This window comes from Leucoraja erinacea, chromosome 3 (genome assembly GCF_028641065.1).
Source record: "Leucoraja erinacea ecotype New England chromosome 3, Leri_hhj_1, whole genome shotgun sequence".
Classification (NCBI taxonomy): Eukaryota; Metazoa; Chordata; class Chondrichthyes; order Rajiformes; family Rajidae; genus Leucoraja; species Leucoraja erinaceus.
Genome location: NC_073379.1, coordinates 65,810,726 through 65,951,867, shown reverse-complemented (window position 1 = coordinate 65,951,867; position 141,142 = coordinate 65,810,726). Strand labels below are relative to the sequence as shown.

Genomic DNA, 141,142 nt, shown 5'->3' with positions numbered 1-141,142 from the left:
CAGGCCCCGCCCCAATACACTGGACCAGTCTGAAGCAAAGATACTAGAGGAGCCTTGGTCTGAAGAAGGGTGTCTACCAGAAACGTCACCCACTCCTCTCCAGAGATGCTGCCTGTCTCACTGAGTTACTCCAGCATTTTGTGTCAATCTCCAATACATAGGTCACTGAGTCCGCCCTGATGCATTATGTCCCCAAACAGGCCGTCTTCACCAAGCCCCACCTTCTGCTAGCCGTCAGCAAAGATTATAGAGGAGCTAATCTTTGGTCGTCAGCCCCCTCCCCTGACCACAGGCCCTGCACAGCTCCTCGGCAACTCGGGGGTGCTGGCCCCGCCCTCCTCTGGCTCATAGTCACCAGCAAAGATTATAGAGGAGAAATCTTTGGTCACCAGCTTCTTCATAAGTTTATGTGAAAGGAGCAGAATTAAGCCATTTGGCCCATCAAGTCCACTCCCCATTGATCAATCTTTCCCCCTCAACCCCATGCTCCTGCCTTCTCCCCTTAACCCCTGACACCTGTACTAATCAAGAATCTATCTATCTCTGCCGTAAAAATATCCATTGACTTGGCTTTCACAGCCTTCTGTAGCAATAATTTCCACAGACCCATCACCATCTGACTAAAGAAATTCCTCCTCATCTCCTTCACAAAGGAACATCCTTTTATTCTGAGGCAATTAACTTGGAGGCAATGCGGCAAAGCATCATGTTTGATACTGGACATTAAGGACCAATGCAAGTACGGACAATGTACAGTGCACAACAAAAGATAGATCAGCCATGATTAAATGGTAGAGTAGACTTGATGGGCCGAATGGCCTAATTTTGCTCCTAGCACTTGTGAACTGTATTCTGAGAAAAATGCCCAAGTGGAATATGAGGTGCTGCTCCTACAGTTTGTGTGTGACTTATTCTGGCAATGGAAAGGGGCCAGAATGGAAAGGTCAGGAATGAGAGGAGGTGTTAAAATGGTTGGCAACTAGGAGATCCACCAGGCCTTGGCAGACTTAGTACAAGTCTTCGGTGAAACAGTCGCCTAGTCTATGCTTGGTGTCGCCTACATAAAGGAGGCCACATTGGGAATGCCGGATATAGTAAATAGAGGATAAAGAATATGGCCATCACGGACAATTGGGATTGGTGTAGATAGTCAATTTAATCAGCATGGACAAGCTAGGTCAAAGAGTATGTTTTGATACTCTACAACTCCATAGATCTAAGATCTACAATAGGCAGGATAAGATGGAATGTCTCACCTGGAAGCACTGCTAGCGTCCCTGGATGGATATGAGGGAAGAGGTATAGGAACAAGTTAGAGGACATGGATAATACATTTCTGATCAGGACCCTTCTTTACACTGATAATAGTAGGTTATGTTGAGAGGTTTTTGTCATGCATAACGAAGTACAGTCAAAAGTGGTTGGACAATTTGTCCCCATTTGCCACACGTTATCAGAGATATTTCTTTGATCTATCAAGTATTGCAGAGAACTCTTGTTTTCTCTCCTTCCTATGAAGGATGCCAAATCCAAATTATTAACTACTTGGTGATCTGGTGAGCATTTCCTACCTTTTCTATGTTTATTCCACATATCCAATCTGTTTCAATGACCACTACCAAAGAAACTGCCTGCAAAACATAAAGTGCTGGAAGAACTCAACAGGTCAAGCACTGGAATTTGTTCATAATATCCCATTGCTTGTTGATCTTTTTCTTACCCTACCTAATGTACATCTTACATCCATGATGTGGTGCAGCACCAAAACATACCCGTTGGCTTAGTTTGTGCACATTGACCAAAGTGGCAATCTACACTAATCCCAATTGTTTATGTTTGGCTCTCAACCTTTCCTAACCCTGTACATGACCAAATATATTGCATAAAATCAAATAAATCATGAGATATCTTATGCCCATAAAGAGCAAAATGATAACCATGGACTTAACGGCATATGTAGGGACCAAACGGGAATCCATCCATATATGTCTATAGTCCATATATTTCATAATATTTCATATTACATGTGAACATGAAATTCATATCCCTATTGCTGATATGTATTAAATAATTGAGAAAAAAAAACAGAATCCCAGAAATCTGCTATAAAAACACAGTATGGTGTAAATTCACACAAGTCAAACAACATCTGTGGAAAGGCAAACAGTTAACATTTCAGATCCAAGACCCATTGCCAGATCTGGGAATCACACTGTTCCCTACTGCAATCTTGTTACTCCTCACAGCTTCCTGTACCAGGGTGCCATGGTTGGTTGCACTTCCTCCAACAGATCCTGCACTTGTCCCCGTGGGTTGTAAAAATCTCAAATCTATTGGATATTTGAGGGACTGACATATCTGAAATAGCAGTCCCAGACCCCATACGTGCCTCACTATCAGTCACACCCATCTGTCCCTTCTGTCCCACATGCAAATGTTAAAGTATTTAATCCAAAGGGTGTGGTGCGTTCTGGAACAAAATGCCCAGCTGCTTTCTCCCTCCCTGATGTTTCACATGGTTTGCAGCTGCGATTCCAGCTAGGAGCCAATGTCTTTCAAGCTGCAAACATGTACATCTTGGACAAAAATAACTGCAAACTGCCTCATATTGCAGCAGCAACATATCTCCTGTCCTATCACTTTATTTATTTCAATAACCAGTTGTGTGATAATAACCTATTCCACATTATTTTTAAATTAGTTAAATTCAATTGTTAAAAATTATTTACATGGTATAGAAAATGTACCTGCCTTACCTGTAACAACACACTGCAATTATCAACACACTGCAATTATCTGAAGAAGGGTCTCGACCTGAAACGTCACCTATTCCTTTGCTCTATAGATGCTGCCTCACCCGCTGAGTTTCTCCAGCATTTCTGTCTACCTGCAATTATCATTATGCAGCTTTCAAATTGCTCTGGTGCATTCTCATTTTCTTTATTTTGATGCTCTCCAGAACCGCAGGCACAGGCAGCAGGCACATCTGGAGTGCCACTGATGGTAGCATGTTTAATTCACTAATAATAAGTGGAAGATACATGAGAAAGATTACTGTGCAAATGCCTAACAAGATCTGACATGTTTACAGTGAAGTTTAAAAAAAAATTAGTTTTAAACTCGGAAATGAAATAAAATATCTTAATATTACATTCGAATCATTTTATTTCATGATCAATTCTCCATAACATGGATAAAGGTGCATGTATCATTGTCATTAAGAAATTGTTGACAAAGAATATTAATTAATTATATATTAATAATTAATGTTTCAATGTTGCAGATTTGATGACTAATGAACATTATATCTTTTGTTTGAATAATTCAAGGTGTAAATCACAACAGTCTCAGCAGCTGAGGGGCGGCCCAGTGGCGCAGTTGCATCAGAGACCCGGATTCAATCCTGACTCGTGTGTTGACGGGACATCGAAGGACGAGAAGCCGAAGCCAAGAAGTGGAAGCCAGGATACCGTAAGGACACAACGCCGAAGGATACGAAGCCAAAAGGACACAACTCCAAAACGGATATGAAGTCGAATTGTCACGACGCCAAAAGGATACAAAGCCAAACGGACATGATGTCTCCGGGGACGGGATTGGTCCTAGACCTTGTCAGCGATTGGTAAAGACCCCCGCATCCATCATATCACTGGCTGGGGGGAAACAGGAGGGTGGGGGCAGCTTGAGGTTGCGTTTGTACAATGGTGGCAGTGACTCCAAGCTGCTGGAATTGCCACAGACGCAGTGATGTGATGGATGCCGCGGAGGTCTGGATCAATTGCTGACCATTGTCGATAACTGACAAGGTGTTGGACCAATCCCGTCCCACTTTTCATTGCCACTTTTCATTTCACTGCACATCTCGTATGTGTATGTGACGAATAAACTTGACTTGACTTGACTGAAGACGTACAAGGTACAATTCAAAATGTAACAAGGTACAACAATTCTTGCAGCAAATATAGATTTTTTAAAGTGTTTTAGTGCTTCATGCCTATTTATCATTTTGGCTTCATGTGCGTTCGGCGTCAGATTGTTTTTCGGCTTAAAATCTGATGGGGAACGAACATGACGTCAAAAAGCCTCTGTGGCAATCGCAGCAGCTTGGAATCATTGCCCCAATTTTACAAACGCAAGCTCAAGCTTCCCCCCTATCCTCCCGTTGCCCCCTGGCCAGTGATGTGATGGACGCGGGGGGATCTGGACCAATCGTTGACTGAAGTGGGCACGTGTGCGTGACTTTTCCAGAGTGTGCGCATGTGTGGGGGTTCCGGGCGGGAAAGGCCTGCGGAATCAGCCATGTTTTTCCAGATGTTTTGAAGTTATGTATTACAGAAATGAGTTGCTTAAAGCTTAAATAAAGTTTAAGTAAATTACGAGTAATGTAAAAGTTTAATTTGCCTCACAACAATTTAAACAACTCAATCTCAGAAGTTGAGCAGTGCGACATTGGGATGGAGAAACTGTTGAAACCACAACGCTTGGATCTGGATCCCAACTCACCTACTGCTGCAAAGGAATGGAAGCATTGGCTTTGTACACTAAATAATTTATTTGATGAGTGTGGCAATGATGCACCAGCCAAATTCAGGACATTAATAAGCTCTGTCTCTTATGATGTATATGATTAAATAGAGGAATGTACAACTTATGATTCTGCTATTGATGTACTAAGTAGACTCTTCTTTAAGACACCCAATGTAATATTTACTCGACACTTCCTTGCTACTCGGAAACAAAAACCTGGTGAGTCACGATGAATTTTTACAAGAACTTCAAAGACTTAGGAAAGACTGTGCCTTCAATGCAGTTATGGCTGATCAATATCGACAGGAACGTTTTCGAGACTCTCTTATCAATGATTTGCCTTTAATACGACAGAGACTATTAGAAAACAAAACCTTGGACCTAGTCAGCTTACAATCAAGCTTACTCATTAGACTTGGCTCAGAAAATAACAGATGCTTATGGCTGATCTAATGTGTATTCTGCTGCAACTACTACAAAATAATATCACCCAAGTACTAATATGGAGCAAGCTGAAACAATTTCTACTGCTAAATGTGCCCTTGCTGCAGCATATACTTATTCAAAAAGGAAGTGTTACTTTTGCGGGGGTAATATTCATAATAGAGAGATATGCCCTGCTCGATAGGCAACTTGTAATAGTTGTGGCAAGAAAGGACATTATTCTCGAGTATGTAAGTCCAAAGCAACTACTAAAAGTGTGACTGCTGCCATGTATATGCCTTCTTTATGTGCAATTACAGCTGCATTTCTTCAGAGCTTGTAGCTACAACAATATCCATCAATGGCCATAAACTTAATGTACTACTTGATGCTGGCAGTTCAGAAAGTTATATGTGAACAAGTTGTGTCTCGACTAAATCTAACTATAATTCCTTCAAATAGAGAAATCTCAATGACTCTGACAACTCTCAATACTCAAATTATTGGATATTGTATTGTAGACTTTATTCTGAACAAAACTAGCTATAAATCTGTATGTCTTGGTATTTTGTAAAATTTGTATAGCGATCTAATTCTAGGTCAGGATTTTCAGAAACTACACAGATCACTCCAAATAATGTATGAAGGAACTATGCCTGATCTTGATTTGTCAAAGCCACCAGTATTGTGTGTTTTTTCTGCTGCATCTTTTGAATGTCCTTCATTATTCACTAATTTATCCTCTGTGCATGCCAATTGCTACAAAATCAAGACATTTTAGAAAGGATAGGAAATTTATCAACACAGAAGTAACTAATCTTTTACGAGAAGGTATCATAGAACCCAGCTCTTCCCCTTGGCGGGCACAAGTTGTCGTGGTTAAGGACCCCTTGGAGAGACATAGAAAGAGACTCTGCATTGATTACTCCCAAACTATAAACCAGTTCACGGAGCTTGATGCATATCCATTACCTCGTATAGAAGAGATGATCAATACATTAGCTAAGTATAAGATATTCTCTACTTTTGACCTAAAAAGTGCTTACTACCAAATTCCTTTGAAAGAATCAGAGAAGAAATATACAGGTGCACAACCTTTTATCCGAAAGCCTTGGGACCAGACACTTTTCGTAATTCGGAATTTGTCGGCCTTCAGAATGGAAATTTTTTAGCGTAGATTTTAATGGCTGGCTCAGTGGTAGAGTGCTCGGCTCATATCCGCAAGGTCGCGAGTTTGTGCCTTGATCCCGGCAGTTCCTCGGTCGCGAGTTTGAGTCTTCAATGTATTTTTTCTTGCAGAATAAATGTCTGTATGAAATGCAGTGTGTTGAATGAATTCCTGAATTTGTAAATGTGACCGCAGCATTGAATCACCTCCCGCACTCATGTCACCCTAGCGGGGCTACATGCTCTTAGGCAGCCTAAGGCGACATTTTCACACTCTTATATCCGTGTGCAGCAGAGGCGACGTGTGTTTGGCGCCAAACGTGAGCTTTGGTGTGCAGACGACATCCTGGAAAAAATGTCCGGTTTCTTCCAGGTAGTCGATAAACCCTCCCGGGCAATATACCCTCCACTTCTCTTTTATGAAGGGGATTTAGTTCCCCTTTCTTCCAGGACCGACCGGAGGTTCCGCTGTCATCTCTGCGGGCCACCCTCGGTGAACACTCACTCAACTTTGTCTTGGGATTCCTACTCTCCCGCGCAATGTACCCTCACCTTCTCTTTTATGAATGGGGATTTAGTTCCCCTTTCGTCGAGGACCGACCGGAGGTTCCGCTGTCACCTCTGCGGGCCGCCCTCGGTGAACCTCCTGTCTCCCTGTCCCTGGGATAGTAGGGGGTGATCAAACAGCACAATACCCCCCTCCCCCTCCAACTCCAGAGGAATCCGCTCCCCGATGGGCCGCTACGGCGACAAGTGGCAGTTCGCCCACAGCCTGAGCTGCGCGACCCCAAGAACAAGACTTCCTTGCACACCATCAGCTTCTGCCCCTATGTGGAGCGTGTTCCTCTGGAGTTGGAGCGGGGCTGGGCTGGAGTTGCTGAACTGGGATCTCCGTGCTTGCAGTGGGCCTGGGGGTCGGTGTCCCGATGAGGGGGCGCAGCTCGGGCTGTGGGCGAACAGCCACTTGTCACCGTAGCGGCCCATCGGGGAGCGGCTTCTGGTGGTCCTGATGTCTCCGGCCAGTTTGCAGTTTTCCTCTGAAGTTGGAACGGGGCTGGGCTGCTGCTGGCTGTGGGTCTCTGGGATCTCCGTGCTTGCAGTGGGCCTGGGGGTCGGTGTCCCGTTGGTCCTGACGTCTCCGGTGACTAGCATTGTATGCTAGCATAGCCGACGTGAAGACAGTGCAAAGCCCCCGCGCCGGTACAATGGGCGGGGAGCTGGAGAGGGGAGGGAAGGGGTCACACACATGGCCGGGAAGCAGGGGGGTGTAGGTGGGGTGAAACTGAAGGGAGCGACAATCTGCTGCTCCCTGCCCGCTGAGTTAAAAAGTTCCCACGCAAGACTCACGATACCCTGTGTATCGTGAGTCTACCGTGGGAACTTTTTAACACAGCGGGCAGACAGCAGCAGATTGTCAATTATTAACCCTCCCGCGCAATATACCCTCACCTTCTCTTTTATGAATGGGGATTTAGTTCCCCTTTCTTCGAGGACCGACCGGAGGTTCTGCTGTCACCTCTGCGGGCCGCCCTCGGTGAACGTTTTCAAGGACCTTTCTTCAAGGACTGAAAAAATGTCCGCTATTCGGAGGTTTTCGTTATTTGGATCTTCGGATAAAAGGTTGTCCACCTGTACTGCATTTGAAGCAAATGGGAAATTATACCACTACTGCAGAGTTCCTTTTGGTGTATCGAATAGTGTGTCTGTTCTTCAGAGAGAGGTGGACAAACTTGTTGAACAGGAAAACCTTAAAGATACTTTCCCTTTTCTTGATAATATCATTATTGCAGGAAAAGACCAAGCTGAACATGATGAAAATGTACAACGTTTTTTAGAAGTTGTACATTCTAAAAACCTACATTAAATGAGGCAGTCAATAACATCAGTGTCATCAATTAATATTCTTGGTTATTGGGTTGGAAATGATATAATTAAGCCTGATCCAGAGAGACTCCTGCCACTCCAAGAGTTACCTGTTCAGGCTACATTAAACTCTCTACGAAGGGTTCTTGGTCTGTTTGCATATTATGCTAAATGGATACCAAATTTTCTGACAAAATATTCAACCTTTGATTAGAACAAAATCTTTCCCCCTTGACTCTACAGCAATTGGTGCCTTTACTTTTTTAAAAAAACAATTAGAATCCGCGACATAACACGCCATCGATGATGATCTCCCCTTTGTTGTTGAATGTGATGCCTCTGATTTAGCAGTATCAGCAACATTAAATCAAGCAGGACGACCAGTGGCTTTCATGTCTCGCACTACCCACCCGTCGAAATGGAAGCTACATCAATTATTGAAAGTGAGAAAATAGTCATTTCCTTGCTCGCCAGCACTTCACTTTGATAACTGATCAGCTTTCAGTAGCTTTTATGCTGGATAATCGGAAACAAACGAAGATTAAAAACAGTAAAATTCATGAATGGAGGATTGAATTATCTGCATATAGTACCGCCCTAGTAAGGGTAATGTTGCTCCGGATACATTAACTCGAGCATTTTGTGCCTCTGTTCATTCTTCTGCACTCACTGATCTTCACAACGGGCTTATCATCCTGGAGTCACCGGTTTGTTCCAAAAACTTACCTTTCTCTGCGGAAGATGTGAAGATGACGTGTGCTTCATGTAGAATCTGTGCTGAATTAAAACCAAGGTTCTTCCATCCTGAAGAAGGAAGATTGATCAAAGCTACTCAACCTATGGAACGTTTGAGTATTGACTTCAAAGGGCCTTTACCATCTTCCTCTTGAAATGTTTATATACTTACCATAGATGATGAATATTCGAGGTTTCCATTTGCTTTTCCTTGTCCAAATATGTCAGCTGCTATGGTTACCAAATGTTTAGATCAACTGTTTTCATTCTGTGGATTTCCAAGTTACATACATTCTGATAGGGGCACCTCATTCATGTCAAAAGATTTAAAATACTACTTTTCTAATAGAGGAATTGCAACAAGTAAAACAACACCATATCACCCTATAGGAAATGGTCAGGTTGAGGGGTATAACAGAATCATTTGGAAAGCAGTGAAACTGGCTTTAAAGTCAAATGACATACCAGATCAGCCGTGGGAGTGTGTTTCACCAGATGCATTACACTCCATCAGATCTCTACTGTCAACTGCTACCAATACTACTCCACACTAACAGTTCTTTAACTTCAAACGGCGTTCTTCTAGTGGTACTTCTCTGCCATCATGGTTGATGAGCCCTGGGCCTGTGTTGCTTCGTCGGTATGTCCGATCAAATAAGAATGAGCCCTTTGTTGAACTGACTGATGTTAACCCTTCTTAAGCAACCATCAAGTATCAGGATGGACGTCAGTCAACTGTCTCACTTCGTGACCTTGCACCATGTCCGTCTTCTCCATCAGCTCTGTCACTCCTTGATAATATTAGAAACATAGAAACATAGAAAATAGGTGCAGGAATAGGCCATTCGGCCCTACGAGCCTGCTCTGCCATTCATTATGATCATGGCTGATCATCCAACTCAGTATCTTGTATATGCCTTCTCTCCATACCCCCTGATCTCTTTAGCCACAAGGGCCACATCTAACTCCCTCTTAAATATAGACAATCAACTGGCCTCAACTACCTTCTGTGACAGAGAATTCCAGAGATTCACCACTCTCTGTGTGAAAAATGTTTTCCTCATCTCAGTCCTAAAAGATTTCCCCCTTATCCTTAAACTGTGGCCCCTTGTTCCGGACTTCCCCAACATCGGAAACAATCTTCCTGCATCTAGCCTGTCCAAACCCTTAAGAATTTTCTAAGTTTCTATAAGATCCCCCCTCAATCATCTAAACTCTAGCGAGTATAAATCAAGTCTATCCAGTCTTTCTTCATATGAAAGTCCTGACATCCCAGGAATCAGTCTGGTGAACCTTCTCTGTACGTCCTCTATGGCAAGAATGTCCTTTCTCAGATTAGGAGACCAAAACTGTACGCAATACTCCAGGTGTGGTCTCACCAAGACCCTGTACAACTGCAGTAGAACCTCCCTGCTCCTACACTCAAATCCTTTTGCTATGAATGCTAACATACCATTCGCCTTCTTCACTGCCTGCTGCACCTGCATGCCTACTTTTAATGACTGATGTACCATGACACCCAGGTCTCGTTGCATCTCCCCCTTTCCTAATCGGCCACCTTTCAGATAATAGTCTGCTTTCCTGTTTTTACCACCAAAGTGGATAACCTCACATTTATCCACATTATACTGCGTCTGCCATGCATTTGCCCACTCACCCAGCCTATCCAAGTCATCTTGCAGCCTCCTAGCATCTCCTAGCTAACACTAGCTAACATGGCTAACACTGCCCCCCAGCTTCGTGTGATCCGCAAATTTGGAGATGTTGCATTCAATTCCCTCGTCCAAATCATTAATATATATCGTAAATAGCTGGGGTCCCAGCACTGAGCCTTGCGGTATCCCACTAGTCACTGCCTGCCAGTTCAGCCTTCAACACGATAGTCCCCACCATACTGGCCGGGAAGCTACTGGAATTGGGGCTCAACACCTCCCTGTGTGCCTGGGTCCTGGACTTTCTCACCGCCAGGCCCCAAGTAGTCAAGATGGGAGGGAATACATCGAAGTCCCTCACCCTGAGCACAGGATCGCCCCAGGCATTGCGTCCTCAGCCCCCTATTGTACTCCCTGTACACTCCACATGACTGTGTTCTAGGTTCAAAGCTCCAATTCAATAATTAAGTCTGCTGATGACACTGTGGTGGTGGGCTTGATCTCAGACAATGATGAGACTGGGCCTACCGGGAGGAGGTGGCTGATCTAGCACTCTGGTGCCAGGAGAACAGCCTCCTCTTGAACATCAAAAAAACGAAGGAGCTGATCATGGACTTTAGGTGGGCACATCATCCGAGGACGTACACTGCATTGCGTATAAATGGGGATCCTGTGGATCGGGTGAACTGTTTTAAATATCTGGGAGTCCACATCTCTGACCCCCTGACATGGTAGCCACACGCACTCAGCTCCTGGTGAGTAAGGCAAGGCAGCGCTTTTACCACCTCAGATTCACCAACTGTGGAAAATGTTTTTCAGAGTGTCTCCTAAAGGATTTCCTCCACTGTGCTTCCGGACTTCCCCGCAGCGGCGGTGGAAAGCATCTTGTCCGGGAACATTACCATCTGGTTCGGGAATTGCTCTGCCAAGGACAAGAAGGCTCTGCAGAGAGTAGTGCGTTCGGCCGAACGCACTATGGGAACTTCACTCACCCCCCTGCAGGAACTATACAACAGGAGGTGCAACTCCAGAGCAAACAAAATCATGAGAGACCTCTTCCACCCCTGCAACAGACTGTTCCAGCCGCTACGGTCAGGCAAACGCCTCCGTTGCCATGCAGTGAGAACGGAGAGGTTGAGAAGGAGTTTCTTCCCAGAGGCAATTCGAACTGTAAACGCCTTTCTCACCAGGGACTAACTGTACAGAACGTTTTTCCTTCTATTATTTATTATGTAAATTATATGTGTGTTATGCAAATTGATGTTGCATTAATTCCCTTGTTTGGTTAATATTTGTTGTTCCGCGAGCTGGGGTTTCATTTCACTGCACATCTCGTATGTGTATGTGACAAATAAACTTGACTGACTTGACTTGACTTGAAAAGAACCTGTTTACTCCTACTCTTTGCTTCCTGTCTGCCAGCCAGTTCTCTATCCACATAGCTCAGCCCGCCATTGTTCACATTGCTCACACATGACTGTGCTGCCAGATTCAGGGACAATAAGATCATAAAATTCGCGGATGACACAACAGTGGTGGGACTCATCAGCGGAGATGACGAATCAATGTACAGGGAGGAAGTAAAACAACTAGTGGACTAGTGCGGCAGAAATAATCTAGAATTAAATGTCTACAAAATGAAGGAGAGGGTTGTCGACTTCAGGAGGGCGCAGCCAAAGCATACACCTCGCAACATCAGTGGCACTGCAGTGGAGAGAGTGGAGAGCACAAAGTTCCTCGGTGTGCAAATTACAGACAGCCTCACCTGGTCCAGGAATACCACTGGGAGCGTCAAACGGGCCCATCAGTGACTGCACTTCCTGAGGAAACTAAAACAGGCCTCACTCCCCACCAACATCCTCAGGACTTTCTACAGGGGTACGGTGGAGTCTGTACTCACGTACTGCATAAATACGTGGTACTCCACCTGCAACTGCTCGGACAGGAAGGCTCTGCAGAGGGTAGTGAGGGGAGCAGCAGAGAGGATCATTGGCGTCACCCTACCCTCGGTACAAGAACTGTTCCAGAGTCGCTGTCTGAAAAAAAGCTCAGAGAATTGCTAAGGACAAACTGCACCCCCTCCACATACACCTGGATCTCCTGCCATCAGGCAAGAGATATCGAAGCATCAAAGCCCGGACTACAAGACTGCTAAACAGCTTCCTACCACAGGCTGTGAGGCTGCTAAACAGTCACTCTGCACTCACAGTCACTTGATTCTGTGGCTGGCACGGACACTTTAATAACTGGCACTGGCCACATTAATAACTGGCACTGGCCACTCAAATCAGCTGCCCCGGACATTTTTATGATTGGTTTATTGTATTTTAACGTTGTGTTTTACCTGCTTTTAACTATTTATTTATACTGTTCCATCAGGGACTGGATTGTTTTTAGTGTTATTATGTGTGAAACGTTTTAAATTTCATGTGCGATGCTCCTCTATTCCCTGGGAAACGTCTTTTCATTTTGCACTGTACAACTGTTGCTTGCAAGATGACAATAAAGGTTGATTGATTGATTGATTGATTGATTGATTGATTGATTGATTGATTGATTGATTGATTGATTGACATCAATACTGAACCCCAATACCGTGTGCTTTAAGTTTGTATACTAATCTCTTATCTGGGATCTTGTCGAAAGCCTTCTGAAAGCCCAGATATAACACATCCACTGGTTCTCCCTTATCCACTCTACTAGTTACATCCTCGAAAAATTCTATAAGATTCGTCAGACATGATTTACCTTTCATAAATCCATGCTGACTTTGTCCAATGATTTCATCACTTTCCAAATGTGCTGCTATCCCATCTTTAATAAATGATTCTAGCAGTTTCCCCACTACCGACGTTAGACTAACTGGCCTGTAATTCTCCGTTTTCTCTCTCCCTCCCTTTTTAAAAAGTGGGGTTACATTAGCTACCCTCCAATCCTCGGGAACTACTCCAGAATCTAAAGAATTTTGAAAAATTATCACCAATGCATCCACTATTTCTGGGGTGACTTCCTTAAGTACTCTGGGATGCAGCCTATCTGGCCCTGGGGATTTATCAGCCTTTAATCCATTCAATGTACCTAACACCACTGCCCGGCTAACCTGGATTTCACTCAGTTCCTCCATCTCATTTGACCCCCAGTCCCCTGCTATTTCCGGCAGATTATTTATGTCTTCCTTAGTGAAGACAGAACCAAAGTAGTTATCCAATTGGTCTGCCATGTCCTTGTTCCCCATGATCAATTCACCTGTTTCTGACTGCAAGGGACCTACATTTGTTTAACTAATCTTTTTTTCTTCACATATCTATAAAAGCTTTTGCAGTCAGTTCCCTGCCAGTTTTCTTTCATAATCCAATTCCCCTTTCATAATTAAGCCCTTTGTCCTCCTCTGCTGGACTCTGAATTTCTCCCAGTCCTCTGGTAGGCTGCTTTTTCTGGCTAATTTGTACGCTTCATCTTTTGTTTTGATACTATCCCTGATTTCCCTTGTTATCCATGGATGCACTACCTTCCCTGATTTATTCTTTTGCCAAACTGGGATGAACAATTGTTGTAGTTCATCCATGCAGTCTTTAAATGCCTTCCATTGCATATCCACCGTCAACCCATTAAGAATCAATTGCCAGTCTATCTTGGCCAATTCACGTCTCATACCATGAAAAGTTACCTTTCTTTAAGTTCAGGACCCTTGTTTCTGAATTGACAATGTCACTCTCCATCCTAATGAAGAACTCAACCATATTAGGGTCACTCTTGCCCAAGGGGCCACACACAACAAGACTGCTAACTAACCCTTCCTCATTACTCAATACCCAATCTAGAATAGCCTGCTCTCTCGTTGGTTCCTCTACATGTTGGTTTAGAAAACTATCCCGCATACATTCCAAGAAATCCTCTTCCTCTGCACCCTTGCCAATTTGATTCACCCAAACTATATGTAGATTGCAGTCACCCATTATAACTGTTTTACTTTTGTTGCATGCATTTCTAATTTCCTGTTTGATGCCATCCCCAACTCCACTACTACTGTTAGGTGGCCTGTACACAACTCCCACTAGCGTTTTCTGCCCCTTAGTGTTTTGCAGCTCTACCCATATCGATTCCACATCCTCCAAGCTAATGTCCTTCCTTTCTATTGCGTTAATCTGCTCTCTAACCAGCAACGCTACCCCACCTCCTTTTCCTTTCTCTCTATCCCTCCTGAATATTGAATATCCCTGGATGTTCAGCTCCCAGCCTTGGTCACCCTGGAGCCATGTCTCCGTGATCCCAACTATATCATAGTCATTAATACCTATCTGCACATTCAACTCATCCACCTTATTACGAATGCTCCTTGCATTGAGACACAAAGCCTTCAGGATTGTTTTTACAACACTCTTACCCCTTTTATGTTGAAAAGTGGCCCTTTTTGATTTTTGCCCAGGATTTGTCTGCCTGCCACTTTTACTTTTCACCTTGCTACCTATTGCTTCTACCCTCATTTTACACCCCTCTGTCTCTCTGCTCACACATTTAAGAAACCTTTTCCCTTTAACTCCATCCTCAACTATCCCATTTGACACCCCACCCCCCTTATTCAGTTTAAAACCACCCGTGTAGCAGTGGCAAACCTGCCTGCCAGAATGCTGGTCCCACACCTGTTAAGATGCAATCCGTCCCTTTTGCACAGTTCCCCCTTATTCCAAAACAGATCCCAGTGATCTAAGAATCTAAATCCCTGACCCGTGCACCAGTTCCTCAGCCACACATTCAGGTCCCGTATCTCCCTGTTCCTGCTCTCGCCAGCACAAGGAACTGGAAGCAAACCGGAGATAACAACCCTGGAGGTCCTGCTTTTCAGCATTTTTCCGATGTGCGCATGTGCAGGGTTTTCGGGCGGGAAAGACCTGCAGAATCAATCATGTTTTTCCAGACGTTTTGAAGTTATATATTTCAGAAATATGTTGCTTAAAGCTTAAATAAAGTTTAAGTAAATTACGAGTAGTGTGAAAGTTTCATTTGTCTCACAACACTATCCTTTGTCGATGACAGACAAGGTGTTGGACCAATCCCGTCCCCAGAGACGTCATGTCTGTTTGGCGGCTTTTCGACATCATGTTCATTCTGCGTCTTGTCTTTGTGTCGTGGTGTCCATTTGGGGTCGTATCCTTTCGGCGTGATGCACTTTCTGCTTCGTGTCCTTTCGGTGTGATGTACTTTCGGTATCTTGGCTTTTCAGCGTGATGTACTTTCGGTATCTTGGCTTCCACGTCTTGGCTTCGGCTTCTCGTCCTTCGACATCCCATCCGGGTACCTCCTGACTATGGGTGTTGTCTGTATGAAGTTTGTACGCTCTTGCTGTAACTGCATGTGGTTTCCGCGTGTGCTCTTGTTTCCTCACACATTCCAAAGAGTTACAGGTTTGTAGGTTAATCGGCTTCCATAAATTGTAAATTGTCCCTATAGACCGGTGGGCCAAAGGGCATGTTTCCATGCTATATCACTAAAGTCTAAAGTCCCATGACTTTAACTGAAACCATTTTTATACCATCAAATAAAAAGCTTGGGTTTATAACAATCAATCATTATGCAACATCGACATTGCATAGTAAAGGAAACTAGACGTCGTCCATAGTCCTTTAACTAAGTCTTTATTCAAGCACTAATAACACACGTTCCAGTACTAACCACAACTGGTCTACACACGTACTGGAACCTAACAGGGAGGGAACATGCAGACACTACAGTTATACTATAGAATGTGGGAGGGACGATATGCTAATGAGGTAGTTACATATATGGTTGCATGCATAACCATCTACATCCCTTCCCGTAAGATAAACAGCAGCAGCAGGCAATTATACAGACCTGCACAAAATAACAATAATAGTAAGTGAACACCCTAAACTTAAGCATAATCACCATACCGATCAGGGGCCCGCACAACTCTGCCAGAGCGGGTCCGTACAGCACCCTCACTCCCCTCTCCCAAAGGCAAAGGCAGAGAAGATCGGGGGGATGGAACAGGCAGTAAAGCAGGTCGGGGACTAGAAACCGGCGAGGCGAGAGACGAACTAGAAGGGGAGGACAAAAAAGGAGAACTGACAGGAGAAGACCGTGGGGAAACAGCAGGAGAACCGAAATCAGGTGGCACAGGAGTAGGTTGTGCAGGCGCATGAACGACAGCAGGGGCACATGGGATAGTCCGAGGGGGAGAGACAGGTGAAGGAGTGGACGTGTACGGGAATTGGATCGGGGGAGGTGGCTCACGGACAGCACGCAAATGCTGGCGACTGCGACGATATACAGTACCCTCGTAATCCACCAAATAGGAGCGAGGGGAGTCAGCCAGCCCTACAACAGTTGCAAGCTTGGAAAAACCGGTAGGAGTCTGCATGCGAACGACCTGGCCCGCGGAAAGGGAAGGCAGAGGACGACAAGACTTGTCATGAGACCGGCGCTGGATCTCATGGCGATGAGAGATGCGGCGGTGGACCGCCTCAGGGGAACGAACCACAGGAGTCAGCGATTGTTGAGAGATAGGCATAGGAGGACGGAGGACGCGAGACATGAGCCGTTGAGCAGGGGAACCCAAAACCCCATCGCGAGAAACATTACGCAAATTCAAAAGTCCTTGGTAAAAATCACAATTTGATAAACGAGACTGCTCCAACAAAGTCTTAGCACTGCGCACAGCACGTTCTGCCAGCCCGTTGCTCTGAGGGAACTCCGGACTGCTAGTGTAGTGGGCAAAGTTCCACTTAGTCGCAAAGGCAGCAAATTCAGCACTAGTAAACTGCCGGCCGTTGTCAGTTTGAAGCTTGACCGGAGAGCCAAAAGTGGCAAAGTGACGTCGCAGCTTACTGATGACCATCTCCGAGGTGATGGTGGGAAGAAGGTCCACATCAAACCAAGATGAATATGAGTCAACAAGTACCAGATAATTCTTCCCACGCCATTCAAAAATATCGGCGCGCAGTGAAGACCAGGGCATTTCAGGTGCCGGCTGTTGTAGCAGGGGCTGTCGTTGATGGTGAGGGGCCGTGGAGTTGCATGCAGCACACGCAGCAACCCGAGCCTTGATGTACTTGGCCATAGCAGGCCAATAGTATTGCCCTTGAGCATGGGCAACGGTGGCGTCTGCGCCCGGGTGCCCGGAGTGGGCAGCAGTATAGTAGGCGTCATATAACGATGCAGGAATAACCACTTTGTGACCCTTAATGACAATACCATCCCGAAGCACGAGTTCGTCCCGAACCAGGAAGAACGGCCTCACGGCAGCAGGCAGGGAGTGTGGCTTGCAGGGCCAACCACGCAGAATAACAGCAGACAGCTGCTGCAAGTCAGAGTCCGCAGCGGTGTGCTCAATCAGTGTCTGCAACTGCTTCGAGGGGACGAAATTCACGTTGAGGACATGCAGATCAGATTGTTCATATGGATGCTGGGCACAGGAGGACAAAGGCGCCCGCGACAGGGCATCGGCAACATGCATTTCCGTGCCCTTCCTGTACACTATGTCAAATTCAAAACGCTGCAGCTGTAACATCATCCGCTGCAAACGGGCCGGGGCAGCATGAATGGGCTTATTCAGTATAGTCACCAGTGGCTGGTGGTCCGTTTCGACCGTGAACCGCACACCGTAGAGAAAATCCCGAAACTTCGAACACGCAAACACCACAGCCAGGAGCTCCTTCTCGATTTGAGCATACCTCTGCTCCGTGTCAGTCATGGTGCGAGAGGCAAACGAGACAGGCAGCAGAGAATCACCTTCACAGAGCTGCATGCAGGCAGCACCGAGGCCAAAACGGGAAGCATCACAGGTCACAACAATCGGGAGCTTGAGGTCGAAAAATCGCAGTACTGGAGTGTCAATCAGCATCTTTTTTAAAGTGTCAAAAGACAGTTGGTGCTGTGTGCTCCATGACCAGGCAACGTCCTTCTTGGTCAGGAGGCGCAGCGGCGCACTGAGCTCGCTGAGGCGCGGGACAAACTTGCCCAAATAGTTCACCATCCCGAGAAATCTTTGCAGACCAGCAACATCAACAGGGGCAGGAAAATCTGAGATAGCCGTAGTCTTAGCAGGGTCGGGCTTCAGACCCTGAGAGGTGAAAATGTGTCCGACGTAGGAAACCTCAGACAGCCGGAATCTGCACTTGGAGGGATTCAGCTTGAGGTTTATCTGACGAGCGCGGTCGAGAACCCGGCGGAGATTCCGGTCATGTTCCTCGACATCCCGGCCGTACACAAGGATGTCATCTACAATGATGGCACATGGGAGCCCGGCAAACAATTGCTCCATAGAGCGCTGGAAAACCTCACTGGCGGAGCTAATCCCGAAAGGCATTCTGAGGAACTTGTACCTCCCAAAAGGCGTAGCGAAAGTTGTCAGGTCGGACGACTTGCTGTGCAGAGGAATCTGCCAGAAGGAGCTTCTGGCATCAAGAACAGAAAACACGGTGGCTTGGCCCACCTGGGCAGCTACATCCTCGACAGTCCGCATAGGGTAGTGTGGTCTCTTTATGGCAGTATTCAAGTCCTTCGGGTTGATGCAGACCCGGATTTCGTTCTTGCCCTTCTTCAGGGTTGCGACCATGGTGGACACCCAGCTTGTGGGCTCGCTGACAGCTTCCAGGACCCCCAGGTTCACCATTTTGTCCAGCATAGCTTTGACCTTGTCCTTCATCGCAAACGAAACCCTATGAGACGGACGGCACACTGGGGTGACAGATGAGTCAATGGCAATCTTGTACACGAGGGGTAGCTTCCCCAACTTGTCATCAAAAAGATCGGGGTATTCGGACACGGGGTCTAACTTTACCCGCACCTCATGGACAGTACTGTCAAATGCAACCAGGCCCAGATCCTGGCAAGCCTGATTACTCAGCAGAGGCACACAATCACAGTCCAAAACAAAAAACGATAAATCACGAGATGTCTTCTGTAGCTTGCAGTGGAAAGTTACCCTCCCCACAGGAGTCAGCTCCTCCCCACCGTAGGCTCTCAGCACTGAGCGATCCGCAGACAGTTGCTCATTAGTCCTTATCTTGTTGAAGAGCCTTGTTGAAATTACACTGACCTTCGCACCAGTGTCCAACTTAGCTGTGAAGGTCTTGTTATTGACAGTGACTAGCACCGATGGATCGGGGAGTCGAGTCTGGTTGTGCAGCAGAGCGTAAACACTAGCATCCCCCATCGAAATGCTGGAGTCGGACTCGAGGGCGGAATCCTCGTCGAGCTGAGAATCAAGGACATTGTCGATCCTTTGGAGATTGTTGAGCACCTGGCGAGGTGGCTGAGCCACGTTCCCACGGGAACGGCAGACCGACGCGAAATGGTTTTGCTTCCTGCAGTAGTTACAGGCTTTTCCGATAGCAGGACAAGCAGCCTGTGGCAAGTGACCATATCCACAATTAGGACACTTTCTGGCACCCTGGGGGCGGGGGGCAAAAGGGAGGCGAGACTGTGGCCTGGAATTGCTAGGTGCCCTTCGTGGCACGGACAGAGTAGCCACAGCGATGGTGCGGTTCCCAGAACCTCTCTCCCCACTGACCGGAGTAACGACCTCAGCCAACCGGCAGGCATGCATAGCTTCATTTAACGTGAGGTCAGGTTTCTGCATTAAATCAGTCCGCAGCTTTTGATCAAGCATTCCATTAACCAGTATGTCCCGCGTGAGCTCGTCACGCAACTCACCAAAACGACAGCGCTGCGACAGGTGGCGGAGGTCAGCAATGAAACATTCCACCGGCTCCCCAGGCTGCTGCTTGCGGGAGAACAAACGTGTTCGCTCCAAAATTCGATTTGAAGGAAGGTCACAGATCTCCGTAAACTTCCTCAGTAGACAGGCTGGGTCGTTAGGAGATTCAGCAGGCTCAACAACCTGGTCAGCCGCGTCCATGACTGCTGGACGGTATTCAAACGAGTTAGCCCTCCTCATGGCATCAGGTCCAGCGAGATTCAGCAGCAAAGATGCTCTGAGAGCAGGAGGATCATTGTGGTGTGCGATGTTCACATAATGATTGTAGTCCATTACAAACGTCTCCCATCGCTCCGCGATGTCGGCATCAAAAACTAACGGGGAAGGCTTGCGACACGATGAAGCCATCCTTGCACACACTACACAATAAACTAAATAAAAACCGATAAACAGAGGCGCAGATTTACAGGGTCTGACACCATGTAAAGGAAACTAGACGTCGTCCATAGTCCTTTAACTAAGTCTTTATTCAAGCACTAATCTACACACACCTAACGTTCCAGTACTACAGGAAGAGACCGGGGACTCAGGTGTCGACTCACCTCACCGTCGCGGAGCTGGCCGGGTCCGGAGCGGTGGAGGAGCGCTGCTGCTGCTGCTGTCGTTGCTGCTGCTGCTGCTGCTGCTGCTGCTGCCGGAGAGTCGGAGGCTCTCTACAGGTCTGTGGACGACGGCGCCGAGCCCACGGCTCCCTGGGGGGAGACCGCTTTTCGGGGCTTCTGCGGCGGCGACTTCTCCCGCCTGAGTTGCGGGGGTCGAAGAGCTCCTGGAGTGACTGGTCTACACACGTACTGGAACCTAACAGGGAGGGAACATGCAGACACTACAGTTATACTATAGAATGTGGGAGGGACAATATGCTAATGAGATAGTTACATATATGGTTGCATGCATAACCAGCTACATTTACATTAATATTTCCAGCACAATAGCTCAGTGAATAATTGCACCACCCAGATACTCAAACTGAGGAGAAAAAATATATTCCAGATGTTTTTTATTATGTCTGGGGTCTATTTGTGGTGTTTGGCTGCACGGCATTTCGTTTGGACCTCCAGGGGTCAATCTAAAGATTCAGTAATGGTTGCACATAACCAATTTCCATTAATATTTCCAGCACAATAGCTCAGTGAATAATTGCACCACCCAGATACTCAAACTGAGGAGGAAAAAAATATTTCCAGTTTTAATTCCAAGGTGTTTCTCAGTTCATTGGTCTCAATCTAGCAGTAATTACATAAATCCTTCTGGATTAGAAGATTGGGTGGGCATTCATTCTTAAATTCGGTGACAGGATTCTTGCTGGAAAATGTATATTAGGTTCAGTTGTGATGTTTCCTCCACAGACCGTGCAGAAAATAAACCAAGGTGTGGTGAAAGAGCTTTGTTATTCCTTGGAACTGTTATCAAATAAGAGTTAGCAATCCTCAAATGTACACAGTGTTTGCTTGGCTTTAACACTGAAGCTGAGCAAACAATGTCAAAATACATTGTTTGGTCATCATTACTCAAAATTGTAGTTTGTAGTACCGAGTTATATATTGCATACTGAAGCAGGGTTTAATCAGATGATTAAGGTCTGTTTTGGAGGTAGACAAAAATGCTGGAGAAACTCAGCAGATGAGGCAGCATCTATGGAGCACTACAGTATCTGCAGTGGTCTGTTTTGGAATTACTTAAGGAGGGATGAATTTTGCCTGAGCTGCTGGCAGGGAGTGCATGCCTCCATCTTCTTCAAGGTAGATTCTTACCTGTAATTACTTTTACTCTTTTCCCATGTTGCCAATGTCCTCAGGCACTGCATCCTCTCAGTGACAACCTCAGTTTCCTTAAATTATCTTTTGCCACCCCCTCCTCCAAGAAAGTGGTAGCACTTCATGTAGATAATATTCCATCAAATAAATGCTTCAGAGATTTAACAGTTTATGATTTTGATTTTTTAAATCAAATTGTTATTTTCTATTGAATGGAACACGTCCCTGTACATCAACTTCATCGATTTTGAGAAAGCGTTTGACAGCTTAGAGGCCAACACTATGGTGCCTAATGAACCACTATGGAATTCCCACCATCATAAACTTAATCAAGAACTCGTATGATGGAACCTCGTGCAAAGTTAAGCATGCAGGCCAGCTCTCTCAGAGCTTTAGTGTCAGGACGGGCATCAAGCAGGGATGTCTATTGTCACCATTCTTGTTTCCCCTGGCAATTGACTGGATCATGATGGAAACAACTGAAGGGAAAATAAATGGAATTCAGTGGACAATGTGGGAGCAGTTAGATGATCTTGACTTTGCAGACGACATAGCTCCTTTCACACACACAGGTTCAAATGCAGGAGAAGACGGACAGACTCTCACAAGCTGCAACAAAACTTGGTCTTACACCCAACACAGCAAAGACACAGGTGATGAGGATCCACTCCAAAACCAGCAACCCTATCCTTATGCACAGCACTGCTCTAGAGGAGGTAGAAACATTCACATACCTTGGCAGTGTTGTGGACATCACCGGAGGGGCGGAGGCAGACATAAAAAGTAGAATCAATAAGGCTAGGGTGGTGTTTAACATGCTCAGGAAGATCTGGAGCTCAAAACACATCTAATCAACACCAAAATACGCATCTTTAACTCAAAGGTGAAACTGGTGATGCTGTATGGATCAGAGACATGGAAAACAACAAAATACACTACATACAGGCTGCAAACATTCATTAACACCTGCCATAGGAGAATACTTAACATCTGGTGGAGAGACAAAGTAAGCAATGTAGACCTGTGGAAAAGAATAAGCTAGGAGCCCATTCCAAGGAGAAAATTGAGTTGGATTGGACACACCCTCAGGAAACCTGCCACAAACATCACCCGGCAAGCCCTGAAATGGAACGCCTAAAGAAAAAGGAAAAGAGGTCGCCCCAGGAACAGCTGGAGAAGAGGTGTCCAGACAGAAATGTCAGAGAGTGGGCCCAAATGGAGAGATCGCGAAAGAACTGCCAACAACCAAGTGAGGTGGAGGACATTTGTCAATGGCCTATGCTCCCTAGGGGTGCAAAGGGCTTAAGAAGAAGATTGTTATTTTCAATTGTTTTCTATACCGCCATTTTGACCAGGGATTTAGGATAGTGTGAAAAGGAGAGAACTTTAGAGTGCATTCTCCAGAAGGCACAATTTACATTCCTCCTGAGTTGTTCTTCAGCATGAATAGAGGGAAAGCACATTGGAAGAAGCATAGGGGGCAAAGAGTTGATGCATTATCAAGAACTGGTCATTTAAACCAAATTCCTTTGTGATTCTGAGTCTTATCCACACAACTGTGGTTGTATAGGTTTGAGGTAATATAGGTTTGTGGTAATGTCGTGATGGAATTTAACTCCAGGATTTCTTCCCCACTGGCATCTTAATTAACAGACCCTGTCCTTTGAGAGCATATTAATGTACTGAGGGGTGAGCAGATTTGTGCGCAAATTAATTATAGTGGGTTCCTGGTTGTGGAATAATTCAGATCACAGGCAGCTGGAACTGGGTTATGGGGAATCCAAGTGTCCAAATTGCACATTGTGATAATGATAGTGGAAATGATGTGAGGTTTATGGAGCAGCTGCATGAGCTCAGATGAAGAACTCCGCAACCTCCTTCTAGTAATCCATTTCCTCCAGTATGATTGTTACACCTAAGGTACTGGAAGAGAGAAGGTGGGAGACAGTGAGAAAGGGAGGGAAGCATGGAATGCCAACGTCCCCGGGCGTTGTACCTCTTGTGAACAGGTTCACCCACTTAGAAGCTGTCGGGACAGAAGACGTGTTTATACTGAGCGGCGGACTGGCTTGCGATGCGAATAGGGCTGTTGAGCCAAAACCAAAAAGGCCTAAGGCCTAAGGCCATTGTAGTGGGAGACCCCATTGTGAGAGGTACGGACAGGGGTTTCTGCGGCAACAGACGGGGTGTGAGGAGGGTGTGCTGCCTTCCCGGTGCCAGGATCCAGGATGTCACGGACAGAGTGCAGAAAATCCTCAAGGGCGAAGGTGAACATCCGGTAGTGGTAGTGCATGTCGGCACAAACGATGTTGGAAAGAAGGGGATGAATATTCTGCAGCGTGACTTTAGAGAGCTTGGAAAAATGCTGAAAAGCAGGACCTCCAGGGTTGGTGTCTCCGGATTGCTTCCAGTTCCTCGTGCTGGCGAGAGCAGGAACAGGGAGATACGGGACCTGAACGTGTGGCTGAGCAACTGGTGCACGGGGCAGGGATTTAGATTCTTAGATCACTGGGATCTGTTTTGGGGTAAGGGGGAACTGTACAAAAGGAACGGATTGCATCTTAACAGGTGTGGGACCAGCATTCTGGCAGGCAGGTTTGCCACTGCTACACGGGTGGTTTTAAACTGAATAATGGGGGTGGGGTGTCGAATGGGATAGTGGAGGATGGAGTTAAAGGGAAAGGGTTTCTTAAATGTGTGAGCGTAGAGACAGAGGGGTGTAAAATGAGGGTAGAAGCAATAGGTAGCAAGGTGAAAAGTAAAAGTGGCAGGCAGACAAAACCAGGGCAAAAATCAAAAAGGACCATTTTCAACATAATTGTATAACGGGTAAGAGTGTTGTAAAAACAAGCCTGAAGGCTTTGTGTCTCAATGCAAGGAGCATTCGTAATAAGGTGGATGAGTTGAATGTGCAGATAGCTATTAATGACTATGATATAGTTGGGATCACGGAGACATGGCTCCAGGGTGACCAAGGCTGGGAGCTGAACATCCAGGGATATTCAATATTCAGGAGGAATAGAGAGAAAGGAAAAGGAGGTGGGGTAGCATTGCTGATTAGAGAGGAGATTAACGCAATGGAAAGGAAGGACACTAGTTTGGAGGATGTGGAATCAGTATGGGTAGAACTGCGAAACACTAAGGGGCAGAAAACGCTGGTGGGTGTTGTGTACAGGCCACCTAACAGTAGCAGTGAAGTTGGAGATGGTATCAAACAGGAAATTAGAAATGCGTGCAACAAAGGCAAAACAGTTATAATGGGTGACTTCAATCTACATATAGATTGGGTGAATCAAATTGGCTGGGGTGCTGAGGAAGAGGATTTCTTGGAATGTATGCGGGATAGTTATCTAAATAACATGTAGAGGAACCAACGAGAGAGCAGGCTATTTTAGACTGGGTATTGTGTAATGAGGAAGGGTTAGTTAGCAGTGTTGTTGTACGTGGCCCCTTGGGCAAGAGTGACTATAATATGTTGAGTTCTTCATTAGGATGGAGAGTGACATTGTTAATTCAGAAACAATGGTTCTGAACTTAAAGAAAGGTAACTTTGAGGGTATGAGACGTGAATTGGCCAAGATTGACTGGGAATTAATTCTAAAAGGGTTGACGGTGGATATGCAATGGAAGACATTTAAAGACTGCATGGATGAACTACAATAATTGTTCATCCCAGTTTGGCAAAAGAATAAATCAGGGAAGGTAGTACATCCGTGGATATCAAGGGAAATCAGGGATAGTATCAAAGCGAAGGATGATGCGTACAAATTAGCCAGAAAAAGCAGCATACCGGAGGACTGGGCGAAATTCAGAGACCAGCAGAGGAGGACAAAGGGCTTATTTAGCAAAGGAAAAATAGATTATGAAAGAAAAATGGCAGGGAACATAAAAACTGACTGCAAAAGTTTTTATAGATATGTGAAAAGAAAGAGATTAGTTAAAACAAATGTAGGTCCCTTGCAGTCAGAAACAGGTGAGTTGATCATGGGGAACAAGGATATGATGGACCAATTGAATAACTACTTTGGTTCCATCTTCGCGCATAAATAATCTGCCGGAAATAGCAGGGGACCGCTTTCTAATTTCCTGTTTGATGCCATCCCCAACTCCACTACTACTGTTAGGTGGCCTGTACACAACCGACTAGTGTTTTCTGCCCCTTAGTGTTTCGCAGCTCTACCCATATCGATTCCACATCCTCCAAGCTAATGTCCTTCCTTTCTATTCTGCTCTCTAACCAGCAACGCTACCCCACCTCCGTTTTCTTTCTGTCTATCCCTCCTGAATGTTGAATATCCCTGGATGTTCAGCTCCCAGCCTTGGTCACCCTGGAGCCATGTCTCCGTGCTCCCAACTATATCATAGTCATTAATAGCTATCTGCACATTCAACCTTATTACAAATGCTCCTTGCATTGAGACACAAAGCCTTCAGGCTTGTTTTTACAACACTCTTACCCCTTATGTTGAGAAGTGGCTGTTTTTGATTTTTGCCCTGGATTTGTCTGCCTGCCACTTTTACTTTTCACCTTGCTACCTATTGCTTCTACCCTCATTTTACACCCCTCTGTCTTTCCGCTCACACATTTAAGAAACCCTTTCCCTTTAACTCCATCCTCGACTATCCCATTTGACACCCCACCCCCCTTATTCTGTTTAAAACTACCCGTGTAGCAGTGGCAAACCTGCCTGCAGAATGCCGGTCTCCCACCTGTTAAGATGCAATCTGTCCCTTTTGTACAGTTCCCCCTTACTCCAAAACAGATCCCAGTGATCTAAGAATCTAAATCCCTGCCTCGCGCACCAGTTCCTCAGCCACACATTCAGGTCCCGTATCTCCCTGTTCCTGCTCTCGCCAGCACGAGGAACTGGAAGCAAATCGGGGATAACAACCCTGGAGGTCCTGCTTTTCAGCATTTTTCCGAGCTTTCTAAAGTAAATGAAAATGAGATGAGTTGTTCCACCTGCCCTGTGCTTGAAACTTAAATCGCAATGTAAATTAAATGAAATGAAAATGTGATGAGTTGTTTGGCCTGCTCTGTACTTGAAACTGAAATGGTAATGGAAATGAAATAAGATTAAATGAAAATGAAATGAGTTGTTTGGCCTGCCCTGTGCTTGAAATTGAAATGGAAATGGAAATGGAAACCACTCATTTTGGCCCACGAGCCTCTGATCCAGGCCAGGATAGACATTCCTCCTTCATTGCTGTGATCTGCAGAAATAGATGAAAAATGTCTACAATTGATTCTCCACCCTCTCCCCCGTCTCAATCACAGAGTCTCTCACCTGTTTTGGGCAGAATTTAGAGTTGTCAGCTCACCAGCCCTGAGTGACTGAGCTGCTGGTCCACCAGCCCTGAGTGACTGAGCTGCCGGCCCACCAGGCCTGAGTGACTGAGCTGCCGGCCCAACAGGCCTGAGTGACTGAGCTGCTGGCCCACCAGGCCTGAGTGACTGAGCTGCCGGTCCAACAGGCCTGAGTGACTGAGCTGCCAGCCCACCAGGCCTGAGTGACTTAGCTGCAAGCCCACCCGGCCTGAGTGACGGAGCTGCCAGCCCCTATGCCGAGTGACTGGCTGCCCCCCCCCCCCCCCCCCCCCCCCCCCCCCCCCACTGGCCACAAATATAGGAATTGGTGGAGAGGTGAAATATTGCATTGGGGGGACCAGCCCTCCCGTGTGAACATGGGACCCAACCGGTCCCACTTAGTCTAGTGAGTCATATCAGTACTGCAGGGCATCACAATAAAACACCTGGGAGCATTAATAACTAATTTATCCAACTAAAAAAAAACAAATTCCGATTTTTATTAAAACAGTTTATTAACTATTTTTAAAATGTATTTAATATCAAGAATACAGTTTGTTACTGAACCACAAGTTAAACATATGTACAAGTTTAAAAAATCCTGCAAAATTACACCTTCTGATAAAATGTTGATAAAGTACAATTGCTATTAAAATTAATGCTGATCATATGAACACTTTGGATTTCTGTGATCATAATATCAAAATTCACTAAATTTGAATATGGCTCATAATTTTATTTTGAATGACAAAATATCGTTGTATATTTCTTCCGTCATAGAAATGTAAGATTTCTCAGAAGTATCCAGGAAATACAAGGGGTCATTTATTATTTTATGATTAAATGCTTCTAATACCAAATTGATTTTTGTCCTCTTGAACGTTCCAGTCATCTCCATGGTTTTCTAAATTGTAGTAAAACAAATAGAACCAGGTTACAATTTGAATTTTTTTCCCACCAAAAAATCATCTACTTTAATCGCAGTGCCCATTCTACCTTTATCTACAGTTATCAAAAAGGTTTCAATGGCTCAGGGTCATTGGGTCATACTGCATGGAAACAGGTCCTTCAACCTAATTTACCCATGCCCCATCTACGCTAGTCACATCTGTTCACGTTTGATACAGATCCTTCTAAATGCTCCCTATCCATGTATCTGTCCAAATGTCTTTTAAATGTTGTTATAGTACCTGCCTCAATCACCTGCTCTGGCAGTTCGCTGCATATACCCACCACCCTCTGTGAAAACGTTGCCCAGCAGGTTCTTATTAAATCGTTCCCCTCTTACCTTGAACCCTCCAATAGTTCTTGATTCCCTTACACTGGGTAAAATGCTCTTTGCATTTACCCGATCTGTTGCCCTTATGATTTTATGCAGCTCTATAAGATCACTCCTGTGCCTCCTACACTACAAGGAATAAAGTCCTAGCCTGCCCAACCTCTCCCTTTAGTTCAGGGTGTCTGTGAGTTTGGGTTAAAATCTGCATTGCAGCCATCAGTCTTTGTTGGGAACTGACATAATTATAGAAGATTGGAGCACAAAATCTATTTGTATCTAATACTGATTCGAATAGTCCATTATTGTATTGTATTGTATTGTATTGTATTGTATTGTATTGTATTCAAATTTATTGTCATTGTCTCAATTTGAGACAACAAAATGAATTTCCCTTACAGGCAGTATCATAAAAAAAAAAAAAAAAAAAAAAAAAAAAAAAAAAATAATAATAAATAAATAATAAAACATATTAAAAATAAAATTGAAATTGAATTAAAAAAAAGCACAAACACAGAAAGTCCACGACACAACATAACATAAATGGCACCAAGGTGAGCATGGCACCATAGTCCAGCCAGCCTCCCCTCCGTGTTCATCCGTGGTCGGGGCCTTCTTAATTGTTACAATATCTTAATTGTTTTTTATATGTCACTTTAAAGCAACAGCATTTTGGAATTTGGATGAAAACCCTTCTATGATATTCAGCGATGACCAAATATATCCTATTCATATTTGGTTGAATGAGTGACCCTTTGAGTGTGAAATCAAACTTCCTTAACGTGCTAAACTGATTAAAGTATCTGTAAGCATTGACCTGGATCCTTAGGAAGCGTGGGTAAGCATAGATTGGCAGATATTTCACCACATGGTTATATACTTTATTCCCGTCAAACTTTTGATCTGGTTTCAGGATAATTGCTGCCATTCCTATCCTGCCTTCATATCCTGTGAGAAGGAAATGAAATGGTTAATTAAAATTTGGCCAACCAAGTTAAAAATAAGAAAAAAATCAAATTAATCATTTGTCCCATACCTAATTTAAATATACATTCTGATTTCTTCAAATCTCTCATTTGGTATAAATTTAAATGCATCACTTTTCATTATTTCTTCCCCAAATTCCATAAGTTGTAATCTAGCAAAAAGCTTTCATGCCTTAAAAGTTTTTCCATTTCACCATTTATGATGAGAATGATTTCCTGTATAAAATATTAATTTCCTATCATGCAATGACCTATGCTACCTCCCTTGGTTCCCCCTAACTCCTATCACACCATGACTTAAGAAGCCTATACCAAGTCTCCAATGTGATTATAAACTCCTTTCCAAAAACGGCAACTGTCGTTTATTCTTTAGGAATACAGTTTTTGCCCTCTATGATGAATTTCCAAAGATAATTCTTAAGCCAGTAACGTTTCCCCCTCAATTGTATGATTGACACTTTGAGCATTTGAAATTGCAAAAGAATTAGTTTAAAAATAACAATAACCACAAATAAGGGGGTAAAAGTGAAAACAGAGTTGACAAAGGCAAAGAGAAGAAAACAAAATGATATGATTAAACACGCTAAGATTCCTATATAACAGGGTTAAGAAAGATTGGATTTGGAGCTGAAACAAAAATAGTGACAGGGAGATGTAACAAGAGGATTAAGGATGAGCAACATACTTTATTATTAAATTATAATTAATGTAAGTAAAAGTGCTAAAGGATAGAGGACAAACAATACTAAGAAATAGATTCCTCTGCAGATTTCTGCAAGCCACTTCTCAAAACCATTCACTATTTTTCTTTGGTTTCTGTGAATCTTTTGTTAAAGTTATGGTAAATAACAAGGACAGGTTTTCTTTGAAACAACTCTTTTTTTCAAAGAGTTGTTTCACTGTGTTTACAAAAGCAAATAAAAACACTTCAACTCTGTGATGCCTTCCACCCTTCACTGGTACCCATTATTTTTTCATCCATTGTATACTTTGAGTCAGAGGTAGGGCACAGAAGTAGTGTTTTGGTTCACTAAGCCCGCACCAACCATTAATCATCTATTTACACCAATCCCACTTCTTAATCTTCCCACATTCTAATCAATTATCAACTAGATGTACACACTTGGGAGAATTTACAGTAGATAGTTAATTTATCAATGCATACATCTTTGGAATGTGGGCGGAAATTGAAGCACCCAGAGGAAATGCATGTGGTGAAGGAGAGAATGTGAAAACCGCGCACACAGCCAGCACCCGAGGTCGGGATTAAAGTGTCACTATTGACAGTAGTAGATCTGCTAGCTGTACTTCTCTGCTGCCTGAAGTTGTTGGGACATACACCAGTAGATGATTCGTAAGACCTGACTGCGACAATTAGCAAAATAATTAAATCAAATCTATTTTTATGCAGTCATTCTTCACCTGTAATAACTATGCCATACACATTGGCTTCTTCCACCAAGTCCAGCATTTCAATTACTTCAGCCACTTCTGTGGTTGCAACATTTTCTCCTTTCCATCTGAAAAAGAATGACATTCAGGAAGTAGAGCTATTTTAGGTCCAATGTTTTATGGTTCATGCATTTACATTTAGCAAACTTGTTTTTTAAATGTGAAACTGGATCCATGTTCCAATGTTTAATGCATGGAGTATATAAAAGCTGCTATGCCCACATCACGTATCTTCAGGGATCATTTCCAGATTATGAGTGCAGGCAGGTGGGACTAAGGGGGAAAAAAAGTTGTTCGGCACGGACTTGTAGGGCCGAGATGGCCTGTTTCCGTGCTGTAATTGTTATATGGTTATTAATCAGTTACCATCAAGAAACAAACCGGGCTGATTTTTTTGAGCATCAGTTGCACAGCAACAACATCATAGGTTGGGAAGCACATCTGTCCCCTGCTGAGGAGGAACTTGGATTGGGGTTGGGGGAAGGGGAAGCCATAATCCATGCACATACCAACGATAAAGGTTGGATCGATGCAAAGGTTTGGTTGAAGGCGTTTGAGCAGCTAGAATCCCAATTTAAAAGCAGAAGCACAGGAGATAATAATTTTAAATTATCAACACATTAGTAGGATCGTGGAGGTGAATATGCGGTTTGTGGTTTAAGCGATTGGTGTTGGAGACAAGGGTTTTGTAACATTAGTCATTGGCATTAGTACTGAGGAAACAGAAAACCATTATAAATTGCAACCATGGCTTACAAAAACATAGATTCCAAGTGGATCCATGTAGATTTGTCAGAAAAGTACTGGTATCAGAATTACGATCAGTTCAGAATTCAGCAAAAATTATAGATCCCATAAAGCCAGAAATAATATACTATGATAGAACAAACACGAAACAGAACAATTAAACTAATACTTTGGTTCTATCTTCATGGAAGAATATGCAACAGTACAACACAGGAACATGCCCTTTGGCTTATGATGTAGGTGTCGACCATGATGCCAAAATGGAGAATATAAATAACTTCCCAGAGATATAAGGGAATCAAAGAGCTACTGAATATGAGGAATTAAATGAAATTGGTATTAATTAAAAAAAATAATGATGGAGAAATCAATGGCACTGTATGCTGCTAAATCCCCTGGGACTGATAAGAAAGGATGGGTGATTGCTTGATTCAATGATGACTTAGATAAGGAAAAGAAAATAATGTTCCTAAATTTGCTAATGACACAAAACTGAGTGGGAATGTTAATTGTGAGGAGAATGCAAAATACTTTTTCGATTTAGACATTTTATGTGCATAGGCAAGGCTGCAGTGGACATAGTATAAGATGGGTAAATACAAAGGTACCAACTGTGGTAGGAATCGCAGAAAGGAATTTTATTTCAATGATAATAGATAGGAATATTAGAATGTACAAAGAGATCGAGTTTCCTTGTATACCATTACTGAAAGCAAACACACAGCAGCAAGTAGTTAAGAACGTAAAGTAAGAGATTGTGAATGTAGGAGAAAGGATATAATGTAGCATTGCTTTTCTTTTTACAAATTTTGCTAAATGTCCTGATTTTTGTCAGAATAGAGTGGGGGTTAGCTCGATAGACAGCATATCATTAGCATACCAAAATAAGCAAACTCCCATTTTTGCAGGGATATTTCTCTGAATGAGTGGTATGTCATTCTTCAGTTTACATTAATTCTTTGTTGAAATAAGATACTGTTTTGAAAAAAAGCTGTGATGTTTTTTTCTCCCTATGAATGAATGAATAGGTTTATTGGCCAAGTATTTACATTCAAGGAATATGCAATGAAAGCAGATAGACCTCAATTTTCATTCTGGAGGTATGCAATTTCTGTTGTGGGCTTTTGATATGACATCTATAGCACCATTCTGGACCAGTGAATGACTGAAGTTCTTTCATGCATATTGAATTTCACAATGTGTAAGATATCAAGTGATTTGACAGTGCAGTTAGCCAGTGTGAAAATCAATTTAACATGAAGTAAAATAAACACAATTTTATCCCAATTCAACAGTATGATTTTTCCAATGTTAGTAGAGTAGTAATAAAAAGTTGCTTTCTTAGCCTCTAGGTGTTAACTTAACTGAATAATATTATTCATCCTTGGCTGAATAAATGATTTAAGATGTTCCACAGTTTATAATCCTTTACCTAAAGGTGTCCCCAATCCGATCATGAAAGTAAATATAGCCATCTTCGCTCTCAGACAACAGGTCTCCAGAATTCAAGTACACGTCACCCTTTGTAAATACATCTCTGAAGAGCTTCTGTTCTGAAAACTTCTTGTTTCCAGCATAACCACTGAATGGATTCAACTTAGTCACGGAAGATATGAGGAGTCCAGTCTCACCTACCATGGGGGAGAACGGATTGATTTAAACACTTTGCGAGAGGAACACAATAAAAATGCAATTTAATTGGAATACAATACACCGTACTTGGGCACTACCTCAACTACATCTGGCAGTTCAATACTTGTATTTATCTATTTATGTCCACTAAAATATTATTTGATTGTTTTGGCTGTTGTGCTGCATGTTGTAATATGATAGCAGATTTTAAAAAAAAAACAAGATTTCAGAATGGGAATGGAAAAGTCAGCCCCAACTTGCAGCACCATCAAGTTTGCTTCCAGTGAGGTTGTACAAGGACACCCAGGTCCCTTGATATCAGCAAGTTCCAACAGCAACACGACAAAGGCAGTGAGTGAAGAACCAAAGTCTACAGGGCACCAGTGCTGTGTGTGATGTCAGCATGTGTAGGTGATTGGTGGGTATTTATTTCCAGTCTCTTCTGATCGGCCAAGAGATTTAAATCATGGCACATTACTGAAGCTAAGGAGTGCAGGTTTAAAATAATTAATCCCAACTAATTAATTAAATGGAACACATATGGCTAGACAGACAATGTGACATAGCTACAACATATGAGCACTGGTGAAAAGCAGAACTAGAGACAATAACCTCAGATTATTATCTGAGCCACATGCAAATTGGCAGAGAGTAATTGAGATCAGCGTAGTAAACGTTTGTCTCAAAGATCGGTGCAGGAGGAATTGTTTCATGGAACACCGGTGACAGACCTGGTGGAAGAGTGCTGTTCCATTGAGATGGGTTTCATTTGTTTAGTTTAGAGATACAGATGGGCCAGTGTTCAGGCAGATTGCATGGCCAAGAATATATGCAAGGAATATCATTAATTAAAGGAGGAAATGGTTCAAGGGATGAGAAGTTTAATAAATCAAAAGCATCCAGAAAACAGTGGTACAGGGTAGTGAGGGGGCAAATGAAATGCAAAACGTGACATGAGGGAAGAAAGTAAACATAAAAGTATGAAGCGGATATTGGAATTAGAGTAAACAACAACCGTAAAAGCTCAAATGTTGAGGAGAAAAGGCAGCTTTTCTAACAAGGTATAGGAGTTGATATATGTAGGAAGGAACTGCAGATGCTGGTTTACACCGAAGATAGACACAAAATGTTGGAGTAACTCAGCGGGACAGGCAGCATCTCTGGAGAGAAGGAATGTGTGACTTTTTGGGCCGACACCCTTCTTCAGACTGAGAGTATATTTTGTCTGCTTCACTGCGAAATCTCCTCAAGGTATGCCAACTTTGAAGAAGTTCTCTTCCTCTCTCCGACGAGAATTATTCTCAGTCTGAAGAAGGTCTCGACCTGAAACGTCACCCATTCCTTCTATCCAGAGATGCCGCCTGTCCCGCTGTTACTCCAGCATTTTGTGTCTATTATAGAAACATAGAAATTAGGTGCAGGAGTAGGCCATTCAGCCCTTCAAGCCTGCACCGCCATTTAATATGATCATGGCTGATCATCCAACTCAGTATCCCGTACCTGCCTTCTCTCCATACCCTCTGATCCCCTTGGCCACAAGGGCCACATCTAACTCCCTCTTAAATATAGCCAATGAACTGGCCTCAACTACCCTCTGTGGCAGAGTTCCAGAGATTCACCACTCTCTGTGTGAAAAAAGTTCTCCTCATCTCGGTTTTAAAGGATTTCCCCCTTATCCTTAAGCTGTGACCCCTTGTCCTGGACTTCCCCAACATCGGGAACAATCTTCCTGCATCTAGCCTGTCCAACCCCTTAAGAATTTTGTAAGTTTCTATAAGATCCCCTCTCAATCTCCTAAATTCTAGAGAGTATAAACCAAGTCTATCCAGTCTTTCTTCATAACACAGTCCTGATATCCCAGGAATCAGTCTGGTGAACCTTCTCTGCACTCCCTCTATGGCAATAATGTCCTTCCTCCGATTTGGAGACCAAAACTGCACGCAATACTCCAGGTGTGGTCTCACCAAGACCCTGTACAACTGCAGTAGAACCTCCCTGCTCCTATACTCAAATCCTCTTGCTATGAAAGCCAACATACCATTCGCTTTATTTACTGCCTGCTGCACCTGCATGCCTACCTTCAATGACTGGTGTACCATGACACCCAGGTCTCGCTGCATCTCCCCCTTTCCCAATCGGCCACCCTTTAGATAATAGTCTGCTTTCCCGTTTTTGCCACCAAAATGGATAACCTCACATTTATCCACATTATACTGCATCTGCCAAACATTTGCCCACTCACCCAGCCTATCCAAGTCACCTTGCAGTCTCCTAGCATCCTCCTCACACCTAACACTGCCCCCCAGCTTAGTGTAATCCGCAAACTTGGAGATATTGCCTTCAATTCCCTCATCCAGATCATTAATATATATTGTAAATAGCTGGGGTCCCAGTACTGAGCCTTGCGGTACCCCACTAGTCACTGCCTGCCATTGTGAAAAGGACCCGTTTTTATAGGAGTTGACAGCACAGATGGAAATAAATAAATAAGATAGTTATTACAGAGATATGGTTTTAGGGTGACCAGGACTAGGAACTCAATATTTCAAGTTTTTAATGTTCTAAAAGAATAGGCAAAAAGGGAAAGGAGGTGGAGTAAAGTTGTATCACAAAAGTATCAGAGAGCAATGATATAAATGAAGTGGTTCATAATGTGGGACTTGTCCGGGTGGAATTAAGGAATAGCAGAGAAATGAAGACAAAGATAGAGGTCTGCCCTGCAACCCTGAAGTCTAACAGATGGGCGAAGCATGAAAGGAGACATGTCATAGGCCTATTGGAAGGGAAATGCAATTATCAAGGGAAGTTATTATCCACAAATTAATTGAATTAATCACTGTGCAAGAGAATTTTGTTTAGTGCGTCAGTATAGTTTCTTAGAGCAATACAGTAAATATGTGGGCAAGCTATTGTAGATTTGGTCATGTGAAATGTGGTACAATTAATATCAAATCTGGTATTTAAGGATCCTTCGGAGATCAGTGGTCATAACTTGGTAGAAGTCCAGATAAATTTGAGAGGCAAAACATTTTTTTTTTGTCCAAATCTAGTGTCCTCCACTTAATTGAGAGCAATTACAAAGATATGAAGAAAGAGTTGCCTGCAGTGGAATTGGAAAATAGGATGTAGGAAAGGTCAATGGAGCAGAAAAGGCTGATATTTAAGCAAATATTTCATAATGCTCAGTAATTTAAAGAAAATTATCTAGAAAGGTCATCGAAGCTGTCATGAAAAATATTACATAAAAAATGGAAGCATGAAAAGCAGTTAAAACTAGTGGTAAATAGAAAGTGAGAATTCTTCAGGAACCAACAGAGAGAAGCACAGATACTCACTGGCAGTAACAAACATGTCATAGGCTCCCGGATATGAAAGTGATTTTACATACTTCCTTTTTTTTTTTAAGTTACACATCGGTGCAATATTATGAGTATTGAAGGAATACTCCCTAATATTAGGAGTATTGAAGGATAAATTGCCATGCTTTAGATTTTAAATGTAAATGTACCTTTGTTAACGATTTCACATCTTCCTTGATCATTCCTTATGGGCTTTTCATTCTGAACATCATATTTCACCAGTTTATAAGCTAGAAATGTCTGAACAAAATGATTGGAAGAATTTATTTTTAATATTATTACACCAGACGCAGGATAAGAGTAGCAATTCCAGAATAAATATTTAGTTCTACAGCATCATAAAAATCTTTTAAAATAATGCATTTTTAGTAAACATTTAAATTATCCTTAAGCACGGATATGATGCTAACGCCAGCTGACTGCACAACCTTACAAAACACTAGCTGCTTTAAACTGTTGTCAACAAAATAATAGTTAGTGAACCTGTGCATTTTGTGCTTTCAATATGACCACAATAATGCCTTCTTTATTAAAATACCCTGTAATAACATAGATAGATATAGCTTCAAACCTGCAAGTGTTTGGGGCAATGTTACGAAAGCTCTAATTACTGAATGAGAAACAAGAGATCAACTAATATCAGATTCAGAACTTCATTAACCTAGGAACAACTGGACATAGAATTACAATCTTGAATATAGGAATACCAATATAACAAGACATATACATCTGATGAGAAAATACTATGCAAACATGAACAGCAAAACCAACTCTCCTTTACCTTGTTAAAATATCAGTGATAGTCTTTATTTATAATCATTTTATTGTCCACTGTTATTTTTAAATAAGTTATGTGAATATGTAACAATGATTTCATTGTACATTTGATGTAATTAAACACACAGTTGGTCTTCACTAAAGAGTCAGCACATGTTCTGAAGCCCCTCGACTTTATGCAGATGCTGGAAAATCGAAGGTAGTCAAAAGTGCTGGAGAAACTCAGCGGGTGCGGCAGCATCTATGGAGCGAAGGAATTCAAACAGCTCTGCAATTGTGAGTGCACACCACTTCTCAATGCATTGCAATCGCCATAAGAATTTCTTCCTGTCCGATCTATGGATAGCTATCACTCTGAAGTGGTTGACATAATCCAAATAAGCAATGGTTTCAAGTCAAGATATCTGTTATCTGCACTGAACTTTTACCTCAAAATAAGTCTGTGTGGTGAAGATTCCTTTTATAATGTAATTCAAGTTCCTGGTACTATATAGTGGAGGGTTTGTTGATTTAGTTTAGCTCTCCCAATTGGCATCCAGATAAATGGTGAACTACTATATTATAGGTAGACAAAAGAAGGTTTGAAGAAGTGTTTGAGCCCGAAACATTGCCTATTTCCTTTGCTCCATAGATGCTGCCGCACCCGCTGAGTTTCTCCAGCACTTTTGACTACCTTCGATTTTCCAGCATCTGCAGTTCCTTCTTAAGCAAGTGCAACATTATGTTTGATTATACATCTATGGGTGAGGACATCGCTTCCAGTTGTACCTTGCACTGGAAATCTGATATTAAGCCAAGCACCAGCCATATCGCATCAAACTGTTTACATTTAATCACATGAGACAAGCCGTTTCTTGCTTGCAGAATTCCAGTGCAAGTGCAACTGAAAGCAACAGCCATATCACATCAAAATATTTACATCAATCATCAGTACACTACTGGCAAATTTTGATAAAAAGGAACCATACATATTTGAAAGAAGAAATAGTGGTATTGATATTAATATAGCCATAAATGTTCCCATGCTCAGCAATGTTCTTTTAATTTTGATATCTAACATTTGCTAAGTAGATCAGTGGCAAATCAAGATTACCTTTTTCTTATTTTATGATTACCAATACAATGATTACTTGTTTACTACCATTTTCTTACCGAGGACGAATTGATATTGGGAATCATACTTATTCAGTCAGTCAGACATTACCTTTCCAGCTACATACGTATGCCATTAAAAATGACCACAAGAAAGATAACAAGGCAGAAATATTCAAGATCAATTTCTGTTTTCACTAATGGATTTCCTCATCATTACAATATCAGCCCACTATACTGTTGCAATGTGGGCTGTTATAGGAAACCTGCTTATGAAACATGAAAAGCCATATCACCTTATACTGTTGGTTCCAAGCAATGGATGCAACTAATTAGCAATCTTTACCAGAAAATGATCAGACACCGAGTATTCCCTTACAGTTACTTCAACACACTTTTTTTTGTTAAGGTATCCATATGTTGGAATTATCTTTCACAACCAATTGGATAAAAGATCATTATCCATAGAAAGGCAAGGAATGGTAACAGTGATTTTTCTTGATAAGATAGATGGTCAGTCACTCCAAGATAATTAGAGACATCTCAATTCAGATTATTTCAATGAAGAACAGTAGTTGTCAGAATCAATGCTATGGCAAGAAAATACAGCTATGACACTTAAATCCCACTCATCCATTCATTCATTCATTCATTCAATCATTCATTCATCATTCATTCAAAAGATCTGACTATTCAGCATGAAGTTGTTCCGGTAAGTAAAATGTATTTCTATAGAAGAAGCAGATTTTACAGATTTCCTATGGACAATATTGAAGTGCTTGTAAGGCAACATCCACTAACAGCCCTATATCAGTCAGCTAGGGCAAGAAAATAAAAATAGAGTACTCTTCCCCATAATTGCTTGTAAATTAGGATATACATTGCTATAATTTTGGACAAATGAAATAAACAATAAACAATCAGTAAATAAACAATGAAGCAGTAGTTTCCTACAGTGGACGTACATTGAAATACCCATTTGCCTGTAAAGATGAATGTTAAGCTGGTCATTGGATCTGTTGACATAGTACACAAGAATCTACTGTGTTAGGATTGGAGGTGACCGTAGCTTTGGGATTGCTGTGGAGCTGAGAGGAACACAATCTCTCCAATGGCCCAACTTAATATCAATACCCTAAAATTAGCCCACGTTGTAAACTGTAAAACAGGTTAATTAATTCTAATGTTTACAGCCACATTATTATTGCATGCAGAACTATAAATATTCAATAGTTCCGGGATTTAATAGATAATAGACAATAGATGCAGGAGTAGGCCATTTGGCCCTTTGAGCCATTCAATGTGATCATGGCTGATCATCCCCAATCAGTACCCCGTTCCTGCCTTCTCCCCATATCCCCCGACTCCGCTATTTTTAAGAGCCCTATCAAGCTCTCTCTTGAAAGCATCCAGAGAACTTGCCTCCACCGCCCTCTGAGGCAGAGAATTCCACAGACTCACCACTATGAGAAAAAGTGTTTCCTCATCTCCGTTCTAAATGGCTTATGTTTAACTTCCGGTTGCGCCATGGAGTAGGAAGTAGGCACCCTTTTAGCTCCACACCTGAAATGCACTAAAATGCACTAAAACGCCTGAAAAGAAAAACGGGACCAATATAAAAATCGGTACCCGACGTCGCATAAGTGACGTCATCAGAAATCGCCGCACACTGATGCGATACTGGTATTTTTAAATGGAAAAAACGGACTTTACCGACTCCACCTCAGACAAGACAAAGAACCAGACTGCTGGTCGTTCAAGAGTTAGAGAACACAACCCCTGAATAATCTGAGGAGGAATCTGAAGGAGAAGGACTTATTGCTACTATGGAAGAAAATATAAAAGAACAAGAACAATCTTTAAGACAAACTATGGCAAAGCACTTTGGTGATAATATGACTAATCAGCTGACTACTCAGCTGGGAAAGTTAGAAACAAGAATAGATGTCGGGAATAAGGAAATTTGTGGAAAAATTGATATTCTACATGATCGCATTGAAGAGGTAAATACCGTTTTGCAAGAAGAAGTCAAACAGGTTAAAGAAGATCTCAGTAAAAAGTTGGAGCCCGTTCTCCTCATTTAAAAAAAAACCAAAGCTATTAAAGATCTGGAAGCTACTACTATGGACATGTCTGATACAATGCAAAGAATGAAGGAAGACCTAGAACGTGTTTTTGGGCAACTAGTCAGAATGACTGACAAATGCCTAGATCTTGAAGTCTGGTCCAGACGTCAAAACTTAAGAATTGTTGGAGTGAAAGAAGGGAAGGAAAGTGGAAAAGACCCTCGGATTTTCACTGCCAACTTACTTCAACAGGTATTTAATCTGCCTAGAGAAAGTTGATATAGCTCATCGAGTCCAGAGAGCCCGCTCAGGGATTGGAGCTCCACCAAGACAGATTATCCTGAAATTAAACAACATAGCAGTTCTTGAAGACATCATGAAGAAAGTGACAATCGCAAGAAACCTGATGTTTGAAGAAGAAAACGCAAGATTCTTCAGAGATTATCCAGCAGAGGTGGTCAAGAAATGAGCCCTTTTCACGAAGACTCGTCTGATTCCTAGAGACATTCCAGACCTGAGATATGGAATAATGTATCCTGCCTGGTATAAAACCTGATAATTGGGGGTTTTCAATTGTGTTCTGGATCAATACTTGGATAAATCTTCACAATAAAAGAGATATAATACAAAATCAAAATCCAGCGAACTCTTAAATACGTATATAAGAAATACAAATATAACAGACATATGGAGGATTGCAAACCCATCTGGAAGAGAATACTCCTTCTACTCATTAGTACATAAAGCCTATACACGTATTGACTATTTTCTAGTGGAGACTAAATTAATACCTTTCACAATTAATTCCAAATACCATAATAGTACTATTTCCGATCATTCCCCGCGAACCTTCTCCTTAAAACTAGAAGGAATGTTTAATAAAAAATTGTTCTGGAGGTTTAATCCTCAAATACTAAATAATCCAGATTGTTGTAAATATTTAAAATAACAGATGGAACTCTTTTTTGAGACCAAACATACCCCAGGTATTTCGCCCTCATTATTATGGGAATCTTTTAAGGATTTTATTAGAGGTTCTATCATTTCATATCAAGCATATCAAAACAAGCAGCAGCGCCTTTACTTTCTGAGGAGGCTTAAGAAATCTCACCTGTCCCCCCAGATCCTGTCCAACTTCTACCGCTGTACCATCAAAAGCATCCTGACCACCTGCTTCACGGTATGGTACAGCAGCTGCACCACAGCTGACAGGAAGGCACTGCAACGGGTGGTGAAAACCGATCAGCACATCATCGGTGCCCTGCTCCCTGCCATGGATGCCCTCCACTGAAAACGGTGTCTGAGACGGGCTGGGAAATTCATCAAGGACCCCTCTCGCCCTAACCATGGACTATTTGCCCTCCTCCCATCAGGGAGGCGGTACAGGAGCCTCAGGTCTCGCACAAGCAGGCTGAGGAACAGCTCTTTCAATAACACCATTACACTGCTGAACTCAGAGTCCCGTCGCTAGCTATCTTTAGACTCTCCCATTTGTATACATTTATTTGCCTATGCACCAGTTTAATTTATCCACAGTCCACACATTGTTAACCAGTATTCTTATTTTTATTTGTATTTTTATTTTGTATATTTATTTTTATTTCTATCTTGCACTATGACCAGACGCTAAACTGCATTCCGTTGTACCTGTACTCGTATTTGTGCAATGACAATAAAGTTGAATTGAAATGAATTGAATTGAAAAAAGAATAGGATGGAAGAACTGCAATTAGAAGAACAGATCAGCCAACTTGACTTAGAAAATGGGATCGATCAGACTATAGATAAACATAATAAGATAGCAGTATTAAAATTTAAGCTAAATCAAATTCTATCTGCAAGAGTTGTCAGATTATTTCAAATTATTAAACAGGAAAATTTTGAATTTGGCGACAAACCCCACAAACGTTTAGCACGCCAGTTGAGAAAAGTTGAAAAGGACCATACTATCCTAAAAATCAAATCTGATAAAGGTGAATTGTTAACACTTCCAAAAGACATTAATGAAAGATTTTCCCAATTTTATCAAAATTTATATACATCCAAAACATCAACAGAAAGGAGAAAAATTACAAACTTTCTTGATAACTGTAATCTTCCAACACTTAATCCGCTAGAACGAGAGGAATTAGGAGCACAGATTTCAGTTAAAGAAATAGAAGAGACAATCAATTCATTGAAGAATGGCAAAACACCAGGACCAGACGGGTTTAGTAACGTATTTTATAAAAGATTTTATGAGGACATTTCCCCGCGTTTATACAACCCTTATTCATATGCATTTAAAGAACAGACATTACCACAAACACTAGCTGAATCAACTATCACACTTATACCCAAAAAATATAAAGATCTGGAAGACCTGGGATCATACAGAGCAATCGCCCTGTTAAATGCAGATCAGAAAATATTAGCGAAAACTTTGGCAAGAAGATTAAGAAAATACGTTAATAAATTAATACACTCGGATCAAAAGGGGTTGAGACCAAGAGACATTTGTTTAATAATTTGTAACATAATGTACTCACACAAAACTAAAAAAGACTTATCAATTATTTCACTAGATGCAGAAAAAGCATTTGACCAAGTAGAATGGAAATATCTTTTTACAGTATTGCAAAAATTTCAGTTGGGAGAAAATTTTATCTCATGGATAAAACTGTTATATGATAAGCCGACTGCCAGAATACTGACTAACCATATACTCTCTCCTAAATTCCAGTTATCCAGGGGCAATAGACAGGGATGTGCATTATCACCCGTTATTTTCCCTTGCGATTGAACCTCTAGCGGAAAGTATAAGAGTACATCCGAACATTCACGGCTATAATTCTAAATACTCCAATAATAAAATATCATAATATGCAGATGATGTATTATTATATATCACCAATTCCCAAGTTAGTATTCCAAATATATTAAATCTTATAGAGGAATTTGGCTCCTTTCAGGATATAGAATAAACTCGAACAAAAGTGAAATTATGTCAATAAAACCTCAAGAGCCGACACACCTTCTAAAATTCCCTTTCAGAATTGCTACAGAAAAATTCAAATATATCTAGGTATTCAGGTAACCAGAAAATATACCTCTCTATTCAATGCAAACTTCTCTCCTATAGTCACTAAATTAAACGCTCGTATTCAATTCTGGAAAACGCTTCCGATGTCTCTAATAGGCAGAATATATGCTATAAAGATGATCTTCCTCCCACAAATCCTGTATTTATTCCAATCAATACCGATTTTCAAAAATCTTGATTCTCTGATTACAAACTTTATTTGGGATTATAAAACACATAGAATTCATAAACGGCATCTATGTAAATCCAAAGAAACTGGTGGATTGGCTCTCCCCAACTTCTTATACTATTACTGGGCAACGAATATTAAAAATATAATCTACTGGCTGGACAATACAGGCCAACAGGTAGATTGGTTAATAATGGAGAGAGAGGATTGTTCGCCTTTTAATATAGGAGCGATTCTTCTCTCCAATAAATTTGAAGAACACATTATATGATAAAAATCCGATTATTCACAGCACTCTACGAATCTGGAGAAAAGTGAAATCAACTTTTAAACTAAGAAATTTATCTCTTCTTTCACCAATTGCCAATAACCCTTTGTTCAAGCCATCTATTATAGATAAAACATTTAGATATTGGGAAAGACTAGGAATCAAAAACCTCGGAGATCTTTATGAGATGGGAACTCTTCTCTCATTTCAAGAATTACAGTCGAAATATCACCTGAAAGTTAATCAATATTTCAGATATCTTCAAATTCGAGACTATCTGAAAACATATACCCATGACTACCAAACTTTGCTGCCAGATATACTAGACGAATGTATGAATAGAAATTCCGAGTCAAACAAGTTAACATCATATTTGTATAACACCCTTTTAAGATTCAAGATTCAAGATCAAGATTCAAGATTCAATTTATTTGTCATTTGGACCCCTTGAGGTCCAAACGAAATGACGTTTCTGCAGCCATACCTTACAAACAAATAGACCCAAGACACAACAACACAACATAATTTACATAAACATCCATCACATCGCTGTGATGGAAGGCCAAAAAAACGTATCTCTCCACTGCACTACACATGTTGGAGCCCCCGGCGTGTGCTCGCAGAGTCCCGCAGCCATTTTAAGCCGCGCGGGGCGGTGCTGTAAGGCCCCGCTCCAGGAGTTCTTCGACCCCGCAACTCGGGCGGGAGAAGTCGCGTTGCGGGAGCCCTGAAAAGCGGTCTCCCTCCAGTGACCCGCGGGCTCCCGGTGCCGCCGTCCGCCAGACCCGCAGTTGCAGCCTCCGAATCTCCGGAGGTCGGGCCGCAGCAGCAGCAGTGCTCCACCACCGCTCTGGACTCGGCCAGCTCCGCGACGGTGAGGTGAGTCATCGGCACCAGAGCCTCCGGTTTTCTCCTGTTGGAGGCCGCTCCTCGTTGCAGCCCCAACGACAATGGAGACCCGACAAAAAAAAGGTCGGGTCTCCCGTGCAGGGAGAGATTAAAAGTTACCCCCCCCCCCTCCCACCCCCCCCCCCCACCCCCACACACACCCCAACAAAAAATAACAAAAACTACATAAAAACATAGAAAAAAAATAATAAAAACGCAGACGGGCTGCAGAGGCCGCTGCTGACAAGAGTCGCGCCGCCTACCTTCTATAGAAATCCCATTCTATAGAATTCTATATTAAATATAGAAATCCCATCATCAGAACCAATTAGAAGAGACTGGGAAAAGGAACTTGGCCTAAAAATTCTAATAGACAGATGGGAAGAAAGCCTTCTATATATACACAATTGTTCGATTAATGTTAGACATACGTTAATTCAATTTAATATATGGCATAGACTCTACTATTCAAAATCTAAACTGAATAAGATCTTTCCAAATGTATCTCCTATTTGTGACAAATGTCTCTTTCAGGAAGCAACTATAACACATTCCTTCGCCTCTTGCATAAAATTACATAAGTTTTGGAGAGGAATTTTTGAAATTCTCTCAAAAACACTAAAAACAAAATTGGACCCCGACACGGAATTGATTATTTTAGGTACGTCAGAAGCCTGCTCTGAGCTATCATTATTTCAAAGACGTTTCCTTAATTATGGCCTGATAACAGCGAAAAAAACTAATACTCAAATTTTGGAAACATACATCTGTCCCTACTCTTAAAATGTGACTTACAAACATGTCTGAGATGCTACATCTTGAAAATATTAGACTTGTCAGCAGAAAAAAACAGAAAAAAGCAGAAGAACCATTTTTCGAAGACATGGATACCATTCGTTGATTTATTGCAAGAATAGTATGGCGCAACACAATTTTGGAGTTAAATCTAATGACTGGTTGGGTGATGGGTGGGGAGGGATGCGAGGCAGGGGTATTATTAAAAAAAACATTTGTTGTGTTTTTGTCTTTTTTTTTCTCTATTCCTTCCTTTTTTCTTTTACTCACTCACTCTTTGGCTACATCACTTTGGTAGTCTAGGGGTTCTATCAGTGCACATTCCACTTTTTCTCTCTCTTGCTTTTCCTCTCTTCTTTTCTATTAACTATAGCTAAAAGTTAAAATTGAAGCTGTACAATAACTGTATTATGTTATATGCTGCTGGTTATATTTTTGTACACTTGCTTCTAATAAATAAAAACAAATAATAATAATAAATAAATAAATAAATAAATGGCTTACTCCTTATTCTTAAACTGAGGACCCCTGGTTCTGGACTCCCCCAACATTGGGAACATGTCTCCTGCCACTAGCGTGTCCAAGCCCCTAACAAACTTATATGTTTCAATGAGATCCCCTCTCATCCTTTTAAACTCCAGAGTGTACAAGCCCAGCTGCTCAATTCTCTCAGCATATGACAGTCCTGCCACCCCGGGAATTAACCTTGTAAACCTTGTACGCTGCACTCCCTCAATAGCAAGAATGTCCTTCAGCATATTAGGGGACCAAAATTTAGTAAGGACAGTTTCATTCAGAAATTGCATTGCAGTAATTAAACACATGAATTGGTTTCAGAATTCATTAATGCAACATCACAAAACATTAAAGCTGCAAATAAACTGGAGCATAATGATTGTATTTTAATTTGTGGCTCCTATTGTGCGGAAGATAAAAGGCTGTCTTTTTCTGTTTCTCTGGGAAATGGAATAGTAGACAAAAAAGATTATAGCAAACACAGGCATTCTTTATGTGAAAATAAATTCAGCTTTCTTTTCCACAATGCTTTGTGTTAAGCTTAGTCATTCCAGCATCAAACATAGAGATACCAATATCTTGTTTTAACAAATGCATTGCCAAAGTTAATTTTGGTGTCCGAATATAGAAGTTCCTAATTTTAATAGTGGGGTTACTCTAACCCCCTCATAAACAATGTATCAAATAACCTTTAACTTTTTCTCTTTCTACGTATACTTCCTGACCTGCTGAATGTTTCCAATATTTTCTGCTTTATATAAGATTGATTCAAGATTCAAGAGAGTTTATTGTCATGTGTCCCAGATAGGACAATGAAATTCTTGCTCTGCTTCAGCACAACAGAATATAGGCATAAATACAGAACAGATCAGTGTGTCCATATACCATTGTATAAATATATACACACACATCAATACATATTAATAAATAAATGAATAAATAAATACATATATAACAGATAAAGTGCAAATAAACAGATAATGGGCGATTGATGTTCAGAGTTTAGTTTGAGTTCAGTTCAATATCCTGATGAGTGTGCAGCCAGGATGATGTGGGTCCTTGATGATACTGCCAGCCTTTTTGAGGCAGCGACTGCGATAGATCCCCTTGATGGTAGGGAGGTCAGAGCCGATGATGGACTGGGCAGTGTTTACTACTTTTTGTAGTTTTCTTTCACTCCTGAGCACTCAAGTTGCCGAACCAAGCCATGATGCAACCGGTCAGCATGCTCTCTACTGTGCACCTGTAGTTAGAGAGAGTCCTCCTTGACAAACCGACTCTCCGTAATCTTCTCAGGAAGTAGAGGCGCTGATGTGCTTTCTTTATAATAGCATCAGTGTTCTCGGACCAGGAGAGATCTTCAGAGATATGCATGCCGAGGAATTGGAAGTTCTTGACCCTTTCCACCATCGACCCGTTGATATAAACGGGACTGCGGGTCCCCATCCTACCATTTCCAAAGTCCACAATCAATTCCTTGGTTTTGCTGGTGTTGAGGGCCAGGTTATTGTGCTGGCACCATTTGGTCAGTCGATTGATCTCACTTCTATACTCTGACTCGTCCCCATCAGTGATACGTCCCACAACAGTGGTGTCGCCAGCGAACTTGATGATGGAGTTCGCACTATGACCGGCTACGCAGTCATGAGTATAGAGTAAGTACAGATTGCCAGCATCAGAGTTATTTTTATTTTTATTACATGGCTCTAACCACTTTAAAAGTGGGTCTTAATTTGAGTTGTTTTCATCCACCATTTTCTTGACAGCTGAAGTGGCAATGCGGTGATAGCTGATGGGTAGGAGCAGGAATTGTACTGGGCTACTCTCATGACCTATTGAATAGGGGCGGTATTCCTGGGGGTGTGATTATGTGGTATTGTAGCCAGGTGTTAAATAGTTGCATGATACCAACAATTATTGTTACATTTATCTTAGAAAAGTTAGATCATTTGCAGCTTGCTTGTAGTTTTGCATCAGGTGCTGTTGTTTGAGATGTTTTATAAGCACGAAAGCTAATAATGTGCAAGCAAATAAGTAGGTTTCTAGATGACAGATTCAGTGGGGGCAAATTTTAATTCTGTTAGTGATGCAAAGCAGTTCATTAAAGGTGATCATATGCAATCCCTCTTCCTACCTACTAGGGTTATAACTAGGAATCAGGATCTGTATGAAGGTGACAACTCAATTGGGAACTTCGCTCAGAGCTGATCTGAACTTGAAAATTCCCAAGTTATATACAAATAGGAGAGTGCAATCTAGACCAAACCAAGAGATTGCTTTATGAACACCATTCGTGATGTTTAGAAAAGTTTCCCTGGAGAATATCTTCTGAATTAGCTAGATATGAACATTTCTCCCTGAATCGACTCAACATCTTAGAGGCCGGCACTCAATCCTATAACTGCATTTCTCTTCTCACTTCCAATTCTCAGATCCTAGAGTAGGCCATTTTTTTTTACATAATCCCTCTTAAATATTTTTCTAGTTTGCACTTCAATATCTAACAACTTAATCAAAAACACTTAGATTTTCCAGTGGAGATCCTCACTCTCCATTCTTTCATTTGTGCATTAATGTAAACAATACTTAGCCATTGTTTATTGTAAAATTGCAGGTTTTATTCAAGCCTGTAGTTACTCTCCTACTAGTGTCGTCCCATATTGCCAATGTTACAGCCAGCTCCCCAAGGATTCTCCTACCCTTACTCTCTAATCTTTCCAAACCACTCAAGCTCCTTATACCCCATTTGTTCCTTCTCCCCCCCCCCCCCCCCCCCCCCCCCCCCAAGTCATGATCACTTCATCTCAATCTCCCCAGCTCATTATTATGCTCTTTCCTTAATGATGCAAATCCCCTTCTCCCTGCCTGTTCACCCTGACATCACATCTTGGTTGCTTTCCTTCCTCCTTTCTTCACCAAGCAAACACATTTCTTCATCAGTTGGCATATTTTATGGTCAGTGAAAAACGCCATCCTGATATTAGGCTCAGACAAGAGGGAGTTCCTCTGGAGGCACCCAACCTTAATTATGATTCACCAACCAGTTCCAAGGTATATTCTCACTGACCATAAAATATGACATATGGTGAAGAAATGTTCTTGGGTGGTGAAGAAAGCAGGAGGGAAAGCAACAGAGATGTGATGTCAAAGTGAACAGGCAGGTGAAGGGGACTTGTATGATTCTTTTGGGTGAAGAGAGGACTGGGGTATTTAAATGTCAAAATAGTCCCTGAACTTTAGCCTCCACCATGACCACCCTAAGTAAAAAAAATGATCCACATCATTGTGATTTTTTAATCTGAAAACAATATTTGCTTTAACAACCAAGCCAAAAGCAGTATGTATTGCAAAATTTGAAGGAGGCAGCTGTAAATAATAACCACTTTCTAATGTCCTACTATCGCCGAGCTGGAAAATGAAAAAATGTGCAACATTTTCTTCTCACAAGTTGACTGAACCAACCTAGATTTATCCATTGAAAATAAATATATTAAAGTTGCTTCATTGAATTTTTCATTAAGTAAAAATTATGAAATTGCCTTGACAAAGCAAATAGATACACTGTAATTGTTTAACCCCTTAAATAAAGTTCCATGAACTAAATAAATTGGAGAGATGTTAAGTCAGTTAACATGATAAACTAAGCACAAAATATCTAATGAACTTTGTCCCTGTTGGATTTATTACTTAAAAAAGTTTCCAAGTACATAACAAAATTTCATTTTGGCAATTTACTGTGACAGGAAATAGACAATGTTAAATAGTTATGATTGGAATTTTTGGCACTCATCAGAGAATATATTTTTCTGCTAAATTAATACAAATTGTGCAGTGCTTTGGAATTCATTTGTACATAGACACAAAATGCTGGAGTAACTCAACAGGACAGGCAGCATCTCTGGAGAGAAGGAATGGGTGACTTTTCGGGTCCCAAAACGTCACCCATTCCTTTTCTCCAGAGATGCTGCCTGTCTCGCTGATTTACTCCAGCATTTTGTATTGTATTGTATATCTTTATTGTCATTTCCTGAGTATTCGCATACCCAGAGGAAACAAAAAAACGTTGCTCAACCAGTGTCCATTCAGTGTGCATGAAAAATAAATAGAAATAAAAAATACATGTATCATGAACAAATTTAACACTCTACTAAACATTCAACAGGCGTTCCGACCGGCAGCGGCACAACAGTGGCTCTGCTGCAGTGTGTCCAGGTTGGGGGTTTGTGCGCGATACTTGGCAGGGGGCAAAGTCCATTTAGCAGTCTTATAGCCTGTGGGAAGAAGCTGAGGAGCATCCTGCTGGTTTTGCAGCTAATGCTCCTGTACCTCTTCCCAGATGGCAGGATGGAGAAAATGTCATGCGATGGGTGGTAAGGGTCTTTGATGATGAAGATGGCTCTGCTGATACATCTCTTCCTGTATATGTCCAGCAGGAAGGGGAGTGGAGCACCAATAATCCTGCTGGCGGTCTTCACTATCCCGTCTAGTTGGTGCCGTTCGTACGCCTTGCAGCTCCCGAACCAGGAAGTGATGCCGTAGGTCAATGTGCTCTCGACAGTCCCCCTATAAAAAGTCCGTAGGTGTGTAGTGGGGAGGCCTGCTTTACGTAGTCTTCGGAGAGGGTGTAGTCGCTGCTGGGCTCTCTTGACCAGAGCTGTGGTGTTGGCCGTGGACGTCAGGTCATCAGACAGATGTAGTCCTAGGAACTTCATGCTGCTGACCCTTTCCACATCAGCTCCGTCGATGTGCAGAGGTGTATGGTGTTGTTTCCCCGCCCTCCTGAAGTCAACCACCATCTCCTTAGTTTTTCCCACGTTAAGAATGAGGTTGTGGGATTTGCACCAACCTGTGAGCAGCTCCACCTCCATCCTGTATGCCGATTCATCATTGTCACTGATGAGACCCACCACTGTTGTGTCATCAGCGAACTTGTTGATGAAGTTGTTATTGAGTCTGGCAGTACAGTCGTGTGTCAGCAGACTAAACAGCAGGGGGCTTAGGACACAGCCTTGGGGTGAGCCAGTGCTCACGGCTATGGTTTTTGATGTCCTACTGCCCACCCTGACTGTCTGCTGCCGTTGCGACAGAAAGTTCAGGACCCAGTTGCATGTGCCAGCATCAACCCCCAATAGCTCCAACTTCTCCACCAGCTGCTGCGGAATGATTGTATTGAAAGCAGAGCTGAAGTCTATGAGGAGGATCCTGGCATAGGTATTTTTCCGATCGAGATGTGACAATACGAGGTTCAGTGTTGTTGAGACTGCGTCCTCTGTGGATCGGTTGGCTCTGTAGGCGAACTGCAGTGGGTCTAGGTCGGCAGGTAGACTATTTTTGATGTGCTGCATAACTAGTCGCTCAAAACACTTCATTACAATGGGTGTTAGGGCCACTGGTCGAAAGTCATTATGGCAGGCTGGGTTTGGTTTCTTCGGGACAGGGACGATGGTGGCACTCTTAAGACAGTTGGGCACTACTGCCTGGCTGAGTGAGATGTTAAAAATGTCTGTGAAGACATCTTTCAGTTGCTCGGCACAGTCTCTTAAAACGCATCCAGGAATGTTGTCCGGCCCTGCAGCTTTGCGTGGATTGACGCTGGCAAAGGCCTTTTTAACTCCGGCTGCGGACAGCCTGAGCGACTGGTCACTGGGAGATGGCAGTAGTGCACGTGTCTGGGTGCTGTTTTTAACCTCAAACCGTGCGTAGAACTCGTTCAGTTCATCTGGTAGGGAGGGGTTGTTTTGGCATATCCGCAGCGGGGGGGGCTTGTAGTCAGTGATGGTATGAAATCCCTGCCACAAGCGACGTGTGTCTTTGTCATTTGCGAAGTGGCTATTGAGTTTTTGTCCATACAGCCTCTTCGCTTCCCTGATCCCCCGGGATAGGTTACCCCTTGCCAGTTTGTATGCTGCGTTGTCCCCAGATTTGAATGCCGCATTCCGGATTCTCAGTAGGGAACACACTTCCCCAGTTAGCCAAGGTTTCTGATTGGCACGCCTCCTGATGGTTTTTACCACCGTTACATCCTCAATACATTTATTGATGTATGCAATGACGGATTCTGTATATTCTTGGAGGTTGATGCCACTGTCATCTGTTGCTGCCTCTCTGAAAATGGCCCACTGTGTGGTTTCAAAACAGTCCTGTAGTGCTGCCGTAGCTCCCTGTGGCCATGTTCTGACTTCTTTGACCGTTGGCCTGTCCTGTTTCACCCTGGGTCTGTATGCAGGTGTGAGCATGACCGCTAGGTGGTCAGAGTTGCCGATATGGGGGAGGGGGGCTGCTTTATATGCATCTTTAATGTTGGTGTACACCAGATCTAGTTTGTTCTTCCCCCTGGTTGCAAAGTTCACATGCTGGTAGAATTTAGGCAGAACAGATTTAAGACTTGCCTGGTTGAAATCCCCAGCTGCCATGAAGAAAGCATCTGGATGTTCCCTCTGCTGTTCACTGATGTTGTTGTAGAGCTCTGTCATAGCATCCTTCACGTCCGCGCTCGGTGGTACATAGACAGCCGTTATGAAGACTGCTGTTAGTTCCCTGGGTAAGTAGAAGGGTCGGCATTTCACAGTCATTAGCTCCACGTGGGGTGAGCAGTAAGTGGAAATCACCACAGCATCCCGGCACCATGATCTGTTCACATACACAGCCAACCCCCCTCCCCTTGCCTTACCAGCTAGCGAAGCTACTCTATCAGCTCTGTATAGCATAAGTCCCTCCAACTCCGTTAGGATGTAGACACAGCAGTTCTTCACGCTTCGTTGGGAGGCTCTCCACGCTCTGAGGTAGTCCATCTTGTTGTCGAGGGAGCGGACATTTGCCAGCATGACTGTAGGCACTGCCGGTTTGTGAGGGTTAGCGTTTAGCCTAGCGTAGGCTCCTGCGCGTTTCCCCCGCTTCTGCCCTCTACTACACCGCTTGCGATGTTTCCCCACCAACGCTGTTTCAGGTGCGGGTGCGGGTGCAGCGGCTCTCCATGGGCCTGCGCGCCTCTGTGGGCCTGCGCACCTCCGTGGGCCTACGCGACGCAGAAGTCTCAGCTCCACCAGGACGCTCCGTAGGGCAAGGTCGCAACAAGAAGCCTTGCTGCCGATTTTTAAAAGAACCTGCCGCTCGTACTTACGCACATACACACACTCCTCCGACACACACTCTTCGTACACACCACTCGCTCCAAAAACCCACGAATACACTGAACTTTCACTGGGAGAGGTCGCTGCGAACTCCGGTCGCGCCGCCATCTTGCCCCGATGCCGATGCCCCGAAATTTTGTATCTACCTTCGATTTAAACCAGCATCTGCAGGTCTTTCCTACACATCCTGTACTTTGTATGTTCCTGGTGAAATTTTACACTGCTACTCATCAACCAAACAGGAGGCTAGTAATGATAAAAATCTGGAGTGAGAAGCTTTGTGGAGGAGAAATGTTTACATTAATTATCGGATTTATGTAGCAATCAATGCATCACTTTTGCAAATATAACATTAATGATAAAACACCATTGAACAAGCATGTGAACCAGCAAAATACCAGATAAAAGGGAGGCTACAGATTTTTGGCTGTTGAGTAGAGCAACTACTTATGGATAAAAACTTGTGGATTTATGTCTGGCTGTGGCAGCTTTGACAGTCCGGAGTCACCTTCCAGAGGGAAGTGATTCAAAGAATTTGTGGCCAGGGTGAGAGGGGTCAGAGATGATCTTGCCCACTCGCTTCCTGGCCCTTGCAGTGTACAGTTCATCAATGGAGGCAAGGTTGCAGCCAATAATCTTCTGTTGTTCGGACGATTCGCTGAAGCCTCCAGGTGTCGTACTTGGTGTCTGAGCCAAACAAGACCATGATGGAGAAGGTGAGAACAGACTCTACGATGGCCGTGTAGAATTGGACCATCATTGCCTGCGGCAGATTGTGCTTCCTCAGCTGCCGTAGGAAGTACATCCTCTGTTGTGCCTTTTTGACTGTGGAGTCGATGGTAGTCCCCCACTTAAGGTCCTTGGAGATGATGGTTCCCAGGAACTTAAAAGACTTCACAGATGTGACTGTCGTGTTGTTGATGGTGAGAGGGGTGAGGGGAGGGGGAGCTCTCCTAAAGTCTACAATCAATTCCACTGTCTTAAGCGCATTGAGCTCTAGGTTGTTGCTACAGCATCAGGACGCCAGCTGTGACACTTCCTGTCTGTAGGCAGATTCCTCCACAGAGTTGTCTGTGGAGGTGCAGTCATTGGTGTAGAGAGAGTAGGGGAGAAGAGAGAGTGCTCCTATGCTGAGTGTTTGCGGGTCTGAGATATACTTTCCCAGCCTCACATGCTGCTTCCTGTCTGTCAGGAAGTTGGTGATTTACTGACAGAGGGGTTCAGGCACAGTCAACTTGGAAAGTTTGGAGTGTAGTAGCTCTGGCACAATGGTGTTGAATGCAGAGCTAAAATCAACAAACAGGATCCTCGCATAGGTCCCCTGGCAGTCTAGGTGCTGTAGGATGAAGTGTAGGCCCAGGTTGACTGCATCATCCACAGATCTATTGGCCCGATATGCAAACTGCAGAGGGTCCAGCAGGGAGTTTGTGATATTTTTCAGCTTGGCCAGCACAAGCCTTTCTAGTGTCTTCATGACTACTGAGGTCAGTGCGACAGGCCTGTAGTCATTAAGACAAGTAATCCTTGCCTTTTTGTGTACAGGGACAATAGTGGAACTTTGAAGCAGGCAGTGACTGGTTAAAAATGTCTGTATAGACCGGTGCCAGCTGTTTGGCACAGAGGTTAAGAGTAGAGGGGGAAACGTTGTCAGGTCCTGGAGATTTCCAGATCTTTTATACAAGGAAACATATCCAAGGAAACAGGAAAAACGGAGCATTGGGGGAAAATTACAATTTAAGCAAGTCCACCATCTAAAATGGGAGAGAAAAATCTGGATTTTGGAAAAAACTAAGGAAAATAAAACAAATAAAACATAATTTAAAAAATATATAGATCATAGAATCATAGAGACCTACTGGATGGAAACTGGCCTTTTCGGCCATCTCATCCATGCCGACTGTGGTGCCTATCACACTAATCCCCATTTGTTTTTTTTAGGTCCATATCCCTCTAACCCTTTCCTATCTAAGTACCTGTCCAAATCACTTTTAACATTGTAATTATATCCACTTCCCCATATATTCACCAAAATTCTGCGTGGACAAATTTACTGAACAGATCTCCTTTACATTTCTCCACTTTCACCTTGAACCCGTGCACTCTAGGTCTAGACTCCTCTGCCCTGGGAAAATGATTCTATGCACCTCATAATTTTATAAATCTCAATATCGTCACTATACAACCTCCTGCTTCCAATGATAGTTAACCCCGTTGATCCAGTCTCTCCTTATGTTAAGCTCTCCACTCCAGGCAACATCTTGGTGACTCTCTTCTATACTCTCTATTGCTATGACATCCTTCCTATTGTATGGAGATTTGAACTGTAAATAACATGCCAAATACAGCCTAACCAATGTTAGGTATAACTGCAACATGATGTCCCAATTATTATATTCAATAGCTGAGCCAAAGAAGGCAAGCATACAAATTCCTTTTTCACTATTCTATCTACGTGTGTCACCACTCTAAGGGAGTTATGGAGTAGCACCCCAAAGTCTCTTTCTACATCAACTCTCGTAAGGTTCATGTCATTTGTTTTCTATCTTTCCTACCGAAATGTGATCTCTCAACATACATTCTCCCACTTGGCTAAATTCCATCTGACACCACTCCAATTCATTTTACAACTAATCTATGCCCCACTATGTCTTTGTGTATGAGTCCACCAATTTTCATGACATTTGCAAAATAACTAATCATATACATTTTCAGCCAAGTCATTTATATGTATCGCACACAACAAAGGTCCCAGCACTGATCCCTGTGATACACCACTTGCTATAGATCTCCAGTCAGAAAAAGAACCATCCACAACTATCCAGTCAGTCTGAAGAAGGGTTTTGGCCCGAAACGTTACCTATTTCCTTCTCTCCATAGATGCTGCTGCACCTGCTGAGTTTCTCCAGCATTTTTGTGTACCTTTGATTTTCCAGCATCTGCAGTTCCTTCTTGAACACATCCACAACTATCCTCTGCTTCCATTCATCCAACTGATTTTTGATCCAGTTTGCCAACATATCTGAAGATTCTTTGTGTCCTAAATTTCAGGACAAGCTTAATATTGTAAGATCATTGTAAGGCGCTGTCCTGTGCACGGCTGCCCTGCCAGCAGTTGTCTGTCTTTTCACCGTTTTATTTTTAGTTAGTTAAAGTGTTTTGTTTGGAAGTCTAGACTTTATTGTATTGGGGGTGGGGGGGGGGGGAGGGGGAAAACTACCTTTCAGGGTCTCTACCTGGTTGGAGGGGCAGCTTTTCTCCGGGCTGCAGCTTCGACCCGTCCTCGCGGCCTACCAGCGGGCCTGGAGCAGCGTTTCCTGTCGCGGACCGCCCAGAACCTCAGCTTCGGCGGCGGCACAGCGCGGGAGCGCTATCGCGGAGTGGGCGATGCCTTGCCTGGGTCACCGCACTGGAGCTGCGGTGAGTTGAGACCGCCGGGAACAACATCGCGGAGCTGCGGGACTGTGGAGCAGCCAGCTGCGGGCGGCGGCGCCGAAATTTACACCGGGAGCCTGGGATCTTGTGACGAGATCGCCAGTTGTGGAGCTCCAACCGGCGCGGCCTTGTCGGCTTCGGAAGCCGCGGGCTCCAGTACGGAGGCGGCTGTTCCAGGGTTCCCATGCCGCTGTGAGGACTCTCCTGACGCCGGAGCACCACCACCCGGCGAGAACGGCCAGGAACATCGGGCCTCCGTAGAGGCAACTGTGGAGGCCTCAATAGGCCCGACTATGGGTGAACTGGGGTTGGGGACTGGACTTTGTGCCTTCCCTCATGGTGGGAGCCATTGTGGGGGGATGTTCTTTGTGTTTAAGACTCTCATTGGTATTATATCTGTATTCTTTTTTTTGTGTGCTGCAAAATGGCAAAAAGCATTTCACTTCATTACACCTCGGTGTATGTGAATGTGACTAATAAAATACCTTTGATACCTTTGATCAATGTTTTACTTTTCAGGCTGAGAAACTAAGATCATTCAGTTTCAAATGTTTACCTTTTGGATTGAAAAGGGTGATTGGCATGGGCGGAATAAAAGGTCTGCATAGTAACTGGATCACCCACAATGTTAAATATCCACATCAATTTATTGTGAGAGTTCAATTCTAAATTAATACACAAATATAGCAATGCTTTACATGCACAACAGGTTGAAATCATCACCCATTTTCCAGAGGATAACAGTGGAATAAAACAAGTAGTCTAGCAGTTTGTCATAATCTGCAAATCAAAGGGTATTGTTTTCTCACGATGTAGATTAAGGTTGCTATCTCTTTGCCAGCAGATTCTGTCTTCCAAAGCACAGATTATGACTGACCTGGAAGACAGATTCAAGCACCAGATCGACAGATAGAATACATTTATATATTTATAAATAAGTAAAATATGCAGTCAGTCTCAATAACTAAATGAGATATTGAATAATTGAAAGGATAACTAATTGCTGAACAGAATACTTCCTGTACAGTGGACAAAATTTAATTATCTTCCTGCTGCATCAGACAATGACTGTCTGGGTTCCTTTCTTGCATCCTATCAGTAACTAACTCCTGTTCTGTCACTGGTCTCCAGGGACCTCACTGTTTTCGCAGGCTGTCAGTCAATCCAAGACCCTGTCATGACTACAAACTCAATAAAGTCACATCTCTGCACTACCCTCAGCAAAACCACTCCATTCCTTTTTCTTTTCTTTTTTAAATTATTTTTATTAGAAGCGTAAACACATAATAGCAACACGGTTTGTTTATCAATTACACTCATACAAAGCTTCTGTTCTTTTTATAGATTGTTTTGAAAGATAGAACTGAAAAGAAAAGTCTATAAACTAATAGAGAGGGAGGGATATAAAAAGGAAAAAAATAACAAGAAAAACAAACAAAGAAAATTATCAATAACAATTTTGGAGATAGGTCCATAGATTATAAGGTGTAGTTATACATCCAATCCTAACCTCAGGTTTCAGTCCAGTTTCTGTGTTGAACCAATTTACCTCTTTAAGAAATCAATAAATGAAGACCATATTCTAGCAAATAGTTCTGATTTGGCAGTTAAGACAAGTCTAATTTTTTCCAATTGTAAGGTCTCAGACAGTTCTGTAATCCACATTTTAATTGTGGGGGTTGTTGGGTTTTTCCAAAATCTTAGTATTCATTTTTTCCCAGTTATTATACTGTAATCAAGAACATTTCTTTGATTTGTTGTATGTTTTATACTTTCTGATATTCCCAATATTATTAGTTTTGGATCGGGATACAACTTCAGAAATAATTTAAAAAATATGCATCCAAAATGTTTTGAATTTTTATGCAATTTACCTTGCAATTTATGCAAGTTGGATACTAGGTATTGGCATTTATCACAGATAGGTGAGATATTTGGAAAAATTCTGTTTAATTTTGTGTTGGAGTAATATAAACTATGTAATACTTTAAATTGTATTAAAGAGTGCCCGGCGTTCAACAAACAGTAATATATATGTTGTAAGGAGGAGGAGCCATCTTGGGGAACGGCTGCTAACCAGCAGCCATCCGTTTAATTCACTTTTTTTGTGTAGTTTTAGTGAGTCCTGTGTTTTGCTTGTGGGAGAAATAGACTTTTTAATGTGGGGGGAAGGGGGTAACTATATTTCTAGGTCCCTACCTGGTCGGTGAGGCAGCTTTTTCTCCGGGCTGCCCCGTCGACCCGTCCTCGTGGCCTACCAGCAGGCGTGGAGCGGCGTTTCCTGGCGGGGTGCACCCAGAACCTCGGCTTCGGTGGCGGCACAGCGCTGGAGCGCTATCGTGGAGCGGAGCGGGCGATGCCTTGCCTGGGTCACCGCGCTAGATCGATGCGCTTGTGCTCCGATGAGCTGTGACCGCCGAGTTCATCACCTCTGGGCTGCGGGTCTGCGGAGCGGAACGGGCGGCGCCGACTTCAACATCGGGAGCCTGGGAGCTCCACCGGCGCGGCCTTGTCGGCTTTGGAAGCTGCGGTCTCCTGTAAGGAAGCGGCCGTTCCAGGTGGCCCATCCGCTGAGAGGACTCTCCCGACGCCGGGGCAACAGCACCCGGCCAGAACGGCCAGGAACATCGGGCCTCCGTAGAGGCATAGCGGAGGCCTCAATAGGCCTGACTTTGGGAGAACTGGGGATGGGGACTGGACATTGTGCCTTCCCCCACAGTGATAACCATTGTGGGGGGATGATTTTTTGTGTGTAAGTGAATATTTTAGGTAGTGTCCAAAATTGCTGTCGGAAGGGAGAGTGTACGCTGGCGCGGTTTAGCTGCCGCTGCTCTTTCACATTGTGTTTTTGATTTTTTGTCTTTGGATCGAATTCTATCTTTAATTTGTGTATTGGTGATGTCTATTATTTATTTTACTCCGATTACATGTTTTTTTTACTCTTGTTAATTTCTGTAAGGTGTCCTTGAGACTTTTGAAAGGCGCCCACAAATAAAATGTATTATTATTATTATTATCCCATATATCCTTCGTTATGGATTGAGCCAATTCATTTTCCCATGCTTGTCTGTGTGGTTCCGTCGACGGGATCTCAGTATCTAACAGGATCTTGTAAATGTAGGATATTAATTTATCTGTGTTAGGATGTTTATTCAAACATTCATCAAGGATTTCTGGTTCCTTAGTTCTATACACTTGTGTATGTGATTTTATATAATCTCTAAGTTGCAAGTATCTTAAAAAAATATTTTGATGTAGTCCATAATTCTGTTTTGACGTACGTATTGTACCCACACATTTCTGGATGAGGTCTGATACTTTCTGCAAGTGGTTCAATGGCCAAAGCAAATAGTAACGGAGATAGTGGGCATCCTTGTCTACAACCTCTAGATAGATTGAATTTAGGTGATAACATTTGATTTGTCAATATTCTAGCTGATGGATTAGTATATAGGAGTTTAACCCACTTACAAAACTTCTCACCCAATTGAAGATTTTCCTTCACAGAAAAGTGATAGGGCCATTCTACCTGATTAAATGCCTTTTCAGCATCCAACGAGATGACTGCTAAATCTATATTAACTATTCTATTTGAGTATATTATATTAAAAAACAATCGTCTCAGGTTATAGAATGAATAGCATTTTGGGATAAAATCTGTTTGATCGGGATGTATTAATTTGTAAATTAATGAGCTTAATCAGTGGGCTAAGATTTTTGTTAATATCTTCTGATCGGTATTTAAAAGAGCTATCGCTCTATATGAAGATCTTTATCAATTTTTGGTATAAGTGTATTGTTGATTCATTTAAAGATTCTGGCAATACCTGCTGTGTAAAAGCATAATTGTATAATGTCTGTAGGCGTGGGGAGATCAAATCATTAAATATTTTATAAAATTCATAATTTAGAAACATAGAAATTAGGTGCAGGAGTAGGCCATTCGGCCCTTCGAGCCTGCACCGCCATTCAATATGATCATGCTGATCATCCAACTCAGTATCTCGTACCTGCCTTCTCTCCATACCCTCTGATCCCCTTAGCCACAAGGGCCACATCTATCTCCCTCTTAAATATAGCCAATGAACTGGCCTCGACTACCCTCTGCGGCAGAGAGTTCCAGAGATTCACCACTTTCTGTGTGAAAAAAGTTCTTATCATCTCGGTTTTAAAGGATTTCCCCTTATCCTTAAGCTGTGACCCCTTGTCCTGGACTTCCCCAACATCGGGAACAATCTTCCTGCATCTAGGCTGTCCAACCCCTTAAGAAATTTGTAAGTTTCTATAAGATCCCCTCTCAATCTCCTAAATTCTAGAGAGTATAAACCAAGTCTATCCAGTCTTTCTTCATAAGACAGTCCTGACATCCCAGGAATCAGTCTGGTGAACCATCTCTGCACTCCCTCCATGGCAATAATGTCCTTCCTCAGATTTGGAGACCAGAACTGTATGCAATACTCCAGGTGTGGTCTCACCAAGACCCTGTACAACTGCAGTAGAACCTCCCTGCTCCTATACTCAAATTCTATGAAAGCTAACATACCATTCGCTTTCTTCACTGCCTGCTGCACCTGCATGCCTACTTTCAATGACTGGTGTACCATGACACCCAGGTCTCTCTGCATCTCCCCTTTTCCTAATCAGCCACCATTTAGATAATAGTCTGCTTTCCTGTTTTTGCCACCAAAATGGATAACCTCACATTTATCCACATTATACTGCATCTGCCAAACATTTTCCCACTCACCCAGCCTATCCAAGTCACCTTGCAGTCTCCTAGCATCCTCCTCACAGCTAACACTGTCCCCCAGCTTAGTCATCCACAAACGTGGAGATATTGCCTTCAATTCCCTCATCCAGATCATTAATATATATTGTAAATAGCTGGCATCCCAGCACTGAGCCTTGCGGTACCCCACTAGTCACTGCCCGCCATTGTGAAAAGGACCCGTTTACTCCTACTCTTTGCTTCCTGTTTGCCAGCCAGTTCTCTATCCACATCAATACTGAACCCCCAATGCCGTGTGCTTTAAGTTTGTATACTAAACTTTGAAACGGGTTACTGGGAGATCGCTCATCTGAAAGAACATATTAATCTGTGTTGTGAGGTATTTGCAGCATGCTTTATCATTTAGAATTTGAGGATTGAGTCTCCAGAGTATATGCTTCTTATCTATACCTTTTAATTTAACCATGAATGTTAAAGGTGCATGATCCGAAATTATAATATTATGATATTTTGAATTGTATGTGTATGGGATAAGTTTGGAGTACACTAAAAATAGTTGATTCTTGAATAAGTTTTATGTACTGGTGAGTAAAATGAACATTCTCATCCAGTAGGGTTTTCTTTTCTCCAGACATCTTTAATATTGGTGTATTAATATATGAATTTAATAATTCACTTGCCTTGGATTTTATTTTCCTTTGCCTAGATGATTTATCTAAATAAGGGTTTAATGTGCAATTTAAGTCTCCACCAATTATCAGATTGTACTGTGTAAGCTCCAGAATAGTATTAAGTGTTTTCTTAAAAAAACAGTGGGTTATCAAAATTTGGACCATAAACGTTAAGGAAGATTACTTTATCTGAATATAATTCACCCACCAATATAATATATCTACCATCAATATCCGCAATAGTTGACACATGTTTAAAAGATAAATTCTTACGGATTAAAATTGCAACCCCTCTAGACTTATGGAGAATGAGGAATGATACATTTTAGCAATCCATTTTGCTTTCATATCTATGTTGTGCATCATTTTTAAGATGAGTTTCTTGAAGGAATATTATATCAGCTTTGAGTGATTTTAAGTGTGCGATTTACTTTACCTTTCTTGATTGGTTCATTAGTACCCTTGACATTCCAACTACAAAATGTAATTCCTTCACCCCCGATTTTCATATTAACATCTTGCATTTTATGGATAGGGTGGCCTATAAAGAAGCAAATGGTTCAACACCTTGAATCTGGTATTCCACCTGAACACAGGATCAATTCATTTTAAATTTGATAGATCTTCTTCTCGAACATATCTCCTTTAAAAAATCTTATAATTAAATTTAACATTTATATAATTAAAGCTAAGATAGATAGGAAGTTAGTGGTGTGCCAAAAAGATAGAAAAACTACAACTACAGTAAGTGTAGTTAGTGATAGCCACACTAGCGTGGCTAAAATTCTAAGGACTTCCATAGTTTTGTTAAAAAAAATACTAGTTCAGTGTTTTAAAAGAAAAAAAAATCTCAGTAATAACAATTAGTAAAACGGAGGGGGAAAAAAAGATAGAATTAGGTCCGAAGGATTTTGAATCCAGTGATGGGAAATTTTTTATTAGTCAAAAATATTAGTTTAAAAATATTGGTCCACTATTAGTCAATTATTAACAAAGAAAATGTTATTATTTATTTTTTTAAATAGAATAAAATGAAATACCAGCATTAGGTATTGATTACATATCTTATTTGTAACTAACTCTAAACGTATCTTATTAATAATAATTAATAATGGTTAGTAATAATTAGTAATATTTACTGCAAAATAATAATAGTAGTTATAAATTAATTAAAAAATAACTGCTCAACTATCATTTAAGTATAACAACTTAAAGTTCCATTTGTTCTCCACCAAGTGTTGACCCCGTGGAGATGTTGTTCATCACTCCAATGATTTTTCAATGTTCTGGGCGAACTCAAATGCTTTCTTGTGATCGGTAAAGAAGTGTTCCTTATGCTTGTAGGTAACTCGGAGTTTTGCAGGATACAATAGTCCAAATCTTTGGCGTGAAATCTGTCTCGTTGAAAAGCGCTCTTCTCTTGACAACCTCTGTGGAATAGCCTCTGAATATACGGATATTGTCGCCTTCACATGATAGGTTACTGTTGCTGGCAATTTTCGACAAGATGTCTTCCAAAATGTGGTCATAATGCACCTTCAATATCAGATGTCTTGGGGGGGCATTAGGGTTCTGACGTGGTCTCAATGCCCTATGTGCACGATCCAGTAGAGGCTTTTTATCTAAATTTAAAACCTTTTGTTGAATATCGGCAGCAAATTCACAAAGGTTTTTATTTCCCTCTCTTCCCTCTTTGATTCCCATGATTCTCAAGTTCTGACGTTTCGGACGTCCCTTCAAATCAATACATTTTTCAGAGATATTCAGTAATCCTGATAAGTTAGGACCCTTTTCATAGTGTCAGCACTTGTCTGAGCAATTGACTCTAATTCAGTTATAGCTGTAGTATGCTGATTATATATATATATATATAAAAAACTGGATCCAACTTAGAATTAAGCTTGGATTCCAATTTATTAAATTTTGCGTTTACCTCCTCCTTATGTCGGTTTATTTTTCTACTTATTTCATCCTTCCAGGTAGACAATTCTTCCAGAATTTTAGTGTCGAGTCTGAAAAGAATCTGATATTTCTTGTTTAAAAATTTTCAGTTCTTCCCTTACGACATATTTCTTTTGAAATAATGTTACGGAACTCCTCCATTCCGTTTTTTTTAGGTCTCACCTTCTGACCATGTTGAGAAATTTCTTCTTGGGACGACGCTGAAATTGAGGTCGAGGCTTCACTCGGGCCTACTTCTTCCTCCAGTCGTTTAACCCGGGTTTTCCTTGTCTGTACTTTTGGGGCAGTTCTTTGAGTTGACATTAAACAACCGTCGTCGCGGTCTGATGATGTCACTCACCCCTCGACACAAGCTGCTGGTACGTCTTTCAGCAGGCTCTTCCCGTTTTTTCTCCCTTTTTTTTGGCTTTTCCACGGAGCTAGCTGGCGTATGACTTACTCTAGCATAGCACCACCGGAAGTGAAAACCATTCTTTTGGGCAAGTTTACTTTCCTCATGTTTTTCATTTTTTCTCCTTCAGATATCTTCCTCCGGCTACGTTAATAATATTCACTTATTCAGTACAATTTAAATCCATTTTACTCATTATGGTTTTCTTACAACAATCAAATTAAATTAAGCAAAATATTCAACATTTACCTGAATATACATTTTACATAGAAACATTCTAAATATATTAAGCTTCTAATTTTCAATCAACCATAAGTATTTATTTTACTCTAGCAGGTCTTGATGGAAACTATTATCCCCCTGGCAAATGCTCATGGCATCTTCAGTTACTATTTGATCAATTGCCGCTTGCCTACATAAGAGTAGAGATTACAAATGAAAGTATATGTGTTTGTCACAAAGCATGTTGACATGGTAAATCTTCTATCAATACTACATTCCTTGTTTTCTTGCACAAATAAAGTGAGCAAGAAATAATCCAAAAACATATGTAAGCAAATTCATTTTTTATTTTGAAAAGAATTGGGACAAAACCCCCATCTTATGCTGAATAAATGCAAAATGTTAATTTCTCCTTCACACTTGGACCTATTACAACTGCCATTTACTCTGACTTTCTACCACTCCTAGATATTCACTCCCAATTTCTCCAGCAATATTTTAGTTTCCATTTCAGTTTTGCATTACTCAATAAAACAAATAGGTGCAGACAATTTTGCTGTAATACAATGCTGTATTTCTAAAACGCCTCATGTTGTAGAAAATCCACATAATGACGACAATCATGTGAATGGGAGGAAACATAGAAACATAGAAAATAGGTGCAGGAGTATGCCATTCGACCCTTCGGCCCTTCAAGCCTCCACCGCCATTCAATATGATCATGGCTGATCATCTAACTCAGTATCCCATACCTGACTTCTCTCCATACCCCCTGATCCCTTTAGCCACAAGGGCCACATCTAACTCCCTCTTAAATATAGTCAATGAACTGGCCTCAACTACCATCTGTGGCAGATAATTCCACAGATTCACCACTATCTGTGTAAAAAATGATTTTCTCATCTCGGTCCTAAAAGACTTCCCTCTTATCCTTAAACTGTGACCCCTTGTTCTGGACTTCCCCAACATCGGAAATAATCTTCCTGCATCTAGCCTGTCCAACCCCTTAAGAATTTTGTAAGTTTCTATAAGATCCCCCCTCAATTTTCTAAATTCTAGCGTGTACAAGCCGAGTCTATCCAGTCTTTCTTCATATGAAAGTCCTGCTATCCCAGGAATCAGTCTGGTGAACCATCTCTGTACTCCCTCTATAGCAAGAATGTCTTTCCTCAGATTAGGAGAGATGGATAGATGGATAGATGGATAGATGGATAGATGGATAGATGGATAGATGGATAGATGGATAGATGGATAGATAGCCTTTTATTGTCATTCAGACCGAAGTCTGAACGAAATTGCAGCAGTCATACATATAATACAATACAATAAAACAACAATAACCACATATTAACATCCACCACAGTGAGTCCCCCAGCATCTCCTCACTGTGATGGAGGCAAAAGTCTTAGGTCTGCAGTCTCTTCCCTCCTCTTCTCCCTCTGCGCTGGGGCGATACCCCCCCGGGCGATGTTAAAAACAGTCCCGCGGCTCAAACACCGCGGCCCGGGGTGGTTGAAGCTGCCGCCCACCAGTCCTGCAGACGCAGCCGCTGGCCCACGGCCGAACCCCAGACTCAGGCCACCACCGCCAGAACACCGTCCCAGCCACCCTCACATGAGTACTGCGCCGTCTTCAGCCTCGGGCTGGACTTGGGCGTCGCTTCTCCCCCGGACCGGGCCGCCCCGACTTGGGCGTCGCTTCTTCCCCGGGCTGAGCTGCCCCGACTTGGGCGCCGAACCTCCCTCGGGCTGCGAGCGCCGCACCTCCCCAAGCTCGGCCGCTCCGACGGGAGCCTCGTTCCACCCTCGGGCTGGCCGCCCTCACGGGAGCGTCCCAGCCTCTTCCAGCCCTGAGCCGGACCACCCTCACGGGAGCGAGCTCAGGGCGAGTCCTGACGGTGCTCTGCCTCCGGAGCCTCGAGGTCGTCAGCTCCATTAGGCCTCAGCACAGACGGAGGCAGAGAAGGGGAATACGACAAAAAGGTTGTATTCCCCCGCAGGGAGAGACTGCAAACCCTGCAAGCCGCTGCAGCCAGAGCCGCGCCGCCACTCCGACTGCAGTAGAACCTCCCTGCTCTTATACTCAAATCCTTTTGCTATGAATGCCAACATACCATTTGCTTTCTTCACTGCCTGCTGCACCTGCATGCCTACTTTCAATGACTGGTGTGCCATGACACCCAGGCCTCGTTGCATCTCCCCTTTTCCTAATCGGCCACCATTCAGATAATAAAGGGGATTTAGGGGCTACAAAGAGTCAGGCACACAATAACAAATATTTTTCTCCACAAAAGTCTTTTCAACTGCAGTAAGTTTATATTTGTTGCTCCAAACTAAAACTACTAAGAGCTCTGTGTTACATTGTTTAACAGAGTATCATTGCACAAGTATCAATAGAAGCAATTGCTTGTCAATTTCTCTGACCACCCACTGTTAATATACCAGCTGTACTCTTCAGAGACAATGATGTCAGATTACAGCGGGAAATTATATGGAAACAGGATTTCCCATAATACAGTACTGTTTAAATCCAAGACAGCTTTCCTTCACATATTTGTCAATTTTCAACGTAGCTTTTAAGTGGTTCTCTCATTCCCGAAGACTTGTTAAATCATCACTAGCTTTACATCAAAATCATATTATGGAGACATGTGTTGCAGCAGAACCACATGTACATAAATACCAGTTTAAAAAAAAACATATGCAAGAAATAACTCAAAGGAAAACCAGTATGAATGGTAGTTTCCCAAACTGCATTGTTATTTCTATAATAATGTTTTAGATAGATAAGCAGGCATTTGAAATTTACAGCAGAAAGCTCTGAATTTTAAGTCATTCATAGTCACACAGCAAGGAAACAGGCCGTTCAACCCAACTTTTCCATGCCAATCAAGATGCCCGTCTACATTAGTCCCTGCTGCCAGTGTTTGGCCCATATCCCTCCAAACCTTTCATGGTTTCACCTTTCCGGAACCAGGGGCCACAGTTTAAGAATAAGGGGCAAGCCATTTAGAACGGAGACGAGGAAACACATTTTCTCACACAGAGTTACGAGTCTGAGGAATTCTCTGCCTCAAGAGGGTGGTGGAGGCCGGTTCTCTGGATACTTTCAAGAGAGAGCTAGAAAGGGCTCTTAAAGAGAGCGGAGTCAGGGGATATGGGGAGAAGGCAGGAACAGGGTACTGATTGGGGATGATCAGCCATGATCACATTAAATGGCGGTGCTGGCTCAAAGGGCCGAATGGCCTAATCCTGCACCTATTGTCCATGTCCATGTATCTGTCCAAATGTCTTGTAAATATTGTTATAGTACCTGCCTCAACTACCCCCTTTGACAGTTCGTTCCACATACCCACACTCTCTGTGTGAAAAATTTGCATCTCAGGTCCCTATTAAATCTTTCTCCTCTCACCTTACACCTTAGATCCTCTGGTTCTTGGTTCTCCTACTCTGGGTAAAAGATTCTGAGCCTCTACCCCATTTATTCCCCTAATGATCTTATACACCTTGATAAGATCACCCCTCATCCTCCTGCACTCCAAGGAATAAAGTCCTAGCCTGCCCAACTTCTCCCGATAGCTCATGCAGGGCTCGGAATTAACGGCAGCCGCTGGGCAACCTAAACGCTGAGTCATTTTGCCCGACATGGCACTGCAGATACTGGTTTATGTAAATAGGCACAAAAAACTGAAGTAACTCAGCAGGTCAGGCAGCATCACTGGAGAATAGGAACATGATGTTTCATGTCAGCAGCATGATAGTGGCCGCTGCTTGCAAATCCGCCAACGGCGCTTTCAAAACAACGCCTCTCGCATGCCGAGGCTGAGAGGAGGGAGGGAGGGAGAGAGGGGGAGGCCTCCTTCCGCCGTCTGAAGCAGATGCACCAAAGATTCTATAGCTATAGGATCTTTGATCTGCACCACTCGGCCCTGTACCTTGCTGTTGGCTGGTGGAGGAGGGGAGGTGGTGGCGAGGAGATATCAACCGCCTCCCCTTTTTGGCGGCGGCACTTGGCGTTGGACAGGGACGGCCAAGGCAGCGGGGCGATATTGCCCGAGGAGCGCTGACCTTCCTTCCTCCCCACCTCCTCTGCCCCTTCCCCTCTCTCTCTCTCTCTTGTACGCCCCCCTCCACCCCCCACTATCCTGAGACCCCTCCTCTCCATCCCGCACTGATCCCCATTCCCGCCTCTATTCAGTCCTCACTGACATCCCCTGTGCTCCCTCCCCATCTACCCAGGGCTCAAAATTAGCGGTTGCCTGGGTGCTAATGGCAATCTACAGTCCCGCCGGACAACCCAAAAGCCATGCCATTTTGCCCGGCTTGGCAAGCAGCCGGGACACCTATCATCTGAGTGGGCCCCCTCGCCATCTCTTTCTCTCTGTCACTCCCTGTCTCCGCCCGCCATCCGGCTCCCAGCTCTCGGCTCTCCACTCGGTTCTCGGGTCTCCGCTTGGCACGGCAGGCCGCCTTACACATGCGCACTGCCATGGCTGCACATGTGCACAACCACGGCCAGCACATCATCGGCCGTGGTTGGGCACATGTGCCATCCTGCACATGCACACTGCCACGGCAACTGGTTGGCGTCGACCACTTTCTCCCTCCCTTTGCATCGTGGGAGATCTGGCCGCTATTACTGTGCTCGCCGCGACCGCTGAAAACCAACGCAGAATCACCGCCTGGAGCTGGAGTAACTCCATGGAGTAACTCTTGCTTCTTGGTTTCCTGGTCCTCCAAAAATATTCCAAATGGAATTTAAACTGGTGAACCCACCACCACCAAACTCCAAACTCTGAAAAATAACAGCCCGTTGCATTTTATCTGTTTATTTATTGGGTATATATATGGTCTATGGTATATAAACACACTGAACTTTTATCTTCTGTTCTGTATTATGTTTACATATTCTGTTGTGCTGCAGCAAGCAAGAATTTCATTGTCCTATCTGGGACACGTGACAATAAAACTCTCTTGACTCTTAACTTGGATTTAAGCAAAAAGGGTTCTTGGGAAAAAAGAGCCACCTTAAATTTAGTTGCATCTGGTTGGGTTCCTATGGTAGGGTGAAGACTATTCCATGCTTTAATTGTGCGGGGAAACTCCATGGAGCAGCCAGCATCTCTGGATAGAAGAAGTTGGGTGACGTTTCGGGTAGAGACCCTTCTTTACATTTCCTCTGGTTTTAGTGTTTTTAGTGTAATTTAAAGATACAGCATGGAAACAGGCCCTTCAGCCCACCGAGTCCACGCCGACCACCGATCACCCGTACACTAGTTCTATCCCACACATCAGCGACGTATGTCAAGAGTCAAGAGTGTGATATTCTCACGTCCCAGTTAGAACAATGAAATCCTTACTTGCAGCAGCACAACAGAATATGTAAACATAGTACTCTGTAAACAATGTTATAAACGAGAAAACAGAACTCCATACAGACAGCACCCATATTCAGGATGAATTCCGGGTCTCTGGTAATTTTAGGCCGTAACTTTATGGCCAGCGAAATATGAAGTGCTGTTCTTTGAATTCGAATTTACGGTGGGCCTCACTCTGGCCATGGAGGAGGCCCAGCACAGAAAGGTCGGATTCAGAATGGGAGGGGGAGTTGAAGTGCTGAGCTACCGGGAGATCAGGTTGGTTATTGCGAACTAAGTGGAGGTGTTGTGCGAAGTGATAGCCAAGCTTGCACTTGGTCTCACCGAGTGGATCACAAGCTGTTTCCAGTCGGGACCCTTTTTCCTGGAAGTGGAAACCTGCCTTGCCCTTGCATTAATTGCACAACAAAAAAACGAGTATTATAATTTTGTTGCATTCCCATACTCCAATCATCATGTGAGGAAGTTCCATATGTTTAGCTTTGCCTTTATCTGAATTTTAACTAATATGTGAACCAGTCATTGACCATAATTCTGCCTTAAAACTAATAGCACTTCGATTGAGGTCCTAAGAGGCTCACCACAAACAAGCATTCTTAAATGCCCGTGCCAATTTCTCAGTAGATTTAAGCTTTATCTTTTCCCACATTGGGCCCTCTACATACACTACATTAAATGTGGCAAATGTACCACCCACCCCAGAAACATTCACACCCAAAATAATCATTTGATTCTCCTGCCATCTTAAATGCATCCTGTTATTGGTCCTAACACCTGCATTTATCCAGGAATCACCCCAAATAATATTCCATCATACTAAATTTTGGCTCACCTTATTGAAACTGCACTGTGCTTCGTCCCACAGCTCCCACTTTGACCTGTGTAATTCATACCCTGATATTTCCTTCTGTTGCATCCTGTAATGATCACAGACCATTAATGTTGCCAAAACTGATCCTGAGAAATTCTTTACAGACATCCTCATTCATTATACCATTTCCAATAGCCTCATTCACTCCTGTTTTTTTTTCCATTCATCCTGTAAAAAGAAAGGGAAAAGACTGTCCTGACCCCTGAAACCCATTCAAATGCACAGATAGACTTTGTGATCCATTTGTCCTGATTAATGTGCTCTTATGGGACTTCTGAATAACCACTGCAGGCTGAAACCAAGTGCCCACACAGCTGATACCTATCTGCATTTGGGTTTTTATCAGTGTAGAAAAAACATTGTGGATTGCAAATGTTGAATACTAACTTAAAAGAGCAAAAGTCAGTCTGAAGAAGTCTTGAGCCAATACGTCACCCATTCCTTCTCTCCAGAAATGCTGCCTGTCCTGCTAATTTACTCCAGCATTTTGAATCACTGCTTTACTTTGAAAGATCTGTATGGATCCCTGAATGTTGGGAAGGGAAGAGCTAAAAAGACAGTTGGTTCATCATCTGTCATTGCATGGGGAAAATGCAGAAAGATGTGTGGTCAGTGAAGATGAAAGAACACAATAGAGAGTCACAAGGGGACAGGATCATCTCCCTAATTTATCCCTGTAGGAATCTTGCCTCACCCATCAGAAACATTACTTTGGTCCTATCCACCCCTCTTGCATCCTCTGCAGCTTAAAGCTAACTTACTTTCTCTTTTTCCCCAGTTTTGATTAAATGTTTTGACCTCCATCTTCAAATTCACCAACGACATCACTGTTGCTGTACAAATTAGGGATGATGATGACCTGATTTGTTGACTTTAGAAGAGAAAGGCCAAGGATTCACAGATCTGTCTTTATCGACAGGACGGGATCTGTATCTGTATCTGTATCTTGACGTACAATCACCATCACTGGTTGTCGCATACATTAGGAGGGTCATATGCAAAGCCGCAATTAAATATTAAAGTGGGCCTTAGAAGTCAGCGTCTTAATATCGATTGTTTCCAGCTTGGTCTTGAAGGTCTTGGCATCGAGTGCAGTGCGAATATCATGGTGGAGATGATTCCATTCGCGAATTGTCTTTGGTTACAGTGAATACCTATAACAGTATTTATATGTTTGGATAATGTTGTATTTGAAAACCCCCAATTGCCTGGTCTTTGGTTTACTGGATGAATTTGTAGATTGAAGATGACTCTTGATGTTGATGGAATAAACCTGTGCGTTTCTTTCTAGATGGTCGTCAGGCGTAATTTGGTCCTACAGTCCTAGCCCTCTCCCCTCCCTACCTCCCTCCTCTCCCTCTATCCCCCTTCTCCCCTTATCTCCCTTCTCTAAGATGGCGGACTGTGTGGGTGATGCGCCATTGTGTATGGCTGCTCCTCCTGCAGTCCGTCCTTTCTCCCTTTTTTATTTTATTTTTTGGTCATTGCGTGGGGAACTTTTAATTGGAAGTCTTGTTTTCAGTGAAGATGGGGGGGGGGGGGGGGGGAGTCACAAGGGAAAAACTGTTTTGATCCCAGTTGATACCTGGTCGGAGATCTTGCCTTTTCTTCAGAAACCATTTCTTCGTCCTCTCTGTGCCACTACCATTGAGTTGGAGCAGCGCTGGAGTGACTTACTTTCTGCTTTTTCCCAGCTTTGCCGGCAGTGCAGATGCTGGGACACCAATTCACCAGCACGGATCACTGGGCTGTATGGCTTACCGGATCACCTTCAGTAAGGGGGGGGGGGACTGGGAATCACCGACTGCAACATCGCTGAGCTGCATGTGCAGAGAACAACAGCCGCTCTCAAGCCCAGGATTTAAAACGCGGGGACCTGGTGTCCGAGTTGACTTTAGAGAGGAAAGGCCCAGGATCCACAGATCTTTGTCATTGCAGTCTTCAGGGAGGAATCTGTATCGCTTCAGTCCTGGACGTACAAGAACCATCACTGATTGTCGATACATTAGGAGCTTCGCGGCAGAGGGCCTGAGAACATTAAAGTGGGGCCTTAGAAGCCCACATATAGACCCCGACCGATTGTTTCCAGAGGGGGAGAACTGGATATTTTTGGCTTTTCCTGCAGTGAATGTCATGCTGTGGGGATGATTCCATGTTGATTTCTATAGTGTACTGTTCTGTGTCTTTTTTTTCTTTTTTCTCTTTTTTGTTTTGTATGGATATATTGACATTTGGTCTGTTCTATTAATTTAATCAAACTCTGTAAAGCACTTTGGTTCAAATACTGGTTTTGTTGAAAAGTGCTAATAAATAAAGATTATTATTATTATTATTACAGTCTTGAAGAGTTTCCCACTCTAGATCAGCAAGGATTTTAGTGATACTGCCCTTCCTGCTGTAATCACCAATGGTAAACATTGCAGCTCCAGTTTGAATTATTTCTAACTTGTCCCCAATTATTTTGTGTTGTGGATCCCAGACCGTGGAGCAATACTGAAGTTTGGGTTTTATCGGAGTCTTGTAGGCTATAGATTTGATTCTGTTGTTGCAATAATAAATATTTATCTTCAGCAATCCCAGCATTCTGTTAGCCTTGATGGTTGTTTGGTTGATGTGAGTAGATTATTTCAAATCACTGCTAAGTTCCTCTCCCAGGTAGAGATGATGTTTCACCTCTTCCAGGGTGGAGTGCCCCATCTTGTAATTCATGGTAAGTGGGTTCCTCCTGTGGGTAACTCTAATACTGAAGCACTTAGAAGAATTGAAAGACATCTGCCAATTTCCTTCCCATTTGACTTAAAGTGTCAAGGTCTTGTTGGAGTCTCTCCGAATCCTCCATGGATTGTATTCTATTATAGAGACTACAATCATCCGTAAAGTGACTAACCTTTGTGTGGCCTTCGAAGAGAGATCATTGATCTATGCCAAAAAATATAATAGGGGTCCCAGAACTGTAGCCAGTGGAACCCCAGATGAAACTTTAGCTCTGTTGGAAGAAACACCCTCCAACACAACCTTTTGGTGGCAGTTTGCAAGGAAAGACTCATCCACTTCAATGCGTTGTTTCTAATTCCCATATGGTGAAGTTTCATCAAAAGATTAAAGGTACAAACTCAACTTTGGTTTTGAGGAACCCTAAATGTATTTAATATTCATAGTTTCACAGTACTTATAATTAAGGTATTTAGAACAAATGTAAGACTTACACCTGGTACAAACATGGTAACAAATAAGCTTATTTGCTGCACAATACAGAATTGGAATAATTTAATGTTAGTGATCTCAATATTTTGATTTGTGTTAATCAGAAAGTGTGCCACTTATTCTTGTATTCCTACCAGCAGCACAACCAACAGAGATTTCAGGACCCTCCTAAAATCATGGAAATATTCATCATTGAAGTATTACCTGTGGTTGATTGCACAGATAGCGACACAGTTCTCCGATATACTGGAATACTGTAACATTGTACTTCCGGCAATCATTCCAAAACTGGGTGGCTGAGAATTTCTTCTTTAGAACACATGTTGCACCTGAATGGACACAATACACATTTCAAATATTCGGGCAACGCCATGAAAATAACTTTGCCCCATTCATAAACTGTCAATTATCTGAGTTAGAAACATAGAAAATAGGTGCAGGAGTAGGACATTCGGGACTTCGAGCCAGCACCGATATTCAATATGATCATGGTTGATCATCCAAAATCAATACCCCATTCATGTTTTTCCCCTCATATCCCTTGATTCCTTCAGCCCCAAGAGCTAAATCTAACTCTCTCTTGAAAACATCCAGTCAATTGGCCACCACTACCTTCTTGTGGCAGAGAATTCCACAGATTCACAACTTACTGGGTGAAAAGGTTTTGACTCATCCCAGTCCTAAATGGCCTACGCCTTGTTCTTAAACTGTGACCCCTGGTTCTGGACTCCCCCAACATGGGGAACATTTTTCCTGCATCAAGCCTGTCCAATCCTTTAAGAATGTTATATATTTCTATAAGATCCCCTCTCATCGTTCTAAATTCCAGTGAATACAAGCCCAGTCGACCCATTCTTTCATCATATGTCAGTCCCGCCATCCTGGGAATTAATCTGGTGAACCTACGCTGTACTCCCTCAATAGCAATAATGTCCTTCCTCAAATTAGGAGACCAAAACTGCACACAATATTCCAGGTGCGGTCTCACCAGGGCCCTGCAGAACTGCAGTAGGACCTCCTTACTCCTAAACTCAAATCCTCTTACAATTAAGGCCAACATGCCATTAGCTTTCTTCACTGCCTGCTGTACCTGCATGCTTACTTTCAGTCACTGATGTACATGGACACCCAGGTCTCACTGCACCTCCCCTTTTCCTAAACTGACACTATTCAGATAATAATCTGCCTTCTTGCTCTTGCCACCAAAATGGATAACCTCACATTTATCCACATTATATAGCATCTGTCATGCATCTGCCCACTCACCCAATCTATCCAAGTCACCCTGCAGCCTCATAGCATCCGCCTCGCAGCTCACACTGCCACCCAGCTTTGTGTCATCTGCAAACTTGGAAATGCTACATTGAATTCCCTCGTCCAAATCGTTCATATATAGTGTAAATATCTGGGATCCCAGCACTGAGCCTTGCAGCCATTCTGAAAATGACCCGTTAATTCCTACTCTGCTTCCTACCTGCCAACCAATTCTCTATCCATGTCAATCGCCAACACCACGTGCTCTAATTTTGCACATTAATCTTTTGAGTGGTTAAGAGGGAACTGCAGATGCTGGAGAATCGAAGGTTACACAGAAAAGCTGGAGAAACTCAGCGGGTGCAGCAGCATCTATGGAGCGAAGGAAATAGGCAACGTTTCGGGCCGAAACCCTTCTTCAGACTGATCGGGGGTGGGGGTGGGTCGGGACAAGAAAGGGAAAAGGAGGAGTAGCCAGAAGGCTGGAGGGTGGGAGGAGATAGTAGGGGAGCTGAGGAAGGGGAGGAGACAGCAAGGACTAACAGAATTGGGAGAATTCGATGTTCATGCCCCGGGGGTGTAGACTCCCCAAACGGAATATGAGGTGCTGTTCCTCCAATTTCCGGTGCTGCTCGCTGTGGCCATGGAGGAGACCCAGGACAGAGAGGTCGGAGGCGGAGTGGGAGGGGGAGTTGAAGTGCTGAGCCACCGGGAGGTCAGCTTGGTTATTGCGGACCGAGAGGAGGTGTTCGGCGAAACGATCGCCCAACCTCCGCTTGGTCTCACCGATATAGATCTGCTGGCATCTAGAGCAGCGGACGCAATAGATGAGGTTGGAAGAGATGCAGGTAAACCTCTGTCGCACCTGGAACGACTGCTTGGGTCCTTGAACGGAGTCGAGGGGGGAGGCAAAGGGACAAGTGTTGCATCTCCTGCGGCCGCAAGGGAAAGTGCCCGGGGAGGGGGTGGACCGAGAGGGAAGGGAAGAATTGACAAGGGAGTTATGGAGGGAGCGGTCTTTGCGGAAGGCAGATATGGGGGGAGATGGGAAGATGTGGCGAGTAGTGGGGTCACGTTGGAGGTGGCGAAACTGACGGAGGATTATTTTTTGTATGTGACGGCCGGTGGGGTGAAAGGTGAGGACTAGGGGGACTCGGCCCTTGTTGCGAGTGCGGGGATGGGGAGAGAGAGCAGTGTTGCGGGGTATGGAAGAGACCCTGGTGCGAGCCTCATTTATGGTGGAGGAGGGGAACCCCCGTTCCCTGAATAGTGAGGACATTTCAGATGTTCTGGTGTGGAACGCCTCATCCGTGGTGCAGATGCGGCGTAGACGGAGGAATTGGGAGTAGGGGATGGAGTCCTTACAGGAAGCAGGGTGGGAAGAAGTGTAGTCCAGATAGCCATGGGAGTCAGTGGGTTTATAGTGTATGTCGGTTAGAAGTCTATCACCTGCAATGGAGATAGTGAGGTCAAGGAATGGTAGGGAAGTGTCGGAAATGGTCCAGGTGTATTTCAGTGCCGGATGGAAATTAGTGGTGAAGTGGATGAAGTCAGTCAGTTGTGTGCGGGTGCAGGAGGTGGCACCAAAGCAGTCGTCGATGTAGCGGAGGTAGAGGTTGGGGATGGGGCCCTGGTATGTATTAAACAAGGATTGCTCGACGTAACCTACAAATAGGCAGGCATAGCTGGGGCCCATGCGTGTGCCCATAGCTACGCCTTGTATTTGGAGGAAGTGGGAGGAGTCGAACGCGAAGTTATTGAGGGTAAGGACCAGCTCCGCTAGGCGGAGGAGAGTGTCAGTGGCTGAGTATGGGTTGCTTCTCTGGTCGAGGAAGAACCGGAGGGCTGTGAGACCATCGTGGTGGGGGATGGAGGTGTATAGTGATTGGACGTCCATGGTGAAGATGAGGGGGTGAGGGCCTAGAGAATTGAATGCGCGGAGACGACGGAGAGTGTCTGAGGTGTCTTGGACATAGGTAGGGAGGGATTTAACCAAGGGTGATAGGATGGAGTCAAGGTATTTGGAAATGAGTTCGGTGGGGCACGAACAGGCGGAGACAATGGGTCTTCCGGGACAGTCAGGTTTGTGGATTTTAGGGAGAAGGTAGAATCGGGCTGTGCGGGGCTGGGGAACGATGAGGTTGGAGGCTCGGTCGGGTAGGGCATTGGAGTGGATGAAGTTGGTGATGGTGCTGGAGATGGTGGCCTGGTGCTCGTCAGTGGGGTCATGGTCCAGGGGTAAGTAGGAGGAGGTGTCCGATAGTTGGCGCGTGGCCTCAGCTTTTGAGTGGGATCTTGTCAAAGGCTTTTTGAAAGTCCAGATACGCCACATCCACTGGCTCTCCGTTATCCATTCTACTTGTTACATCCTCAAAAAATTCCAGAAGATTAGTCAAGCAAAATCCTTCATAAATCCATGCTGACTTTGACCAATCCTGTCACTGCTTCCCAAATGTGTTGCTATTACATCTTTAATAATTGACTCAAGCATCTTTGCAAAGGCTACTGGGGAGACTTTAAACTAGAACGGTTGGGGGGAGGGACTCAAATAGAGAAAGCTAGTAGACAGAGTGTGAGGCAGGAGGCAGAGAAGGGAAGCACTTGGACCCAAAATCTAGGGGAGAAAAAAGAAAAATAAAATAAACAGAGAATAAGAGGCGGTGGGTTTCTTAAATGTGTATATTTTAATGCTAGGAGCATTGTAAGAAAGGTGGATGAGCTTAGAGCCTGGATTGACATCTGGAAGTATGATGTTGTGGCAATCAGTGAAACATGGTTGCAGGAGGGCTGTGATTGGAAACTAAATATTCCAGGATTTCGTTGCTTCAGGTGTGATAGAATTGGAGGGGCAAGAAGTGAAGGTGTTGCATTGCTTATCAGGGAAGATATTACAGCAGTGCTTTGGCAGGGTAGATTAGAGGGCTCGTCTAGGGAGGCTATTTGGGTGGAACTGAGAAGTGGGAAAGGTGTAGCAACACTTTTAGGGATGTATTATAGACCGCCAAATGGGGAGCAAGTATTGGAAGAGCAAATATGTAAGGAGATAGCAGATATTAGTAGTAAGCACAAGGTAGTGATTGTGGGAGATTTCAATTTTCCACACATAGACTGGGAAACACATTCTGTAAATGGGCTGGATGGTTTGGAGTTTGTAAAATGTGTGCAGGATAGTTTTTTGCAGCAATACATAGAGGTACCTACTAGAGAAGGGGCAGTGCTGGACCTCCTGTTAGGAAATGAGACAGGTCAGGTGGCGGAGGTATGCGTTGGGGAGCACTTCGGGTCCAGTGATCACAATACCATTAGTTTCAATATAATTATGGAGAGGGTCAGAACTGGACCTAGGGTTGAGATTTTTGATTGGAGAAAGGCTAACTTTAATGAGATGCGAAAGGATTTAAAAGGAGTGAATTGGGACATTTTGTTTTATGGGAAGGATGTAGAAGAGAAATGGAGGACATTTAAAGGGGAAATTTTAAGTACAGAATCTTTATGGCCCTGTTCGGTTGAAAGGAAATAGTAAAAATTGGAAAGAGCCATGGTTTTCAAGGGAAATTGGACACTTGGTTCGGAAAAAGAGAGAGATCTACAATAATTATAGGCAGCATGGAGTAAATGAGGTGCTTGAGGAGTATAAAGAATGTAAAAATAATCTTAGGAAAGAAATTAGAAAAGCTAAAAGAAGATATGAGGTTGCTTTGGCAAGTAAGGTGAAAGTAAATCCAAAGGTTTTCTACAGCTATATCAATAGCAAAAGGATAACGAGGGATAAAATTGGTCCATTAGAGAGTCAGAGTGGACAGCTATCTGCACAGCCAAAAGAGATGGGGGAGATATTGAACAATTTATTTTCTTCGGTATTCACCAAGGAGAAGGAAATTGAATTATGTGAGGTCAGTGAAACAAGTAGGGTAGCTATGGAAACTATGTGGATCAAAGAAGAGGAAGTACTGACACTTTTGAAAAATATAAATGTGGATAAGTCTCCTGGTCCTGACAAGATATTCCCTGGGACATTGAGGGAAGTTAGTGTAGAAATAGCAGGGGCTATTACAGAAATATTTCAAATGTCATTAGAAACGGGAATGGTGCCGGAGGATTGGCATATATTGCGCATGTTGTTCCATTGTTTAAAAAGGGTTCTAAGAGTAAACCTAGCAATTATAGACCTGGTAGATTGACATCAGTGGTAGGCAAATTAATGGAAAGGATACTTAGAAATAATATATATAATCATCTGGATAAACAGGGTCTGATTAGGAACAATCAACATGGATTTGTGCCTGGAAGGTCATGTTTGACTAATCTTCTTGAATTTTTTGAAGAGGTTACTAGGGAAATTGATGAGGGTAAATCGGTGAATGTTGTCTATATGGACTTCAGTAAGGCCTTTGACAAGGTTCCACGTGGAAGGTTGGTTAAGAAGGTTCAATTGTTGGGTATTAATAGTTGGGTAAATCAAAATAGGACGTACATGGTATATGGTAGCGAATTGAGGAATTCAGTTGAACAGAGGGATCTGGGAATAACTGTGCATAGTTCCCTGAAGGTGGAATCTCATGTAGATAGGGTGGTAAAGAAAGCTTTTGGTGTGCTAGCCTTTATAAATCAGAGCATTGAGTATAGAAGCTGGGATGTAATGTTAAAATTGTAGAAGGCATTGGTGAGACCAATTTTGGAGTATGGTGTACAATTTTGGTCGCCCAATTATGGGAAGGATGTCAACAAAATAGAGAGTACAGAGGAGATTTACTAGAATGTTGCCTGGGTTTCAGAAACTAAGTTACAGAGAAAGGTTCAATAAGTTAGGTCTTTATTCTTTGGAGTGCAGAAGGGGGACTTGATAGAGGTCTTTAAAATGATGAGAGGAATAGACAGAGTTGACATGGATAAGCTTTTCCCATTGAGAGTTGGGAAGATTCAAACAAGAGGACATGACTTCAGAATTAAGGGACAAAAGTTTAGGGGTAACATGGGGGGGGGGGAACTTCTTTACTCAGAGAGTGGTGGCTGTGTGGAATGAGCTTCCAGTGGAAGTGGTGGAGGCAGGTTCGATTTTATCATTTAAAAATAAATTGGATAGGTATATGGATGGGAAAGGAATGGAGGGTTATGGTCTGAATGCAGGTAGATGGGACTAGGGGAAAATAAGTGTTCGGCACGGACTTGTAGGGCCGAGATGGCCTGTTTCCGTGCCGTAATTGTTATATCTTCCCCACTACCGATGTAATGCTAACTGGTCCATAATTCCCCGTTTTCTCTTTCCCTCCTTTCTTCAAAATTAGGATTACATTAGGAACAGGAACTGATCCAGTCTATAGAACATTGGAAAATAATCACCTATGCATCCACGATTTCTAGAGCCACCTTGAGTACTCTGGGATGTAGAGCAACAGGCCCTATGGATTTATCTTGCTTCAGTCCCAACAGTTTACCTAACACCATTTACTGACTAATATGGATTCCCATCAGTTCCTCCCTCCCACTAGATCCTTGCTCCCCTAGTATTTCTGGGATATTGTTTGTGTTTTCCTTAGTGAAGATAGAACCAAAGTACTTGTTTAACTGTTCTGCCATTTCCTTGTTTCAATACATTCACCTGTCTCTGACTGCAAGGAACCTACATTTGTCTTCACTAATCTTTTCCTCTTCACATATCTAAAGAAGCTTTTAAATTCTAAATTTCTCCCAGTCCTCTGGTTCGGTGCATCCTCTGGCCAATTTTAATGCCTCTTTCTTGGATTTAACACTATCCTTAATGTCCTCGTTAGCCATGGTTTAGCCACCTTGCCTGTTTTATTTTTTCGCCAGACAGGGATGAACAATGATTGTAGTTCATCCATATGATCTTCAAATCTTTGCCATTGCATCTCCGCCGTCAACCCTTTAAGTATCTTTTGCCAGTCTATCCTAGCCAATTCCCGTCTCATACCATCAAGTTCTCCTTTCTTTAAATTCGGTCCCTAGTCTCTAAATTAACCATGTCACTCTCCATCTTAATGCAGAATTCAACCATATTATGGTCACTGTTGCCCAAGGGGCTTTGCACCACAAGATTGCTAACTAATCCTTCCTCATTACACAATACCCAGTCTAGGATGGCCTATCCGCTAGTTGGTTCCTCTGCATATTGGCTCAGAAAACCATCCCGTATACATCCCAGGGAATCATTTCCCTCAACACTTACTATTGCAAGGAATGGAATACAGCTTATTAGCAGAATGTAAACCAGAAGTGATGAAGCATTATCATGTAATTTTCGGATAATATGTTGGTGGATCAGATAGAATATAGAACATAAAAATAACCAGCTTAATATTAGAATGTAAACCACAAGTGATAAAGCATTTCAATGGAATTTTCAAATAACATTTTGGTGCATCAGATAGAATTTCCAAGTTTGCAGATGACACAAAGCTAGGTGGCAGTGTGAGCCGCGAGGAGGATGCTATGAGGCTGCAATGTGATTTGCATAGGTTGGGTAAGTGGGCAGATGCATGGCAGATGCAGTATAATGTGGATAAATGTGAGGTTATCTACTTTGTGGCAATAACAAAAAGTCAGATTATTATCTGAATGGTGTCAGATTAGGAAAAGGGGAGGTGCAATGAGACCTGGGTGTCCTTGTAGATCAGTCACTGAAAGTAAGCATGCAGGTACAGCAAGCAGTGAAGAAAGCATATGGCATGTTGGCCTTCATAGCTAGAGGATTTGAGTTTAGGAGCAAGGAGGTCCTATGCAGTTGTATAGGGCCCTGGTGAGACTGGAGTATTGTGTGCAATTTTGATCTCCTAATTTGAGGAAGGACATTCTTGCTATTGAGGGTGTGGAGCATAGGTTTACCAGGTTAATTCCTGGGATGGCGGGACTGACATATGATGAAAGAATGAATCGACTGGGCTTAGATTTACTGGAATTTAGAAGGATGAGAGTCGCGGGCTGGAAACTGGAAGTATCCAGAGCTAATTCTGCTACCACCATCATCTATTGCAACAAGTGATGGCTCCTGTTGATTGTCGACGGAAGCTTGCGTCCTTTTCAGGACGGACGATGACAGTGATGTCAACATTTGTAACAAGAAGAAAAAAAAGAAGAAAAGGGGATCTAATAGAAACATATAAAATTCTTAAGGGATTGGACAGGCTAGATGCAGGAAAAATGTTCCCTGTGTTGGGGGAGTCCAGAACCAGGGGTCACAGTCTAAGAATAAGGTGTTGGTCATTTAGGACTGAGATGAGGAAAAACGTTTTCACTCAGAGAGTTGTGAATTGTGGAATTCTCTGCCACAAAAGGCAGTGGAGGCTAATTCACTGGATGTATTCAAGAGAGAGTTATGTTTAGATCTTAGGGCTAACGGAATCATGGGATATGAGGAAAAAGCAGAAACTGGTACTGATTCTGGGTGATAAGCCATGATTATATTGAATGGCAGTTTTAGCTCGATGCGCCGAATGGCCTACTCCTGTACCTACTTTCTATGTTTCTATGTTAATATAGAACATTAAAATATACCGAAAAGGAACAAGCCCCTTGCCGAATAGGATGCCAAGTTAAAACACCCTCTTTTGCTTGTACTTGATCCATTTCCTGCATAGCCATATGTCCAATAGGTCATTGGCATATTAGGTAAATGCATCAATTAATACAGAACCCAGCTAAAATGAAATTAAACTGAAAATATTGGAATTTAAATAGTTGGTCATCCACCCTCAGGCCAAATTATTTCTTCCATTGTGGAGCAAGGTACAGATCACTGCTGGTAACCGCTCTTCCAGAAAAGTCAATTTGGCACAGGACAGTATTGGGGCTGTCACAGCACAGGCAACCTGTTACATAGGCACGACAGCTTTGACAGTATTAGGCCCCCTCGGTCATAACTGACCATGGGTGATGCATCCTGGTTGGATGCAAGCCTGGGTGATGTCATATGGTGGACAGGATGAGGCCCATGCTGCATGTCCCCCCTCTCCACGTCGCTGATCGATCCAAAGGAACAGCAGGGCCGTTACAGTTTGGCACCAGCGTCGTCGCAGGAGCTGCCAGAGCGAGGTTGTAGACAACGACGAACTGCCTTAGGGGCTCCGACTCCAGATTTTCTTGAGGTTTACTCCAGGAGCCTTTTCCATGACTGGATATGGCCACAAGGCAGTGGAGGTTTTAAATCAGAGTTTTCCTTCTCCTAGATGCCTTCCCAGGCTAACGAGCCCCATCTGCCCGAGACTCATGGGGCGGGAGCGTCTACCTTCCCATGCAGGTCTACAGCTCCTGCCCACTTCCCGCTGGTGAGACTATTCTCTAGTTTCCTGACGGTCAAAGTCAGGGACCACACTGACCTACTGGACTCCACTGGTGTAGCATAGAGGACAGATCAATTCATTGCTATGACAGAACGTTAAAAAAGCAATTACGAACTTAACATATTTCAGTAATAAACTTACCTAGCTCAATACAACCACAAATTCCTAAGAGAGAGGCTGAACCATGGTACAGAGGGAGTGAAATATAGATGATATCATCCTTGGTGACTCCAAAAATAAAAAAGCCAACACTTGCCCTCAAGGATTGCAGATGGCTTATCACAGCGGCCTTTGGCAATCCTGGTAACATTCAAAGTTTAAAAGAAGTCAACTTTGCATACGTGAATAAGGTAGATAAATTAAAATACCACAATATTGTGTTAACTTACAAGGATTCATTTTCGTCTTTATTTCTAAAATGGAGCAAAGACCTATTATAAAATGCATCACATAAATTCAAACCACCTGCAATATTTAAACAATAATGGCTTTAACCCCCATTTTCCCCAGATATATTTATTTGACAATAATGACAATGTTGATTTAAAAAAAAATATATATATATTAATATAATGCATGTGGACATCACTGGCAACTCCTTCATTTGTTATAGCTCTCCCTAAGTGTCTTTGAGAAGATGGTGGTGATCCTTTTTTTGGATTTTTGCCATACTTCTTTGTCTCAGTGTTAAGTGTGGCTGATCTTCCTGGATACAACTCTAGTAAATTTGCAAGTGTTCTTTGGAGCTTTTCCCATTTATGCACATACCCGCTCAACATCTTCAAGAGGAGAGGTGGTGGGGTGGTCAAGATACTGGACTGGCAGCCAGGTGGATTTGTAGATTCATACAGTACATAAACTGTCCATTAGATTCACTGAGCCCACGGAGACTCTGACGTCCCCATTACACTGATCCTGCTACAATCTCCAATTTATTCTCCCCACATTCCCTTCACATGACAGTTTGAGGTATACAATAAATGCCAGGCTTGAATAAGTTTCAAAGAAAATAGTTTGTTTGTAACTTAAATGTGTTTATACTCTAAACAGGGCAGTAAATCATCTTTGGACACAAGCAATAACAAATGCCGGATTACTTAAACAAAGTGCTGGATTAACTCGGAAGGTCGGGCAGGATGGTCAATGGGTCAGAGATGCTGCCTCGCCCACTCACTAAATAATCCTCGACCACCAGTGCCAAACGTTTTGCAAGTTTTGTTTCGCAGGTTGTACACTGTATGTTTCATTAATCTGACTGGACAGAATGAATGTGTGGAAGTGAGTACAACAGTCAATAATGGTTCACCAGTTTTGCTCCAATAACACTGCGAAATTTCCTCCCTCCCCATGCCCCAAGCACACGTTTTTGTATGCTGCTACTGCAAAGAATACAAAGGCAGCTGACAAGCAGCGACAGTAGAAGAACAATGCTGCTGGTATTAAAAATACAGTATTATTTGCATTGATCAGGTTGTCAGGATCACAAGCAATCTACACTATAGGTTTTGGCTTTTTAAACAAAAATTACTGCAACAATGGTACCCAGTGTGAACCACATAGCACGTCAAACAAGAACACATTCCATTTATGCTTGGATTCCCACCTCCCATCTCCCTAGATAATATCCATGGCTGCAAATTCCTGGTCAGAACAATAAGTTTCATTCATTTGGCACATACACTGCTGCAATGAAACTCAGTGACCTTGCATGGTTTTGTCCTGGAGTCTTCCCCATTAACCACCTCTGGTCAGAATACAACAATTACAGAATGCTAAATAGCTCTTTGCAAAATAGGAAGAATGGAATTTTCCTTTTGCGAGTAACAGTATAAATAACCTATAATATTGAATAAGATTCTTATCAACTTGTATGTGCTTCCCACCATAAGAAGGCCCTTTAAGGAACATATACCAGGGTGGAGGAAGTGGAAAGAGACTATAATGAACATTCCTGACATAGGCAAATCTAAAATGGATCATTGCCCTTGAGATGACTATATCTGAATGTACATAAGTCATGTTAAATTGCATTGCTACTAATGTGACCGTCTCTCCACAAAGAGCTATAGTGCATCATTCACGCCATCAGCAGCACTGCTCATCTCCAGAACACCGATGGATACCCACAAACCCCACTCATAAGCTGCTGAAAACATCATAAATGCCTTGGTTACCTTGGAATTGCCTAATCCATTGATTCAGATTCAGATTCAGATTGTACTCTGTCCTTCTTCTAAACTCTGTAAAGTTAAACTAATTACAAACTCTGTTCCCAGTTTCCTAACCTGCATCATCCCTTTCATGAATCATGACTGTGTTTGATTGGTTCTATCGACTCTCAGCTTTTGGCTTGATTTCAAAAATCACATCTGATTTTCAGATTCTTCCATGTTGTGCCTCTTCTTAGATAAACTAACAATATTTGAAAGACATTTGGACATGTACATGGACAGGAAAGGTTTACAGGGATAGGGGACAAACACCGGCAAATGGGACAAGCTTAGGTGGTCACTTTCGTCGGGATGGGATGAGTTAGGCCGAAGGGCATATTTCCATGCTGCATGACTATTTCCGGAGTCCATTCTAGCCCCAGGACTCTAATATCACTGTATGCCTCTAATTCTGACACGTTGCATGTAAATCACTCCAATACTGCCACAGTCAATCCATCAATAATTTACAGTAGTTGACATTCTTCAAAAACATTCTGCACAGGACAAAACAAAAAAAATCCTTGATACAGTACCTGTTGTTCCTGAGGTGAATATGTAAAGAAAAGTGGATTTCAAGTTGAGTGTCGATTGCCACGACGATGACACTGGAGTGTCAGGTGCTTCTTCTACTTTATCTGTGAGAGTATTCACCCCTTGGTATGTACAACTTTTTGCCATAACCCAGACTGCTATGTTGCTCTCCTTCATATTTGTCAGAATGTCGGCTACAACATCAATTAGATCTATAGGCGATGAAAGAAAAATTAACAATTTCACATGCTTATAAATGCCAGAAATCAAAAGTCACATATCACAAAGCACAATTATAGGAAGGATGTCAACAAAATAGAGAGAGTACAGAGGAGATTTACTAGAATGTTGCCTGGGTTTCAGCAACTAAGCTACAGAGAAAGGTTGAACAAGTTAGGGCTTTATTCTTTGGAGCACAGAAGGTTAAGGGGGGACTTGATAGAGGTTTTTAAAATGATGAGAGGGATAGACAGAGTTGACGTGGAAAAGCTTTTCCCACTGAGAGTAGGGAAGATTCAAACAAGGGGACATGACATGAGAATTAAGGGACTGAAGTTTAGGGGTAACATGAGGGGGAACTTCTTTACTCAGAGAGCGGTAGCTGTGTGGAATGAGCTTCCAGTGAAGGTGGTGGAGGCAGGTTCGTTTTTATCATTTAAAAATAAATTGGATAGTTATATGGATGGGAAGGGAATGGAGGGTTATGGTCTGAGTGCAGGTATATGGGACTAGGGGAGATTATGTGTTCGGCACGGACTAGAAGGGTCGAGATGGCCTGTTTCCGTGCTGTAATTGTTATATGGTTATAAAGCTAAGAAAATAAAAAAAGTTTTAGTTTTAGAGATACAGTATGGAAACGGCCCTTTGGCCCACCGAGTCAATAGACAATAGGTGTAAGGAGTAGGTAATTCGGCCCTTTAAGCCAGCACCGCCATTCACTGTGATCATGGCTGGTCATCCACAATGAGTACCACGTTCCTGGCTTCTCTCCATATCCCTTGACTCCGCTATCTTTAAGAGCTCTATCTAACTCTCTCTTGAAAACATTCAGAGATTTGGCCTCCACCGCCTTCTGAGGCAGAGAAGTCCACAGATTCACAACTCTGGGTGAAAAGGTTTTTCCTCATCTCCGTTCTAAATGGCCTACCCCTTATTCTTAAACTGTGGCCCCTGGTTCTGGACTCACCCAACACTGGGAACATGTTTCCTGCCTCTACTGCGTCCAATCCCTTAATAATCTTATATGTTTCAATCAGATATCCTCTCATCCTTCTAAATTCCAGTGTAAACAAGCCCAGTCGCTCCATTCTATCAATATATGACAGTCCCGCCATCCTGGGAATTAACCTTGTGAACATACGCTGCACTCCCTCAATAACAAGAATGTCCTTCCTCAAATTTGGATACCAAAACTGCAAACAATAGTCCAGGTGTGGTTAAACTAGGGCCCTGTACAACTGCAGAAGGACCCCTTTGCTCCTATACAAAACTCCACTTGTTACGAAGGCCAACATGCCATTAGCTTTCTTCAATGCCTGCTGTACCTGCATGCTTCCTTTCAATGACTGATGAACAAGGAGCCCCGATCTCATTTTACTTCCCCTTTTCCCAAATTTGACACCATTCAGATTATAATCTGCCTTCCTGTTTTTGCCACCAACATGGAAATCCTCACATTTATCCACATTTATCCGCATCTGCCCACTCAATCAACCAGTCCTCATAGCATCCTCCTAACAGTTCACACTGCCACCCAGCTTCGTGTCATCTGCAAATTTGCTTATGTTACTTTGAATCCCTTCATCTAAATCATTAATGTATATTGTAAATAGCTGCAGTCCTAGCACCGAGACTTGCGGTACCCCACTGGTCACTGCTTGCCATTCTGAAAGGGACCCGTTAATCCCTACTCTGTTTCCTGTCTGTCAATTAATTTTCTATCCATGTCAGTACCCTACCTCCAATACCATGTGCTCTAATTTTGCCCACTAATCTCCTATGTGGGACCTTTATCAAAGGCTTTCTGAGAGTCCAGGTACACTACATCCACTGGCTCTCCCGTGCCCATTTTCCTAGTTACATCCTCAAAAAATTCCAGAAGATGAGCCAAGCATGATTTCACTTTCGTAAATTCATGCTGACTCGGATCAATCCTATTACTGCTATCCAAATGTGCAGCTATTTAATCTTTATAATTGGCTCCAGCATCTTTCCCACCACTAATGTCAGGCTAACTGGTCTATAATTCCCTGTTTTCTCTCTCTCCGTCTTTTTTAAAAAGCGGGATAACATTAGCTACCCTCCAATCCACAGGAACTGATCCTGAATCTATAGAACATTGGAAAATGATCACCAATGCATCCATGATTTCTAGAGCCACGTCCTTAAGTACCCTGGGATGCAGATCATCAGGCCCTGGGGATTTATTAGCGAAATGCATTCAGTCCCATCAGTTTACTCAACATCATTTCCTGCCTAATGTGAATTTCCTTCAGTTCCTCCACCATGCTAGGTCCTCTGGCCACTAGAACATCTAGGAGATTGTTTGTGTGTTCCTTAGTGAAGACGGATCCATAGAACCTGTTCAACTCGTCTGGCATTTCCTTGTTCCCCAGAATAAATTCATCTGTTTCTGTCTTCAAGGGTCCAACTTTGGTCTTAACAAATGTTTTCCTCTTCACATACCTAAAGAAGCTTTTACTATCCTACTTTATATTCTTGGCTAGTTTACCTTCGTACCTCATCTTTTCTCCCCGTATTGCCTTTTTAGTTATCTTCTGTTGCTCTTTAAAAGTTTCCCAATCCTCTGGTTTCCCGCTCATCTTTGCTATGTTATACTTCTTCTCTTTTATTTGTATACTGTCCTTGACTTCCCTTGTCAGCCATGGTCACCCCTTACTCCCCTTAGAATCTTTCTTCCTCTTTGAAATGAACTGATCCTGCACCTTCTGTATTATTCCCAGAAATACCTGCCATTGTTGTTCCACTGTCATCCCTGCTAGGGTATCTTTCCAGTCAACTTTGGCCAGCTCCTCCCTCATGGCTCCATAGTCCTCTTTGTTCAACTGTAATATTGACACTTCTAAATTTCCCTTCTCCCTCTCAAATTGTAGATTAAAACTTATCATATTATGGTCACTACCTCCTAATGGCTCCTTTACCTCGAGTAAATCAATCCGGTTCATTACACAACACTAAATCCAGAATCCAGCTTTTTTGTGTAACCTTCGATTCTCCAGCATCTGCAGTTCCCTCTTAAACACTAAATCCAGAATTGCCTGCCTGCGGATGAGGCGCAGGTCTGTGCCACGTCTCCCTCCTCCAATCGCCGCACTCTATCCTCAGTCCCACCCTCCCCCCCCCCCCCCCCCCCCCACTCCTCCTTCCTCCCTCCTCCAATCAACAGTCCCACCCCCACTGTCTCGCGGAAAGCAGAGATTTTAAAATACGGATCACAAAAACCATATAACAATTACAGCACGGAAACAGGCCATCTCGACCCTTCTAGTCCGTGCCGAACACATAATCTCCCCTAGTCCCATATACCTGCGCTCAGACCATAACCCTCCATTCCCTTCCCGTCCATATAACTATCCAATTTATTTTTAAATGATAAAAACGAACCTGCCTCCACCACCTTCACTGGAAGCTCATTCCACACAGCTACCACTCTCTGAGTAAAGAAGTTCCCCCTCATGTTACCCCTAAACTTCAGTCCCTTAATTCTCAAGTCATGTCCCCTTGTTTGAATCTTCCCTCCTCTCAGTGGGAAAAGCTTTTCCACGTCAACTCTGTCTATCCCTCTCGTCATTTTAAAAACCTCTATCAAGTCCCCCCTTAACCTTCTGCGCTCCAAAGAATAAAGCCCTAACTTGTTCAACCTTTCTCTGTAGAAAAACTTGGGGGGAGGGGGGGTGTCCCCCACCTCTCAAAACATGGGGGGGACGTGTCCCCTCTGGCCCCCCCGGGTTTTCCGCCCCTGGCACCTGTAGTCATGATTGAACCCAGGTCTCCGGTGATGGAGGCGCTGTAAGGCAGCAACTCTGCTGCTGCGCCACTGTGCCACCGAAATTAAACAATTTATTTTGTTTCAATCCTATTTGATCTATTAGCTCATCTTCAGTACACGAAATATTAAAGCGAGGCAGATGGACAGAGAGTTAACAGGCAGCAAAAGTGGAACAATCAGAATCAACTTTTTGCTCAGGGTTGGAACTATAGTGCATAATTTTCCATGGCATAAAAAGCAGGTCGAAGTTATACAGAAACAGCAGGATGTGGTATGGTGCCATAGAAAATAAGGACCACAATTCTCAAACTGAAGTACATGAGACTGATGGGTGAATGAGAGTTGTGATGATCGAAAATCCATGTACCAGGGTTTAGATTAGCAGAGAGGTAGGTGGAAGATATGTGGCCATCCTGACAGTGCTGGAATAATTTAGGGAGATAACATGAAGGAGGGTCTCAGCAGCAGGAGAAATGAAACGAGTCTGATTTGTGCAAACCTTGAAATTCAGTCTTCATAGTGAAGTAAATGCATGTCTGAAAGCATAATAGAAAAATTGCAAATACTTTGTTTGCCTAGAATGGGAGAAGTGGTTGGAAAAGGGGTTTTGTGACAGTGACAAATTATTAGCAGTGCTACCCCACTGGGAGACATTGTGCGTGTTATTCAACAGAAATCTGTTGTAAATATGCACAGTAATGAAAGTTCCATTTTCAAAGTTCACAGTTGTCCTAAGGTTCCTCCATGCATATGGGATGCTAATGCAATGAGGAACCAAACAGCAGTGTATATTTGGGCACAACTTCCCCAATATGTATTTATACGCTTGCTGCCCGTGGACAGCATGGGCCAGTCATGCATAACTTCTAAACAATTGTGAATTCTGCCGAGAAAATAGTTGGAGTCCAGCAAAATCACCAAAAAAGATGCAAGTAGTAAAGGTACAAAAATGACTCCTGAGGAAAGTTAAAGGTAGACAAAAAATGCTGGAGAAACTCAGTGGGGGAGGCGGCATCTATGGAGCATCAACCCGAAACTTCGCCAATTCCTTCTCTCCATAAATGCTGCCTCATCTGCTGAGCTCCTCCAGCATTTTTTGTCTCCCTTCGATTTTTCCAGCATCTGCAGTTCTTTCTTAAACAACCTGAGGAAAGTTAGTTTAGTTTAGTTTAGAGATACAGTGCGGAAACAGGCCCTTCGGCCCACCGAGTCTGCGCCGACCAGCAATCTCTGTACAATAGCACTATCTTACCCACTAGGAACAATTTACAAATTTACCAAAGCCAATTAACCTACAAACCTGTACATCTTTGCAATGTAGGAGGAAACGAGCACCCAGAGAACAAACTCTGTACAGAGAGCAACTGTAGACAGGATCGAACCCATGTTTCTGGCGCTGTAAGGCAGCAACTACCGCTGCACCACCGTGCCACCCCTAGTGTTAGGTAGGTTTTCACCAGGTGCTTCAGTTTCCTCCCACAATCCAAAGAGGTTAATTGGCTACTGTAAAATACCTCTTCGATGTGGCGTGAGGGCAAAAAATAAAATAAACAAGAAATAAATGGATACGCGTGAGAGAGAATAAATTGCAGGAGTGCATGGAAATAAGGAATGGTGGGAGTAATATTAATCGGATTGCTGCAATATTAGCTGACATGGATTCAAGGAGAAAAAAAATAGCCTGGCTCTATTTTGTTATGCTTGGATTACAAAGACATTCCCAATAGACAAGTTTAACATTGCACATATTCTTCTACTTAGTGCACGATACATTTTAAGCACAAGACCAGGAAGTCCCACAGCAGAATCTGTCTTTTAGATTGTAGAAACAAAGAACTGCATATGCTGGTTAATACACAAAAGGACACGAGGTGCTGGTGTAACTCAGCCGGCCAGGCAGCATTTCTGGAGAACATGGATAGATGACGACCTTTCTTCAGACTGATTCTAGGATGGGGGAGAAGACAAGAAAGCTGGAAAAGGCAGATAATAGGATGACATAAGTGAGGGGGGATTTGATGGGCAGATGGTTGAAACAAAGCCCAGAGATAAGAAGGTGTTAGCCAGGTATGAGGAGTTGCGGATTGTAAAGCCAGAGAGAAGAAAGTAGCAGGGGGGTGAGGGTGTGGAGGGAAGTTCAGGTGGGGCACATGGGAGCGGAGGTTGGGGGGGGGGAGGGGGGGGGGGGGGGTCGGGTATAGGGACAGGCATTACATCTCCTGTGATTGCAGGGGTAAATACCTCAGGAAGAGGTAAAGAAGCATTAAGTACACCAAGGAGTTGCAGAGGGAGCAGTCTCTGTGGAAGGTAGAAATGGGAAGATGTGGCTAGTGGCAGGATTATGTTGGAGGTGACAGAAATGTTAATGTGTTGGATGCGGAGGCTGGTGGCGTGAAAGGCGAGGACCAGAGGAACCCCATCCTTTTATCTGTACGACCATAATTATGGAACACAAGAAGAGGTATGTTCAGGAGACAAGTCATGTTCAGGAGCTAGATAGGCCTCTTAAAATAGCAGAGTCAGGGGATAATGGGACAAGGCAGGAACGGGGTACTGATTTGGGATGATCAGCTATGATCACATTGAATGGCGGTGCTGGCTCAAAGGGCCGAATGGCCTACTCCTGCACCTATTGTCTATTATAAACCATATAACAATTACAGCACGGAAACAGGCCCTCTCGGCCCTTCATGTCCGTGCTGAACACTTACCCTCACCTAGTCCCATCTACCTGCACTCCCCCCTTAACCTTCTGCGCTCCAAAGAATAAAGACTTATCTTGTTCAACCTTTCTCTGTAACTTAGTTGCTGAAACCCAGGCAACATTCTAGTAAATCTCCTCTGTACTCTCTATTTTGTTGACATCTTTCCTATAATTTGGCGACCAAAATTGTACACCATACTCCAGAATTAGCCTCACCAATGCCTTGTACAATTTTAACATTACATCCCAACTTTTATACTCAATGCTCTGATTTATAAAGGCCAACACACCAAAAGCTTTCTTTACCACCCTATCTACATGAGATTCCACCTTCAGGGAACTATGCAGTTATTCCTAGATCCCTCTGTTCAACTGCATTCCTCAATTCGCTACCATTTACCATGTACGTCCTATTTTGATTTGTCCTGCCAAGATGTAGCACCTCACACTTATCAGCATTAAACTCCATCTGCCATCTTTCAGCCCACTCTTCCAAATGGCCTAAATCTCTCTGTAGACTTTGAAAATCGACTTCATTATCCACAACACCACCTATCTTAGTATCATCTGCATACTTACTAATCCAATTTACCACACCATCCAGATCATTGATGTATTTGACAAACAACAGTGATCCCAACACAGATCCTTGAGGCACCCCACTAGTCACCGGCCTCCAACCTGACAAACAGTTATCCACCATTACTCTCTGGTATCTCCCATTCAGCCACTGTTGAATCCATCTTGCTACTCCACTATTAATACTCAACAATTGAACCTTCTCAACCAACCTTCCATGCGGAACCTTGTCAAAGGCCTTACTGAAGTCCATATAGATAACATCCACCACTTTACTGTCATCAATTTCCCTAGTAACGTCTTCAAAAAATCCAAGAAGATTAGTCAAACATGACCTTCCAGGCACAAATCCATGCTGACTGTTCCTAATCAGACCCTGTTTATCCAGATGATTATATATATTATCTCTAAGTATCCTTTCCATTAATTTTCCCACCACTGACGTCAAACTAACATGTCTATAATTGCTAGGTTTACTCTTAGAAACCTTTTTTTAACAGCGGAACAACATGCACAGTACGCCAATCCTCCGGAACCATTCCCCTTTCTAATTACATATGAAATATTTCTGTCATAGTCCCTGCTATTTCTACACTAACTTCCTTCAATGTCCTATGGACTATCCTGTCAGGACCTGGAGACGTATCCACTTTTATATTTTTCAAAAGTGTCAGTACTTCCGCTTCTTTGATCCTCAGTTTCCATAGCTACTCTACTTGTTTCCTTTACCACACATAATTCAATATCCTTCTCCTTGAATACCGAAGAAAATAAATTGTTCACTATCTCGCCCATCTCTTTTGGCTCTGCAGATAGCTGTCCACTCTGACTCTCTAATGGACCAATTTTATCCCTCGTTATCCTTTTGCTATTAATATAGCTGTAGAAACAATTGTATCTATTGTATTGCAAGTCACGTGAAGTGTGAGCAAGGTGACGTGAAAGCAATGCATTTCAACAATGATTTTTGGCTGGCCAATTTGTGTCACATGTCTTCCATTTTTGAACATTTGAATCGGCTCAACTTGTCACTTCAAGGTAAAGTAGGTGACATCTTCGATGTCCTTGGGAAAATAGAAGCCATAAAAATGTGGCATAGTAACATTCTCCAATTTCCCATATTTGGAAAGCTTCCTCAAAGAGTGTGGGTGGGAAGAAAAACAACCTGATCTGGAGAAAACATTGAAGGACATCATTTCCAAACATCTGCAGTCGCTGTCTAAACATTTTTAAACATATTTTCCTCAGAAGCATCTGCAGGACTTGGAAAATCAGATGTGGATAGTTAATCTTTTTATTACCAGCCACATCAAATGAGCAGATTTTGGGGAAATGTCAGAAGTGTTGATGGAGCTTCATTATGACCACTCAAAAGTCATCTTTTGAGATGTACTCCTATAATAGTGACAGTTGGGTTGGATTACTTGCTTTTCCTGAATACAAATCAATTGCCTTGAAGGCCCTTCAACACTAGTAATGATGATAACAACTTTGCTGCCTGAACAAGGATTTTCGACCTTGGTAGAACTGAAATACAAAAATGGAATTCACATCAATATGTTGATTCAGTAATGTGGGTTGCTTTGGAGAATTGAACCTCGGTTTGAGATGTTTGTCACAGCAGTACAGGAACATCCTAGTTATTGATGATAAAATACATATATATAAGTGTAGAAGTATACTGCTTGTCATTTATTTGTGGTAAACATACACAATAAGAAAACATTGTTTCTAAGAATCTAATTCTAAGTTCTAAGACGGTTGTTTACTAACTTTACTTTATGTAAACCTGAAAAATTCTAATAATTTTTCTGTTCTTAATTTGTTTTGTCTCTCCTAGTTGGGAGGATGGGAGGGCGTCAGATATTCAGAATTGAACAACAGACAATGTTGTGATGATGTTTTGAGCATGCATGTGACATATACATGTCAGTACACCTGCACAACTTTAAAAATATACCTGGATTTGGAAGAGCCAGCTTCTGGAGAGAAGTATATGGCAAGTTGATATTTGGTGGTATTGTGAGCTTTCGTCAGGGAGAGTTATAGAAAGTTATATTAGTTGGATACTAATATATTAAATCACATACTCCATGGTTTTTTGAGCTACATTTCCAAGAAAAAAACTGCAATAATCAAAGCCCGAAAGGGTAGTATGGAATGTTGAATAAAATAAACACAATAAATTAGTTAATTTATGTTTTTTGCTCATGTAACCAAATAAATTATATAAAAAATTATACACGTGAGATTACGATGAAAATTACCAAAAAACATAAGAAAATTTAGTCGAGGGTGAATGATATTTTGTGATAAAGGCACAAGGGTCAATGACACTGAAATTGTTTAAGAAGCACTGAGCTAGGGTACTGTTTGATTCACCGCTACACCATTGACATTGGACATTGTCTAAGGGATTAACACGCTACAATGCACTATAATACTGAGAACTATATTCTGCACTCCGCATCTTCACTTTTGTTCTATCTATTGTATTTAAGTTTGAATTGATTGTATCTATGTGTGGAATACCTGATCCGTTGGGATGGCTTGCAATACAAAGATTTTCACTGTATCTCGATACATATAATAAACCCAAATTACTGCAAATAATATTATTGTTATATAATTACTGTGTTACAAAACATGAACAGGAAGGTAACTTCAAGCTCAAGCAAAGTTAAAGATCAAGTGGTAACGTTTGGTAAAACAATCGAGATTCAGATACAAAGTAGTTGATTTTAAAACAAACTTATACAATGTGTTTTGGCAAATGTTTACATTTCCCACATTCATTCCCTTAATTTGTTCCTAAGTTGTTTACTAAGGATATATGTATTAATTACATTACAAACGTGAACATTTTGTAGATAGATTTATAATTTAAAAGTATTTACATGAAAGGAACTGTCATGATAAATAGCCCAACAGACGTGGGACAAATGGAACAAGGGAATTTATATGTTGGGAATTCCTACCATTGTCTGGGCACACGACACACATTCCAGAAACATTCCAAAATTAATGGATCCATTAGGCTGAAGCTACTTGAAATTATACTGTTGATGTTTAGTGGTGAAACAGTGATCCACATCAGAGATTTAAAATACTTAAATACAGGGCAAGCTCACCCTCAAAACTCCACCGGAAATCTCCGAGATGGCAAGGCCCAAACCCAACTTTTCTATACGTCAAAAAGCTATGAAGATTTCTCAATGCTTCCAAATTTGCATATAATTTGCAAACATAAAACACAACAATTTTATTCTCACAGCCCTGCAATCCTCAGGCAGATCTAACCTGGCACGGGACCAAAGAACGCATTCCCCAGTTTTGGTGGTTCTCTGCTACCTCGTACTCTGTTCCCTTCACAGTCCAGTGATGTTGCACTGCCTGCAAATTGTCAACCTAGCTTGGCAAGCTAGGCAAGCTAATTCAAGACTTCCACATTCATGCACGAGTACATGGGTAAATGCTAGTAGCTCCACGTGAAATTTTCGGCATTTATTGAATTGAATTTCTTTATTTATCATTCAAAAACAAATTGGAACGGAATTTTGTTACCATACAGTCATAACAATAAAAAGCAACAAAACACACAATTACATAAATTTAACATAAACATCCATCACAGTGACTCTCCTCCAGGCACCTCCTCACTGTGATGGAAGGTAAAAAAAGTATTATCTCATCTTTGCTATGGTAGGCATTTGTTTCGCCCTTTTATTTGCAAGTTAGTGTAATGCTAAGCTCATTGTCCAGTTTATTATAGTGACAAAGAATGTTGACCTGGTGGCAAGTTTGAGAGCCATTTAATGAAATGGTCTGGAGTAGAGAAGTTATCTTGGGAGCCCTGTCATTAGCCACAAGCCTTGCAATATTGTGTTTATAATTTGTTTGGTTGTTTTGTTGTTTGTCTTTTGCACAAAAGTCCGTGAGCATTGCCACTTTCATTTCACTGCACATCTCGTATATGTATGTGACAAATAAACTTGACTTGCCTCGACCTGATATTCAATTAATGTATCACACTACATCAGAAATAAATAAACTTTAATTGAAATTAAACCACCCCAGCAAAAGTTTATATCTTGTTTAGTAGCAGAGCTAAAGCTAGAGCCATATGCTGCTTTTTAACTAGCAAAATTACGTTAATTTTATTATAAGATTACATCAGATCCTTCCTCAGTTTTCAAATACTGTGGCACTGTGTTTGACAGAGGTGTAAAAGAAAAACAATAGAGATTGTCAATATATTTGCCAGTTACTGGGGCAATGTTTTGCCTTTTATTTGGCAGCATCTCCACCCGGCATCAACTGAGCAATGTAACTGCTGGAGGCACAACAACAGTGAGAATTGTTTTTAGTGTACAATCCTAAATGAGTAGAATCGAAGTAAAGCAAAACCTTCCAGTGACTACAGTTATTTTATTGTTTGCATCAAGTTGACAATTACTGAGATTTCTGAGAAAAGCACCCACTCTCTAAATAAAATTGTATAATGCATCATAGGGACAGTTAAACAATATATGAATTAATAAATGTATAGCAAGTGGAGTAGTTATTATAGTTTTCTGAAAATAAAAGTTAAGTAATAGCACATTTCAAAAATATATATTTTTAAAATCTTCAGGTTCAAATAACTCGATTTTTAAAATGCTTTTAATTTATATATAGTAATAGGGAACATAAAGGGAACCAGTCTACCCTATGGGCTTTAGAAAAGAACATGCAGTAAAAATGGTCATTCATTTCATTGCTTTCTGTTAGTGCAAATTGGTTACTCCATTTGCCGATAAACACAGCATTGCAGTAACTGATTTTATTTTTTCATAGTTGTATAACCTATAAATTTAGCATAAAAGCTCAGTTTAGGGAATTATAGTAAAATGCAGTGAGTATTATTTTCTTTCAGAAATCAAGATACAAGATACATTTATTTGTCACATGTACCAATTGGTAAATGCCTGGTGACCATACAGCCATACGAATAATAAAGAGCATAGAACACGATAGTCTTTAACACTGACATCCCCACACAGCTGAATCAGAGTTTCCCACTGTGAGAGAAGGCTCCAAAATTCAGTCATCCTTCTCTGTTGTCCTCTGTTGTTCACTCGTGGTCGGGGGGCTTCCGAACCCCTTGCTGTCACCGCTGCGGCAGCCCGATGTTCAGGCCCTCTCGCCGGTATGGTGGAACTCTCGACGTCGGAAGTCCACAGACCGCGCTGGGTGGAGATTCACGCTGGCGGACCTCAGCAAAAGGTCCCAAGACTCCGCGATGTTGAAGTCAGTGCCCCCCGCGCAGGGAGCTCTACAAACCCCAGCTCCGCGATGTTGAATCAGCAGGCCCAGCACTCCGTGCTTCAAACGGCGATCGAGGTAGACATCGCCCACTCTGCGGTGAATCCAGTGCTGCGCAACTGCCGCTGAAGCTTTGGCCAGTCCCCGGCAAGAAAGGCCGCGCCCATCCAGTTGGTAGGCCATGAGGAAGGGGGCGAGGATGCGACTCGGAGAATAGTCACATCCTTGCCAGGAAGTGACTGGGAAACAGTTTCCTCCCCCACATAGAAAAACTAAAGAAACCTCCAAAACACACTTTTAAAACAGACCAAAAATTTAAAAAAGATAGAAAAACAGAGACTGTAGGCAGAGGCTGTCATCAATGCGGTGCCCCTAGTGGCAGTCACCCAATCATGCCAAAATCGCATGAATTCTCATCACAAATATCTAAAAGTGATTAATTTAAATTAAAAAAAATTTCTTCAAAATTCTAATTAGAATTTTACTCTGTGTGATCTGAGGAGATGCTTTCATAGAATTTGAAGAGTCGTTACTATTTTGCGTGGTTAGGTCAAATTCTCCTTACTGCATTCCAGGACTTTTGGGTTATGATCTGGGAATTCCAACAACCAAATGCAGAGGATTATTAGAAAGACCACCATTGTAAAACCAATTAGAAGATTAGTGTTCAGGCAGCAGAGAACATGCTCAAAGCCAAGTAGCTCGAGCTGGAATGTGAATGCATTAATTTTATATACAAATGTTATAAACATGGACAGCTAAGTGACAGCTATATTAAGAAGTCTTGAATATAAATGAGATGGCAGGTGGTGCAGCTCATAGCATCGCTGCGTGATTGCTAAAGTGACTCATGTTCAATCCTAATCTTAGTGCTGCCTTTCTGTAGTGTGCACTTTTGCCCTATCTTTGCATGGCTTTTGAATAACATGTTTAACCACTATGTCGCCAAATCTATGATGGTGGGGCCTTAGAATTAAACATCTACTTGATAAGGAACAAAGGAAAGGGGGGGGGGTGTGTGTGTGTGTGTGTGTGTGTGTGTGTGTGTGTGTGTGTGTGTGTGTGTGTGTGTGTGTGTGTGTGTGTGTGTGTGTGTGTGTGTGTGTGTGTGGTTTTCCAAAAGCTGGCATGAACAGAATGAGTGTTCAAGAAGGAACTGTAGATGCTGGAAGATGGAAGTTACACAAAATTGCTGGAGAAACTCAGCGGGTGCAGCAGCATCTATGGAGCGAAGAAAATAGGTGACGTTTCGGGCCGAAACCCTTCTTCAGGGATGAACAGAATGAGCTTTACTTATGCAATAAATATGTCTCAACTGTAAATGTGCATCATTTTATTGACGACTTTCCATGAGTCTGAAGAAGGGGTTCTGCCCGAAATGTTGCCTATTTGCTTCCCTCCATAGATGCTGCTGCACCCGCTGAGTTTCTCCAGCACTTTTGTCTACCTTTGATTTTCCAGCATCTGCAGTTCCTTCTTAAACACTTCCATGTACCCTCTTCTGTTCTTTTACTCCAAATAATGCTGTCAGTGCCTGCAACAAGGCTAGGGGCTTTGAAGCTCTGTCTAGAACAGCTGTGATACAAGAAGGGTTCAGCTGCGGATTACACCTTCACACTATAAACAGTAACAATCCAGCAAGTGAAAAAGCCACAGAAAAGGCACAGGTGGTTGGAAAATACATGCAACCACAGGCTGTTGCTAAGTGCAGCTAATGTTTTTTTTTTCGTGTTGCAGTGGCATGGAAATCCTCACAACTAACTGGTGGACTGCTTTGAAGTGCTATATGAGCTACAGCGACAGTGGCAACAGTCTGAATTTTCTACTGCATCACACAGATGTTAGGTTGCTGCTATTTAGGTTGTAATGCAACATTGGTGATCAATGGCATTGCTGCTTTGTTTCAAAAGTGTGACAACTGAAAGTTGTCCATCACTTCTATGCTGGAGAATAGGGGCTACAAAACATTAAACACAATTGGAGCCCCAGTCATCAATGCTTATTTAACATTAATGCAAGGTTTCTAATTGGTTTCCATTGTCAAGCATTCCATTGTGCATTCCTATCAGCATGTGTCTGTACCCTGTTCACCTAAATGTTTATTTACATATACTGCAGCAGAACTAGGATACATCCTTGTCATCTGGAAGCCCGACTTTGCAGAAGATGCCATCTTAGCCCACTGTCATGACTCAAGCCACCTATATCAAGCAGATGTTCTGAAGATCAAATTGTTTGTACAATAGTATACAAACTTAAAGCACACGGCATTGGGGGTTCAGTATTGATGTGGATAGAGAACTGGCAGTCAAACAGGAAGCAAAGAGTAGGAGTAAACGGGTCCTTTTCACAATGGCAGGCAGTGACTAGTGGGGTACCGCAAGGCTCAGTGCTGGGACCCCAGCTATTTACAATATATATTAATGATCTGGATGAGGGAATTGAAGGCAATATCTCCAAGTTTGCGGATGACACTAAGCTGGGGGGCAGTGTTAGCTGTGAGGAGGATGCTAGGAGACTGCAAGGTGACTTGGATAGGCTGGGTGAGTGGGCAAATGTTTGGCAGATGCAGTATAATTTGGATAAATGTGAGGTTATCCATTTTGGTGGCAAAAACGGGAAAGCAGACTATTATCTAAATGGTGGCCGATTGGGAAAGGGGGAGATGCAGCGAGACCTGGGTGTCATGGTACACCAGTCATTGAAGGTAGGCATGCAGGTGCAGCAGGCAGTAAAGAAAGCGAATGGTATGTTAGCTTTCATTGCAAAAAGATTTGAGTATAGGAGCAGGGAGGTTCTACTGCAGTTGTACAGGGTCTTGGTGAGACCACACCTGGAGTATTGCGTACAGTTTTGGTCTCCAAATCTGAGGAAGGACATTATTGCCATAGAGGGAGTGCAGAGACGGTTCACCAGACTGATTCCTGGGATGTCAGGACTGTCTTATGAAGAAAGACTGGATAGACTTGGTTTATACTCTCTAGAATTTAGGAGATTGAGAGGGGATCTTATAGAAACTTACAAAATTCTTAAGGGGTTGGACAGGCTAGATGCAGGAAGATTGTTCCCAATGTTAGGGAAGTCCAGGACAAGGGGTCACAGCTTAAGGATAAGGGGGGAATCCTTTAAAACCGAGATGAGAAGAACTTTTTTCACACAGAGAGTGGTGAATCTCTGGAACTCTCTGCCACAGAGGGTAGTTGAGGCCAGTTCATTGGCTATATTTAAGAGGGAGTTAGATGTGGCCCTTGTGGCTAAGGGGATCAGGGGGTATGGAGAGAAGGCAGGTAGAGGATACCGAGTTGGATGATCAGCCATGATCATATTGAATGGCGGTGCAGGCTCGAAGGGCCGAATGGCCTACTCCTGCACCTAATTTCTATGTTTCTATGTTTGGGCTCAAGCAGTGTTCAGTTTAGAGATTCATTGAATCCCTAGAGTCAATGTTTTTTCTATGAATCACAGATGTCAATCTCGGTCGTGTAGGAAGGAACTGATTTATACCGAAAACGGACACAAAATGCTGAAGTAACTCAGCCTATTCCAATTCTCCAGAGATGCTGCCTGACCCGCTGAGTTCCTCCAGCATTTTGTGTCTATCTTCAATCTCAGTCAATTTGTAATCATGGTGTTTTTGAGCATAATTTTTATCCGTCACCAAATGTGCAAATGCTGTCCCTAGAGACAGAAGATGCTGGAGTCTTCAGCAAAAAAAAACAAAGTCCTGGAGGAACTCAGCGGGTCAGACTATCTGTGGAGGGAATGGACACACAGACAACTGGTGGTGACGAGTAGAGACTGTTAGGGTGAAGATGAGGACCTTTCCCTGACCTATCCCAGGCTGTCAGTCCTCACACTAGTGAGGTGCCGGAATGCACGACGTTACTGACCTGCTCCCACTATCAGGGTCTTGGCGCGGGAACTGTCGAGGCAGTGCAGCAGGGACCGTGCGCGCAGGTTGGTGTTGAGGAAGGCCACCGAGCAGCCCAGCTTGGACAAGCCGAACCACACGCACACGAAGTCGGGCTCGTTGCCCATCAGCAGGGCCACCGTGTCTCCGGCTCGCACGCCAGCGCCGGGCTGCGCGAAGACCTGGGCGACCTGGTTGCTCCTGCGGTCCACGTCCAGGTAAGTGTGGGCTTGGCCGTCGTAGAGGAGGAAGGTCTTCGCCGGGTTAGCCTCGGCCTGCTGGGTGAAGCGGTCGAGGACGGTGACTATCCTCCTGGTGAAGTTGACTCTCAGCATCTTGAAGCTGAAGCAGACGAACCTCAGCACGAAGAGCGCATCTGCTCGCAGGCTGGGCTGCCAGAGGTTAAGCAGCAGCAACAGTAAGCCCAGGGTTCCCGCCACTGCTGCTACCGCCACAGACAACATCGTGCCCGGCCGCGGTGCCGCTGCTCTCCCCTTCCCTCAATCTCCACGGTCACTTGGGCACTCCTTCCTATCCTGCCCTGCGCTGCGCTGCGCTCCTCCGGTTAATCACGTTACATTGCAATGACTTCTCTCCGCCCCGTGCAATGACCGCGCAGAGAAAAGTGAAATGTTTGTCAGCAACAAATTAGGGCGGGACATCCTGCATTGAGATCTCTGGCAACAGAGGTTTATTGTCTGCCAAAGACAGGCTTGTTGCCTTTGAGAGTCAGCCGGCTTTATCAGTTGAATCGAGGGATTGAGGCGCGCAACGTTTTATGTATCATAGATTGGCAAGGCATAAATGAGAACAGGTTGAAATATAATCAGGGTAACTATTCTTGCATTGTCTTAATATAGGACACTGACTTTTTAATACCAAAGAGAGCTACCCCCGCTGATCATCCGCCCTGCAACAGGTGAAATTGTTGAAGAAAAAGCAAAAGTGAGTCATAGACTTTCAACACAACTTTTTAATATTAAAACATTATTACCAAATGAAAATAATATCCAGCAATACTTAAAATTATTTAACTATCACACTTTAGATGGGCTTACCACAACATTTTGCTTTTAACAGTGTAGTATCATGTGGAAACAAATTATTTTATAAGGTATTTTTGGCTTTCAACACATTATCATGGAAGGCTGTGCTGACAAAGTCGCACATTAATCACGTAAACAGAGTAGCTTTCATTGCAGAAGCTCCGACCCATGATTGTTCAGGTGACCAGGCTGCCTTTATTATTAAAAAAGGATTTGTTCCACAAGGGCTGCCAGAAGGACACAACATGAATTCAATTGCCTTAGCCTGATTTGAGTATTCCACGACATTTCTGTGTGTTTCCTGAAAATAATTGCAGGAAACCGCACTTTATTTAAGTTCCAATCAGATGTCAATCAGGAGAGTAAAGGTTTTGTATTTCTCTGTTTACGAAGAATATTTTTTTTTCTGTTTAACTTAAGGTGGCAATTCTGGTTTGACCGTGACAAGGCATTTTTCTCCACAGCCTGTGTTGTCATATGGGAGGTGGCTATTTATTACCAGAGAAAACAAGTCACAATCTGGTGCAAAGACCTTTAACTGTTTTTTCAAAATTCTTTGACACTTTACTTGAAATTGGAAATAAGCCTTCACTTCAGCTGCATTTAGAACATTGTGTTCAGTTCTGGGCACCATGTTATAGGAAAGATATTATCAAGCTTGAAAGGGTTCAGAAAAGATTTATGAGGATGTTACCAGGACTAGAGGGTGTGAGCTATGGGGAAAGGTTGAGTAGGCTGGGTCTCTATTCCATGGAGCATAGGAGGATGTTGAGGGGAGATCTTATAGAGGTATGGTATACAAAATCATGAGCGGAATAGATCAGGTAGATGCACAGAGTCTTTTACCCAGAGTAGAGGAATCGAGGACCAGAGGACATAGGTTCAAGATGAAAGGGAACAGATTTAATAGGAATCCAAGGGGTATCTTTTTCACAAAGAGGGTGGTGAATGTATGGAACAAGCTGCCAGAGGAGGTAGTTGAGGCTGGGACTATCCCATCGTTTAAGAAACAGTTGCATACCACTCAAAAAAGTCAAACAATACAATAATAATAAACCGTGGTTTAACATGGACATAAAAAAATTAAGAAAGGAGAAAAACTCAGCACATCTGGCAGGAAATAAAGAACAATATATGGCTGCCAAATACAAACTGAAATATGCTATAAGAAGAGCCAAATCTAACTATGCCACTAAACTAGAAGAACAAATCACTACTAGTGACATACGTTTCATCTGGAAAAAACTCCAAAACATGACGAACTACAAAAAGAAACCCACCCCCACACCCGACAGCGACAATCAGCTTCCTGATACACTCAACTTTTTCTATGGGAGGTTTGAGCAGGCACCGGCTCCACCACCATCTCCCCCCGACCCCTCCCTCCCCCCCCTTTCACCATCTACGAGGAGGAGCTGAGGAGCATCTTCAGGGGACTTAAGAGGAATAAAGCCCCCGGCCCAGATAACATCAGCCCCTCCGTTCTCCACCACTGCGCTGCGGAACTGGCAGGGGCTTTTACCAACATCTTCAACACCTCCCTCTGTCAAAGCTCAGTACCCAATTGCTTCAAAGAATCCATTATCATCCCGGTTCCCAAGACCAAGACCGTTTCCTGCCTCAATGATTACAGTCCCATTGCCTTGACATCGGCAGTCATGAAATCATTTGAGCGCATCATACTCAATCACCTGAAAACTGTCACCACCCCACTCATGGGCCAATACCAATTTGCATACAGAGCCAACAGGTCAGTTGAGGACACCGTCAACTTAGCAACTCATCACATTCTGAAACACATATGCCCGCATCCTGTTCATGGATTTCAGCTCTGCATTGAATACAATAAACCCGGCCAAACTGTTCAATAAATTACTGGACATGAACATTGACCCATGCATCTGTCACTGGATTCACAGCTTTCTCTGGAACAGGCAACAGAGGGTGAGGATCAACAATAACACACCCTCCCCTCTGTTCCTCAGTACAGGCACACCCCAAGGCTGTGTTCTCTCACCCTGGCTATTCTCCCATTACACAAACCAGCTCACATCCCACCACAGCTCTGTCAACCTGTACAAGTACGCGGACGACTCAACCATCATAGGATTCATCACCAACAACCAAGAAACTGAATACCGTGCACAGGTCAACCAAGCAGTGACCTGGTGCACAGACCATGATCTCTTACTCAATTCATCAAAAACAAAAGAACTCATCATCGACCCAAGACGCCAGCCATCCCCCAAAACTCCTGTGCTCATTAAAGGTGAACCCATCTCCATCACTGACACATTCAAACTCCTTGGAACCCACATCAGCAACAACCTCAAATGGAGGACAAACGCAGACCACATTTATGGAAAAGCCCAGCAAAGACTTTTCCATCTCCGACAGCTCAGGAAGTTCAGAGTAAGGTCTCATCTCATGCTCCGCTTCTATACAGCCATCATCGAAAGCATCCTCACTTCATCCATCACAGTCTGGTTCGGCAGTCTCGACTCACTCTCCCGGAAGAAATTACAGCGCATCATCAACAGAGCATCAAAAATTATTGGCTTACCCCTACCATCCCTTGAATCACTTTATCACAAACGGACACTACACAGAGCCCGCAAGATCATCTCTGATCCTACTCACCCTGCACACTATGCCTTTCAGCTACTGCCCTCTGGGAGGCGTTACAGGACAATTGCCTCCAAAACAAACCTTCAAAAACAGTTTCAATCCCACTGCAATTAACTTTTTAAACTCTGTACGGTGAGGAATAAGAATAAGCATGCCCCTTATGTATTATGTAATGTGTCTGTCTGTATGTATATCTATGTTATATGTTTAATGTTGATGAAATGTTGGAACCTGTACCGAGCTGTACTGATAACAAATTCCACCAGCCTGGCTGTGTGGGCATTAGAATATAATGCAATAATACAATCACTTGATTTTGAAGCATTCATGCATGGTGGAGGTATAATGTAGTCACAGAGTGATACAGTGTGAAAACCGGCCCTTTGGCGCAACTTACCCACACCTGCCAACATGTCCCAGCTAAGCTACCTGCTTTTGGTCCATACCTCCAAACCTGTCCTATCCATGTATCTAACTTTTTCTTAAATGTTGGGATGGTCCCTGCCTCAACTACCTCCTCTGGCAACTTGTTCCATACACTCATCACCCTTTGTGTGGATAAAGTTACCCTTTAAAAAGTTACCTCTTAAAAATACTTCATACAAAAAACATTGAAATCATACTTCTCCAGTGCACTAAAACATGATTTTAATACATCAAATTTCAAAAAATTGCTAGCTGGGAGGGGAGACACCCTTCTTCCACACCCTCTCCCAACTCGGTTGCTCCACTCCCTCACCGGGTACCCCCAAGTCCAGTGATCAGTGATCGCACAGCCTCCCCACTTTAAAAACGCTCCAATCCAATGTAAAGCATATATATTTCATTCAAGTGTAAGTTAAGAGACTCACTTCAGTATAACCATATAACCATATAACAATTACAGCACGGAAACAGGCCATCTCAGCCCTACAAGTCCGTGCCGAACACTTATTTTCCCTTAGTCCCATCTACCTGCACTCAGACCATAACCCTCCATTCCTTTCCCGTCCATATACCTATCCAATTTATATTTAAATGATAAAATCGAACCTGCCTCCACCACTTCCACTGGAAGCTCATTCCACACAGCTACCACTCTCTGAGTAAAGAAGTTCCCCCTCATGTTACCCCTAAACTTCTGTTCCTTAATTCTGAAGTCATGTCCTCTTGTTTGAATCTTCCCTACTCTCAATGGGAAAAGCTTATATAAACTCTGTCTATCCCTCTCATCATTTTAAAGACATCTATCGTCCCCCCTTAACCTTCTGCACTCCAAGGAATAAAGACCTAACTTATTCAACCTTTCTCTGTAACTTAGTTGCTGAAACACAGGCAACATTCTAGTAAATCTCCTCTGTACTCTCTATTTTGTTGACGTCCTTCCTATAATTGGGCGACCAAAATTGTACACCATATTCCAGAATTGGTCTCACCAATGCCTTGTACAATTTTAACATTACATCCCAACTTCTATACTCAATGCTCTGATTTATAAAGGCCAGCACACCAAAAGCTTTCTTTACCACCCTATCTACATGAGATTCCACCTTCAGGGAACTATGCACAGTTATTCCTAGATCCCTCTGTTCAACTGCATTCCTCAATTCGCTACCATTTACCATGTACGTCCTATTTTGATTTGTCCTGCCAAGATGTAGCGCCTCACACTTATCAGCATTAAACTCCATCTGCCATCTTTCAGCCCATTCTTCCAAATGGCTTAAATCTCTTTGTCGACTTTGGAAATCTACTTCATTATCCACAACACCATCTATCTTAGTATCATCTGCATACTTACTAATCCAATTTACCACACCTTCATCCAGATCATTGATGTACATGACAAACAACAGTGGACCCAACACAGATCCCTGAGGCACCACACTAGTCACCCGCCTCCAACCTAAAAAACAGCCATCCACCATTACTCTCTGGCATCTCCCATTCAGCCACTGTTGAATCCATCTTGCTACTCCTGCATTAATACCCAACAATTGAACCTTCTTAATTAACCTTACATGGGGAAACTTGTCAAAGGCCTTACTAAAGTCCATATATACAACATCCACGGCTTTACCCTCATCAATTTCCCTAGTAACCTCTTCAAAAAATTCAAGAAGATTAGTCGAACATGACCTTCCAGGCACAAATCCATGTTGACTGTTCCTAATCAGACCCTGTTTATCCAGATGCTGATATATATTGTCTCTAAGCATCTTTTCCATTAATTTGCCCACCACTGAAGTCAAACTAACAGGTCTATAATTGCTAGGTTTACTCTTAGAACCCTTTTTAAACAATGGAACAACATGCGCAGTACGCCAATCCTCAGGCACTATTCCCGTTTCTAATAACATTTGAAATATTTCTGTCATAGCCTCTGCTATTTCTACACTAACTTCCCTCAATGTCCTAGGGAATATCCTGTCAGGACCTGGAGACTTATCCACTTTTATATTTTTCAAAAGTGTCAGTACTTCTTTTTCTTTGAATCTCATAGTATCCATAGCTACTCTACTTGTTTCCCTTACCTCACATAATTCAATATCCTTCTCCTTGGTGAATACCGAAGAAAAGAAATTGTTCAATATCTCCCCCATCTCTTTTGGCTCTGCAGATAGCTGTCCACTCTGTCTCTCTAATGGACCAATTGTATGTCTCGTTATCCTTTTGCTATTAATATAGCTGTAGAAACCCTTTGGATTTACTTTCACCTTTCTTGCCAAAGCAACCTCATATCTTCTTTTAGCTTTTCTAATTTCTTTCTTAAGATTCTTTTTACATTCTTGATTCTCCTCAAGCACCTCATTTACTCTATGCTGGCTATAATTATTGTACATCTCTCTCTTTTTCTGAACCGTGTCCAATTTCCCTTGAAAACCATGGCTCTTTCCAATTTTTACTATTTCCTTTCAACCGAACAGGGACATAAAAATTATGTACTCTTAAAATTTCCCCTTTAAATGTCCTCCATTTCTCTTCTACATCCATAAAACTAAATGTCCCAATTCACTCCTTTTAAATCCTTTCGCATCTCATCAAAGTTAGCCTTTCTCCAATCAAAAGTCTCAACCCTAGGTCCAGTTCTGACCCTCTCCAAAATTATATTGAAACTAATGGTATTGTGATCACTGGACCCGAAGTGCTCCCCACCACATACCTCCGCCACTTGACCTGTCTCATGCACCATAGTGCACAATTTCAAGCTGAAAAATGCAAATGTTCCATACCAATGGGAGGGGGTCACCCTCCTCCAGGCTTGGTAAATGTAAAAAAGTGTCCCTAGTGTGTGTAGGAAAGTGTTAATATGCGGGGATCGCTGGTCGGCGCAGACCTGGAGGGCCAAAGGATCTGATTCCGTGCTTTATCTCTAAATTAAACTAAACTCCCTCAAAAACCAACAATATTACATCCAAGGTGACTTTGAGCTTTTACACGTGATCAATGTAAATATTTATTAACTTTTCAGCAAAGCACTTCCAGTGAAGTGGAAGGCAGTAATCTACCATTGGCAAACAGTAGTTGACAGTGTGCGTATCACAACCAATACCAAATATCGTTCTCCCTACGCTGACCTGCAACTTTCACTGCACATTATTTTTCTCAAGCTAGCAGGAGAACATTTTGGATAAATATATACACTAATCCAATATGTCTTACACTGAGCTTAAGTTTCTCGATCATTTGATGAAGAAATTAATATTGCTGGTAAAATAATTCAACGTGTAGAGAAATAAACTATGATTTTTGTTTGTACCCCAGATGTTGGAAGCAAATAATGCACAGAGCAGGGAGAAGTATGGCCTTTGTCAATATTAAAGGTTAAATGATGGCTCCTTTAACTCACCAATAATTTTTCTGTTGACAGTGATACCAATAATTGCAAATGGTTGCCTTGATTTTGACAATGCAGGTAAAAAGGTTTTTAATGAACTGTAATGTACAATCACTTTGTGATACTATATCCATGGTGTACAGAACAGTAAATAACCGTCCCGCACTTACATGAATGTGATAATTCTCTGTATTTAATTTACAAATGAATTGAAAACACGATGTACAATTATTTTATTGAGAATCCTTGTGTTTTGTTTGTTCAAAAGTACAGTACAGGGTATTATCAATTATGCCATACGAGATTAAACAATTCCTCCACAAGTCTGAAAAGCTGAAGTCCTGTTGCCAGAAACGGACATGTTTATCTTCAAAATCTTAAATACGTCTAGACTGTCTTGCCAAAATAAGAGGCAAGCTTTTGAGACATATCAGTAATATTGAAAACGACATGATAGTTTGCAAAATGGAAGTTTTCTATGTGCTGTATCCTTTAATATATTGTAGACATTGCACACCAGCTACTACATGGACTTTACAGATTTGATCCAGTGGCAAAAGGACCAAAATGAGTGGAGATAAGACAATGATGTGTTGGTATAAATGATCACACGTTGATAGGCACATGCATAGTTGTCACCCGTTATCATTAGCTCCTTCTTCCTTGCTTAACACCCCCCCCCCCCCCAACCAACACTGATCTTCTCCCTGACCCTTCACAACCTTTCAGTGAGTACCATCCTGATCTCCCTGTTATCTGACTTCCTACTACATTCCACAGACGCCTGGCCTTTCAACCCTCTCTCTCTGTGAATGTAGCTACCCATGTTCCTGATCCTCAGGTCCTCTGCGGATCCTAGATGCTGACCACACACTTGATCTTTCTCCCAGCTCCTGGCTACACTCCACCCCAGGATTCTGGCCCCACAACTGGCCATGATGCTGGTCCCACCTCTGCTATGGTATTGTTATCAGAGATGTACGAATGTTCCCATGATGAGGATGGATGGCTAAGATGTGTAAGTGAGTTTGACTTGCTAACGGCAGCCATTGGAATTAGTTTCAAGCACAGCATTACATAGTTGCCCATTGCAATGGCTGCATGCAGTAAAATTAACCTCTGTTATCCCGAGCACAAGAAAATGTTATTGAATTGTATTTTTCTTTTGGGAATGTAGTCATTTGGCAAAATCAAGTTCATTTTCATTATGAAATGTAATAGTCATTGGCAATCAAAAAGTACAGGACAATTTGGCATTCCCTCATGTTATGGATTAAATACAAACTATCCCATGAGCACAGGATACGGGGTCATCTCAGAAATAAGATGGTGATTTTCTGGCTATCTACCTGGCTTTTCTATGTCAGCTGCTAATCCAATGGAGGATTTGGAATGCTTTTTGTTTCTCGGATGAAAATATAATCAGCAAACTGCCAATAATGAAGAAACAAAGTTTTGCATTCATACAGTGGCTTTCATAACCTCAGATTGTCCTTGGGTGTTGGTCAGCCATTGGAATAATTTCTGGGATGGAAGTTATTGTCATAATATTGGAAACACGATAGGCATTTTGCACACAGCATGCTCCACAAGCAACCAGATAACTTAAAAAAATGTTTTGGTGAAAGATAAATATTGGCCCGGGCACCACTTTCCCTCCGATGAGTAATAGATGGGAGGTGACCAGACAAATTGAGACCTACGATGGAGTAAGTTGTGGGAGCTCCTCTGCTTTGTCTATGCCAGAGCTGACACAGGAACAAAAGGAGCAGAATCAATACTGTCATTGGGATACTCCTGATCACATATCTCACATTCTCAGCAAAGTACCATCTTCTCCAGTCAGAATTGAAACTCTAATTTCTGCTTGAACTTGCATTCCCTAAACCTGCTATTCTTGTACCTCTTATTACAATGCATACTCACCAGGAAGGAACATATCAGAACAGGAGTTCTTGCTTTTCTATAAAAACCTGCATCAAACTACACGGGTGTAATTTACATCATTTAAAAGAAAGACTTACATTTGAACGTGGACACAAAATGCTGAGGTAACTCAACGGGACAGGCAGCATCTCTGGATTGAAGGAATGCATGACATTTCAGGTCATTTGAACCACACTTTTCATGGACTGGAATGTTCTATTTTGGGGTCAAATGCTTTAGAAGTGCTTTCGAAGTGCAGTCAGAGTTGTAACGCAGGAGGCACCACTGCTCATTTGCATGTACACTGAGTCCTCAGAAACAGTAATATGAAAATAACCAAATAGATTTATTTGTGACTAGACTAAGTGGGACCCATTGGGTCCCATGTTCACACAGGAGGGCTGATCCCCCAATGCAATATTCTACCTCTCCACCAATTCCTGGCAGCTGGCAGCTCAGTCACTCACGCCTGGTGGGCTGGCAGCTCAGAAACTGCCAGAAATTCTGCCCAAAACAGATGAGAGACTCTGTGAGAGAGAAGGGGGAGAGAGTGGAGAATACATTTTAGAGATACTCATTTTTTCTGCAAATCACAGTAATGAAGGAGGAAAGTCTATCCTGGCCTGGATCTCACAGGGAGCAAATGAAGGGAGGGAGAAAAATACAGGGATGAGGTTTAATACTTGCAGGGGGAATACTTGTGGATGGGCCGAAGGGACTCCTGAGCTAGTACAGGCCTGATGGGCCCAAGGGGCTCTTAAAAAAAAATCTCAGTGAAATCTCAGTGAAAGGCACTTTTTCTTGACTTTTCCTGGCCTGGCACGGACCTTTTGGGCCAAAATGCTCCTCCTGGGCTAATACAGGCATTTTGGGCAATAGGGACGTTTCTAGGCTAATAGGGGCCTTGTGGGCTGAAATTAGTGGTTTCAGGCAGGCCAAACAACTCATTTCATTTCATTTCCAATTGTATTGCAGTTTCAAGCACTGGGCAGGCCGAATAGCTCATTGCATTTTCATTTCACTTCCATTGCCATTGCAGTTTCAAGCACAGGGCAGGCCAAGCCAAACAGCTGATTGCAATTTCACTTAATTTCCATTACCATTGCACATTCAAGCACAGGGCAGGCTTAAGCCAAATAGCTCATTGTTTTTTCACTTCACTTCCATTGCCATTGTACTTTCAAGCACAGGGCAGGCTCAAGTCAAACAGCTGATTGGATTTTCACTTCATTTCCATTGCCATTGCACTTTCAAGCACAGGGCAGGCTCAAGCCAAACAGCTGATTGCATTTTCACTTGATTTCCATTGCCATTGCACTTTCAAGCACAGGGCAGGCTCAAGTCAAACAGCTGATTGGATTTTCACTTCATTTCCATTGCCATTGCACTTTCAAGCACGTCAGGCTCAAACCAAACAGCCCATTGAATTTTCACTTTATTTCCATTGACATTGCAGTTTCAAGCACAATGCAGGTCAAACAACTCACTTCATTGTCATTTAGGGCTAACAAATCATTTATTAAAGTACATTGCATACTCACTGTGTTCTGTAGTTTCAAAACTCAAACAGAGTCGTGACCTCTCATCATCTTGCAGACAGACTGAGCCACGCCCACACTTCCAGGTTTTATAGTCCCTCCCCCCGCCTTCATGGTGGTGATTGACAGGAGAGAGAATCTGAAGATTTTTTAAACACTAATAAATCTTTTATTTTTAATCGATGGGAAAAATCCTCGCAGTGGAGGAGGACTCATGCTACCACATATGGCTGAGCCATATGTGGTAGCATTTTTAAAAAATCAAAGCACAGTGCAACCAGGAAGTGGTCAAGATGAGACTTTTAATTATATAGATGTTCAATGAAGGATAAATACTGGCTCAGGAGAGAATGTTGCCTGTTATTGATGATAGTCCGCTCTAACCGAGTAAGGGATTACTGAGAAATAGAGTGTCATTGTACAAGTAGTAGAAAGAAAGAACTGCAGATGTTGGTTAGACAAAAGGACACAAGATGCTGGAATAACATGGCAGGTCAGGCATCATCTCTGGATAAGTGGTGTTTCGGGCCGAGACCCTTCTTCAGACTCTGGGTCTAGAACTGGGCATGGAATCCAGGTGATTTTTATTGTTATACCAGACTAAGTGGGACCCGTTAGGTCCCAGCTTCACACAGGAGGGCTGGTCTCCCAACACAATATTCCACCTCTCCACCAATTCCAATATTCACACAAACACACTCACAGGCACACACACACACACACACACAACCTCACACACACAACCTCACACACACACACACACACACTCACATTCACACACACAGACTCACATTCACACACAGACTCACACACTAACACACACACACACACACTCACTCACATATACATGCACACCCACACATTCACACACGCACATACACACACACACACATAGCCACACACACATGCACTCATACACACTCAAATACACTCACACCCACACATACACCCACATATATACACACACACTCACACAAACACTCACACACACACTCACACACACATACATTCACATACACTGACTCATACACCATATATATGAGAGTAAACTTTCTTGAAACTACTCACATGGCTGAGCGCGGCCTCTCCAGTGTGGAGCTTCCGCTGTCTGTGGCACTTCCGCAATCAGTGTGACTTCTGCACTTACCGGAAATTACGCAATCAGCGTGACCTCTACTCTCACCGGAAATTACGCAATCAGCGCGACCTGTCCACTAAGTGGAAGTCACGAAATGAGTGGGACTTTTGGACTAAACACAGTCGGACCTAATAAAGCATTTATTCCTTCCAAACACAATCGGACATAATAAAGCATTTATTCCTTCCAAACACAGTCAGACCTAATAAAGCATTTATTCCTTCCAAACACAGTCGGACCTAATAAAGCATTGCAGTTTCAAGCACAAGCCAAACAACTTATGGCATTGTCATTTCATTTAATTTCCAAATATACATTGCAGTTTCAAGCACAGGCAGGGCGGCAGGCCACACAACTCATGGCATTGCATTAAGGGCTAACAAATCATTTATTGCAAGTACTTTGCAGACTCACAGTTCAGTTAATTCACAGCTTAGAATGACAGTGGCCTCTCCCTCGCAATCTGACAGAGTGACTGACTAATGTCCAGGCATCTGGGTTTTTATAGTCCTGCCTCCCCCCCCCATTCCCCCTGGAAGGGGCGTTACCTTCATCATGGTGATTGACAGGCGAGAGGACCAATCGGCTGATCTCAAGGTTTTTTAAACACTCATAACATTTTTATTTTTCATCGATGGGAAAAATCCTCGGGGCTGGCTCAGTGGAGTGAGTAAGACGGCCAAAAATCACAGCGATACAGGGTAGCATTTTTTTCTAAAATCAATATACAGAGCAGACAGGAAGTGGTCAACATGAGACTTTTAATTATATAGATGTTCTATATTGCCATGGAGTATTTTGTATCCCCTTGAATGAAGTGATAGAACCTGGGATACTGTCTCATCTGACAGAAAGCACAATGGAGGAGATTCCCAGGATGGAGCCCACGCACAGTGGGGGGATATTTGGGCACTAATCCTTTTGAGGTAATCATGCATCAACTTTTGGTCTTCTCCATTTTATTGCTGCTCCCCTATGTCCAGCCTCCACTAAGCTCCATTGACATCCATTTCTTCTTAATTAGACTCTATGTTTGCTCCAAACGAACAGATAGGTGGAGGAAGGAGAGGAAAATACAAATAAACCAGTTAGCCAGCCATTGCTTTGACTCAGAAGAAAATATACAATGTAAATGTTCTATGTTTACAAATGACACAAAGCTCAACATGAAAGTGAACTGTGACAATGACTCAAAAAGCCTGCAAAGGGATTTATATAGGTTTAGTGAATAGGCAACTAAACATTTAGTGCATTATGTGGAAATAGTGATATTATTTGCAAAGGTGTATTTTTAAAAAGTAATAATTTGGTATATGGGAATGTAAAACATTTTTGTGTGTTTTATAGTACAAATAAATTTGTGGGCAGAGCAAACAATCAGGCGAAAAATTAATATATTGGGCTTTGATGCATTTAGGTCTGAAATCAAGGTGAAAGGAAGTCTTGCTGCAGTTTTGCAGGACTTTGGTAAGGCCATAACTGGATTACTATCCCCATGAAAAAAACAATACACTTGGATTAATCTGTTTAGATTCACAACCTTGATTCATGGGATAAAGGGGAGATTTTGTAAGATTAGCCTATACCTACCTGAGTTCAGAAGAAGTCAAGTCAAGAGAGTTTATTGTCATGTGTCCCAGATAGGACAATGACATTCTTGCTTGCTGCGGCACGACAGAATATTTTAGGCATAAATACAGATCAGATCAGATCAGTGTGACCATATACCATAGAATATATATATATAATATATATATATACATACACACATAAATGCACAGACTAAGTGCAATAGGCTGTTATAGTTCATAGATTATGTGAAGTTGTGTTTAATAGTCTGATGGCTGTGGGGAAGAAGCTGTTCCTGAACCTGGATGTTGCAGATTTCAGGCTCCTGTACCTTCTCATTGATAAATACATAGAATAATCTCATTGAAAAATACAACTTACTAAATGTGATTGACAGAGGAGATACTGACAGGCTATTTCCTCAGGCTGGAGAATTTAGATTTTGGGATACAGTCTCAAGACTGTGGGCTTATTACATCCTCCCCACATTGAGGATTGTAGATGCTCAGTCATTGATTACATTCAAGGGTTAGAGCAACAGTTTATTGACACTAGAATTCTCAAGGCATTTAGTGATGAGTCTTGAAAGTGGATCTAGGGTACAGAATCAACCATGATCTTACTGAATGGTGCAATCTACTGAATTGGTGTAATCTTACTGAATGGTTCAAACCTACCTGTGCCACTCTTTATGTTCTTAAGGATGGGTAGCCATCAAACATTTTGTCATTAATAAGAAATGCATTTTAGATACACAAATAAAACATCACACATTTTTCATTGTTAAATAAACATTCACATACATTTCTGCATTGTGCCATTGGGCATTGTTCCATTGTGGACAAGGTGGGAACGTGTAACAACCAAGAGCAATAAAAAAAACTTCTAGAGACATAATGCTTGGTATAATAACCTTTGTTCCAAAATTGTTCGAAGTAATCTCTAGTATAATGGTCAAAGTCCCTTTTGTCTGATTACAAAATGATATGAGTATTCCGAGCAATTCTGAGGTCATTAAGCATTATGTACATATTATTAGCTAGCCTCCTCCATACTCCAGTCTGCCTAATATAATTCAGCGGGTGCAGCAGCATCTATGGAGCGAAGGAAAAAGGCAACGTTTCGGGCCGAACCCCTTCTTCAGTCTGAAAACGTTGCCTTTTTCCTTCGCTCCATAGATGCTGCTGCACCCGCTGAGTTTCTCCAGCTTTTTTGTGTAACCTTCGATTCTCCAGCATCTGCAGTTCCTTCTTAAACACTGCCTAATATAATTCCTTGTTAATTGTTTGTTCTTACCCACTTATAAATATTATCAGTGACTAGATTGGCCAAGAGTCCAGTTCCTATGCATATCCATAAAATTAAAAAAAATATATATATTTTTTAATGTATTGCTATTATAGAACAATAAACAACATGGGGTTTTAACTTTGTTCAAAGAATGCATAGAATAAATTACAAAAGGCTGAAAGAGTAATACTAAAATTGGATAATAACATAAAATGGACAATACAGACTAAGTTGTCCTTGAACTTCCCTTCTCGTGTAATTTTCACAGAATCAGAAAGCACTTGCTCTGCCTTCAACAGCACTTGCCCCATGAAAACAGAGTAAGGGCTACATGGAGGTTGGTAGATGACGTAGGGGAATAATAAAATAACCTAGTCATTTTAGCTCATGAGGATGAGTGTGTGTCAGCAAGTTATTTGCTTGACATGTGGGTCTTTATTTCACTCTGAATCTCTATAGCTTTTATAGACCATCTATCAAATCAATAATAATGTCATCAATAATACCCCCAGTGCCCAAGAAAAGTAGGGTGACATGCCTCAATGAGTACCAACCAGTGGCACTAACATCCATGGTGATGAAGTTCTTTGAGAGATAGATTATGTGCATATCAACTCCTTCCCTTAGCAAGAACCTGGAACCACTACAGTTTGCGTACCACCACAATAAATCAGCAGGAGATGCAATCACACTGGCTCTCCACTCTACATTGGACCGCTTGGACAATAAGAACACATTCATCAGGCTGTTGTTTGTTGACAACAGCTCGACATTCAACACCATCACCTCCTCCAAACTTGTTATCAAGTTCAGGGAATTGGGTTTCTGTGCATCCCTTTGCAACTGGATCATTTACCTCCTCATCAACAGAACATAATTGGTATGAATTGGCAACAATACTTCCTCCTTGGTAACCACCAGCACAAGGACTAATCAATGCTGTGCATTCAGTCCCTGCTCTCATTCTATACCCATGACTACGTGGCCAGACACAGTTCCAAATGTATCTTTAAATTCATTGACAACACCACCATTGTTGGATGAATTATGGGTAATGATGAGTCGGAGTATAGGAGGAAGATTGATCGCCTGATTGAATCGTGACAGGGCACCGAACTTAATCTCAACATCAGTAAGACAAAGGAGCTGATTGTTGTTGGTACAATGAAATGCTCTTAACTCTGCTGGAGCTTCCCTGGACAGCCCTTCACAAAATCTTGTCTCCCAATGTCATTACATTCAATTCTTCTAAACTGCAATGGATATAGGCTCATCCCATTCAATATCCCATAACAAGACTAATGCCAAATACCAGAGAATGTGAATCAATGCTGCGTCTCTCAGTTTGGTTGATTGCCCCAAAACAAGCCAATATAGCCTTCATTGGAGGATCAGCAATGGAGAGAATAGCAGCTTCAAATTCCTGGGCTTTAACATCCTGGATGACCTATCTTGATCCAAGCACATTGATGTAACTATGAAGAAGGACCACCAGCACCTTTACTTTCTTAAAAGCTTAAAGAATTTCAGCATGTCACCGAATACTCTAACAAACTTCTTCAGATGCACTGTACGAAGAATCCTGACTGGTTGCATCATGGCCTGGTGTGACAATTCCAATGCACAGAAATGCAAGAGGCTAGAGTGTGGTGGATTCAGCATGGTCCAGCGCAGGCACAGCCCACCTTGCTATCAAAATCATCCATTTGAGACAATGCTTCATGATGGTGCCATCTTTCATCAAGGATCCCCACCACCATGCAGTTTTCTTGCAGCTACCATTGTGCAGAAGACACAAAACCTGTGATCCCACACCAACATTCAGGAACAACTGCTTTCCTCCATCCACAAGGATCTTGCACTGACCTGCACAACTCTAATGTGTAGGAAAGAACTGCAGAAGCTGGTTTACACCGAAGCTGTACACAAAATGTGTGGTGGAGCGGGGTGTGTGGGGGAGGGGGGATGTGGGGGGGAGGGGGTGTGTGTGGGGGGGGGGGGTATGGGAGGGTAGGTGGGGAAGGAGGTGTGTGGGGGAGGGGGTGTGTGTTGGGAGGGAGGGTGTGGGGGGAGGGGGCTGTGTGGAGGAAGTGTGTGTGTGTGTGGGAGGGGGTGTGTGTGTGGGGGAGGGTGGGTGTGTGGGGGGGGGGGGGTGTGTGGGGGAGGGTGTGGGGGAGGGGTTTGTGGGGAGGGGTGTGTGGGGGAGGGGGAGTGTGGGAGGCGGTGAGGGGAGGGAGTGTGGGGCGGGGGGGGTGTGTGGTGTGTAGGGGAGGGGGGGTGTAGAGGGGTGTAGGGGGGTGTAGGGGAAGGGGGCTGTAGGGGGGGGGTGGTGAAGGGGGAGGGGGTATGTGGGAGATGGTATCTGGGCACACCGGTTCCCGGCCCTGGCTCCAACCGCACTCACCGGCTCCAGGACCCTGTTCCGGACTCACTCAATGGCTTCCGTCCCCAACGCCTGTTGCACTCACAGCCCGCCCCCGCCCACGAACACAGCCCACACTTTGCTCCTTCAGCCGGTGATTGACAGCGGGTGCCGGAAGGGGCGTCGCCGTCCTGGCGAATAACAGACTAATAACTTTTGTAATATTTCACCGATCGGAACAAAACTTGATGCACTTGGAGCAGAGGAGAACGGTGAGTAAGGTGGCGAATAAATCCGAGTGATATAGGGTACCGTTTTTGCGCAAATCTAAAGACAACGCAATCCATATGAGGACAAGATGAGAGTTTTAGTAATAGTATAGGTATATAGATAATAGACAAAGAAAATAGAGATAGATAGATAGATAGATAGATAGATAGATAGATAGATAGATAGATAGATAGATAGATAGATAGATAGATAGATAGATAGATAGATAGATAGATAGATGAAGTAGGTCTGGGGGGTCATTGTGAAGGAGTTGTGCAGAAATTCAGTGAAAGGCAACCATGTCTTGAGAAATTGATCTGCTTTTTCCGCCAAGACAAGCCTAATGTTTTCTAAATGTAGTGTGTCGGACATATCAGTAATCCACATCTTCACTATGGAGACTGTTGTCTTTTTCCAAAATTTGAATATTAGTTTTTTTGCCGTTATTAGGCCGTAATTGAGGAAACGTTTTTGAAATATCGTTAACTTAGAGCAGGCCTCTGACATACGTAATGTGATTAGTTTTATATCTGGTTCCAATTTAATTTAAAGTATTTTGGAGAAGATATCAAATATTTCCCTCCAGAAGTTTTGTAACTTTATACAGGAAGCGAAGAAATGGGTTATAGTCGCTTCTTGGAGGTGACATTTATCACAAATAGGAGAGACATTTGGGAAGATCTTGTTCAATTTGGTCTTTGAATAGTAGAGTCTATGCAATATTTTAAATTGTGTCAGGGAGTGCCTGACATTGAGAGAGCAGTAGTGTATGTATCGAAGGCTTTCCTCCCAGCTATCCTTTGAAATTAATAAACCCAATTTGTCTTCCCATGCTCGCCTATGCATCTCAGAAGATGGGATGTGTGCAATTAAAAGAGTGTTGTAAATGTAGGCTATTAACTTGCTTGTATCAGCCTGTCTATTCATACATTCATCTAGTATATCTGGATCCATAAAATTACAGTCTTGTGTATATGTTTTCACATAGTCTCAGATTTGAATATATCTAAAAAAATTGCTTGCTTTCAAATGATATTTCTCCTGTAGTTCTTGAAACGAGAGGAAATCCCCTTCTCGTAAAGATCTCCCACCATTTTATTTCCTGAGTTTTTCCATTGTACAAACGCCTAACCTAAAGTAGATGGTTTAAACTAGGGATTGTTAGCAATTGTTAAAAGGAGAGATACATTTCTCAGTTTGAGACTTAATTTCAACTGTTTCCAAATGCGTAGGGTACTATGTATTATCGGGTTTTGCTCATACATTGATTTATTCAGATGTATTGGAAAAAGAAGAATCGCGCCTATATTAAAAGGGAAACAATCTTCCTTCTCCATTTTTAACCAATTTACCTGTTGACATGTATCATCCATCCAGTAGATTAAGTTTTTAATATGTCGCCCAGTAGTAGAAAAGGAAATTCGGGTGCTAATCCTCCATTTTCTTTAGATTTACATAAATGTCTTTTATGTATTTATGGATTTTATAGTCCAAAATGAAATTTGTGATAACAATCACGTTTTTTTTTTTTTACTTTTGGGGAGATATATTGATTGAAATAGGTATAGGAGTTGTGGAAGGAAAATTCATCTTTATGGCATTTACTCTACCTATAAGGGAAATAGGGAGTGTTTTCCAAAATTGAATGAGGGCATTTAATTTAGTAATTAATGGTGAGAAATATCTAGTCACATAGACTCCAAGGTATCTAATTTTTTCAGTAACAATTCTGAAAGGAAATTTTTGGAGTTGTGAAGGGTCTTGAGCTTTTATTGGCATAATTTCACTTTTATTCCTGTTTATTCTACACCCTGAAAAGGAACCAAATTGTTCTATAAGGTGTAATATAAGGAACCAAATTGTTCTATAAGGTGTAATACAAGGAACCAAATTGTTCTATAAGGTGTAATATATTTGGGATACTGACTTGAGAATTGGTGATGTATAAGAGTACATCGTAGACAGCAACTCTTACCACTGCGCCACTGTGCTGCCCCATTTTGGCAACTCCCAAGTTACTTTGTACCTCTGATTTCAGAATCCTCTCCCCATTTAGAAAATAGTCTATGTCTTTATTTCTCCTACAAAATTGCATAACCTTACACTTTGCTACATTGTATTCCTATTTCCTTTATTCCTACTATCAAAATGATGGCACACTTTGGTATGCTGTATTCTATGTGCCATTTCTTTGCCTCTTCTCCAAACCTGTCCCAGTGCTTCTGCAGACTCCCTTCTGCCTCAAAACTACCTGCCCTTCCATTTATCTTTGCATCAACCGCAAACCTGGCCAGAAAGCCATCAATTCCATCAACCTGATCATTAACTTATAACGTGAAAAGTTGCAGACCCAATCCCGACCTCTACAGAACACCATTAGTTGCTGGCAGCCAAACAGAAAAATACTTCTTTATTACCACTCTTTGCCTTCTGACAGTCAGCCAATGTTCTATCCACGTTTTTGTAACTTTCCTCTAATACCATGGGCTCCTATCTTGTTTAGCAGCCTTATGCGCAGCACCTTATCAAACTATATTTTGCACTCTGGTAATTTTCTCTTTACTATACTTGTTTTACTTGTGTTTGGCTTGATTACATTCATATATAGTATAGTATTATCGGATTTGATTTGATTTGATATCATGCAAACTAAAGATTTTTTTTAGTATCTTGGTGTACGCGATAATTAGAGCCAGGATTTTGCCATGAATGCCATGTGCCTTTTCATGCCTTTTTTGATGATTTCAGAACGATAATGCCTTTTTCATGATTGAGTGCCTAAATCAGCCTTTTTTTTGCCATTTCAACGTAACTTACAAGAAAATTTACACTACCGGTGCGAAACCCGGCTGTAAGTGGGTGTTAAGTGGTGGTTGGAAAGGGGTGCGTGGGAAAGGGTCCAGTCTTTGCAGACTAGAGTCATGCTTTAAGTAGGTGTGAAGTGGTGATTGGGGAGCTGTAGGTGGGGAAGGATCTACACCTCCCCAATCAGAGGTTTCTGAGGTTTTTTAGAGAAATACACAGAGGAACATATACAGAGCGAGTCATCTTTACGGAAAAATTATGTTGACAGCAACTTCAACATTGTTGTGCAGAAAATTAGAGATGAAGTTGCACGCAACAAAATATGGATCTCAATAGATGAGACAACCGATGCTGTGGGGAGATATGTTGCCAATGTGGTCATCAGTACACTGGAGGCAGGTCAACCATCAAAGAAATATTTGTTGACATCGGAAGTATTGGAGAAGTCAAACTGCTCAACTATTACTCAGTTATTCACATCTTCACTTGCTGTACTTTGTCCAGAAGGTATAAAACACAAGAATGTTCTTCTGTTTGTGACTGATGCAGCTCTGCACATGAAAAAAGCTGCTTGTGCTCTTAAAGTTTTATTCCCCAAAATGTTGCATTTGACATGCTTAGCTCACGGACTCCATAGAATTGCCGAGCACATACGTAGCTTGTTTCCAAATGTCGATCGCCTAGTTTCCAATGTCAAGAAAATCTTCCTCAAAGCACCGTCACGTTTGCAATTGTTCAAGGAAATTGCATCTGAGATTCCATTACCTCCTCAGTCTGTTTTGACTAGGTGGGGTACATGGCTTTCTGCTGTACTCTACTATGCTGCACATTTTGAAAAGATAAAATAAATCGTCAACTGTTTTGAAGAAGAAGAATCTGCTGCAGTCAGGATCGTCAGTGAAATCATGTAGGAAAAGCCCCTCCACTGCAATCTTGTGTTTATTGCTTCCAATTTTGCAAACTTCCCACAAGCTATTACTTCCCTTGAGAAATGTGGTGAAACATTAGTGAATAACTTGCAGGTTTCCAACAAAGTAACTGACAATATTCGTAAAGTTCCTGGCGATGTAGGTAAAGACATACAAGGAAAATGTGAGAGAGTGATTTTAGTGAACAAAGATCTTGAAGAAATGGAAAACATAGCTAAAGTTCTCAAAGGTTGTTGTTATGCACAAGATATCAACATGAATATAGAGTATGTAGCTTGTTTCGGGTATGCACCAGTGACCTCAGCTAGGATAGAAAGATGTTTTTCACATCTGAAGCATATTCTGTATGACAGACGGCATATTTTAACACCAGATTATTTGAAAGAAATGCTAGTAATTATGTGCAACCAGGCAACTTTGGTCATTTAATGTAGTCTACCTTTATAATTATCATTTTAAACCATATTTTGGTGATGGAAATAAATGCCTTTTTATGCCCTTTTTGTCAATAAATGCCTTTTTCGTGCCTTTTTTGTAATTTTATTATGCCTTTTTGCCTATTTCAGAGATTTTTAGCGCCTGAGCATCCTGGCTCTAGTGATAATAATAAACCTAAGTCTAAACCTGGGGCGGTGTTGACCAAAGACCAGGCTAGCAATCAGGATTGGTTGTGATGACTTCGTAGAAGCTAATTGGAGCCCCAGATTGAAGGTGTAACAGGTCTTTATTCAGCACAAGTATATGCACAGAGGAGTGCTGCTGGGATAATTTCCTGAATTTAAAGTGCTACACCATTTATATATCCTTAAGGTATAAAGGTTAAAGCAGGTGATAAAATACCATTTCATGGTTACAATGCATAGCTTGTTTCAATACTTCGGGTGTGAACGACTGGCGCCATAAACCTATACATCACTAAAAGGAGCACGTTTTAAGTGATAAGATAATTAATTAACATTGTTGCGCCAAAGTAATTCAGACCAGTCATCTCAAAGTTTCATAAAATCTCAGATATCCGAAGTAAACATAATATAAAGTATTCTCCCACGCATCGCCCGCGGACCCCGACTCAACTGCCACTGGACTCCGACCATCGGGTCCGGTGATCCGCGTCACTCCACCCCCCTCCAGCAACCCACAGCCGTCGCCTTACCTGGAGCCTGGACTCTACACTGGGCCTGGAGCCTCCACGCTGCTCACTCCCACTCTCCTGGGCTCAACTCCATTGGGTCCTAGTACCCGTCTGCCCAGCCTTGCTAACCTCAGTGGCTGTTCCACTGACTCTCCCCCATCCCCCTCCAACTATGTCACCCCCGCTCTTCCCCACCCACATTACAGCCCTCTCACCCCCCCACACCCTGACCACCCACCACCCCTCCAACACCCACAACCCACCCCCTACACATCGCCCCGTCTCCAGTCCACCCACCTTGCCTTCCTCTGGCCCCAACTCCCATCCCTGCTGGGTATTCACCATCCCCCCCGACCTCTCCCTCTACCACACCGAACGGTCTGTCCTCAGCAGAGGTCTTACCTTTGTCCCCCTCCATCCCCATCTCAATGAGTTCCGCGCCCACCATGACTTGGAACGCTTCTACTGTCGCCTCCGCCTCACAGCGCACTTCCATGGGAAGGAGTCCTCGCCCCCCAATGATGACCCTTTTTCGCGTCTCCAACGCACCCCCTCCTCGTGGTACCCCTCTCGTAACGTCCCGGCTCTGGAACTCTTTATCCAGAACTGCCGCCGCGACGTCAACCGCCTCAACTTCTCCACTCCCCTGTCTCACTCCAATCTCTCCCTCCCTGAACGCACTGCCATTGAATCACTCCGCAGAAACTCAGATTGGGTTATCAAACCAGCCGACAAGGGAGGTGCCGTGGTAGTCTGCGCGTCGATCTCTACAAAGCTGAGGCCACGCGCCAACTCTTGGACACCTCCTCCTACTTACCCTTGGACCATGACCCCACTGACGAGCACCAGCCACCATATCTAGCACCATCACCGACTTCATCAATTCCCACGCCCTGCCCGACCAAGCTTCCAACCTCATCGTTCCCCAGCCCCGCACGGCCCGTTTTTACCTTCTCCCCAAAATCCACAAATCTGGCTCTCCCGGCAGACCCATTGTCTCTGCTTGTTCGTGCCCCACCGAACTCATCTCCACATACCTTGACTCCATACTATCCCCCTTGGTCAAATCCCTTCCCACCTATGTCCTAGACACCTCAGACACTCTCCGCCGCCTCCGTGCATTCCACTCTCTAGGCCCTCACCCCCTCATCTTCACCATGGATGTCCAGTCACTCTACACCTCCATCCCCCACCAGGATGGCCTCAAAGCCCTCCGGTTCTTCCTCGACCAGAGGGGCAACCTATACCCAGCCACTGACACTCTCCTCCGCCTAGCGGAGTTGGTCCTCACCTTCAACAACTTTACGTTTGACTCCTCCCATTTCCTCCAAACACAAGGCGTAGCTATGGGCACACGCATGGGCCCCAGCTACGCCTGCCTCTTTGTCGGGTACTTTGAACAATCCTTGTTCAATACGCACCAGGGCCCCATCCCCGACCTCTACCTCCGTTACATTGACGACTGCTTTGGGGCCACCTCCTGCACCCACACACAACTGACTGACTTCATCCACTTCACCACCAACTTCCATCCGGCACTCCAATACACCTGGGCCATTTCCGACACTTCCCTACCATTCCTTGACCTCACCATCTCCATCGCAGGGGACAGACTTCTGACCGACATACACTACAAACCAACTGACTCACATGGCTATCTGGACTACACGTCTTCCCACCCTGCCCCCTGTAAAGACTACATCCCCTACTGCCAACTCCTCCGCCTACGCCGCATCTGTTCCCAGGATGAGACATTCCACACCAGGGCATCGGAAATGTCCTGATTCTTCAGGGAACGGGGATTCCCCTCCGCCACCATAGATGAGGCTTGCACGAGGCTCATCCATACCCCGCAACACTGCTCTCTCTCCCCATCCCCGCACTCGCAACAAGGGCAGAGTCCCCCTAGTCCTCACTTTTCACCCCACCAGCCGCCAAATACAACACATAATCCTCCGCCATTTCCGCCACCTCCAACGTGACCCCACCACTCGCCACATCTTCCCATCTCCCCCTATGTCTGCCTTCCGCAAAGACCGCTCCCTCCGCAACTCCCTTGTCAATTCTTCCCTTCCTCCCATACCACCCCCTCCCCGGGCACTTTCCATTGCAACCGCAAGAAATGCAACACCTGTCCCTTCACCTCCCCCCTCGACTCCATTCAAGGACCCAAGCAGTCGTTCCAGGTGTGACAAAGGTTCACCTGTATCTCCTCCAACCTCATCTACTGCATCCGCTGCTCTCGATGTCAGCTGATTTACATCGGGGAGGCTAAGCGGAGGTTGGGCGATCATTTCGCCGAACACCTCCGCTCAGTCTGCAATAACCTACCTGAACTCCTGGTGGCTCAGCACTTCAACTCCCCCTCCCATTCCCAATCCGACCTCTCTGTCCTGGGTCTCCTCCATTGCCAGAGTGAGCAACAGCGGAAATTGGAGGAACAGCACCTCATATTCCGCCTGGGGACCTTGCGTCCGGATGGCATTAACATTGAATTCTCCCAATTTTGCTAGCCCTTGCTGTCTCCTCCCCTTCCTTAACCCTCTAGCTGTCTCCTCCCACCCTCCTATCCGCCCGCGGGCTCCTCCTCCTCCCCTTTTCCTTCCTTCCCCCCCCCCACCCTCCATCAGTTTGAAGAAGGGTTTTGGCCCGAAACGTCGCCTATTTCCTTCGCTCCTTAGATGCTGCTGCACCCGCTGAGTTTCTCCAGCATTTTTGTGTACCTTCGATCTTCCAGCATCTGCAGTTCCTTCTTGAACATAATATAAAGTATTATGAGAGCTGACTCACTGGGAGCAGCAACAGCCAGAGTACTCACTGAGAAAGGAGCACCACAGTGGCGCATCGGTGGAGTTGCTGCCTTACAATGTCTGAGACCCGGGTCCAATCCTAACCAAGGGTGCCGTCTGTATAGAGTTTGTACATTCTCCCTATGATCGCGTAGGCTCTCTCCGGGTGCACCAATTTCTTCTCACATTGCAAAGGTGTGCAGGTTTGCTGGTTAATTGGCTTCTTGTAAATTGTCCCTAGTTTGTACGGGTGATCGTTCTCAGGTACGGACGTTGTGGGCTGAAGGACCTGTTTCCACGCTTATCACTAAACTAAACTAAACTTAACTGTTGGTTCACAGAACAAATATGACATAACCAGGTTTGATGTGCTCAATGGCAAAATAGCTCATCTGGAGCCTCTCGATCTCTGTCCCAATGATACAAAAATAGCACAGGTCAAGATGTCTGGTGCAACGAAGTCCAATTAAGAAAGTGCTACCATCTGTACATTTGACCAATGCCCACAAGAATGTGCTACTGCCTGCTTCCAGCTGAAATTCAAGCGGTCTTCTTGTTATAATATTTGCAATTTTCAGACAGCCCTGCTGAGTACATTAACAACACTCGAGGAGTGCTATTTTAGGACTCCAATACACTGTCTAAATCTAACTACTACTGATCGAAGCCATGCCATACTGACAAAGGGGAGATGCCCATTGCCATCACCTACTTCTAGAGAACAGGGCATAACTGTGATGTTTCACTGATGCTATAGCAATCCAGACACAAGACACAAGACCCAAGCAGTCTTTCCAGATAAGGCAGAGGTTCACCTGCACCTCCTCCAACATCATTTATTGCATCCGCCGCTCTAGGTGTCAGCTGCTCTACATCGGTGAGACCAATCATAGGCTTGGCGATCGCTTTGCCCAACATCTCCTCCCAGTTCGCACACTAACCCAACCTGATCTCCCGGTGGTCCAGCACTTCAACTCCCCCTCCCATTCCATATCTGCCCTTTCTGTCCTGGGCCTCCTCCATGGCCAGTGTGAGTCCCACCACAAATTGGAGGATCAGCAGTTTACACCCCAGCGGTATGAACATTGACTTCTCTAATTTCAGGTAGTCCCTGCTTTCTCCCTCCTTCCCCTCCCTTTCCCGGCTCTCCCACAGCCTACTGTCTCCGCCTCTTCCTCTCTTCTTCTCCCCCCCCCACCCCCGCCCCTCCTCCACATCAGTCTGAAGAAGGGTCTCAACCCGAAACGTCACCTATTCCTTCTCTCCATAAATGTTGCCTCACCCACTGAGTTTCTCCAGCATTTTTGTCTATCTTTGAATGTGCTTGGATATCAGGAGACAGGTTTGGACTGCACAGTTTTGGACTACGTGAAATTGCTGAAATAGCAAGCAAATTATGAAAATAACAATATATTAGCCTTTATTGGAAGAGAGCTTGGATATAAGATTAAAGATGTCTTGCTACAGTTAAGTGGTACCCTGATGAGATCACAGTGAGAATATTTTGTATAGATCGGGTCTCCCTAGATATGGAAGATATAGTTATGTACAGGAAAGCACAAAGACAGTTCAATGGATTGATTCCTGAGACTGGGAGGCATTGCTGAAGGATTTGTCCTTTAACTGGAGATTGTATTTACTCTCTTGAGTTTATAAATAATAGGAGGTGAGAAACACACTGAAAGTTTATTGGGCTTGACAAAGGAGGTGCTGGGATCTTTTTTCACGTGGTCAGAGACTCAATCTCAATGTCAGCCATTGAAGACAGCGATGAGAAGACATTTCTTCACCCAGACAGTAATGAAATTTTAGAATTCTTGCCCCAGATTGGTGTGGGAGATGTAGCTACTGAATATATTACAGGCAGTAATTGATAGTTTTTTGAATATTATGGGAGTCAACAGATGCTGGGGAAATAGCAGCCTTGAATTTGTTGATTAGTGGTGCAGGTGTTAAAGGTGAAATGGTCCATAACTTTGTTTCTTTCAAGTGTAATGTTTGTAGGTATGGTCAGCTTCTCACTGCACTAGTTTCAATATATTGACTCTGGACCATCCAGCTTAGCAACAAATGGTATTAAAGTGCTTTATGCTCTGTCCTCACTGGAAGCTGCTCACATCCTTATGCCCCGTCCCACTGAAACAGCCACACATCATCAGGAATTGTCTGTCGTATTGTGGTAATGTGGAAGGGGTTTAGCACCCACTGCTTACTGGTTTGCATGAAGCTCATAGAATGAGCAATAAATACATCAAGTGTACTTTATGGATGCAAAAAGAGCAGAATGGTGCAAAGTTATAGCGCATTCTGGAGTAGTTATAGAAACTATAGCATTTTGTAGGATAGCAACTGACACCCATCCACTTTTTCTATCACCAACTTTCATAACCTTACAATATAGTCCATCAGAAACTCAAGATTTATTGGCCTTCTGCAATATTAATTTCTCCAATAGGATTATTTTTTAATCTGAATTTCTTTCAGCTTTGCATTCACTTTAAATTTATTATGCACCACGATTTCTGGGAGTATTTTTGTGTCTTTACCATGAAGGAGCACTACTGTGGAGTGGCTTATGACATTGCTGGTAGAGCTACTGCCTCACAACTCCTAATCTATCTATATACTATTAAAAGTCTCATCTTGTTTCTATAAGTGTGTGCGTGCGTGCGTGCGTGCGTGCGTGCGTGCGTGCGTGCGTGCGTGTGTGTGTGTGTGTGTGTGTGTGTGTGTGGATGAATGAGATTGTATCTGCGCCAAAACGGTATACGGTAGCGCTAACATCTTTGCAGAACCTTGTTCAACTTTTTCCCGTCATCGATCTTGTCAAGTTTCCTTCAGATTTGTTGGTATCTTTCACAAGTTATGAATATTTACAAGTTTCATAAAGCCCAGTTTGAGAAGAATAACTGTCTGCTGTGTTTTCTGACAGCTTCCAGTGACGATGTCACAAAGGCATCTCACAGTCCTCCAATCACAATCGGATCTCATTAACACAAGCTGCCGTGAACGTTCCGACAACTGAAAATGACATCACAATATGATCTCAGCTGCCAATACACAAGCTTTGAGAGTGTTTTTACATTGTTGTAAGGAGAGGGACGTATTGGATGAAATTTAAAGGTTTTAAAGTGAGGTTTAAAAGTTGGATTTCTTCAATTCTGCACTGGCAGTTACCAGCTATGATGTCACAATGCCCTACCTCAACAGTGTTGCTATCCCAGAACACTGAGTCCTTCACAGCAAATGTCATTCAGGGAAAGAATCTGCCAGCCTAACCCAGCACAATAAAGTGGAATGATTAGATTAGATTAGATTTAGATAACAAAGGGGAAGAATCTTCCATCTTATCCTGGCACAGCAAAGTTTAATGATTAGATTTGGATAACAAAATTCAGGGTCAGTGTCACCTACATCACATTAAATCTTAGTGCAATTGCATTTTTTAAAGTTTAAAATGAGGGAGAGTGGTGGAATATTACAATGGGGGAATGGATTGTGTTGAGGGAACGGGTGAGTGGTGGAATCTTACATTGGGCAACGGGTTGCATTGGGGAACCAGGCCTCCAGTGGGGGCTATGGGTGAGTGGTTGAATATTGCGTTAAAAATGAGCCAACCTGCACAGTTAGGGGCTATGGGTGAGTGGTGGAATATTGCATTGGTGGAATGGATTGTGTTGGGGGAACGGTTGAGTGGTGGAATCTTACATTGGGGAATGGGTTGCATTGGGCGACCAGGCCTCCCGTGGAGGTTATGGGTGAGTAGTCGAATGTTGTGTTGGAGGAATTGGTTGTATTGGGGGACCAGGCCTTCCGTGTGACAGGGACCCAACAGGTGAGGGGTGGAATCTCATGTTGGGAAACGGGGTGCGTTGGGGGACCAAGCCTCCCGTGGGGGGTATGGGTGAGTGGTGGGTCGTTTCTGGTCAGGTTTGGCGCCAAAGGCGAGCTTTGGTGTGCAGACGACATCCTGGAAAAAATGTCCGGTTTTCAGAGCTTTTCGGTTTCCGGAACTCCGGATAAAAGGTTGTGCACCTGTAGTAATAAACACACAGACTGCCTTGAAAATTCAAAAATGTGATATTCTCAAGATCAGAACTTTAATATTATTTGTATAATATGCTGTAACTCCATAACAGATAGGTAAATAAAGTACAATTTCTAGCAATAGACCAAGTCTTTATGGAGAAGATCAGTTGCTAGCTGGTACATTGGCATATCATAATCAGTAGCATCATCATACTCCTCAGATTGTAACCAATAAGCAACTCTGTACACCTTGTTTTTCCTCAACTTTTCAATTTTGGCATTGTAAACTACAAGTTTTTGCTCTTCAAACCACACATGACATGCCTTTCTGCCCACTACTTTCCCATTAATAATGTCCTGTAGATTTCATTTCTTAAGAAAAGGATAATTTTTTTAAATAGCCGTAGTATCCAAATAATAAACGAATCCCATTCATACAAGAATTCACAATATAACATGATTTTTAAATCTCACCGTCATGTATTTATATCCCAGATGGAAGGAGTTTAGTTCCCATAAATTAATTTAGAAACATCCACCCAAAATATAATAAATGTTTTGTTTTTTGCACAATACATGTGACTCAAACTGTTGTGAATATTTAGTTTAAAAATAATGATCATGGAGAGAGAGAGAATAACACAAAATATAGACAATTTAGACGGCTTATCTCCAAAAAAAATGGGGATTTTAATCATCTTGCTTCTGGAATGCGATCGATTGGAACGTTGCACTTGCGGTGAATTTGAACCACATATCGGCAGGAAAAACACTGCCAGTTCGTACGGGGCCCAAATTACATTTTCGCAACGTAAAATTAGATTAAAGCCATCCCAAGAAGCAGGATTATATGTAAAATAAACAACTTGTACTCTGTTTCGTCCCGTTCTTGCGATCTGTCACATTGTAGGCGTTGAGGGCGTATGAAGTCACTTTTTATTTTAATCCAAATATTAAATTGCCCAGCGATTTAAAAAAATATATATATAGCGCGAATGGGAGGCGGATCGATTTTTCTTCAGAAGCTTAGCAGCCCGAGGAAGTACAAAACGGCATTTTAATCCCGCCCCCCCCCCAAAGGCGCCAAAGTCGCGCACACGGCCAGTGGCAGAAGTGCAGCGCCGCTGAAGGTAAGTATTGTAACATTGCTGCCTTATGTGTGTGTGGCTGATTGATATTGTATCTACGCCAAAATGGTACACGGTAGCGCTAACATTTTTGCAGAACTTTACTCACCTTTTTTCCGTCATCGATCTAATCAAGTTTCCTTCAGATTTGATGTTATATTTCACGTTATTGATATTTAAAGGTTTAAAAAAGCCAACTTTGACAATAATAACTGACAGGACGTTTCTGTCAGCTTCCAATGATGCCGTCACAATGGCATCTCAAGGGCCTGTCCCACCAGCATGCGTTTGCATGTGTCCAGCGCGACAAAACGTCGCTTGAGGCGTACGGCCTCGCGAGGCCGGTCCCACTTTGATCGGCAGAGGCATATGGAGTTGTGCGGGGCTGATCACGACATCGTGTCGGGCTCCAAAAATCTTGCACTGTCCGAAAATCTTGCGCGCCAACGGCCTGTCGGCCACAGGCGCATTTGGGGGCGTAAGCAGCGTCTTGACATCATACGCAGCGTCTTGACATCGTACGCTGCGTCTTGACTGCGTATGCCTAGAGCATGGTGTTGCGCGATGACGTCCCCCCCCCCCCGTCCCCCCCACATAGAAAAGATTGATTGCTTTGGGGAGCAGGTTGCGTTGGGGAAACGGTGAGTGTTGGAAAATGATTGCGTTGGGAAAACGGGTGAGTGGTGGAATATTGCATTGGGGAAACGGGGCCCAATGGGTCAGGGTGATAGGGAGGGTGGGAGGGATAAAAAGGATAGGGGAAAGGAGAAGGAGGGAGGGGAGGAGGTGAGGGGAGAGAAGAGGAAGGGTGAAGAAGAGGGGAAGGAGTGTTGGGGATGAGGGGAAATCAGCCGTGCCTGCGCAGTTGGGAGCTGAGGATGAGTGGTGGAATATTGCGTTGGGCAAACGGGTTACGTTGGGGAAACGGGTGAGTGGTGGAATATTGCCTTGGGCAAACGGGTTACATTGGGGAAACAGGTGAGTGGTGGAATATTGCATTGGGCAAACGGGTTACATTGGGGAAATGGGTGAGTGGTGGAATATTGCGTTGGGCAAACGGGTTACATTGGGGAAATGGGCGAGTGGTGGAATATTGCGTTGGGCAAACGGGTTACGTTGGGGGAACGGGTGAGTGTTGGAAACGGGTTGCATTGGGAGAATGGGTGAGTGGTGGAATATTGCGTTGGGGGAACGGGTCCCACTTGGTCTACTTAGAACTAAAATTCTAAAATATTTTGATCACTTCCCAAAAAGCCAATTAACCAACAAATTACTAATTAACCATTTTAATTTACCAATATTTGATCCAGATTGACCAGTTCTATTTTGGTTCTTTCACATACTGATTTAGTAAATAATTTAATTCACATGTTCTCCATGTACTGCTCCAACTTTAGCACAGTTTATGAGATTAAAGCATCTCTTGATTATTATAAATATCCTTGTTACGTGCCTTTAATTCATACTTTAATTTATCTATATTTTGGTCAATCCTCTACGTACGATCTGACTAAAGCCAACCCATGGGCATTGCATTGTTCTTTACAAAAGAAAGATCTAGAACCTCAGTAAGGTATTAGGAAACCACCAGAAAATAAATGTTATTCATCCTTTTCCTCTTTTGTTGATCTTGGTCAAATCAACGGTGTTTTATTCAGATTCAGATTCAATTTTAATTGTCATTGTCAGTGTACAGTACAGAGACAACGAAATGCATTATTGTCCTATATCCTGAAACAGAACAATGAAATTCTTACCTGAAGCAGCACAATAGGTATGGAAATATTGTACTCAGTAGAATATAAACAACACTATAAACAACAAAAAGTTCAATAAATTAAAAAAACAACAATAGAGCACAAAACGAAAAAACAAAGTCCCTCATGCAATCAAGGCAGTTCAGAGGAATGTTGAAGTTCGTAGTGTACAATAGCCTGATGATTGTTGGGAAGAAGCTGCTCCTGAACCTAGACATTATCGTTTTAAGGATCCTATGCCTTCTTCCTGATTGCAGGAGTGAAATGAGACCATGGCCAGGATGGTGAAGGTCCTTGATGATGCTGGCTACCACTGTGAGATAGCGACTCCTGTAGATCCCTTCGAATATAGCCACTCTTTTTTTGTTCAAAATATTTTGAGTACTTCAAAGTAGTTGATTTTGGGTTTGACCTTCAATAAGTTTTAAACATATGCAAACAAAACAATTTGGCCCAGTTAGGTCACATGCATTGGAAATAATTAAATCCAAATGATGGCATGATAGATTTACAAGACATGGGAGAATTATTCCAATTCATGGGATAAATACTTGTCAGGATATAAATAATACATAAGAGAATACAAAGTGAAGTGGCAGTAGTGAACTGCAGTAAAATGTCTATGAAAGAGAAAAGGTTGGATAGTGAAACACGAGTCAAGTCAATAGGTCAGTTCTGGGCACAATATTATAGGAAAGATATTGTCAAGCTTGAAAGGGTTCAGAAAAGATTTATAAGGATGTTGCCAGGACTAGAGGGTGTGAGCAATAGGGCGAGGTTGAGTCGGCTGAGTCGCTAATCCATGGAGCGTGGGAGGATGAGGGGGGATCTTAGAGAGGTATATAAAATCACGAAAGGAATAGATTGGGTAGATACACAGAGTCTTTGCCCAGAGTAGGTGAATTGAGGACCAGAGGATATAATGTAGGTTCAAGGTGAAGGGGAAAAGATTTATTAGGAATCCGAGGGGTAACTTTTTCACACAAAGGGTGGGTGGGCGTATGGAACAATCTTCCAGAGGAGGTAGTTGAGGCTGGGACTATCCCATTGTTTAAGAAACAGTTTGACAGGTACATGGATAGGACAGGTTTGGAGGGATATGGGCCAAGCGCAGGCAAGTGAGACTAGTGTAGCTGGGACATTGTTGGCCGGTTTGGGCGAGTTTGGCCAAAGATCCTGTTTCCACACTGTATCACTCTATGACTCTAACAAGGGTAAACTATTACAAAAGATGTGCAATAGCCCCGCGAGTGAATGTGCAAGCCGACAAGAAGCAGTCTTTTTCGTTATAATTCTTTTATATTCCTTAATAGCACTAGTTTAAAAAAATGTTATAGTTAAAATTAATGAGGAGGAAAAATCCAATTTCTGCAATTGTTTACCTTTCAGAATGTTTTTAAACTAAAGCCTTGCACAACCTGAATTCAATTTTAAAGTCTAACCCATTCCTGGAAAATCAATCAATACAATATTTAAATGTTTTATAACCATATAACCATATAACCATATAACAATTACAGCACGGAAACAGGCCATCTCGGCCCTACAAGTCCATGCCGAACAATTTTTTTTTTTTTTTCCCCTTAGTCCCACTTGCCCATTAAGGCAGGTTTCTCCATTATCAGTTCCTATTATACATTTGAATGATTCAATCAAATTACTTCTTCATTTTCAGTGAATATAATCTTGCCTCAATCTTTTTTTTAAAATTATTTTTATTACAAGCGTAAACACATAATAACAACACGGTTTGTTAATCACTTACATTCATACAACGCTTCTGTTCTTTTTTTTGGAATGTTTTGAAAGATAAAACTGAAAAGAAAGGTCTCTAAACTAATAAAGTCCAGAAAAACCAAGAAAAACAAACAAAAAACATTACCAATAACAATTTTGGAGATAGGTCCATAAATTATAAGGCATAGTTATTCATCCAATCCTCACCTCAGGTTTCAGTCCAGTTTCTGTGTTGAACCAATTTACCTCTTTAAGAAATCAATAAATGGAGACCATATTCTAGCAAATAGTTCTGATTTGTCAGTTAAGACAAGTCTAATTTTTTCCAATTGTAAGGTTTCAGACATTTCTGTAATCCACATTTTAATTGTGGGGGTTGTTGGGTTTTCCCAAAATCTTAGTATTCATTTTTTCCCAGTTATTATACTGTAATCAAGAAAGTTTCTGTGATTTGTTGTAGGTTTTATATTAAGGATATTCCCAATATTATTAATTTTAGATCGGGATCCAATTGAATATTAACAACGTCAGAAATAATTTTTTAAATATCCATCCAGAAATTTACCAAGGTATGAGATAACATAGAAACATAGAAACATAGAAAATAGGTGCAGGATGATCATCCAACTCAGTATCCCGTACCTGCCTTCTCTCCATACCTCCTGATCCCTCTAACCACAAGGGCCACATCTAACTACCTCTTAAATATAGCCAATGAACTGGCCTCAACGACCTTCTGTGGCAGAGAGTTCCAGAGATTCACCACTCTCTGCGTGAAAAATGTTCTTCTCATCTCGGTTCTAAAGGATTTCCCCTCTATCCTTAAGCTGTGACCCCTTGTCCTGGACTTCCCCAACATCGGGAACAATCTTCCTGCATCTAGCCTGTCCAATCCCTTAAGAATTTTGTAAGTTTCTATAAGATCCCCTCTCAATCTCCTAAATTCTAGCGAGTACAATCCAAGTCTATCCAGTCTTTCTTCATAAGGACGTCCTGACACCCCAGGAATCAGTCTGGTGAACCTTCTCTGCACTCCCTCTATGGCAATAATGTCCTTCCTCAGATTTGGAGACCAAACTGTACGCAATACTCCAGGTGTGGTCTCACCAAGACCCTGTACAACTGCAGCAGAACCTCCCTGCTCCTATACTCAAATCCTTTTGCTATGAAGATAGGAAGAAGAAGTGATGTTGGCTTCTAGGTATTGACATTTATCATAGATAGGTGAAATATTTGGAAAAATTCTGTTTGATTTTGTTTTGGAGTAATATAATCTATGTAATGCTTTAAATTGTATTAAAGAATGTCTGGCGTTTAACGAACAGTAGTGTATATGTTGTAAGCTTTCATCCCATATATCCTTCGTAATGGATTGAGCCAATTCATTTTCCTATGCTTGTCTATGTGGTTCCGTCGACGGGACCTCAGTATCTAACAGGATATTATAAATGTAGGCTATTAATTTATCTGTGTTAGGATGTTTATTCAAACATTCATCAAGGATTTCTGGGTCCTAAGTTCTGTACACTTGTGTATGTGATTTTATATAATATCTAAGTTGCAATTATGTAAAAAGATTATTCTGATGTAGTCCATAATTCTGTTGTAGCTCCTGGAATGAAAGAAGGATACCCTTTTGATAAAGGTGTCCCACATTTGTAATTCCATAGCTTTCCCTTTTTACAAATCCTTTATCTAACACAGACGGTTTAAAAGAGGGGTTATTTAAGATAGGAAGAAGAAGTGATAAATTATCCAATTTTAGAGTATTTTTTAATTGTTTGCAGGTTCGCATACCACTATGTATTATCAGGTTTCCACTATAAGTTTTTTTAATCAATTTTATAGGTGTTAACAAAATCGGGCCAAATTCAAAAGGTAGGCAATCCTCTTTTTCCATCTTTAACCAATCTGGTTGTTGGTCCATATCCTCCAACCAGCAGTTCATATTTTTGTTATTAACTGCACAAAAATAAAATAGAAAATTTGGTAAAACTAATCCTCCATTCATCTTAGATTTACACAGGTGTATTTTACTTATTCTATGATTCTTGTAGTCCCAAATCAAACTTGTAATAATTGAGTCAAGTTTAAAAAAAAATTTTTTTGGAAGATAGATCGGGATTGATTGAAATAAGTATAGTAATTGTGGAAGGAAAATCATTTTTATGGCATTAATTCTACCAAACATTGAAATGGGGAGTGTTTTCCAATATTGAATATCCTTATGTAGTTTATTAAGTAGCGGAGGAAAGCTTGATTTAAATAAAGACGCATATTTCTTAGTCACATAAATTCTAAGGTATTTAAACTTTTCATAAACTATTGTAAAAGGAGATTGTTGCAATATATATGGGTTTGGTTCCGTTACTGGCATAATTTCACTTTTATTTCAATTAATTCTATATCCCGAGAATGAGCCAAATTGTGTTATAAGATTTAATAAATTCGGAATACTGGTTTCTGAATTTGTGATGTATAATAATACATCACCTGCATATAAAGACATTTTATTAACTGTATCTTTAATATTGTACCCATAAATTTCTGGATGAGCCCTGATACTTTCTGCAAGTGGTTCAATAGCTAAACCAAATAGTAACGGAGATAGTGGGCATCCTTGTCTACAACCTCTAGATAGATTGAATTTAGGTGATAACATTTGATTTGTCAATATTCTAGCTGATGGATTAGTATATAGGAGTTTAACCCATTTACAAAACTTCTCACCCAATTGAAGATTTTCCTTCACAGAAAAGTGATAGGGCCATTCTACCTGATCAAATGCCTTTTCAGCATCCAACGAGATGACTGCTAAATCTATATTAACTATTCTATTTGAGTATATTATATTAAAAAACAATCGTCTCAGGTTATAGAATGAATAGCATTTTGAGATAAAATCTGTTTGATCGGGATGTATTAATTTGTAAATTAATGAGCTTAATCTGTGGGCTAAGATTTTTGTTAATATCTTCTGATCGGTATTTAAAAGAGCTATCGCTCTATATGAAGATCTTTATCAATTTTTGGTATAAGTGTATTGTTGATTCATTTAAAGATTCTGGCAATACCTGCTGTGTAAAAGCATAATTGTATAATGTCTGTAGGCGTGGGGAGATCAAATCATTAAATATTTTATAAAATTCATAATTTAGAAACATAGAAGCATAGAAATTAGGTGCAGGAGTAGGCCATTCGGCCCTTCGAGCCTGCACCGCCATTCAATATGATCATGGCTGATCATCCAACTCAGTATCCCGTACCTGCCTTCTCTCCATACCCTCTGATCCCCTTAGCCAAAAGGGCCACATCTAACTCCCTCTTAAATATAGCCAATGAACTGGCCTCGACTACCCTCTGCGGCAGAGAGTTCCAGAGATTCACCACTCTCTGTGTGAAAAAAGTTATTCTCATCTCGGTTTTAAAGGATTTCCCCCTTATCCTTAAGCTGTGACCCCTTGTCCTGGACTTCCCCAACATCGGGAGCAATCTTCTTGCATCTAGCCTGTCCAACCCCTTAAGAATTTTGTAAGTTTCTATAAGATCCCCTCTCAATCTCCTAAATTCTAGAGAGTATAAACCAAGTCTATCCAGTCTTTCTTCATAAGACAGTCCTGACATCCCAGGAATCAGTCTGGTGAACCTTCTCTGCACTCCCTCTATGGCAATAATGTCCTTCCTCAGATTTGGAGACCAAAACTGTACGCAATACTCCAGGTGTGGTCTCACCAATACCCTGTACAACTGCAGTTGAACCTCCCTGCTCCTATACTGAAATTCTTTCGCTATGAAAGCTAACATACCATTCGCTTTCTTCACTGCCTGCTGCACCTGCATGCCTACTTTCAATGACTGGTGTACCATGACACCCAGGTCTCGCTGCATCTCCCCTTTTCCTAGTCGGCCACCATTTAGATAATAGTCTGCTTTCCTGTTTTTGCCACCAAAATGGATAACCTCACATTTATCCACATTATACTGCATCTACCATGCATTTGCCCACTCACCCAGCCTATCCAAGTCACCTTGCAGTCTCCTAGCATCCTCCTCACAGCTAACTTTGCCCCCCAGCTTAGTGTAATCCGCAAACTTGGAGATATTCCTTCAATTGGATGCCTTCAATTTAGACCATTGGGGCCTGCGGACTTTCCATTTTTCAAGGATTTAATGGACTCTTCGATATCTTT

At 42.6% G+C, this 141,142-nt stretch overlaps 1 protein-coding gene across 1 annotated transcript; it reads right to left on the bottom strand.

Moving 5' to 3' along the window:
* Positions 1-27,667: 27,667 nt before the first annotated feature.
* LOC129694193 (long-chain fatty acid transport protein 6-like) lies at positions 27,668-103,709 on the bottom strand. Its single transcript, XM_055630911.1, has 11 exons — positions 103,044-103,709; positions 86,560-86,769; positions 83,955-84,113; positions 74,467-74,591; positions 71,857-71,929; positions 71,020-71,104; positions 36,770-36,948; positions 33,062-33,260; positions 30,853-30,950; positions 29,262-29,392; positions 27,668-28,072 (listed from the first exon to the last, which is right to left on the bottom strand). The coding sequence occupies exons 1-11, from the start codon at positions 103,525-103,527 to the stop codon at positions 27,896-27,898; spliced, it is 1,920 nt and encodes a 639-aa protein (XP_055486886.1). The 5' UTR covers positions 103,528-103,709; the 3' UTR covers positions 27,668-27,895.
* Positions 103,710-141,142: the final 37,433 nt, after the last annotated feature.

Bases quoted from the DNA above. Each gene is read 5' to 3' on its own strand.
- LOC129694193 (XM_055630911.1), bottom strand. From the start codon at position 103,527: ATGTTGTCTGTGGCGGTAGCAGCAGTGGCGGGAACCCTGGGCTTACTG. The intron at 86,770-103,043 runs GTCAGTAACGTC...CATCGCCTATAG, and splicing joins GACCCTGATAGTGGGAGCAG to ATCTAATTGATGTTGTAGCC. The intron at 71,105-71,856 runs GTCAAAACATTT...TGATCATTACAG, and splicing joins TGGTGAATTTGAAGATGGAG to GATGCAACAGAAGGAAATAT.